Raw genomic sequence first — 144179 nt, 5'->3', positions numbered from 1 at the left:
TGATTTACGGAAGATTATAGCCAAAACATGCATTTTCATAACTTAGCGAACTGAAATCTACATTAAAACTGCAGATAACTACTTAAAAATTCACTTCCTTGAATTGATAATAGGTTTTTCTTTGTCATTTTAAACAGATTCCAGTCAAAATCGGCTTCTTAGATTCATATCGTATCTAAAACCGCATCAAAACTGCAAATATCAGTTTAAACTATCATTTTTTGATACAAACAGTTATATATTCATGTCAATATCTTTCAAATTCTAGTCAAAATCGGCGTCTTTGGGCATTTTAGTAACGAAAACCTTAATAAACTATTAGATTTCGACGTAAGGCAACCATTCTGAGTCAAATAGTTGCCGATTTCGATAAAATCTTAGTCAGAATCTGCTTTTTCGCCTCTTATTGTACCCAAATCTACCTTAGAAATGCAGATATATACTTAAAACACCTTCTTTTGGGACAAATAATTGGTTTTCGCCCTTGATTTTCGGAAGATTATAGCCAAAACATGCATTTTCATAACTTAGCGAACTGAAATCTACATTAAAACTGCAGATAACTACTTAAAAATTCACTTCCTTGAATTGATAATAGGTTTTTCTTTGTCATTTTAAACAGATTCCAGTCAAAATCGGCTTCTTAGATTCATATCGTATCTAAAACCGCATCAAAACTGCAAATATCAGTTTAAACTATCATTTTTTGATACAAACAGTTATATATTCATGTCAATATCTTTCAAATTCTAGTCAAAATCGGCGTCTTTGGGCATTTTAGTAACGAAAACCTTAATAAACTATTAGATTTCGACGTAAGGCAACCATTCTGAGTCAAATAGTTGCCGATTTCGATAAAATCTTAGTCAGAATCTGCTTTTTCGCCTCTTATTGTACCCAAATCTACCTTAGAAATGCAGATATATACTTAAAACACCTTCTTTTGGACAAATAATTGGTTTTCGCCCTTGATTTACGGAAGATTATAGCCAAAACATGCATTTTCATAACTTAGCGAACTGAAATCTACATTAAAGCTGCAGATAACTACTTAAAAATTCACTTCCTTGAATTGATAATAGGTTTTTCTTTGTCATTTTAAACAGATTCCAGTCAAAATCGGCTTCTTAGATTCATATCGTATCTAAAACCGCATCAAAACTGCAAATATCAGTTTAAACTATCATTTTTTGATACAAACAGTTATATATTCATGTCAATATCTTTCAAATTCTAGTCAAAATCGGCGTCTTTGGGCATTTTAGTAACGAAAACCTTAATAAACTATTAGATTTCGACGTAAGGCAACCATTCTGAGTCAAATAGTTGCCGATTTCGATAAAATCTTAGTCAGAATCTGCTTTTTCGCCTCTTATTGTACCCAAATCTACCTTAGAAATGCAGATATATACTTAAAACACCTTCTTTTGGGACAAATAATTGGTTTTCGCCCTTGATTTACGGAAGATTATAGCCAAAACATGCATTTTCATAACTTAGCGAACTGAAATTTACATTAAAACTGCAGATAACTACTTAAAAATTCACTTCCTTGAATTGATAATAGGTTTTTCTTTGTCATTTTAAACAGATTCCAGTCAAAATCGGCTTCTTCGACTCATATCGTACCTAAAACCGCATCAAAACTGCAAATATCAGTTTAAACTATCATTTTTTGATACAAACAGTTATATATTCATGTCAATATCTTTCAAATTCTAGTCAAAATCGGCGTCTTTGGGCATTTTAGTAACGAAAACCTTAATAAACTATTAGATTTCGACGTAAGGCAACCATTCTGAGTCAAATAGTTGCCGATTTCGATAAAATCTTAGTCAGAATCTGCTTTTTCGCCTCTTATTGTACCCAAATCTACCTTAGAAATGCAGATATATACTTAAAACACCTTCTTTTGGGACAAATAATTGGTTTTCGCCCTTGATTTACGGAAGATTATAGCCAAAACATGCATTTTCATAACTTAGCGAACTGAAATCTACATTAAAACTGCAGATAACTACTTAGAAATTCACTTCCTTGAATTGATAATAGGTTTTTCTTTGTCATTTTAAACAGATTCCAGTCAAAATCGGCTTCTTCGATTCATATCGTATCTAAAACCGCATCAAAACTGCAAATATCAGTTTAAACTATCATTTTTTGATACAAGCAGTTATATATTCATGTCAATATCTTTCAAATTCTAGTCAAAATCGGCGTCTTTGGGCATTTTAGTAACGAAAACCTTAATAAACTATTAGATTTCGACGTAAGGCAACCATTCTGAGTCAAATAGTTGCCGATTTCGATAAAATCTTAGTCAGAATCTGCTTTTTCGCCTCTTATTGTACCCAAATCTACCTTAGAAATGCAGATATATACTTAAAACACCTTCTTTTGGGACAAATAATTGGTTTTCGCCCTTGATTTACGGAAGATTATAGCCAAAACATGCATTTTCATAACTTAGCGAACTGAAATTTACATTAAAACTGCAGATAACTACTTAAAAATTCACTTCCTTGAATTGATAATAGGTTTTTCTTTGTCATTTTAAACAGATTCCAGTCAAAATCGGCTTCTTCGACTCATATCGTACCTAAAACCGCATCAAAACTGCAAATATCAGTTTAAACTATCATTTTTTGATACAAACAGTTATATATTCATGTCAATATCTTTCAAATTCTAGTCAAAATCGGCGTCTTTGGGCATTTTAGTAACGAAAACCTTAATAAACTATTAGATTTCGACGTAAGGCAACCATTCTGAGTCAAATAGTTGCCGATTTCGATAAAATCTTAGTCAGAATCTGCTTTTTCGCCTCTTATTGTACCCAAATCTACCTTAGAAATGCAGATATATACTTAAAACACCTTCTTTTGGGACAAATAATTGGTTTTCGCCCTTGATTTACGGAAGATTATAGCCAAAACATGCATTTTCATAACTTAGCGAACTGAAATCTACATTAAAACTGCAGATAACTACTTAAAAATTCACTTCCTTGAATTGATAATAGGTTTTTCTTTGTCATTTTAAACAGATTCCAGTCAAAATCGGCTTCTTCGATTCATATCGTATCTAAAACCGCATCAAAACTGCAAATATCAGTTTAAACTATCATTTTTTGATACAAGCAGTTATATATTCATGTCAATATCTTTCAAATTCTAGTCAAAATCGGCGTCTTTGGGCATTTTAGTAACGAAAACCTTAATAAACTATTAGATTTCGACGTAAGGCAACCATTCTGAGCCAAATAGTTGCCGATTTCGATAAAATCTTAGTCAGAATCTGCTTTTTCGCCTCTTATTGTACCCAAATCTACCTTAGAAATGCAGATATATACTTAAAACACCTTCTTTTGGGACAAATAATTGGTTTTCGCCCTTGATTTGCGGAAGATTATAGCCAAAACATGCATTTTCATAACTTAGCGAATTGAAATCTACATTAAAACTGCAGATAACTATTTAAAAATTCACTTCCTTGAATTGATAATAGGTTTTTCTTTGTCATTTTAAACAGATTCCAGTCAAAATCGGCTTCTTCGACTCATATCATACCTAAAACCGCATCAAAACTGCAAATATCAGTTTAAACTATCATTTTTTGATACAAACAGTTATATATTCATGTCAATATCATTCAAATTCTAGTCAAAATCGGCGTCTTTGGGCATTTTAGTAACGAAAACCTTAATAAACTATTAGATTTCGACGTAAGGCAACCATTCTGAGTCAAATAGTTGCCGATTTCGATAAAATCTTAGTCAGAATCTGCTTTTTCGCCTCTTATTGTACCCAAATCTACCTTAGACATGCAGATATATACTTAAAACACCTTCTTTTGGGACAAATAATTGGTTTTCGCCCTTGATTTACGGAAGATTATAGCCAAAACATGCATTTTCATAACTTAGCGAACTGAAATCTACATTAAAACTGCAGATAACTACTTAAAAATTCACTTCCTTGAATTGATAATAGGTTTTTCTTGGTCATTTTAAACAGATTCCAGTCAAAATCGGCTTCTTCGATTCATATCGTATCTAAAACCGCATCAAAACTGCAAATATCAGTTTAAACTATCATTTTTTGATACAAAATCGGCGTCTTTGGGCATTTTAGTAACGAAAACCTTAATAAACTATTAGATTTCGACGTAAGGCAACCTTTCTGGGTCAAATAGTTGCCGATTTCGATAAAATCTTAGTCAGAATCTGCTTTTTCGCCTCTTATTGTGCCCAAATCTACCTTAGAAATGCAGATATATACTTAAAACACCTTCTTTTGGGACAAATAATTGGTTTTCGCCCTTGATTTACGGAAGATTATAGCCAAAACATGCATTTTCATAACTTAGCGAACTGAAATCTACATTAAAACTGCAGATAACTACTTAAAAATTCACTTCCTTGAATTGATAATAGGTTTTTCTTTGTCATTTTAAACAGATTGCAGTCAAAATCGGCTTCTTCGATTCATATCGAATCTAAAACCGCATCAAAACTGCAAATATCAGTTTAAACTATCATTTTTTGATACAAAGAGTTATATATTCATGTCAATATCTTTCAAATTCTAGTCAAAATCGGCGTCTTTGGGCATTTTAGTAACGAAAACCTTAATAAACTATTAGATTTCGACGTAAGGCAACCTTTCTGAGCCAAATAGTTGCCGATTTCGATAAAATCTTAGTCAGAATCTGCTTTTTCGCCTCTTATTGTACCCAAATCTACCTTAGAAATGCAGATATATACTTAAAACACCTTCTTTTGGGACAAATAATTGGTTTTCGCCCTTGATTTACGGAAGATTATAGCCAAAACATGCATTTTCATAAGTTAGCGAATTGAAATCAACATTAAAACTGCAGATAACTATTTAAAAATTCACTTCCTTGAATTGATAATAGGTTTTTCTTTGTCATTTTAAACAGATTCCAGTCAAAATCGGCTTCTTCGACTCATATCGTACCTAAAACCGCATCAAAACTGCAAATATCAGTTTAAACTATCATTTTTTGATACAAACAGTTATATATTCATGTCAATATCATTCAAATTCTAGTCAAAATCGGCGTCTTTGGGCATTTTAGTAACGAAAACCTTAATAAACTATTAGATTTCGACGTAAGGCAACCATTCTGAGTCAAATAGTTGCCGATTTCGATGAAATCTTAGTCAGAATCTGCTTTTTCGCCTCTTATTGTACCCAAATCTACCTTAGAAATGCAGATATATACTTAAAACACCTTCTTTTGGGACAAATAATTGGTTTTCGCCGTTGATTTACGGAAGATTATAGCCAAAACATGCATTTTCATAACTTAGCGACCTGAAATCTACATTAAAACTGCAGATAACTACTTAAAAATTCAATTCCTTGAATTGATAATAGGTTTTTCTTTGTCATTTTAAACAGATTCCAGTCAAAATCGGCTTCTTCGATTCATATCGTATCTAAAACCGCATCAAAACTGCAAATATCAGTTTAAACTATCATTTTTTGATACAAAATCGGCGTCTTTGGGCATTTTAGTAACGAAAACCTTAATAAACTATTAGATTTCGACGTAAGGCAACCTTTCTGAGTCAAATAGTTGCCGATTTCGATAAAATCTTAGTCAGAATCTGCTTTTTCGCCTCTTATTGTACCCAAATCTACCTTAGAAATGCAGATATATACTTAAAACACCTTCTTTTGGGACAAATAATTGGTTTTCGCCCTTGATTTACGGAAGATTATAGCCAAAACATGCATTTTCATAACTTAGCGAACTGAAATCTACATTAAAACTGCAGATAACTACTTAAAAATTCACTTCCTTGAATTGATAATAGGTTTTTCTTTGTCATTTTAAACAGATTCCAGTCAAAATCGGCTTCTTCGATTCATATCGTATCTAAAACCGCATCAAAACTGCAAATATCAGTTTAAACTATCATTTTTTGATACAAACAGTTATATATTCATGTCAATATCTTTCAAATTCTAGTCAAAATCGGCGTCTTTGGGCATTTTAGTAACGAAAACCTTAATAAACTATTAGATTTCGACGAAAGGCAACCTTTCTGAGCCAAATAGTTGCCGATTTCGATAAAATCTTAGTCAGAATCTGCTTTTTCGCCTCTTATTGTACCCAAATCTACCTTAGAAATGCAGATATATACTTAAAACACCTTCTTTTGGGACAAATAATTGGTTTTCGCCCTTGATTTACGGAAGATTATAGCCAAAACATGCATTTTCATAACTTAGCGAACTGAAATCTACATTAAAACTGCAGATAACTACTTAAAAATTCACTTCCTTGAATTGATAATAGGTTTTTCTTTGTCATTTTAAACAGATTCCAGTCAAAATCGGCTTCTTCGATTCATATCGAATCTAAAACCGCATCAAAACTGCAAATATCAGTTTAAACTATCATTTTTTGATACAAACAGTTATATATTCATGTCAATATCTTTCAAATTCTAGTCAAAATCGGCGTCTTTGGGCATTTTAGTAACGAAAACCTTAATAAACTATTAGATTTCGACGTAAGGCAACCATTCTGAGTCAAATAGTTGCCGATTTCGATAAAATCTTAGTCAGAATCTGCTTTTTCGCCTCTTATTGTACCCAAATCTATCTTAGAAATGCAGATATATACTTAAAACACCTTCTTTTGGGACAAATAATTGGTTTTCGCCCTTGATTTACGGAAGATTATAGCCAAAACATGCATTTTCATAACTTAGCGAATTGAAATCTACATTAAAACTGCAGATAACTATTTAGAAATTCACTTCCTTGAATTGATAATAGGTTTTTCTTTGTCATTTTAAACAGATTCCAGTCAAAATCGGCTTCTTCGACTCATATCGTACCTAAAACCGCATCAAAACTGCAAATATCAGTTTAAACTATCATTTTTTGATACAAACAGTTATATATTCATGTCAATATCATTCAAATTCTAGTCAAAATCGGCGTCTTTGGGCATTTTAGTAACGAAAACCTTAATAAACTATTAGATTTCGACGTAAGGCAACCATTCTGAGTCAAATAGTTGCCGATTTCGATAAAATCTTAGTCAGAATCTGCTTTTTCGCCTCTTATTGTACCCAAATCTACCTTAGAAATGCAGATATATACTTAAAACACCTTCTTTTGGGACAAATAATTGGTTTTCGCCCTTGATTTACGGAAGATTATAGCCAAAACATGCATTTTCATAACTTAGCGAACTGAAATCTACATTAAAACTGCAGATAACTACTTAAAAATTCACTTCCTTGAATTGATAATAGGTTTTTCTTTGTCATTTTAAACAGATTCCAGTCAAAATCGGCTTCTTCGATTCATATCGTATCTAAAACCGCATCAAAACTGCAAATATCAGTTTAAACTATCATTTTTTGATACAAACAGTTATATATTCATGTCAATATCTTTCAAATTCTAGTCAAAATCGGCGTCTTTGGGCATTTTAGTAACGAAAACCTTAATAAACTATTAGATTTCGACGAAAGGCAACCTTTCTGAGCCAAATAGTTGCCGATTTCGATAAAATCTTAGTCAGAATCTGCTTTTTCGCCTCTTATTGTACCCAAATCTACCTTAGAAATGCAGATATATACTTAAAACACCTTCTTTTGGGACAAATAATTGGTTTTCGCCCTTGATTTACGGAAGATTATAGCCAAAACATGCATTTTCATAACTTAGCGAACTGAAATCTACATTAAAACTGCAGATAACTACTTAAAAATTCACTTCCTTGAATTGATAATAGGTTTTTCTTTGTCATTTTAAACAGATTCCAGTCAAAATCGGCTTCTTCGATTCATATCGAATCTAAAACCGCATCAAAACTGCAAATATCAGTTTAAACTATCATTTTTTGATACAAACAGTTATATATTCATGTCAATATCTTTCAAATTCTAGTCAAAATCGGCGTCTTTGGGCATTTTAGTAACGAAAACCTTAATAAACTATTAGATTTCGACGTAAGGCAACCATTCTGAGTCAAATAGTTGCCGATTTCGATAAAATCTTAGTCAGAATCTGCTTTTTCGCCTCTTATTGTACCCAAATCTATCTTAGAAATGCAGATATATACTTAAAACACCTTCTTTTGGGACAAATAATTGGTTTTCGCCCTTGATTTACGGAAGATTATAGCCAAAACATGCATTTTCATAACTTAGCGAATTGAAATCTACATTAAAACTGCAGATAACTATTTAAAAATTCACTTCCTTGAATTGATAATAGGTTTTTCTTTGTCATTTTAAACAGATTCCAGTCAAAATCGGCTTCTTCGACTCATATCGTACCTAAAACCGCATCAAAACTGCAGATATCAGTTTAAACTATCATTTTTTGATACAAACAGTTATATATTCATGTCAATATCATTCAAATTCTAGTCAAAATCGGCGTCTTTGGGCATTTTAGTAACGAAAACCTTAATAAACTATTAGATTTCGACGTAAGGCAACCATTCTGAGTCAAATAGTTGCCGATTTCGATAAAATCTTAGTCAGAATCTGCTTTTTCGCCTCTTATTGTACCCAAATCTACCTTAGAAATGCAGATATATACTTAAAACACCTTCTTTTGGGACAAATAATTGGTTTTCGCCCTTGATTTACGGAAGATTATAGCCAAAACATGCATTTTCATAACTTAGCGAACTGAAATCCACATTAAAACTGCAGATAACTACTTAAAAATTCACTTCCTTGAATTGATAATAGGTTTTTCTTTGTCATTTTAAACAGATTCCAGTCAAAATCGGCTTCTTCGATTCATATCGTATCTAAAACCGCATCAAAACTGCAAATATCAGTTTAAACTATCATTTTTTGATACAAAATCGGCGTCTTTGGGCATTTTAGTAACGAAAACCTTAATAAACTATTAGATTTCGACGTAAGGCAACATTTCTGAGTCAAATAGTTGCCGATTTCGATAAAATCTTAGTCAGAATCTGCTTTTTCGCCTCTTATTGTACCCAAATCTACCTTAGAAATGCAGATATATACTTAAAACACCTTCTTTTGGGACAAATAATTGGTTTTCGCCCTTGATTTACGGAAGATTATAGCCAAAACATGCATTTTCATAACTTAGCGAACTGAAATCTACATTAAAACTGCAGATAACTACTTAAAAATTCACTTCCTTGAATTGATAATAGGTTTTTCTTTGTCATTTTAAACAGATTCCAGTCAAAATAGGCTTCTTCGATTCATATCGTATCTAAAACCGCATCAAAACTGCAAATATCAGTTTAAACTATCATTTTTTGATACAAACAGTTATATATTCATGTCAATATCTTTCAAATTCTAGTCAAAATCGGCGTCTTTGGGCATTTTAGTAACGAAAACCTTAATAAACTATTAGATTTCGACGTAAGGCAACCTTTCTGAGTCAAATAGTTGCCGATTTCGATAAAATCTTAATCAGAATCTGCTTTTTCGCCTCTTATTGTACCCAAATCTACCTTAGAAATGCAGATATATACTTAAAACACCTTCTTTTGGGACAAATAATTGGTTTTCGCCCTTGATTTACGGAAGATTATAGCCAAAACATGCATTTTCATAACTTAGCGAACTGAAATCTACATTAAAACTGCAGATAACTACTTAAAAATTCACTTCCTTGAATTGATAATAGGTTTTTCTTTGTCATTTTAAACAGATTCCAGTCAAAATCGGCTTGTTCGAATCATATCGTATCTAAAACCGCATCAAAACTGCAAATATCAGCTTAGACTATCATGGGTGTAAAACCCCTTTCTAAATCAAATAGTTGCCGATTTCGATAAAATCCCTGTCAGAATCTGCTTCTTCGCCTCTTAATGCACCCAAATCTACATTAGAAGAGCAGATATGATCTTAAAACCCCTCTTTTTGGGACAAATTTGGGTTTTTTTCGCTCTTGATTTCGAGTAGATTATAGTCAAAACCTGCCTTTCCATAACTTGGCAGACTGAAATATACATTGAAACTGCAGATGACTTCTACGGATTTTCAAGGTCCCAGGGGAAGATGCGGTCACCGCTGCAACTGCGGTGCTCTTCGCGTTGCAAACCATATCCCCCTGATGGAAGTTTCCACGGAACATTAAGTGTGTTTATGGACTTTCGACACCACACCCCGTTCCATGAAATGGTCGCTGCGGTGGTGGAGGTTTTCTCTTCCGAGACGTGTAGGTTTTTGGGACACACCTGTGATGAGTGCACTGTTGCCAGCGTATTTCGCAACCGTTGCTTGATGCTCCTGCGGCGGTGAGACCACCTGGCCGTCTACTATGACAGCGAGGCTAGCCTTGCTAGCGATGATGTCGGGCTTTCAAAAGATCCGCTCCCGCTCGACGTGGCAGCCGTTATTCCGTAGTCCACCCGCCAAGGCAGGGCAAACTGCATCATGACGGATCTGTCCTTAAACAGTAGCGGTGACAATGGATCGCCTTGACGGACTTCCACCGAACCGCCACTTCTCAGAAACTTGACCGGCCACTGATATTACCGTGGAAGCCTTGCTGTACGCCGTCATCACATACTCCATGAATGGACCACATCTAGAATTGCCGTGTTTTCACAGAACACACTTAATGTTCCGTGGAAACTTCCATCAGGGAGATATGGTTTGCAACGCGAAGAGCACCGCAGTTGCAGCGGTGACCGCATCTTCCCCTAGGACCTTGAAAATCCGTAGAAGTCATCTGCAGTTTCAATGTATATTTCAGTCTGCCAAGTTATGGAAATGCAGGTTTTGACTATAATCTACTCGAAATCAAGAGCGAAAAAAACCCAAATTTGTCCCAAAAAGAGGGGTTTTAAGATCATATCTGCTCTTCTAATGTAGATTTGGGTGCATTAAGAGGCGAAGAAGCAGATTCTGACAGGGATTTTATCGAAATCGGCAACTATTTGATTTAGAAAGGGGTTTTACACCCATGATAGTCTAAGCTGATATTTGCAGTTTTGATGCGGTTTTAGATACGATATGAATCGAAGAAGCCGATTTTGACTGGAATCTGTTTAAAATGACAAAGAAAAACCTATTATCAATTCAAGGAAGTGAATTTTTAAGTAGTTATCTGCAGTTTTAATGTAGATTTCAGTTCGCTAAGTTATGAAAATGCATGTTTTGGCTATAATCTTCCGTAAATCAAGGGCGAAAACCAATTATTTGTCCCAAAAGAAGGTGTTTTAAGTATATATCTGCATTTCTAAGGTAGATTTGGGTACAATAAGAGGCGAAAAAGCAGATTCTGACTAAGATTTTATCGAAATCGGCAACTATTTGTCTCAGAAAGGTTGCCTTACGTCGAAATCTAATAGTTTATTAAGGTTTTCGTTACTAAAATGCCCAAAGACGCCGATTTTGACTAGAATTTGAAAGATATTGACATGAATATATAACTGTTTGTATCAAAAAATGATAGTTTAAACTGACATTTGCAGTTTTGATGCGGTTTTAGGTACGATATGAGTCGAAGAAGCCGATTTTGACTGGAATCTGTTTAAAGTGATAAGGAAAAACCTACTATCAATCCAAGAAAGTGAATTTTGTGTGAAGTTGGTGAAGTTACCTGTAGTTTTAATGTAAATTTCATTCCGCTAAGATATGGCCACGTGGAGACGTCGGGCCAGTTCGTACCTATATCCGCAGCAGGTCTCCAAGGTGAAGAGCCTCTAGTCGATAGAATAATGTCGGTAAGGGAAGTCGGCAGGGGAAATCCCCTGGGAAGCAATACGACGCGCACGAAGTTGTTTGGCGGTTAACCCCTGTGCTGTTGCGAAATTCTACTGCAATAGTGAAGGGCTGGGGCGCATATTAGGTTTAGAAATGCTCCAAGATAGTGTAGATGAGGGGGTTGTCACTGTCTCCACAATCTGTCCCGAAATGCCCGAAACGCCCATCGGGAAAGCCACAGAACGCAAACAACACATTAAGACGACACGCGATGGCGAAATGCCCCGATTTACGAGCAGCCGCGAAACGCATGTCCACACTCGACGACCTCTCTCAAGAGAGGCATAGTTAAGTTACTCCCGCCGTTTACCCGCGCTGGATTGAATTTTTTCACTTTGACATTCAGAGCACTGGGCACAAATCACATTGCGTCAACATCACGTTAAGACCATCGCAATGCTTTGTTTTAATTAGACAGTCGGATTCCCCCGGTTCGTGCCAGTTCTGAGCTGACTGTTAAATAGCGGGCGAAGAGAATACCGGAAAACCGGAGTTTTCCAGGTCTCGTAGCGAGGCGGTTCCGCGGGAGGCCAAAGCTCGGGACCGGGTTCGGATCGGCTCGTTAACCGGAACTCGCTTCCTCGCCAAGCCCGACATGCCCCGATCCTTAGAGCCAATCCTTATCCCGAAGTTACGGATCCAATTTGCCGACTTCCCTTACCGACATTATTCTATCGACTAGAGGCTCTTCACCTTGGAGACCTGCTGCGGATATAGGTACGAACTGGCCCGACGTCTCCACGTGGCCATAACTTAGCGGAATGAAATTTACATTAAAACTACAGGTAACTTCACCAACTTCACACAAAATTCACTTTCTTGGATTGATAGTAGGTTTTCCTTATCATTTTAAACAGATTCCAGTCAAAATCGGCTTCTTCGACTCATATCGTACCTAAAACCGCATCAAAACTGCAAATGTCAGTTTAAACTATCATTTTTTGATACAAACAGTTATATATTCATGTCAATATCTTTCAAATTCTAGTCAAAATCGGCGTCTTTGGGCATTTTAGTAACGAAAACCTTAATAAACTATTAGATTTCGACGTAAGGCAACCTTTCTGAGTCAAATAGTTACCGATTTCGATAAAATCTTAGTCAGAATCTGCTTTTTCGCCTCTTATTGTACCCAAATCTACCTTAGAAATGCAGATATATACTTAAAACACCTTCTTTTGGGACAAATAATTGGTTTTCGCCCTTGATTTACGGAAGATTATAGCCAAAACATGCATTTTCATAACTTAGCGAACTGAAATCTACATTAAAACTGCAGATAACTACTTAAAAATTCACTTCCTTGAATTGATAATAGGTTTTTCTTTGTCATTTTAAATAGATTCCAGTCAAAATCGGCTTCTTCGATTCATATCGTATCTAAAACCTCATCAAAACTGCAAATATCAGTTTAAACTATCATTTTTTGATACAAACGGTTATATATTCATGTCAATATCTTTCAAATTCTAGTCAAAATCGGCGTCTTTGGGCATTTTAGTAACGAAAACCTTAATAAACTATTAGATTTCGACGTTCGACGAGCCGTTCTCAATGTTGGAGATGTTATTGTACGAGTGGAATCCGATCTGAGCCAAACCGTACTCTACGCGTTCGTCCGAATGCGGATTGACAAAGTCGATGGACAAAACCGAACTGTGTCCCTTCAACGTAAAGATGACGGACATGTTCTCTTTTGGGGAGAGGCGCGCGCTCCCTCGCTTTTATAGAGAAATTACAAGCATAAATGGCCGCAATTGTACTGTGTAAATTTTTGATATCGGTCGTGATTGTAGTAGATGTTGACGCCATTACCGCCGAAGTATTTAACCAATTCGACGGGCGGTTTTATGTTACCGAAACTGTCGAAATAGTCGACATCCGTCCCCATCTTCTTGTAGGCTATCCAGTGAGTTCCTCGGTTTCGACTCAAGTCCAAATTAACTATACCACACTCTTTCGATCTGATTCGTTCGGGTAAGTTGTCTCGCATAAAGACACCCCTAAAGTAAGGTATTTTTAACTTGCGTGCCGCCACCACTAAATCGACATCGTATAGGGCTCTTTTGGGCAGCTTTATAGGGAGTTTTTTTGCTTCTTCAGGTAGAGACCGAATCCGCCGCTCGGACTCTTTTTCAAAAATAAACCCGAACCGGTCTTCCCGATCTCTTCCATTGCGCGGTCGTGTCGAATGTCCTTCTCTAGTTTCTTTCGTGCGTTTTGCACATCGATGACTGTTTTGGCAATGGCAGCGGCACCGCCCGAGAGCGAACCCAAAGCCCCTAGGGCACCCAATAACGGTAAAAGGGGTAAAATTCCCCCCTTCTTCTTCTTCGATTCGAACGGTATTATGCGGGGCACCTTAATTTGTTTACGCCCGCCCGCCTTTTTGACGGCGTCTCTGCCCGCCCGAAGCGCCTCCGACGCACCGCGCTTTAAAGTTGCCGGATTATCGTGGTGCAACAATTGTTTTTTCTTTAATGCGTTGCGAATTTTTTTAACGATCCCCTGTCGAAAGGAAACGGGGCTACGCTGCTTGCGGGATACTTTAATTTTCTTGCGCCCACCCGCCTTCTTTTTTTTTAGCCCCGAGCGACGACGTTTCTGCTGCTGCTGCTTCCGCTGCTTTGGTTGGCCCATACCGAGCTTGCCTTTGGCCTTAACTGTGGCAGTGACAAGGAACGCTCCCGCCTTTTCACCAAACTTTGCGTCTTTCGCTTTTACTCTCTCCCACGCACGTTTTTTCAACTCTTTATCCGCTTTGTGGCGCTCCTCAAGCGATTGGTGTTGCGAATAAGCAATATCGTGTTCCCTACACGCCGCGTCCAAAGGATTCACGCCGCTATCGCCGCGACTAAGCCGTTTTTTCAATTTCGTCTCCGGTCCGCAAAATTGATAACCATGAAGGTGTAGTTCGAAAGGTAACTTATTTATCAGCGTGTTAACGAGGCCGCTTCCGGAAGCAAAGTATAACATACTAACAAAATGAAATTACGGAGTGTCTATATATATCCAGGGGGGGAGGTGGTTGATGCCGCACTCTCCCTCATCGAAAATTTAGATTCTGGTTTCGTTTAAAGATTTTTTTTTTTGCGGGAACAAGAACGTCATCAACAGGAACACCGGGATGGCCGACTAACTGGACGCAAAAAGAAGAAGAAGACCAAGAAGACCCTCCTCGATAAATATTTGTTATTGTATATATAGTTTTCTTTAATTAAACTTGGACACACCGGGTGTACCTGATTATTAAGACACTATGTATAAGTCACTCGACTTGTTTACCGTCGATCCTATACTCCCGATCACCGCGTCATCCCATCCTAGCGTCTCCGTAATCTGCCGGGAGGGGGGGCGCCTCGCGGTGACGCAGCCGCTGATAGGAATAATGTCGACAGCGCGCGCGCGCGACATCTAGCAGCAACGGGACGGAACCGACGGTACATAATTAGCTCGGCATTAAAGTGAAGTATTCCAGGCAGAGATTACGTGCAGCTCAGAAGTAACTCATTACCGTCTCGCATGCGGGTCAGTAGGGGGGGCTCGCCAGGAGGTGCTATGCAGAGCTGGCTGCGGGATACCGGAAGCGGCTGCCCATGTGGTACAGTATTGCTTTCGAACGCCCGGGGGAAGGGCCTTCGTCATGATGCGGTTTGCTGTGTCTCGGCGAGTGGGCTCCAAAGCAGCGGCTGGCACGTCGAGCGGGAGCGGCTGTTTCCGACTCCCATTGGGAACCGGAAGCCCGACATCATCGCTAGCAGGGCTGGCTCCGCCGTCATAGTAGACGCCCAGGTGGTCTCTGGGAGCGTCGAACTGCCGCGAGCGCATCAAGCGAAGGTTGCGAAGTACGCTGGCAATAGTGAACTCATCACGGGCGTGTCCGAACAGCTACACGTCCCGGAAGGAAATATCTCCACCACCTCTGCGACCATTTCATGGAAGAGAAGTGTGGTGTCGAGATTCCTCAAAGCCTTAAAACATCTAGGCCTTAGTTCGGGTCTGCTCTCAGGCGTAACTACTCGCGTCCTGCAGGGCAGCCATACGAACTGGACGAGGTTCAACCGCACGACGCTGGTGAGGGGGAGAAGGTAGCGCAGCGAAAGATTCCGGGAGACCCCGCTTTCCTTCTCACAGGAACGGGTGCTGCGTCCCGACTGGCCGCCTGTGTAGCGATACACAGCGCGGCTGGGAAGACGCACAACATTCCCGACTCTAGTCCGCCACTACGCACAATACTCCCGTCGGAATACTCGCACGCCCATCGGTGCGACACTTTTCCGTGATGACGACGGCATCATTTGGTTTACCATGATGATTTTTCCACCGAATCGATGAATAGCATCCGTACTGGGAGGAGGGACTGAGTAGCCAAATGCCTCGTCATCTAATTAGTGACGCGCATGAATAGATTAAGATTCCCACTGTCCCTACCCACTATCTAGCGGATGGAGTATTCTGCGGAGGACTCAGTGAGTCGAAGATGGATCTCGTCCAAGTCGCGTGGGTGGACCCTAATTATCGGGGCCCGTGGCATATGATATCCACGATACTAAGAGGAGTAGTGGATTGGATGACCTTGAGCGGACCAATTTTCTCTAATTTGTTAAATTTTCTTATGATAATTTACATGCACAAACGGCCGAAATTGCTGTTGAACGCACATAGCCTATCGACTCTCCGCCCTTTCCAACAATATATAAGCAGGTACAGCAAGTTCGATAATCAAAAAATGACGCATGAGGAATCCAGAAGATTGCAGTAAGTAGTAAGTATTGTTTCGCGCACACATGTGCTTAATGTCTTTTATTGGGATAATTTGCAGCTTATACTCGATAAGCATTTTGACAACACTGGAAAAACACAACCAACATGTCGTATGCTTCCGACGTCTAATAAGACATTTTTAATGCAATAAACATATTCATAAAAAGAAAACTTAAAGCTTAAATAAATTTTAACTCTGACTATTAAAAATGGTAGTTAATTAAAAGATTTATCATAGTGTGTCAAATAACATTTTTATGACAATCTGGATAATTAGGAAGGAATAAATAATTTTTGTCTGTAAATAAAGCTATTTTTTTCACAACGTAGTAATAATGTCCAATATATTCAAAATTAAAAATTTCAATTCCTTTTAAACGATAAATCTGCAGGATATTTTTGGGTAGTTTCAATGCATTACAAGAAATTTTTGAGAATTCTAGACAACTATTCAAAATTTTTTGGTACTTCAATTGTATTTAACCAACGTCCTTGGCGAGGTACACAATTTGTCACTGGTTAAATATAAACAGTTGCCTGTTGGATTCAGGACAACTTGCACAAATTGGGAAGAAGAGATCTTAATTAGTCTCCGACTTTCCCAACCCTTGCTTGGTTCGAGAGTAAGCTATGTCATTGACTCGTAACTCTCTCCTACCTCCCTTGTGTGAATAACAAATTTGTACAACAAGATTTTGGACAAGTTATGGGACTGATCCACGTTCTCTATCCGATTTTCTTTTGCACACTTGTCTGTTTCCTAACTTTGATATAATAGTCACTTATCCAGGTGGTGTTATTTAATTTAGAATTAATTTACTAAAAGATGAAATTGTAAGGAAACAGTAAATAACATTCCTTATTAAAAATGGAGCAGCCAGGGAGGCTGATATCTTTAGGATATGTGGGGTCACATCACTCCTTTAACTTATAGAAAACTTTTATTGGAGTCTTTTAGGTAGATATGGTCAGTTTTATATCGGATTACTTGTTTAATCATTCTATCTGCCGATGGCACCTCTTTTTTCATTTTTTTTTTACTTATATAAATGTTTCATTTCTGATGTCTATCTAGCCCGACTGATAAAATTTATCAAATAATTCTATATTCCTCAAAAATATTATATCGTTGGTAATATGTTACCAACTTTTTTTTGGTCCAAAATATTGACATAGAATAACCAGCGGTCATCAGTTTTTAAAAAGAACTTAAGGCACAGTAACATATTATCAACAAGTAAAGTGCTTCTGATTTAAATTTTGATCCGAATTTAGAGTTAATGAAATTTTTGCTTTAGTTATTCTACTAATAACTAACAATGTTTGTCATTTTAAACAGATTCCAGTCAAAATCGGCTTCTTCGATTCATATCGTATCTAAAACCGCATCAAAACTGCAAATATCAGTTTAAACTATCATTTTTTGATACAAACAGTTATATATTCATGTCAATATCTTTCAAATTCTAGTCAAAATCGGCGTCTTTGGGCATTTTAGTAACGAAAACCTTAATAAACTATTAGATTTCGACGTAAGGCAACCATTCTGAGTCAAGTAGTTGCCGATTTCGATAAAATCTTAGTCAGAATCTGCTTTTTCGCCTCTTATTGTACCCAAATCTACCTTAGAAATGCAGATATATACATAAAACACCTTCTTTTGGGACAAATAATTGGTTTTCGCCCTTGATTTACGGAAGATTATAGCCAAAACATGCATTTTCATAACTTAGCGAACTGAAATCTACATTAAAACTGCAGATAACTACTTAAAAATTCACTTCTTTGAATTGATAATAGGTTTTTCTTTGTCATTTTAAACAGATTCCAGTCAAAATCGGCTTCTTCGACTCATATCGTACCTAAAACCGCATCAAAACTGCAAATATCAGTTTAAACTATCATTTTTTGATACAAACAGTTATATATTCATGTCAATATCTTTCAAATTTTAGTCAAAATCGGCGTCTTTGGGCATTTTAGTAACGAAAACCTTAATAAACTATTAGATTTCGACGTAAGGCAACCATTCTGAGTCAAATAGTTGCCGATTTCGATAAAATCTTAGTCAGAATCTGCTTTTTCGCCTCTTATTGTACCCAAATCTACCTTAGAAATGCAGATATATACATAAAACACCTTCTTTTGGGACAAATAATTGGTTTTCGCCCTTGATTTACGGAAGATTATAGCCAAAACATGCATTTTCATAACTTAGCGAACTGAAATCTACATTAAAACTGCAGATAACTACTTAAAAATTCACTTCCTTGAATTGATAATAGGTTTTTCTTTGTCATTTTAAACAGATTCCAGTCCAAATCGGCTTCTTCGATTCATATCGTATCTAAAACCGCATCAAAACTGCAAATATCAGTTTAAACTATCATTTTTTGATACAAACAGTTATATATTCATGTCAATATCTTTCAAATTCTAGTCAAAATCGGCGTCTTTGGGCATTTTAGTAACGAAAACCTTAATAAACTATTAGATTTCGACGTAAGGCAACCTTTCTGAGTCAAATAGTTGCCAATTTCGATAAAATCTTAGTCAGAATCTGCTTTTTCGCCTCTTATTGTACCCAAATCTACCTTAGAAATGCGGATATATACTTAAAGCACCTTCTTTTGGGACAAATAATTGGTTTTCGCCCTTGATTTACGGAAGATTATAGCCAAAACATGCATTTTCATAACTTAGCGAACTGAAATCTACATTAAAACTGCAGATAACTACTTAAAAATTCACTTCTTTGAATTGATAATAGGTTTTTCTTTGTCATTTTAAACAGATTCCAGTCAAAATCGGCTTCTTCGACTCATATCGTACCTAAAACCGCATCAAAACTGCAAATATCAGTTTAAACTATCATTTTTTGATACAAACAGTTATATATTCATGTCAATATCTTTCAAATTCTAGTCAAAATCGGCGTCTTTGGGCATTTTAGTAACGAAAACCTTAATAAACTATTAGATTTCGACGTAAGGCAACCATTCTGAGTCAAATAGTTGCCGATTTCGATAAAATCTTAGTCAGAATCTGCTTTTTCGCCTCTTATTGTACCCAAATCTACCTTAGAAATGCAGATATATACATAAAACACCTTCTTTTGGGACAAATAATTGGTTTTCGCCCTTGATTTACGGAAGATTATAGCCAAAACATGCATTTTCATAACTTAGAGAACTGAAATCTACATTAAAACTGCAGATAACTACTTAAAAATTCACTTCCTTGAATTGATAATAGGTTTTTCTTTGTCATTTTAAACAGATTCCAGTCAAAATCGGCTTCTTCGATTCATATCGTATCTAAAACCGCATCAAAACTGCAAATATCAGTTTAAACTATCATTTTTTGATACAAACAGTTATATATTCATGTCAATATCTTTCAAATTCTAGTCAAAATCGGCGTCTTTGGGCATTTTAGTAACGAAAACATTAATAAACTATTAGATTTCGACGTAAGGCAACCTTTCTGAGTCAAATAGTTGCCGATTTCGATAAAATCTTAGTCAGAATCTGCTTTTTCGCCTCTTATTGTACCCAAATCTACCTTAGAAATGCAGATATATACTTAAAACACCTTCTTTTGAAATCTACATTAAAACTGCAGATAACTACTTAAAAATTCACTTCCTTGAATTGATAATAGGTTTTTCTTTGTCATTTTAAACAGATTCCAGTCCAAATCGGCTTCTTCGATTCATATCGTATCTAAAACCGCATCAAAACTGCAAATATCAGTTTAAACTATCATTTTTTGATACAAACAGTTATATATTCATGTCAATATCTTTCAAATTCTAGTCAAAATCGGCGTCTTTGGGCATTTTAGTAACGAAAACCTTAATAAACTATTAGATTTCGACGTAAGGCAACCTTTCTGAGTCAAATAGTTGCCGATTTCGATAAAATCTTAGTCAGAATCTGCTTTTTCGCCTCTTATTGTACCCAAATCTACCTTAGAAATGCAGATATATACTTAAAACACCTTCTTTTGGGACAAATAATTGGTTTTCGCCCTTGATTTACGGAAGATTATAGCCAAAACATGCATTTTCATAACTTAGCGAACTGAAATCTACATTAAAACTGCAGATAACTACTTAAAAATTCACTTCCTTGAATTGATAATAGGTTTTTCTTTGTCATTTTAAATAGATTCCAGTCAAAATCGGCTTCTTCGATTCATATCGTATCTAAAACCGCATCAAAACTGCAAATATCAGTTTAAACTATCATTTTTTGATACAAACAGTTATATATTCATGTCAATATCTTTCAAATTCTAGTCAAAATCGGCGTCTTTGGGCATTTTAGTAACGAAAACCTTAATAAACTATTAGATTTCGACGTAAGGCAACCTTTCTGAGTCAAATAGTTGCCGATTTCGATAAAATCTTAGCCAGAATCTGCTTTTTCGCCTCTTATTGTACCCAAATCTACCTTAGAAATGCAGATATATACTTAAAACACCTTCTTTTGGGACAAATAATTGGTTGTCGCCCTTGATTTACGGAAGATTATAGCCAAAACATGCATTTTCATAACTTAGCGAACTGAAATCTACATTAAAACTGCAGATAACTACTTAAAAATTCACTTCCTTGAATTGATAATAGGTTTTTCTTTGTCATTTTAAATAGATTCCAGTCAAAATCGGCTTCTTCGATTCATATCGTATCTAAAACCGCATCAAAACTGCAAATATCAGTTTAAACTATCATTTTTTGATACAGTTATATATTCATGTCAATATCTTTCAAATTCTAGTCAAAACCGGCGTCTTTGGGCATTTTAGTAACGAAAACCTTAATAAACTATTAGATTTCGACGTAAGGCAACCATTCTGAGTCAAATAGTTGCCGATTTCGATAAAATCTTAGTCAGAATCTGCTTTTTCGCCTCTTATTGTACCCAAATCTACCTTAGAAATGCAGATATATACTTAAAACACCTTCTTTTGGGACAAATAATTGGTTTTCGCCCTTGATTTACGGAAGATTACAGCCAAAACATGCATTTTCATAACTTAGCGAACTGAAATCTACATTAAAACTGCAGATAACTACTTAAAAATTCACTTCCTTGAATTGATAATAGGTTTTTCTTTGTCATTTTAAACAGATTCCAGTCCAAATCGGCTTCTTCGATTCATATCGTATCTAAAACCGCATCAAAACTGCAAATATCAGTTTAAACTATCATTTTTTGATACAAACAGTTATATATTCATGTCAATATCTTTCAAATTCTAGTCAAAATCGGCGTCTTTGGGCATTTTAGTAACGAAAACCTTAATAAACTATTAGATTTCGACGTAAGGCAACCTTTCTGAGTCAAATAGTTGCCGATTTCGATAAAATCTTAGTCAGAATCTGCTTTTTCGCCTCTTATTGTACCCAAATCTACCTTAGAAATGCAGATATATACTTAAAACACCTTCTTTTGGGACAAATAATTGGTTTTCGCCCTTGATTTACGGAAGATTATAGCCAAAACATGCATTTTCATAACTTAGCGAACTGAAATCTACATTAAAACTGCAGATAACTACTTAAAAATTCACTTCCTTGAATTGATAATAGGTTTTTCTTTGTCATTTTAAATAGATTCCAGTCAAAATCGGCTTCTTCGATTCATATCGTATCTAAAACCGCATCAAAACTGCAAATATCAGTTTAAACTATCATTTTTTGATACAAACAGTTATATATTCATGTCAATATCTTTCAAATTCTAGTCAAAATCGGCGTCTTTGGGCATTTTAGTAACAAAAACCTTAATAAACTATTAGATTTCGACGTAAGGCAACCTTTCTGAGTCAAATAGTTGCCGATTTCGATAAAATCTTAGCCAGAATCTGCTTTTTCGCCTCTTATTGTACCCAAATCTACCTTAGAAATGCAGATATATACTTAAAACACCTTCTTTTGGGACAAATAATTGGTTGTCGCCCTTGATTTACGGAAGATTATAGCCAAAACATGCATTTTCATAACTTAGCGAACTGAAATCTACATTAAAACTGCAGATAACTACTTAAAAATTCACTTCCTTGAATTGATAATAGGTTTTTCTTTGTCATTTTAAATAGATTCCAGTCAAAATCGGCTTCTTCGATTCATATCGTATCTAAAACCGCATCAAAACTGCAAATATCAGTTTAAACTATCATTTTTTGATACAGTTATATATTCATGTCAATATCTTTCAAATTCTAGTCAAAACCGGCGTCTTTGGGCATTTTAGTAACGAAAACCTTAATAAACTATTAGATTTCGACGTAAGGCAACCATTCTGAGTCAAATAGTTGCCGATTTCGATAAAATCTTAGTCAGAATCTGCTTTTTCGCCTCTTATTGTACCCAAATCTACCTTAGAAATGCAGATATATACTTAAAACACCTTCTTTTGGGACAAATAATTGGTTTTCGCCCTTGATTTACGGAAGATTACAGCCAAAACATGCATTTTCATAACTTAGCGAACTGAAATCTACATTAAAACTGCAGATAACTACTTAAAAATTCACTTCCTTGAATTGATAATAGGTTTTTCTTTGTCATTTTAAACAGATTCCAGTCAAAATCGGCTTCTTAGATTCATATCGTATCTAAAACCGCATCAAAACTGCAAATATCAGTTTAAACTATCATTTTTTGATACAAACAGTTATATATTCATGTCAATATCTTTCAAATTCTAGTCAAAATCGGCGTCTTTGGCATTTTAGTAACGAAAACCTTAATAAACTATTAGATTTCGACGTAAGGCAGCCATTCTGAGTCAAATAGTTGCCGATTTCGATAAAATCTTAGTCAGAATCTGCTTTTTCGCCTCTTATTGTACCCAAATCTACCTTAGAAATGCAGATATATACTTAAAGCACCTTCTTTTGGGACAAATAATTGGTTTTCGCCCTTGATTTACGGAAGATTATAGCCAAAACATGCATTTTCATAACTTAGCGAACTGAAATCTACATTAAAACTGCAGATAACTACTTAAAAATTTACTTCTTTGAATTGATAATAGGTTTTTCTTTGTCATTTTAAACAGATTCCAGTCAAAATTGGCTTCTTCGACTCATATCGTACCTAAAACCGCATCAAAACTGCAAATATCAGTTTAAACTATCATTTTTTGATACAAACAGTTATATATTCATGTCAATATCTTTCAAATTCTAGTCAAAATCGGCGTCTTTGGGCATTTTAGTAACGAAAACCTTAATAAACTATTAGATTTCGACGTAAGGCAACCATTCTGAGTCAAATAGTTGCCGATTTCGATAAAATCTTAGTCAGAATCTGCTCTTTCGCCTCTTATTGTACCCAAATCTACCTTAGAAATGCAGATATATACTTAAAACACCTTCTTTTGAAATCTACATTAAAACTGCAGATAACTACTTAAAAATTCACTTCTTTGAATTGATAATAGGTTTTTCTTTGTCATTTTAAACAGATTCCAGTCAAAATCGGCTTCTTCGACTCATATCGTACCTAAAACCGGATCAAAACTGCAAATATCAGTTTAAACTATCATTTTTTGATACAAACAGTTGTATATTCATGTCAATATCTTTCAAATTCTAGTCAAAATCGGCGTCCTTGGGCATTTTAGTAACGAAAACCTTAATAAACTATTAGATTTCGACGTAAGGCAACCATTCTGAGTCAAATAGTTGCCGATTTCGATAAAATCTTAGTCAGAATCTGCTTTTTCGCCTCTTATTGTACCCAAATCTACCATAGAAATGCAGATATATACATAAAACACCTTCTTTTGGGACAAATAATTGGTTTTCGCTTTTGATTTACGGAAGATTATAGCCAAAACATGCATTTTTATAACTTAGCGAACTGAAATCTACATTAAAACTGCAGATAACTACTTAAAAATTCACTTCCTTGAATTGATAATAGGTTTTTCTTTGTCATTTTAAACAGATTCCAGTCAAAATCGGCCTCTTCGATTCATATCGTATCTAAAACCGCATCAAAACTGCAAATATCAGTTTAAACTATCATTTTTTGATACAAGCAGTTATATATTCATGTCAATATCTTTAAAATTCTAGTCAAAATCGGCGTCTTTGGGCATTTTAGTAACGAAAACCTTAATAAACTATTAGATTTCGACGTAAAGCAACCATTCTGAGTCAAATAGATGCCGATTTCGATAAAATCTTAGTCAGAATCTGCTTTTTCGCCTCTTATTGTACCCAAATCTACCTTAGAAATGCTGATATATACTTAAAACACCTTTTTTTGGGACAAATAATTGGTTTTCGCCCTTGATTTACGGAAGATTATAGCCAAAACATGCATTTTCATAACTTAGCGAACTGAAATCTACATTAAAACTGCAGATAACTACTTAAAAATTCACTTCCTTGAATTGATAATAGGTTTTTCTTTGTCATTTTAAACAGATTCCAGTCAAAATCGGCTTCTTAGATTCATATCGTATCTAAAACCGCATCAAAACTGCAAATATCAGTTTAAACTATCATTTTTTGATACAAACAGTTATATATTCATGTCAATATCTTTCAAATTCTAGTCAAAATCGGCGTCTTTGGGCATTTTAATAACGAAAACCTTAATAAACTATTAGTTGCCGATTTCGATAAAATCTTAGTCAGAATCTGCTTTTTCGCCTCTTATTGTACCCAAATCTACCTTAGAAATGCAGATATATACTTAAAACACCTTCTTTTGAAATCTACATTAAAACTGCAGATAACTACTTAAAAATTCACTTCTTTGAATTGATAATAGGTTTTTCTTTGTCATTTTAAACAGATTCCAGTCAAAATCGGCTTCTTCGACTCATATCGTACCTAAAACCGCATCAAAACTGCAAATATCAGTTTAAACTATCATTTTTTGATACAAACAGTTATATATTCATGTCAATATCTTTCAAATTCTAGTCAAAATCGGCGTCTTTGGGTATTTTAGTAACGAAAACCTTAATAAACTATTAGATTTCGACGTAAGGCAACCATTCTGAGTCAAATAGTTGCCGATTTCGATAAAATCTTAGTCAGAATCTGCTTTTTCGCCTCTTATTGTACCCAAATCTACCTTAGAAATGCAGATATATACATAAAACACCTTCTTTTGGGACAAATAATTGGTTTTCGCTTTTGATTTACGGAAGATTATAGCCAAAACATGCATTTTTATAACTTAGCGAACTGAAACCTACATTAAAACTGCAGATAACTACTTAAAAATTCACTTCCTTGAATTGATAATAGGTTTTTCTTTGTCATTTTAAACAGATTCCAGTCAAAATCGGCTTCTTCGATTCATATCGTATCTAAAACCGCATCAAAACTGCAAATATCAGTTTAAACTATCATTTTTTGATACAAACAGTTATATATTCATGTCAATATCTTTCAAATTCTAGTCAAAATCGGCTTCTTTGGGCATTTTAGTAACGAAAACCTTAATAAACTATTAGATTTCGACGTAAGGCAACCTTTCTGAGTCAAATAGTTGCCGATTTCGATAAAATCTTAGTCAGAATCTGCTTTTTCGCCTCTTATTGTACCCAAATCTACCTTAGAAATGCAGATATATACTTAAAACACCTTCTTTTGGGACAAATAATTGGTTTTCGCCCTTGATTTACGGAAGATTATAGCCAAAACATGCATTTTCATAACTTAGCGAACTGAAATCTACATTAAAACTGCAGATAACTACTTAAAAATTCACTTCCTTGAATTGATAATAGGTTTTTCTTTGTCATTTTAAATAGATTCCAGTCAAAATCGGCTTCTTCGATTCATATCGTATCTAAAACCGCATCAAAACTGCAAATATCAGTTTAAACTATCATTTTTTGATACAAGCAGTTATATATTCATGTCAATATCTTTAATATTCTAGTCAAAATCGGCGTCTTTGGGCATTTTAGTAACGAAAACCTTAATAAACTATTAGATTTCGACGTAAAGCAACCATTCTGAGTCAAATAGTTGCCGATTTCGATAAAATCTTAGTCAGAATCTGCTTTTTCGCCTCTTATTGTACCCAAATCTACCTTAGAAATGCAGATATATACTTAAAACACCTTCTTTTGGACAAATAATTGGTTTTCGCCCTTGATTTACGGAAGATTATAGCCAAAACATGCATTTTCATAACTTAGCGAACTGAAATCTACATTAAAACTGCAGATAACTACTTAAAAATTCACTTCCTTGAATTGATAATAGGTTTTTCTTTGTCATTTTAAACAGATTCCAGTCAAAATCGGCTTCTTAGATTCATATCGTATCTAAAACCGCATCAAAACTGCAAATATCAGTTTAAACTATCATTTTTTGATACAGTTATATATTCATGTCAATATCTTTCAAATTCTAGTCAAAATCGGCGTCTTTGGGCATTTTAGTAACGAAAACCTTAATAAACTATTAGATTTCGACGTAAGGCAACCATTCTGAGTCAAATAGTTGCCGATTTCGATAAAATCTTAGTCAGAATCTGCTTTTTCGCCTCTTATTGTACCCAAATCTACCTTAGAAATGCAGATATATACTTAAAACACCTTCTTTTGGGACAAATAATTGGTTTTCGCCCTTGATTTACGGAAGATTATAGCCAAAACATGCATTTTCATAACTTAGCGAACTGAAATCTACATTAAAACTGCAGATAACTACTTAAAAATTCACTTCCTTGAATTGATAATAGGTTTTTCTTTGTCATTTTAAACAGATTCCAGTCAAAATCGGCTTCTTAGATTCATATCGTATCTAAAACCGCATCAAAACTGCAAATATCAGTTTAAACTATCATTTTTTGATACAAACAGTTATATATCCATGTCAATATCTTTCAAATTCTAGTCAAAATCGGCGTCTTTGGGCATTTTAGTAACAAAAACCTTAATAAACTATTAGATTTCGACGTAAGGCAACCATTCTGATTCAAATAGTTGCCGATTTCGATAAAATCTTAGTCAGAATCTGCTTTTTCGCCTCTTATTGTACCCAAATCTACCTTAGAAATGCAGATATATACTTAAAACACCTTCTTTTTGGACAAATAATTGGTTTTCGCCCTTGATTTACGGAAGATTATAGCCAAAACATGCATTTTCATAACTTAGCGAACTGAAATCTACATTAAAACTGCAGATAACTACTTAAAAATTCACTTCCTTGAATTGATAATAGGTTTTTCTTTGTCATTTTAAACAGATTCCAGTCAAAATCGGCTTCTTCGACTCATATCGTACCTAAAACCGCATCAAAACTGCAAATATCAGTTTAAACTATCATTTTTTGATACAAACAGTTATATATTCATGTCAATATCTTTCAAATTCTAGTCAAAATCGACGCCTTTGGGCATTTTAGTAACGAAAACCTTAATAAACTATTAGATTTCGACGTAAGGCAACCATTCTGAGTCAAATAGTTGCCGATTTCGATAAAATCTTAGTCAGAATCTGCTTTTTCGCCTCTTATTGTACCCAAATCTACCTTAGAAATGCAGATATATACTTAAAACAACTTCTTTTGGGACAAATAATTGGTTTTCGCCCTTGATTTACGGAAGATTATAGCCAAAACATGCATTTTCATAACTTAGCGAACTGAAATCTACATTAAAACTGCAGATAACTACTTAAAAATTCACTTCCTTGAATTGATAATAGGTTTTTCTTTGTCATTTTAAACAGATTCCAGTCAAAATCGGCTTCTTCGATTCATATCGTATCTAAAACCGCATCAAAACTGCAAATATCAGTTTAAACTATCATTTTTTGATACAAACAGTTATATATTCATGTCAATATCTTTCAAATTCTAGTCAAAATCGGCTTCTTTGGGCATTTTAGTAACGAAAACCTTAATAAACTATTAGATTTCGACGTAAGGCAACCTTTCTGAGTCAAATAGTTGCCGATTTCGATAAAATCTTAGTCAGAATCTGCTTTTTCGCCTCTTATTGTACCCAAATCTACCTTAGAAATGCAGATATATACTTAAAACACCTTCTTTTGGGACAAATAATTGGTTTTCGCCCTTGATTTACGGAAGATTATAGCCAAAACATGCATTTTCATAACTTAGCGAACTGAAATCTACATTAAAACTGCAGATAACTACTTAAAAATTCACTTCCTTGAATTGATAATAGGTTTTTCTTTGTCATTTTAAATAGATTCCAGTCAAAATCGGCTTCTTCGATTCATATCGTATCTAAAACCGCATCAAAACTGCAAATATCAGTTTAAACTATCATTTTTTGATACAAGCAGTTATATATTCATGTCAATATCTTTAATATTCTAGTCAAAATCGGCGTCTTTGGGCATTTTAGTAACGAAAACCTTAATAAACTATTAGATTTCGACGTAAAGCAACCATTCTGAGTCAAATAGTTGCCGATTTCGATAAAATCTTAGTCAGAATCTGCTTTTTCGCCTCTTATTGTACCCAAATCTACCTTAGAAATGCAGATATATACTTAAAACACCTTCTTTTGGACAAATAATTGGTTTTCGCCCTTGATTTACGGAAGATTATAGCCAAAACATGCATTTTCATAACTTAGCGAACTGAAATCTACATTAAAACTGCAGATAACTACTTAAAAATTCACTTCCTTGAATTGATAATAGGTTTTTCTTTGTCATTTTAAACAGATTCCAGTCAAAATCGGCTTCTTAGATTCATATCGTATCTAAAACCGCATCAAAACTGCAAATATCAGTTTAAACTATCATTTTTTGATACAGTTATATATTCATGTCAATATCTTTCAAATTCTAGTCAAAATCGGCGTCTTTGGGCATTTTAGTAACGAAAACCTTAATAAACTATTAGATTTCGACGTAAGGCAACCATTCTGAGTCAAATAGTTGCCGATTTCGATAAAATCTTAGTCAGAATCTGCTTTTTCGCCTCTTATTGTACCCAAATCTACCTTAGAAATGCAGATATATACTTAAAACACCTTCTTTTGGGACAAATAATTGGTTTTCGCCCTTGATTTACGGAAGATTATAGCCAAAACATGCATTTTCATAACTTAGCGAACTGAAATCTACATTAAAACTGCAGATAACTACTTAAAAATTCACTTCCTTGAATTGATAATAGGTTTTTCTTTGTCATTTTAAACAGATTCCAGTCAAAATCGGCTTCTTCGACTCATATCGTACCTAAAACCGCATCAAAACTGCAAATATCAGTTTAAACTATCATTTTTTGATACAAACAGTTATATATTCATGTCAATATCTTTCAAATTCTAGTCAAAATCGGCGTCTTTGGGCATTTTAGTAACGAAAACCTTAATAAACTATTAGATTTCGACGTAAGGCAACCATTCTGAGTCAAATAGTTGCCGATTTCGATAAAATCTTAGTCAGAATCTGCTTTTTCGCCTCTTATTGTACCCAAATCTACCTTAGAAATGCAGATATATACTTAAAACACCTTCTTTTGGGACAAATAATTGGTTTTCGCCCTTGATTTACGGAAGATTATAGCCAAAACATGCATTTTCATAACTTAGCGAACTGAAATCTACATTAAAACTGCAGATAACTACTTAAAAATTCACTTCCTTGAATTGATAATAGGTTTTTCTTTGTCATTTTAAACAGATTCCAGTCAAAATCGGCTTCTTAGATTCATATCGTATCTAAAACCGCATCAAAACTGCAAATATCAGTTTAAACTATCATTTTTTGATACAAACAGTTATATATCCATGTCAATATCTTTCAAATTCTAGTCAAAATCGGCGTCTTTGGGCATTTTAGTAACAAAAACCTTAATAAACTATTAGATTTCGACGTAAGGCAACCATTCTGATTCAAATAGTTGCCGATTTCGATAAAATCTTAGTCAGAATCTGCTTTTTCGCCTCTTATTGTACCCAAATCTACCTTAGAAATGCAGATATATACTTAAAACACCTTCTTTTTGGACAAATAATTGGTTTTCGCCCTTGATTTACGGAAGATTATAGCCAAAACATGCATTTTCATAACTTAGCGAACTGAAATCTACATTAAAACTGCAGATAACTACTTAAAAATTCACTTCCTTGAATTGATAATAGGTTTTTCTTTGTCATTTTAAACAGATTCCAGTCAAAATCGGCTTCTTCGACTCATATCGTACCTAAAACCGCATCAAAACTGCAAATATCAGTTTAAACTATCATTTTTTGATACAAACAGTTATATATTCATGTCAATATCTTTCAAATTCTAGTCAAAATCGACGCCTTTGGGCATTTTAGTAACGAAAACCTTAATAAACTATTAGATTTCGACGTAAGGCAACCATTCTGAGTCAAATAGTTGCCGATTTCGATAAAATCTTAGTCAGAATCTGCTTTTTCGCCTCTTATTGTACCCAAATCTACCTTAGAAATGCAGATATATACTTAAAACAACTTCTTTTGGGACAAATAATTGGTTTTCGCCCTTGATTTACGGAAGATTATAGCCAAAACATGCATTTTCATAACTTAGCGAACTGAAATCTACATTAAAACTGCAGATAACTACTTAAAAATTCACTTCCTTGAATTGATAATAGGTTTTTCTTTGTCATTTTAAACAGATTCCAGTCAAAATCGGCTTCTTCGATTCATATCGTATCTAAAACCGCATCAAAACTGCAAATATCAGTTTAAACTATCATTTTTTGATACAAAATCGGCGTCTTTGGGCATTTTAGTAACGAAAACCTTAATAAACTATTAGATTTCGACGTAAGGCAACCTTTCTGAGTCAAATAGTTGCCGATTTCGATAAAATCCTAGTCAGAATCTGCTTTTTCGCCTCTTATTGTACCCAAATCTACCTTAGAAATGCAGATATATACATAAAACACCTTCTTTTGGGACAAATAATTGGTTTTCGCCCTTGATTTACGGAAGATTATAGCCAAAACATGCATTTTCATAACTTAGCGAACTGAAATCTACATTAAAACTGCAGATAACTACTTAAAAATTCACTTCCTTGAATTGATAATAGGTTTTTCTTTGTCATTTTAAACAGATTCCAGTCAAAATCGGCTTCTTCGACTCATATCGTATCTAAAACCGCATCAAAACTGCAAATATCAGTTTAAACTATCATTTTTTGATACAAACAGTTATATATTCATGTCAATATCTTTCAAATTCTAGTCAAAATCGGCGTCTTTGGGCATTTTAGTAACGAAAACCTTAATAAACTATTAGATTTCGACGTAAGGCAACCATTCTGAGTCAAATAGTTGCCGATTTCGATAAAATCTTAGTCAGAATCTGCTTTTTCGCCTCTTATTGTACCCAAATCTACCTTAGAAATGCAGATATATACTTAAAACACCTTCTTTTGGGACAAATAATTGGTTTTCGCCCTTGATTTACGGAAGATTATAGCCAAAACATGCATTTTCATAACTTAGCGAACTGAAATCTACATTAAAACTGCAGATAACTACTTAAAAATTCACTTCCTTGAATTGATAATAGGTTTTTCTTTGTCATTTTAAACAGATTCCAGTCAAAATCGGCTTCTTCGACTCATATCGTACCTAAAACCGCATCAAAACTGCAAATATCAGTTTAAACTATCATTTTTTGATACAAACAGTTATATATTCATGTCAATATCATTCAAATTCTAGTCAAAATCGGCGTCTTTCGGCATTTTAGTAACGAAAACCTTAATAAACTATTAGATTTCGACGTAAGGCAACCATTCTGAGTCAAATAGTTGCCGATTTCGAAAAAATCTTAGTCAGAATCTGCTTTTTCGCCTCTTATTGTACCCAAATCTACCTTAGAAATGCAGATATATACTTAAAACACCTTCTTTTGGGACAAATAATTGGTTTTCGCCCTTGATTTACGGAAGATTATAGCCAAAACATGCATTTTCATAACTTAGCGAACTGAAATCTACATTAAAACTGCAGATAACTACTTAAAAATTCACTTCCTTGAATTGATAATAGGTTTTTCTTTGTCATTTTAAACAGATTCCAGTCAAAATCGGCTTCTTCGATTCATATCGTATCTAAAACCGCATCAAAACTGCAAATATCAGTTTAAACTATCATTTTTTGATACAAAATCGGCGTCTTTGGGCATTTTAGTAACGAAAACCTTAATAAACTATTAGATTTCTACGTAAGGCAACTTTTCTGAGTCAAATAGTTGCCGATTTCGATAAAATCTTAGTCAGAATCTGCTTTTTCGCCTCTTATTGTACCCAAATCTACCTTAGAAATGCAGATATATACTTAAAACACCTTCTTTTGGGACAAATAATTGGTTTTCGCCCTTGATTTACGGAAGATTATAGCCAAAACATGCATTTTCATAACTTAGCGAACTGAAATCTACATTAAAACTGCAGATAACTACTTAAAAATTCACTTCCTTGAATTGATAATAGGTTTTTCTTTGTCATTTTAAACAGATTCCAGCCAAAATCGGCTTCTTCGACTCATATCGTACCTAAAACCGCATCAAAACTGCAAATATCAGTTTAAACTATCATTTTTTGATACAAACAGTTATATATTCATGTCAATATCTTTCAAATTCTAGTCAAAATCGGCGTCTTTGGGCATTTTAGTAACGAAAACCTTAATAAACTATTAGATTTCGACGTAAGGCAACCATTCTGAGTCAAATAGTTGCCGATTTTGATAAAATCTTAGTCAGAATCTGCTTTTTCGCCTCTTATTGTACCCAAATCTACCTTAGAAATGCAGATATATACTTAAAGCACCTTCTTTTGGGACAAATAATTGGTTTTCGCCCATGATTTACGGAAGATTATAGCCAAAACATGCATTTTCATAATTTAGCGAACTGAAATCTACATTAAAACTGCAGATAACTACTTAAAAATTCACTTCCTTGAATTGATAATAGGTTTTTCTTTGTCATTTTAAACAGATTCCAGTCAAAATCGGCTTCTTCGATTCATATCGTATCTAAAACCGCATCAAAACTGCAAATATCAGTTTAAACTATCATTTTTTGATACAAACAGTTATATATTCATGTCAATATCTTTCAAATTCTAGTCAAAATCGGCGTCTTTGGGCATTTTAGTAACGAAAACCTTAATAAACTATTAGATTTCGACGTAAGGCAACCTTTCTGAGTCAAATAGTTGCCGATTTCGATAAAATCTTAGTCAGAATCTGCTTTTTCGCCTCTTATTGTACCCAAATCTACCTTAGAAATGCAGATATATACTTAAAACACCTTCTTTTGGACAAATAATTGGTTTTCGCCCTTGATTTACGGAAGATTATAGCCAAAACATGCATTTTCATAACTTAGCGAACTGAAATCTACATTAAAACTGCAGATAACTACTTAAAAATTCACTTCCTTGAATTGATAATAGGTTTTTCTTTGTCATTTTAAACAGATTCCAGTCAAAATCGGCTTCTTCGACTCATATCGTACCTAAAACCGCATCAAAACTGCAAATATCAGTTTAAACTATGATTTTTTGATACAAACAGTTATATATTCATGTCAATATCATTCAAATTCTAGTCAAAATCGGCGTCTTTGGGCATTTTAGTAACGAAAACCTTAATAAACTATTAGATTTCGACGTAAGGCAACCATTCTGAGTCAAATAGTTGCCGATTTCGATAAAATCTTAGTCAGAATCTGCTTTTTCGCCTCTTATTGTACCCAAATCTACCTTAGAAATGCAGATATATACTTAAAACACCTTCTTTTGTTACAAATAATTGGTTTTCGCCCTTGATTTACGGAAGATTATAGCCAAAACATGCATTTTCATAACTTAGCGAACTGAAATCTACATTAAAACTGCAGATAACTACTTAAAAATTCACTTCCTTGAATTTTTTTAAACAGATTCCAGTCAAAATCGGCTTCTTCGATTCATATCGTATCTAAAACCGCATCAAAACTGCAAATATCAGTTTAAACTATCATTTTTTGATACAAAATCGGCGTCTTTGGGCATTTTAGTAACGAAAACCTTAATAAACTATTAGATTTCGACGTAAGGCAACCTTTCTGAGTCAAATAGTTGCCGATTTCGATAAAATCTTAGTCAGAATCTGCTTTTTCGCCTCTTATTGTACCCAAATCTACCTTAGAAATGCAGATATATACTTAAAACACCTTCTTTTGGGACAAATAATTGGTTTTCGCCCTTGATTTACGGAAGATTATAGCCAAAACATGCATTTTCATAACTTAGCGAACTGAAATCTACATTAAAACTGCAGATAACTACTTAAAAATTCACTTCCTTGAATTGATAATAGGTTTTTCTTTGTCATTTTAAACAGATTCCAGTCAAAATCGGCTTCTTCGACTCATATCGTACCTAAAACCGCATCAAAACTGCAAATATCAGTTTAAACTATCATTTTTTGATACAAACAGTTATATATTCATGTCAATATCTTTCAAATTCTAGTCAAAATCGGCCTCTTTGGGCATTTTAGTAACGAAAACCTTAATAAACAATTAGATTTCGACGTAAGGCATCCATTCTGAGTCAAATAGTTGCCGATTTCGATAAAATCTTAGTCAGAATCTGCTTTTTCGCCTCTTATTGTACCCAAATCTACCTTAGAAATGCAGATATATACTTAAAGCACCTTCTTTTGGGACAAATAATTGGTTTTCGCCCATGATTTACGGAAGATTATAGCCAAAACATGCATTTTCATAACTTAGCGAACTGAAATCTACATTAAAACTGCAGATAACTACTTAAAAATTCACTTCCTTGAATTGATAATAGGTTTTTCTTTGTCATTTTAAACAGATTCCAGTCAAAATCGGCTTCTTCGATTCATATCGTATCTAAAACCGCATCAAAACTGCAAATATCAGTTTAAACTATCATTTTTTGATACAAACAGTTATATATTCATGTCAATATCTTTCAAATTCTAGTCAAAATCGGCGTCTTTGGGCATTTTAGTAACGAAAACCTTAATAAACTATTAGATTTCGACGTAAGGCAACCTTTCTGAGTCAAATAGTTGCCGATTTCGATAAAATCTTAGTCAGAATCTGCTTTTTCGCCTCTTATTGTACCCAAATCTACCTTAGAAATGCAGATATATACTTAAAACACCTTCTTTTGGACAAATAATTGGTTTTCGCCCTTGATTTACGGAAGATTATAGCCAAAACATGCATTTTCATAACTTAGCGAACTGAAATCTACATTAAAACTGCAGATAACTACTTAAAAATTCACTTCCTTGAATTGATAATAGGTTTTTCTTTGTCATTTTAAACAGATTCCAGTCAAAATCGGCTTCTTCGACTCATATCGTACCTAAAACCGCATCAAAACTGCAAATATCAGTTTAAACTATCATTTTTTGATACAAACAGTTATATATTCATGTCAATATCATTCAAATTCTAGTCAAAATCGGCGTCTTTGGGCATTTTAGTAACGAAAACCTTAATAAACTATTAGATTTCGACGTAAGGCAACCATTCTGAGTCAAATAGTTGCCGATTTCGATAAAATCTTAGTCAGAATCTGCTTTTTCGCCTCTTATTGTACCCAAATCTACCTTAGAAATGCAGATATATACTTAAAACACCTTCTTTTGGGACAAATAATTGGTTTTCGCCCTTGATTTACGGAAGATTATAGCCAAAACATGCATTTTCATAACTTAGCGAACTGAAATCTACATTAAAACTGCAGATAACTACTTAAAAATTCACTTCCTTGAATTTTTTTAAACAGATTCCAGTCAAAATCGGCTTCTTCGATTCATATCGTATCTAAAACCGCATCAAAACTGCAAATATCAGTTTAAACTATCATTTTTTGATACAAAATCGGCGTCTTTGGGCATTTTAGTAACGAAAACCTTAATAAACTATTAGATTTCGACGTAAGGCAACCTTTCTGAGTCAAATAGTTGCCGATTTCGATAAAATCTTAGTCAGAATCTGCTTTTTCGCCTCTTATTGTACCCAAATCTACCTTAGAAATGCAGATATATACTTAAAACACCTTCTTTTGGGACAAATAATTGGTTTTCGCCCTTGATTTACGGAAGATTATAGCCAAAACATGCATTTTCATAACTTAGCGAACTGAAATCTACATTAAAACTGCAGATAACTACTTAAAAATTCACTTCCTTGAATTGATAATAGGTTTTTCTTTGTCATTTTAAACAGATTCCAGTCAAAATCGGCTTCTTCGACTCATATCGTACCTAAAACCGCATCAAAACTGCAAATATCAGTTTAAACTATCATTTTTTGATACAAACAGTTATATATTCATGTCAATATCTTTCAAATTCTAGTCAAAATCGGCCTCTTTGGGCATTTTAGTAACGAAAACCTTAATAAACAATTAGATTTCGACGTAAGGCAACCATTCTGAGTCAAATAGTTGCCGATTTCGATAAAATCTTAGTCAGAATCTGCTTTTTCGCCTCTTATTGTACCCAAATCTACCTTAGAAATGCAGATATATACTTAAAGCACCTTCTTTTGGGACAAATAATTGGTTTTCGCCCATGATTTACGGAAGATTATAGCCAAAACATGCATTTTCATAACTTAGCGAACTGAAATCCACATTAAAACTGCAGATAACTACTTAAAAATTCACTTAATTGAATTGATAATAGGTTTTTCTTTGTCATTTTAAACAGATTCCAGTCAAAATTGGCTTCTTCGACTCATATCGTACCTAAAACCGCATCAAAACTGCAAATATCAGTTTAAACTATCATTTTTTGATACAAACAGTTATATATTCATGTCAATATCATTCAAATTCTAGTCAAAATCGGCCTCTTTGGGCATTTTAGTAACGAAAACCTTAATAAACTATTAGATTTCGACGTAAGGCAACCATTCTGAGTCAAATAGTTGCCGATTTCGATAAAAACCTTAGTCAGAATCTGCTTTTTCGCCTCTTATTGTACCCAAATCTACCTTAGAAATGCAGATATATACTTAAAGCACCTTCTTTTGGGACAAATAATTGGTTTTCGCCCATGATTTACGGAAGATTATAGCCAAAACATGCATTTTCATAATTTAGCGAACTGAAATCTACATTAAAACTGCAGATAACTACTTAAAAATTCACTTCCTTGAATTGATAATAGGTTTTTCTTTGTCATTTTAAACAGATTCCAGTCAAAATCGGCTTCTTCGATTCATATCGTATCTAAAACCGCATCAAAACTGCAAATATCAGTTTAAACTATCATTTTTTGATACAAAATCGGCGTCTTTGGGCATTTTAGTAACGAAAACCTTAATAAACAATTAGATTTCGACGTAAGGCAACCATTCTGAGTCAAATAGTTGCCGATTTCGATAAAATCTTAGTCAGAATCTGCTTTTTCGCCTCTTATTGTACCCAAATCTACCTTAGAAATGCAGATATATACTTAAAGCACCTTCTTTTGGGACAAATAATTGGTTTTCGCCCATGATTTACGGAAGATTATAGCCAAAACATGCATTTTCATAACTTAGCGAACTGAAATCTACATTAAAACTGCAGATAACTACTTAAAAATTCACTTCCTTGAATTGATAATAGGTTTTTCTTTGTCATTTTAAACAGATTCCAGTCAAAATCGGCTTCTTCGATTCATATCGTATCTAAAACCGCATCAAAACTGCAAATATCAGTTTAAACTATCATTTTTTGATACAAACAGTTATATATTCATGTCAATATCTTTCAAATTCTAGTCAAAATCGGCGTCTTTGGTCATTTTAGTAACGAAAACCTTAATAAACTATTAGATTTCGACGTAAGGCAACCATTCTGAGTCAAATAGTTGCCGATTTCGATAAAATCTTAGTCAGAATCTGCTTTTTCGCCTCTTATTGTACACAAATCTACCTTAGAAATGCAGATATATACTTAAAACACCTTCTTTTGGGACAAATAATTGGTTTTCGTCCTTGATTTACGGAAGATTATAGCCAAAACATGCATTTTCATAACTTAGCGAACTGAAATCTACATTAAAACTGCAGATAACTACTTAAAAATTCACTTCCTTGAATTGATAATAGGTTTTTCTTTGTCATTTTAAACAGATTCCAGTCAAAATCGGCTTCTTCGATTCATATCGTATCTAAAACCGCATCAAAACTGCAAATATCAGTTTAAACTATCATTTTTTGATACAAAATCGGCGTCTTTGGGCATTTTAGTAACGAAAACCTTAATAAACAATTAGATTTCGACGTAAGGCAACCATTCTGAGTCAAATAGTTGCCGATTTCGATAAAATCTTAGTCAGAATCTGCTTTTTCGCCTCTTATTGTACCCAAATCTACCTTAGAAATGCAGATATATACTTAAAGCACCTTCTTTTGGGACAAATAATTGGTTTTCGCCCATGATTTACGGAAGATTATAGCCAAAACATGCATTTTCATAACTTAGCGAACTGAAATCTACATTAAAACTGCAGATAACTACTTAAAAATTCACTTCCTTGAATTGATAATAGGTTTTTCTTTGTCATTTTAAACAGATTCCAGTCAAAATCGGCTTCTTCGATTCATATCGTATCTAAAACCGCATCAAAACTGCAAATATCAGTTTAAACTATCATTTTTTGATACAAACAGTTATATATTCATGTCAATATCTTTCAAATTCTAGTCAAAATCGGCGTCTTTGGGCATTTTAGTAACGAAAACCTTAATAAACTATTAGATTTCGACGTAAGGCAACCTTTCTGAGTCAAATAGTTGCCGATTTCGATAAAATCTTAGTCAGAATCTGCTTTTTCGCCTCTTATTGTACCCAAATCTACCTTAGAAATGCAGATATATACTTAAAACACCTTCTTTTGGACAAATAATTGGTTTTCGCCCTTGATTTACGGAAGATTATAGCCAAAACATGCATTTTCATAACTTAGCGAACTGAAATCTACATTAAAACTGCAGATAACTACTTAAAAATTCACTTCCTTGAATTGATAATAGGTTTTTCTTTGTCATTTTAAACAGATTCCAGTCAAAATCGGCTTCTTCGACTCATATCGTACCTAAAACCGCATCAAAACTGCAAATATCAGTTTAAACTATCATTTTTTGATACAAACAGTTATATATTCATGTCAATATCATTCAAATTCTAGTCAAAATCGGCGTCTTTGGGCATTTTAGTAACGAAAACCTTAATAAACTATTAGATTTCGACGTAAGGCAACCATTCTGAGTCAAATAGTTGCCGATTTCGATAAAATCTTAGTCAGAATCTGCTTTTTCGCCTCTTATTGTACCCAAATCTACCTTAGAAATGCAGATATATACTTAAAACACCTTCTTTTGGGACAAATAATTGGTTTTCGCCCTTGATTTACGGAAGATTATAGCCAAAACATGCATTTTCATAACTTAGCGAACTGAAATCTACATTAAAACTGCAGATAACTACTTAATAATTCACTTCCTTGAATTTTTTTAAACAGATTCCAGTCAAAATCGGCTTCTTCGATTCATATCGTATCTAAAACCGCATCAAAACTGCAAATATCAGTTTAAACTATCATTTTTTGATACAAAATCGGCGTCTTTGGGCATTTTAGTAACGAAAACCTTAATAAACTATTAGATTTCGACGTAAGGCAACCTTTCTGAGTCAAATAGTTGCCGATTTCGATAAAATCTTAGTCAGAATCTGCTTTTTCGCCTCTTATTGTACCCAAATCTACCTTAGAAATGCAGATATATACTTAAAACACCTTCTTTTGGGACAAATAATTGGTTTTCGCCCTTGATTTACGGAAGATTATAGCCAAAACATGCATTTTCATAACTTAGCGAACTGAAATCTACATTAAAACTGCAGATAACTACTTAAAAATTCACTTCCTTGAATTGATAATAGGTTTTTCTTTGTCATTTTAAACAGATTCCAGTCAAAATCGGCTTCTTCGACTCATATCGTACCTAAAACCGCATCAAAACTGCAAATATCAGTTTAAACTATCATTTTTTGATACAAACAGTTATATATTCATGTCAATATCTTTCAAATTCTAATCAAAATCGGCCTCTTTGGGCATTTTAGTAACGAAAACCTTAATAAACAATTAGATTTCGACGTAAGGCAACCATTCTGAGTCAAATAGTTGCCGATTTCGATAAAATCTTAGTCAGAATCTGCTTTTTCGCCTCTTATTGTACCCAAATCTACCTTAGAAATGCAGATATATACTTAAAGCACCTTCTTTTGGGACAAATAATTGGTTTTCGCCCATGATTTACGGAAGATTATAGCCAAAACATGCATTTTCATAACTTAGCGAACTGAAATCCACATTAAAACTGCAGATAACTACTTAAAAATTCACTTAATTGAATTGATAATAGGTTTTTCTTTGTCATTTTAAACAGATTCCAGTCAAAATTGGCTTCTTCGACTCATATCGTACCTAAAACCGCATCAAAACTGCAAATATCAGTTTAAACTATCATTTTTTGATACAAACAGTTATATATTCATGTCAATATCATTCAAATTCTAGTCAAAATCGGCCTCTTTGGGCATTTTAGTAACGAAAACCTTAATAAACTATTAGATTTCGACGTAAGGCAACCATTCTGAGTCAAATAGTTGCCGATTTCGATAAAATCTTAGTCAGAATCTGCTTTTTCGCCTCTTATTGTACCCAAATCTACCTTAGAAATGCAGATATATACTTAAAGCACCTTCTTTTGGGACAAATAATTGGTTTTCGCCCATGATTTACGGAAGATTATAGCCAAAACATGCATTTTCATAATTTAGCGAACTGAAATCTACATTAAAACTGCAGATAACTACTTAAAAATTCACTTCCTTGAATTGATAATAGGTTTTTCTTTGTCATTTTAAACAGATTCCAGTCAAAATCGGCTTCTTCGATTCATATCGTATCTAAAACCGCATCAAAACTGCAAATATCAGTTTAAACTATCATTTTTTGATACAAACAGTTATATATTCATGTCAATATCTTTCAAATTCTAGTCAAAATCGGCGTCTTTGGTCATTTTAGTAACGAAAACCTTAATAAACTATTAGATTTCGACGTAAGGCAACCATTCTGAGTCAAATAGTTGCCGATTTCGATAAAATCTTAGTCAGAATCTGCTTTTTCGCCTCTTATTGTACACAAATCTACCTTAGAAATGCAGATATATACTTAAAACACCTTCTTTTGGGACAAATAATTGGTTTTCGTCCTTGATTTACGGAAGATTATAGCCAAAACATGCATTTTCATAACTTAGCGAACTGAAATCTACATTAAAACTGCAGATAACTACTTAAAAATTCACTTCCTTGAATTGATAATAGGTTTTTCTTTGTCATTTTAAACAGATTCCAGTCAAAATCGGCTTCTTCGATTCATATCGTATCTAAAACCGCATCAAAACTGCAAATATCAGTTTAAACTATCATTTTTTGATACAAAATCGGCGTCTTTGGGCATTTTAGTAACGAAAACCTTAATAAACTATTAGATTTCGACGTAAGGCAACCTTTCTGAGTCAAATAGTTGCCGATTTCGATAACATCTTAGTCAGAATCTGCTTTTTCGCCTCTTATTGTACACAAATCTACCTTAGAAATGCAGATATATACTTAAAGCACCTTCTTTTGGGACAAATAATTGGTTTTCGCCCATGATTTACGGAAGATTATAGCCAAAACATACATTTTCATAATTTAGCGAACTGAAATCTACATTAAAACTGTAGATAACTACTTAAAAATTCACTTCCTTGAATTGATAATAGGTTTTTCTTTGTCATTTTAAACAGATTCCAGTCAAAATCGGCTTCTTCGATTCATATCGTATCTAAAACCGCATCAAAACTGCAAATATCAGTTTAAACTATCATTTTTTGATACAATCAGTTATATATTCATGTCAATATCTTTCAAATTCTAGTCAAAATCGGCGTCTTTGGGCATTTTAGTAACGAAAACCTTAATAAACTATTAGATTTCGACGTAAGGCAACCTTTCTGAGTCAAATAGTTGCCGATTTCGATAAAATCTTAGTCAGAATCTGCTTTTTCGCCTCTTATTGTACCCAAATCTACCTTAGAAATGCAGATATATACTTAAAACACCTTCTTTTGGGACAAATAATTGGTTTTCGCCCTTGACTTACGGAAGATTATAGCCAAAACATGCATTTTAAACTATCATTTTTTGATACAAACAGTTATATATTCATGTCAATATCTTTCAAATTCTAGTCAAAATCGGCGTCTTTGGGCATTTTAGTAACGAAAACCTTAATAAACTATTAGATTTCGACGTAAGGCAACCTTCCTGAGTCAAATAGGTGCCGATTTCGATAAAATTTTATTCAGAATCTGCTTTTTCGCCTCTTATTGTACCCAAATCTACCTTAGAAATGCAGATATATACTTAAAACACCTTCTTTTGGGGCAAATAATTGGTTTTCGCCCTTGATTTACGGAAGATTATAGCCAAAACATGCATTTTCATAACTTAGCGAACTGAAATCTACATTAAAACTGCAGATAACTACATAAAAATTCACTTCCTTGAATTGATAATAGGTTTTTCTTTGTCATTTTAAACAGATTCCAGTCAAAATCGGCTTCTTCGATTCATATCGTATCTAAAACCGCATCAAAACTGCAAATATCAGTTTAAACTATCATTTTTTGATACAAACAGTTATATATTCATGTCAATATCTTTCAAATTCTAGTCAAAATCGGCGTCTTTGGGCATTTTAGTAAGGAAAACCTTAATAAACTATTAGATTTCGACGTAAGGCAACCTTTCTGAGTCAAATATTTGCCGATTTCGATAAAATCTTAGTCAGAATCTGCTTTTTCGCCTCTTATTGTACCCAAATCTACCTTAGAAATGCAGATATATACTTAAAACACCTTCTTTTGGGACAAATAATTGGTTTTCGCCTTTAATTTACGGAAGATTATAGCCAAAACATGCATTTTCATAACTTAGCGAACTGAAATCTACATTAAAACTGCAGATAACTACTTAAAAATTCACTTCCTTGAATTGAAAATAGGTTTTTCTTTGTCATTTTAAACAGATTCCAGTCAAAATCGGCTTCTTCGACTCATATCGTACCTAAAACCGCATCAAAACTGCAAATATCAGTTTAAACTATCATTTTTTGATACAAACAGTTATATATTCATGTCAATATCTTTCAAATTCTAGTCAAAATCGGCGTCTTTAGGCATTTTAGTAACGAAAACCTTAATAAACTATTAGATTTCGACGTAAGGCAACCTTTCTGAGTCAAATACTTGCCGATTTCGATAAAATCTTAGTCGGAATCTGCTTTTTCGCCTCTTATTGTACCCAAATCTACCTTAGAAATGCAGATATATACTTAAAACACCTTCTTTTGGGGCAAATAATTGGTTTTCGCCCTTGATTTACGGAAGATTATAGCCAAAACATGCATTTTCATAACTTAGCGAACTGAAATCTACATTAAAACTGCAGATAACTACATAAAAATTCACTTCCTTGAATTGATAATAGGTTTTTCTTTGTCATTTTAAACAGATTCCAGTCAAAATCGGCTTCTTCGATTCATATCGTATCTAAAACCGCATCAAAACTGCAAATATCAGTTTAAACTATCATTTTTTGATACAAACAGTTATATATTCATGTCAATATCTTTCAAATTCTAGTCAAAATCGGCGTCTTTGGGCATTTTAGTAACGAAAACCTTAATAAACTATTAGATTTCGACGTAAGGCAACCTTTCTGAGTCAAATAGTTGCCGATTTCGATAAAATCTTAGTCGGAATCTGCTTTTTCGCCTCTTATTGTACCCAAATCTACCTTAGAAATGCAGATATATACTTAAAACACCTTCTTTTGGGACAAATAATTGGTTTCTGCCCTTGATTTACGGAAGATTATAGCCAAAACATGCATTTTCATAACTTAGCGAACTGAAATCTACATTAAAACTGCAGATAACTACTTAAAAATTCACTTCCTTGAATTGATAATAGGTTTTTCTTTGTCATTTTAAACAGATTCCAGTCAAAATCGGCTTCTTCGACTCATATCGTACCTAAAACCGCATCAAAACTGCAAATATCAGTTTAAACTATCATTTTTTGATACAAACAGTTATATATTCATGTCAATATCTTTCAAATTCTAGTCAAAATCGGCGTCTTTGGGCATTTTAGTAACGAAAACCTTAATAAACTATTAGATTTCGACGTAAGGCAACCTTCCTGAGTCAAATAGTTGCCGATTTCGATAAAATTTTATTCAGAATCTGCTTTTTCGCCTCTTATTGTACCCAAATCTACCTTAGAAATGCAGATATATACTTAAAACACCTTCTTTTGGGGCAAATAATTGGTTTTCGCCCTTGATTTACGGAAGATTATAGCCAAAACATGCATTTTCATAACTTAGCGAACTGAAATCTACATTAAAACTGCAGATAACTACATAAAAATTCACTTCCTTGAATTGATAATAGGTTTTTCTTTGTCATTTTAAACAGATTCCAGTCAAAATCGGCTTCTTCGATTCATATCGTATCTAAAACCGCATCAAAACTGCAAATATCAGTTTAAACTATCATTTTTTGATACAAACAGTTATATATTCATGTCAATATCTTTCAAATTCTAGTCAAAATCGGCGTCTTTGGGCATTTTAGTAAGGAAAACCTTAATAAACTATTAGATTTCGACGTAAGGCAACCTTTCTGAGTCAAATATTTGCCGATTTCGATAAAATCTTAGTCAGAATCTGCTTTTTCGCCTCTTATTGTACCCAAATCTACCTTAGAAATGCAGATATATACTTAAAACACCTTCTTTTGGGACAAATAATTGGTTTTCGCCTTTAATTTACGGAAGATTATAGCCAAAACATGCATTTTCATAACTTAGCGAACTGAAATCTACATTAAAACTGCAGATAACTACTTAAAAATTCACTTCCTTGAATTGAAAATAGGTTTTTCTTTGTCATTTTAAACAGATTCCAGTCAAAATCGGCTTCTTCGACTCATATCGTACCTAAAACCGCATCAAAACTGCAAATATCAGTTTAAACTATCATTTTTTGATACAAACAGTTATATATTCATGTCAATATCTTTCAAATTCTAGTCAAAATCGGCGTCTTTAGGCATTTTAGTAACGAAAACCTTAATAAACTATTAGATTTCGACGTAAGGCAACCTTTCTGAGTCAAATACTTGCCGATTTCGATAAAATCTTAGTCGGAATCTGCTTTTTCGCCTCTTATTGTACCCAAATCTACCTTAGAAATGCAGATATATACTTAAAACACCTTCTTTTGGGGCAAATAATTGGTTTTCGCCCTTGATTTACGGAAGATTATAGCCAAAACATGCATTTTCATAACTTAGCGAACTGAAATCTACATTAAAACTGCAGATAACTACATAAAAATTCACTTCCTTGAATTGATAATAGGTTTTTCTTTGTCATTTTAAACAGATTCCAGTCAAAATCGGCTTCTTCGATTCATATCGTATCTAAAACCGCATCAAAACTGCAAATATCAGTTTAAACTATCATTTTTTGATACAAACAGTTATATATTCATGTCAATATCTTTCAAATTCTAGTCAAAATCGGCGTCTTTGGGCATTTTAGTAAGGAAAACCTTAATAAACTATTAGATTTCGACGTAAGGCATCCTTTCTGAGTCAAATATTTGCCGATTTCGATAAAATCTTAGTCAGAATCTGCTTTTTCGCCTCTTATTGTACCCAAATCTACCTTAGAAATGCAGATATATACTTAAAACACCTTCCTTTGGCACAAATAATTGGTTTTCGCCTTTAATTTACGGAAGATTATAGCCAAAACATGCATTTTCATAACTTAGCGAACTGAAATCTACATTAAAACTGCAGATAACTACTTAAAAATTCACTTCCTTGAATTGAAAATAGGTTTTTCTTTGTCATTTTAAACAGATTCCAGTCAAAATCGGCTTCTTCGACTCATATCGTACCTAAAACCGCATCAAAACTGCAAATATCAGTTTAAACTATCATTTTTTGATACAAACAGTTATATATTCATGTCAATATCTTTCAAATTCTAGTCAAAATCGGCGTCTTTAGGCATTTTAGTAACGAAAACCTTAATAAACTATTAGATTTCGACGTAAGGCAACCTTTCTGAGTCAAATAGTTGCCGATTTCGATAAAATCTTAGTCGGAATCTGCTTTTTCGCCTCTTATTGTACCCAAATCTACCTTAGAAATGCAGATATATACTTAAAACACCTTCTTTTGGGACAAATAATTGGTTTCTGCCCTTGATTTACGGAAGATTATAGCCAAAACATGCATTTTCATAACTTAGCGAACTGAAATCTACATTAAAACTGCAGATAACTACTTAAAAATTCACTTCCTTGAATTGATAATAGGTTTTTCTTTGTCATTTTAAACAGATTCCAGTCAAAATCGGCTTCTTCGACTCATATCGTACCTAAAACCGCATCAAAACTGCAAATATCAGTTTAAACTATCATTTTTTGATACAAACAGTTATATATTCATGTCAATATCTTTCAAATTCTAGTCAAAATCGGCGTCTTTAGGCATTTTAGTAACGAAAACCTTAATAAACTATTAGATTTCGACGTAAGGCAACCTTCCTGAGTCAAATAGTTGCCGATTTCGATAAAATTTTAGTCAGAATCTGCTTTTTCGCCTCTGCAAATATCAGTTTAAACTATCATTTTTTGATACAAACTGTTATATATTCATGTCAATATCTTTCAAATTCTAGTCAAAATCGGCGTCTTTGGGCATTTTAGTAACGAAAACCTTAATAAACTATTAGATTTCGACGTAAGGCAACCATTCTGAGTCAAATAGTTGCCGATTTCGATAAAATCTTAGTCAGAATCTGCTTTTTCGCCTCTTACTGTACCCAAATCTACCTTAGAAATGCAGATATATACTTAAAACACCTTCTTTTGGGACAAATAATTGGTTTTCGCCCTTGATTTACGGAAGATTATAGCCAAAACATGCATTTTCATAACTTAGCGAACTGAAATCTACATTAAAACTGCAGATAACTACTTAAAAATTCACTTCCTTGAATTGATAATAGGTTTTTCTTTGTCATTTTAAACAGATTCCAGTCAAAATCGGCTTCTTCGATTCTTATCGTATCTAAAACCGCATCAAAACTGCAAATATCAGTTTAAACTATCACTTTTTGATACAAACAGTTATATATTCATGTCAACATCTTTCAAATTCTAGTCAAAATCGGCGTCTTTGGGCATTTTAGCAACGAAAACCTTAATAAACTATTAGATTTCGACGTAAGGCAACCATTCTGAGTCAAATAGTTGCCGATTTCGATAAAATCTTAGTCAGAATCTGCATTTTCGCCTCTTATTGTACCCAAATCTACCTTAGAAATGCAGATATATACTTAAAACACCTTCTTTTGGGACAAATAATTGGTTTTCGCCCTTGATTTACGGAAGATTATAGCCAAAACATGCATTTTCATAACTTAGCGAACTGAAATCTACATTAAAACTGCAGATAACTACTTAAAAATTCACTTCCTTGAATTGATAATAGATTTTTCTTTGTCATTTTAAACAGATTCCAGTCAAAATCGGCTTCTTAGATTCATATCGTATCTAAAACCGCATCAAAACTGCAAATATCAGTTTAAACTATCATTTTTTGATACAAACAGTTATATATTCATGTCAATATCTTTTAAATTCTAGTCAAAATCGGCGTCATTGGGCATTTTAGTAACGAAAACCTTAATAAACTATTAGATTTCGACGTAAGGCAACCATTCTGAGTCAAATAGTTGCCGATTTCGATAAAATCTTAGTCAGAATCTGCTTTTTCGCCTCTTATTGTACCCAAATCTACCTTAGAAATGCAGATATATACATAAAACACCTTCTTTTAGGACAAATAATTGGTTTTCGCCCTTGATTTACGGAAGATTATAGCCAAAACATGCTTTTTCATAACTTAGCGAACTGAAATCTACATTAAAACTGCAGATAACTACATAAAAATTCACTTCCTTGAATTGATAATAGGTTTTTCTTTGTCATTTTAAACAGATTCCAGTCAAAATCGGCTTCTTCGATTCATATCGTATCTAAAACCGCATCATAACTGCAAATATCAGTTTAAACTATCATTTTTTGATACAAACAGTTATATATTCATGTCAATATCTTTCAAATTCTAGTCAAAATCGGCGTCTTTGGGCATTTTAGTAACGAAAACCTTAATAAACTATTAGATTTCGACGTAAGGCAACCATTCTGAGTCAAATAGTTGCCGATTTCGATAAAATCTTAGTCAGAATCTGCATTTTCGCCTCTTATTGTACCCAAATCTACCTTAGAAATGCAGATATATACTTAAAACACCTTCTTTTGGGACAAATAATTGGTTTTCGCCCTTGATTTACGGAAGATTATAGCCAAAACATGCATTTTCATAACTTAGCGAACTGAAATCTACATTAAAACTGCAGATAACTACTTAAAAATTCATTTCGTTGAATTGATAATAGGTTTTTCTTTGTCATTTTAAACAGATTCCAGTCAAAATCGGCTTCTTAGATTCACATCGTATCTAAAACCGCATCAAAACTGCAAATATCAGTTTAAACTATCATTTTTTGATACAAACAGTTATATATTCATGTCAATATCTTTCAAATTCTAGTCAAAATCGGCGTCTTTGGGCATTTTAGTAACGAAAACCTTAATAAACTATTAGATTTCGACGTAAGGCAACCATTCTGAGTCAAATAGTTGCCGATTTCGATAAAATCTTAGTCAGAATCTGCTTTTTCGCCTCCTATTGTACCCAAATCTACCTTAGAAATGCAGATATATACATAAAACACCTTCTTTTGGGACAAATAATTGGTTTTCGCCCTTGATTTACGGAAGATTGTAGCCAAAACATGCATTTTCATAACTTAGCGAACTGAAATCTACATTAAAACTGCAGATAACTACTTAAAAATTCACTTCCTTGAATTGATAATAGGTTTTTCTTTGTCATTTTAAACAGATTCCAGTCAAAATCGGCTTCTTAGATTCATATCGTATCTAAAACCGCATCAAAACTGCAAATATCAGTTTAAACTATCATTTTTTGATACAAACAGTTATATATTCATGTCAATATCTTTCAAATTCTAGTCAAAATCGGCGTCTTTGGGCATTTTAGTAACGAAAACCTTAATAAACTATTAGATTTCGACGTAAGGCAACCATTCTGAGTCAAATAGTTGCCGATTTCGATAAAATCTTAGTCAGAATCTGCTTTTTCGCCTCTTATTGTACCCAAATCTACCTTAGAAATGCAGATATATACTTAAAGCACCTTCTTTTGGGACAAATAATTGGTTTTCGCCCTTGATTTACGGAAGATTATAGCCAAAACATGCATTTTCATTACTTAGCGAACTGAAATCTACATTAAAACTGCAGATAACTACTTAAAAATTCACTTCTTTGAATTGATAATAGGTTTTTCTTTGTCATTTTAAACAGATTCCAGTCAAAATCGGCTTCTTCGACTCATATCGTACCTAAAACCGCATCAAAACTGCAAATATCAGTTTAAACTATCATTTTTTGATACAAACAGTTATATATTGATGTCAATATCTTTCAAATTCTAGTCAAAATCGGCGTCTTTGGGCATTTTAGTAACGAAAACCTTAATAAACTATTAGATTTCGACGTAAGGCAACCATTCTGAGTCAAATAGTTGCCGATTTCGATAAAATCTTAGTCAGAATCTGCTTTTTCGCCTCTTATTGTACCCAAATCTACCTTAGAAATGCAGATATATACATAAAACACCTTTTTTGGGACAAATAATTGGTTTTCGCCCTTGATTTACGGAAGATTATAGCCAAAACATACTTTTTCATAACTTAGCGAACTGAAATCTACATTAAAACTGCAGATAACTGCTTAAAAATTCACTTCCTTGAATTAATAATAGGTTTTTCTTTGTCATTTTAAATAGATTCCAGTCAAAATCGGCTTCTTCGACTCATATCGTACCTAAAACCGCATCAAAACTGCAAATATCAGTTTAAACTATCATTTTTTGATACAAACAGCTATATATTCATGTCAATATCTTTCAAATTCTAGTCAAAATCGGCGTCTTTGGGCATTTTAGTAACGAAAACCTTAATAAACTATTAGATTTCGACGTAAGGCAACCATTCTGAGTCAAATAGTTGCCGATTTCGATAAAATCTTAGTCAGAATCTGCTTTTTCGCCTCTTATTGTACCCAAATCTACCTTAGAAATGCAGATATATACATAAAACACCTTGTTTTGGGACAAATAATTGGTTTTCGCCCTTGATTTACGGAAGATTATAGCCAAAACATGCATTTTTATAACTTAGCGAACTGAAATCTACATAAAAACTGCAGATAACTACTTAAAAATTCACTTCCTTGAATTGATAATAGGTTTTTCTTTGTCATTTTAAACAGATTCCAGTCAAAATCGGCTTCTTCGATTCATATCGTATCTAAAACCGCATCAAAACTGCAAATATCAGTTTAAACTATCATTTTTTGATACAAACAGTTATATATTCATGTCAATATCTTTCAAATTCTAGTCAAAATCGGCGTCTTTGGGCATTTTAGTAACGAAAACCTTAATAGACTATTAGATTTCGACGTAAGGCAACCTTTCTGAGTCAAATAGTTGCCGATTTCGATAAAATCTTAGTCAGAATCTGCTTTTTCGCCTCTTATTGTACCCAAATCTACCTTAGAAATGCAGATATATACTTAAAACACCTTCTTTTGGGACAAATAATTGGTTTTCGCCTTTAATTTACGGAAGATTATAGCCAAAACATGCATTTTCATAACTTAGCGAACTGAAATCTACATTAAAACTGCAGATAACTACTTAAAAATTCACTTCCTTGAATTGAAAATAGGTTTTTCTTTGTCATTTTAAACAGATTCCAGTCAAAATCGGCTTCTTCGACTCATATCGTACCTAAAACCGCATCAAAACTGCAAATATCAGTTTAAACTATCATTTTTTGATACAAACAGTTATATATTCATGTCAATATCTTTCAAATTCTAGTCAAAATCGGCGTCTTTAGGCATTTTAGTAACGAAAACCTTAATAAACTATTAGATTTCGACGTAAGGCAACCTTTCTGAGTCAAATACTTGCCGATTTCGATAAAATCTTAGTCGGAATCTGCTTTTTCGCCTCTTATTGTACCCAAATCTACCTTAGAAATGCAGATATATACTTAAAACACCTTCTTTTGGGGCAAATAATTGGTTTTCGCCCTTGATTTACGGAAGATTATAGCCAAAACATGCATTTTCATAACTTAGCGAACTGAAATCTACATTAAAACTGCAGATAACTACATAAAAATTCACTTCCTTGAATTGATAATAGGTTTTTCTTTGTCATTTTAAACAGATTCCAGTCAAAATCGGCTTCTTCGATTCATATCGTATCTAAAACCGCATCAAAACTGCAAATATCAGTTTAAACTATCATTTTTTGATACAAACAGTTATATATTCATGTCAATATCTTTCAAATTCTAGTCAAAATCGGCGTCTTTGGGCATTTTAGTAAGGAAAACCTTAATAAACTATTAGATTTCGACGTAAGGCATCCTTTCTGAGTCAAATATTTGCCGATTTCGATAAAATCTTAGTCAGAATCTGCTTTTTCGCCTCTTATTGTACCCAAATCTACCTTAGAAATGCAGATATATACTTAAAACACCTTCCTTTGGCACAAATAATTGGTTTTCGCCTTTAATTTACGGAAGATTATAGCCAAAACATGCATTTTCATAACTTAGCGAACTGAAATCTACATTAAAACTGCAGATAACTACTTAAAAATTCACTTCCTTGAATTGAAAATAGGTTTTTCTTTGTCATTTTAAACAGATTCCAGTCAAAATCGGCTTCTTCGACTCATATCGTACCTAAAACCGCATCAAAACTGCAAATATCAGTTTAAACTATCATTTTTTGATACAAACAGTTATATATTCATGTCAATATCTTTCAAATTCTAGTCAAAATCGGCGTCTTTAGGCATTTTAGTAACGAAAACCTTAATAAACTATTAGATTTCGACGTAAGGCAACCTTTCTGAGTCAAATAGTTGCCGATTTCGATAAAATCTTAGTCGGAATCTGCTTTTTCGCCTCTTATTGTACCCAAATCTACCTTAGAAATGCAGATATATACTTAAAACACCTTCTTTTGGGACAAATAATTGGTTTCTGCCCTTGATTTACGGAAGATTATAGCCAAAACATGCATTTTCATAACTTAGCGAACTGAAATCTACATTAAAACTGCAGATAACTACTTAAAAATTCACTTCCTTGAATTGATAATAGGTTTTTCTTTGTCATTTTAAACAGATTCCAGTCAAAATCGGCTTCTTCGACTCATATCGTACCTAAAACCGCATCAAAACTGCAAATATCAGTTTAAACTATCATTTTTTGATACAAACAGTTATATATTCATGTCAATATCTTTCAAATTCTAGTCAAAATCGGCGTCTTTAGGCATTTTAGTAACGAAAACCTTAATAAACTATTAGATTTCGACGTAAGGCAACCTTCCTGAGTCAAATAGTTGCCGATTTCGATAAAATTTTAGTCAGAATCTGCTTTTTCGCCTCTGCAAATATCAGTTTAAACTATCATTTTTTGATACAAACTGTTATATATTCATGTCAATATCTTTCAAATTCTAGTCAAAATCGGCGTCTTTGGGCATTTTAGTAACGAAAACCTTAATAAACTATTAGATTTCGACGTAAGGCAACCATTCTGAGTCAAATAGTTGCCGATTTCGATAAAATCTTAGTCAGAATCTGCTTTTTCGCCTCTTACTGTACCCAAATCTACCTTAGAAATGCAGATATATACTTAAAACACCTTCTTTTGGGACAAATAATTGGTTTTCGCCCTTGATTTACGGAAGATTATAGCCAAAACATGCATTTTCATAACTTAGCGAACTGAAATCTACATTAAAACTGCAGATAACTACTTAAAAATTCACTTCCTTGAATTGATAATAGGTTTTTCTTTGTCATTTTAAACAGATTCCAGTCAAAATCGGCTTCTTCGATTCTTATCGTATCTAAAACCGCATCAAAACTGCAAATATCAGTTTAAACTATCACTTTTTGATACAAACAGTTATATATTCATGTCAACATCTTTCAAATTCTAGTCAAAATCGGCGTCTTTGGGCATTTTAGCAACGAAAACCTTAATAAACTATTAGATTTCGACGTAAGGCAACCATTCTGAGTCAAATAGTTGCCGATTTCGATAAAATCTTAGTCAGAATCTGCATTTTCGCCTCTTATTGTACCCAAATCTACCTTAGAAATGCAGATATATACTTAAAACACCTTCTTTTGGGACAAATAATTGGTTTTCGCCCTTGATTTACGGAAGATTATAGCCAAAACATGCATTTTCATAACTTAGCGAACTGAAATCTACATTAAAACTGCAGATAACTACTTAAAAATTCACTTCCTTGAATTGATAATAGATTTTTCTTTGTCATTTTAAACAGATTCCAGTCAAAATCGGCTTCTTAGATTCATATCGTATCTAAAACCGCATCAAAACTGCAAATATCAGTTTAAACTATCATTTTTTGATACAAACAGTTATATATTCATGTCAATATCTTTTAAATTCTAGTCAAAATCGGCGTCATTGGGCATTTTAGTAACGAAAACCTTAATAAACTATTAGATTTCGACGTAAGGCAACCATTCTGAGTCAAATAGTTGCCGATTTCGATAAAATCTTAGTCAGAATCTGCTTTTTCGCCTCTTATTGTACCCAAATCTACCTTAGAAATGCAGATATATACATAAAACACCTTCTTTTAGGACAAATAATTGGTTTTCGCCCTTGATTTACGGAAGATTATAGCCAAAACATGCTTTTTCATAACTTAGCGAACTGAAATCTACATTAAAACTGCAGATAACTACATAAAAATTCACTTCCTTGAATTGATAATAGGTTTTTCTTTGTCATTTTAAACAGATTCCAGTCAAAATCGGCTTCTTCGATTCATATCGTATCTAAAACCGCATCATAACTGCAAATATCAGTTTAAACTATCATTTTTTGATACAAACAGTTATATATTCATGTCAATATCTTTCAAATTCTAGTCAAAATCGGCGTCTTTGGGCATTTTAGTAACGAAAACCTTAATAAACTATTAGATTTCGACGTAAGGCAACCATTCTGAGTCAAATAGTTGCCGATTTCGATAAAATCTTAGTCAGAATCTGCATTTTCGCCTCTTATTGTACCCAAATCTACCTTAGAAATGCAGATATATACTTAAAACACCTTCTTTTGGGACAAATAATTGGTTTTCGCCCTTGATTTACGGAAGATTATAGCCAAAACATGCATTTTCATAACTTAGCGAACTGAAATCTACATTAAAACTGCAGATAACTACTTAAAAATTCATTTCGTTGAATTGATAATAGGTTTTTCTTTGTCATTTTAAACAGATTCCAGTCAAAATCGGCTTCTTAGATTCACATCGTATCTAAAACCGCATCAAAACTGCAAATATCAGTTTAAACTATCATTTTTTGATACAAACAGTTATATATTCATGTCAATATCTTTCAAATTCTAGTCAAAATCGGCGTCTTTGGGCATTTTAGTAACGAAAACCTTAATAAACTATTAGATTTCGACGTAAGGCAACCATTCTGAGTCAAATAGTTGCCGATTTCGATAAAATCTTAGTCAGAATCTGCTTTTTCGCCTCCTATTGTACCCAAATCTACCTTAGAAATGCAGATATATACATAAAACACCTTCTTTTGGGACAAATAATTGGTTTTCGCCCTTGATTTACGGAAGATTGTAGCCAAAACATGCATTTTCATAACTTAGCGAACTGAAATCTACATTAAAACTGCAGATAACTACTTAAAAATTCACTTCCTTGAATTGATAATAGGTTTTTCTTTGTCATTTTAAACAGATTCCAGTCAAAATCGGCTTCTTAGATTCATATCGTATCTAAAACCGCATCAAAACTGCAAATATCAGTTTAAACTATCATTTTTTGATACAAACAGTTATATATTCATGTCAATATCTTTCAAATTCTAGTCAAAATCGGCGTCTTTGGGCATTTTAGTAACGAAAACCTTAATAAACTATTAGATTTCGACGTAAGGCAACCATTCTGAGTCAAATAGTTGCCGATTTCGATAAAATCTTAGTCAGAATCTGCTTTTTCGCCTCTTATTGTACCCAAATCTACCTTAGAAATGCAGATATATACTTAAAGCACCTTCTTTTGGGACAAATAATTGGTTTTCGCCCTTGATTTACGGAAGATTATAGCCAAAACATGCATTTTCATTACTTAGCGAACTGAAATCTACATTAAAACTGCAGATAACTACTTAAAAATTCACTTCTTTGAATTGATAATAGGTTTTTCTTTGTCATTTTAAACAGATTCCAGTCAAAATCGGCTTCTTCGACTCATATCGTACCTAAAACCGCATCAAAACTGCAAATATCAGTTTAAACTATCATTTTTTGATACAAACAGTTATATATTGATGTCAATATCTTTCAAATTCTAGTCAAAATCGGCGTCTTTGGGCATTTTAGTAACGAAAACCTTAATAAACTATTAGATTTCGACGTAAGGCAACCATTCTGAGTCAAATAGTTGCCGATTTCGATAAAATCTTAGTCAGAATCTGCTTTTTCGCCTCTTATTGTACCCAAATCTACCTTAGAAATGCAGATATATACATAAAACACCTTTTTTGGGACAAATAATTGGTTTTCGCCCTTGATTTACGGAAGATTATAGCCAAAACATACTTTTTCATAACTTAGCGAACTGAAATCTACATTAAAACTGCAGATAACTGCTTAAAAATTCACTTCCTTGAATTAATAATAGGTTTTTCTTTGTCATTTTAAATAGATTCCAGTCAAAATCGGCTTCTTCGACTCATATCGTACCTAAAACCGCATCAAAACTGCAAATATCAGTTTAAACTATCATTTTTTGATACAAACAGCTATATATTCATGTCAATATCTTTCAAATTCTAGTCAAAATCGGCGTCTTTGGGCATTTTAGTAACGAAAACCTTAATAAACTATTAGATTTCGACGTAAGGCAACCATTCTGAGTCAAATAGTTGCCGATTTCGATAAAATCTTAGTCAGAATCTGCTTTTTCGCCTCTTATTGTACCCAAATCTACCTTAGAAATGCAGATATATACATAAAACACCTTGTTTTGGGACAAATAATTGGTTTTCGCCCTTGATTTACGGAAGATTATAGCCAAAACATGCATTTTTATAACTTAGCGAACTGAAATCTACATAAAAACTGCAGATAACTACTTAAAAATTCACTTCCTTGAATTGATAATAGGTTTTTCTTTGTCATTTTAAACAGATTCCAGTCAAAATCGGCTTCTTCGATTCATATCGTATCTAAAACCGCATCAAAACTGCAAATATCAGTTTAAACTATCATTTTTTGATACAAACAGTTATATATTCATGTCAATATCTTTCAAATTCTAGTCAAAATCGGCGTCTTTGGGCATTTTAGTAACGAAAACCTTAATAGACTATTAGATTTCGACGTAAGGCAACCTTTCTGAGTCAAATAGTTGCCGATTTCGATAAAATCTTAGTCAGAATCTGCTTTTTCGCCTCTTATTGTACCCAAATCTACCTTAGAAATGCAGATATATACATAAAACACCTTTTTTGGGACAAATAATTGGTTTTCGCCCTTGATTTACGGAAGATTATAGCCAAAACATACTTTTTCATAACTTAGCGAACTGAAATCTACATTAAAACTGCAGATAACTGCTTAAAAATTCACTTCCTTGAATTAATAATAGGTTTTTCTTTGTCATTTTAAATAGATTCCAGTCAAAATCGGCTTCTTCGACTCATATCGTACCTAAAACCGCATCAAAACTGCAAATATCAGTTTAAACTATCATTTTTTGATACAAACAGCTATATATTCATGTCAATATCTTTCAAATTCTAGTCAAAATCGGCGTCTTTGGGCATTTTAGTAATGAAAACCTTAATAAACTATTAGATTTCGACGTAAGGCAACCATTCTGAGTCAAATAGTTGCCGATTTCGATAAAATCTTAGTCAGAATCTGCTTTTTCGCCTCTTATTGTACCCAAATCTACCTTAGAAATGCAGATATATACATAAAACACCTTGTTTTGGGACAAATAATTGGTTTTCGCCCTTGATTTACGGAAGATTATAGCCAAAACATGCATTTTTATAACTTAGCGAACTGAAATCTACATAAAAACTGCAGATAACTACTTAAAAATTCACTTCCTTGAATTGATAATAGGTTTTTCTTTGTCATTTTAAACAGATTCCAGTCAAAATCGGCTTCTTCGATTCATATCGTATCTAAAACCGCATCAAAACTGCAAATATCAGTTTAAACTATCATTTTTTGATACAAACAGTTATATATTCATGTCAATATCTTTCAAATTCTAGTCAAAATCGGCGTCTTTGGGCATTTTAGTAACGAAAACCTTAATAGACTATTAGATTTCGACGTAAGGCAACCTTTCTGAGTCAAATAGTTGCCGATTTCGATAAAATCTTAGTCAGAATCTGCTTTTTCGCCTCTTATTGTACCCAAATCTACCTTAGAAATGCAGATATATACTTAAAACACCTTCTTTTGGGACAAATAATTGGTTTTCGCCCTTGATTTACGGAAGATTATAGCCAAAACATGCATTTTCATAACTTAGCGAACTGAAATCTACATTAAAACTGCAGATAACTACTTAAAAATTCACTTCCTTGAATTGATAATAGGTTTTTCTTTGTCATTTTAAATAGATTCCAGTCAAAATCGGCTTCTTCGATTCATATCGTATCTAAAACCGCATCATAACTGCAAATATCAGTTTAAACTATCATTTTTTGATACAAACAGTTATATATTCATGTCAATATCTTTCAAATTCTAGTCAAAATCGGCGTCTTTGGGCATTTTAGTAACGAAAACCTTAATAAACTATTAGATTTCGACGTAAGGCAACCATTCTGAGTCAAATAGTTGCCGATTTCGATAAAATCTTAGTCAGAATCTGCTTTTTCGCCTCTTAATGTACCCAACTCTACCTTAGAAATGCAGATATATACTTAAAGCATCTTCTTTTGGGACAACTAATTGGTTTTCGCCCTTGATTTACGGAAGATTATAGCCAAAACATGCATTTTCATTACTTAGCGAACTGAAATCTACATTAAAACTGCAGATAACTACTTAAAAATTCACTTCTTTGAATTGATAATAGGTTTTTCTTTGTCATTTTAAACAGATTCCAGTCAAAATCGGCTTCTTCGACTCATATCGTACCTAAAACCGCATCAAAACTGCAAATATCAGTTTAAACTATCATTTTTTGATACAAACAGTTATATATTCATGTCAATATCTTTCAAATTCTAGTCAAAATCGGCGTCTTTGGGCATTTTAGTAACGAAAACCTTAATAAACTATTAGATTTCGACGTAAGGCAACCATTCTGAGTCAAATAGTTGCCGATTTCGATAAAATCTTAGTCAGAATCTGCTTTTTCGCCTCTTATTGTACCCAAATCTACCAATCTACCTTAGAAATGCAGATATATACATAAAACACCTTTTTTGGGACAAATAATTGGTTTTCGCCCTTGATTTATTGATTTACGGAAGATTATAGCCAAAACATGCTTTTTCATAACTTAGCGAACTGAAATCTACATTAAAACTGCAGATAACTACTTAAAAATTCACTTCCTTGAATTGATAATAGGTTTTTCTTTGTCATTTTAAATAGATTCCAGTCAAAATCGGCTTCTTCGACTCATATCGTACCTAAAACCGCATCAAAACTGCAAATATCAGTTTAAACTATCATTTTTTGATACAAACAGTTATATATTCATGTCAATATCTTTCAAATTCTAGTCAAAATCGGCGTCTTTGGGCATTTTAGTAACGAAAACCTTAATAAACTATTAGATTTCGACGTAAGGCAACCATTCTGAGTCAAATAGTTGCCGATTTCGATAAAATCTTAGTCAGAATCTGCTTTTTCGCCTCTTATTGTACCCAAATCTACCTTAGAAATGCAGATATATACTTAAAACACCTTCTTTTGGGACAAATAATTGGTTTTCGCCCTTGATTTACGGAAGATTATAGCCAAAACATGCATTTTCATAACTTAGCGAACTGAAATCTACATTAAAACTGCAGATAACTACTTAAAAATTCACTTCCTTGAATTGATAATAGGTTTTTCTTTGTCATTTTAAATAGATTCCAGTCAAAATCGGCTTCTTCGATTCATATCGTATCTAAAACCGCATCATAACTGCAAATATCAGTTTAAACTATCATTTTTTAATACAAACAGTTATATATTCATGTCAATATCTTTCAAATTCTAGTCAAAATCGGCGTCTTTGGGCATTTTAGTAACGAAAACCTTAATAAACTATTAGATTTCGACGTAAGGCAACCATTCTGAGTCAAATAGTTGCCGATTTCGATAAAATCTTAGTCAGAATCTGCTTTTTCGCCTCTTATTGTACCCAAATCTACCTTAGAAATGCAGATATATACATAAAACACCTTGTTTTGGGACAAATAATTGGTTTTCGCCCTTGATTTACGGAAGATTATAGCCAAAACATGCATTTTTATAACTTAGCGAACTGAAATCTACATTAAAACTGCAGATAACTACTTAAAAATTCACTTCCTTGAATTGATAATAGGTTTTTCTTTGTCATTTTAAACAGATTCCAGTCAAAATCGGCTTCTTCGATTCATATCGTATCTAAAACCGCATCAAAACTGCAAATATCAGTTTAAACTATCATTTTTTGATACAAACAGTTATATATTCATGTCAATATCTTTCAAATTCTAGTCAAAATCGGCGTCTTTGGGCATTTTAGTAACGAAAACCTTAATAAACTATTAGATTTCGACGTAAGGCAACCTTTCTGAGTCAAATAGTTGACGATTTCGATAAAATCTTAGTCAGAATCTGCTTTTTCGCCTCTTATTGTACCCAAATCTACCTTAGAAATGCAGATATATACTTAAAACACCTTCTTTTGGGACAAATAATTGGTTTTCGCCCTTGATTTACGGAAGATTATAGCCAAAACATGCATTTTCATAACTTAGCGAACTGAAATCTACATTAAAACTGCAGATAACTACTTAAAAATTCACTTCCTTGAATTGATAATAGGTTTTTCTTTGTCATTTTAAATAGATTCCAGTCAAAATCGGCTTCTTCGATTCATATCGTATCTAAAACCGCATCATAACTGCAAATATCAGTTTAAACTATCATTTTTTGATACAAACAGTTATATATTCATGTCAATATCTTTCAAATTCTAGTCAAAATCGGCGTCTTTGGGCATTTTAGTAACGAAAACCTTAATAAACTATTAGATTTCGACGTAAGGCAACCATTCTGAGTCAAATAGTTGCCGATTTCGATAAAATCTTAGTCAGAATCTGCTTTTTCGCCTCTTATTGTACCCAAATCTACCTTAGAAATGCAGATATATACATAAAACACCTTCTTTTGGGACAAATAATTGGTTTTCGCCCTTGATTTACGGAAGATTATAGCCAAAACATGCATTTTCATAACTTAGCGAACTGAAATCTACATTAAAACTGCAGATAACTACTTAAAAATTCACTTCCTTGAATTGATAATAGGTTTTTCTTTGTCATTTTAAACAGATTCCAGTCAAAATCGGCTTCTTAGATTCATATCGTATCTAAAACCGCATCAAAACTGCAAATATCAGTTTAAACTATCATTTTTTGATACAAGCAGTTATATATTCATGTCAATATCTTTCAAATTCTAGTCAAAATCGGCGTCTTTGGGCATTTTAGTAACGAAAACCTTATTAAACTATTAGATTTCGACGTAAGGCAACCATTCTGAGTCAAATAGTTGCCGATTTCGATAAAATCTTAGTCAGAATCTGCTTTTTCGCCTCTTATTGTACCCAACTCTACCTTAGAAATGCAGATATATACTTAAAGCACCTTCTTTTGGGACAAATAATTGGTTTTCGCCCTTGATTTACGGAAGATTATAGCCAAAACATGCATTTTCATTACTTAGCGAACTGAAATCTACATTAAAACTGCAGATAACTACTTAAAAATTCACTTCTTTGAATTGATAATTGGTTTTTCTTTGTCATTTTAAACAGATTCCAGTCAAAATCGGCTTCTTCGACTCATATCGTACCTAAAACCGCATCAAAACTGCAAATATCAGTTTAAACTATCATTTTTTGATACAAACAGTTATATATTCATGTCAATATCTTTCAAATTCTAGTCAAAATCGGCGTCTTTGGGCATTTTAGTAACGAAAACCTTAATAAACTATTAGATTTCGACGTAAGGCAACCATTCTGAGTCAAATAGTTGCCGATTTCGATAAAATCTTAGTCAGAATCTGCTTTTTCGCCTCTTATTGTACCCAAATCTACCAATCTACCTTAGAAATGCAGATATATACATAAAACACCTTTTTTGGGACAAATAATTGGTTTTCGCCCTTGATTTACGGAAGATTATAGCCAAAACATGCTTTTTCATAATTTAGCGAACTGAAATCTACATTAAAACTGCAGATAACTACTTAAAAATTCACTTCCTTGAATTGATAATAGGTTTTTCTTTGTCATTTTAAATAGATTCCAGTCAAAATCGGCTTCTTCGACTCATATCGTACCTAAAACCGCATCAAAACTGCAAATATCAGTTTAAACTATCATTTTTTGATACAAACAGTTATATATTCATGTCAATATCTTTCAAATTCTAGTCAAAATCGGCGTCTTTGGGCATTTTAGTAACGAAAACCTTAATAAACTATTAGATTTCGACGTAAGGCAACCATTCTGGGTCAAATAGTTGCCGATTTCGATAAAATCTTAGTCAGAATCTGCTTTTTCGCCTCTTATTGTACCCAAATCTACCTTAGAAATGCAGATATATACATAAAACACCTTGTTTTGGGACAAATAATTGGTTTTCACCCTTGATTTACGGAAGATTATAGCCAAAACATGCATTTTTATAACTTAGCGAACTGAATTCTACATTAAAACTGCAGATAACTACTTAAAAATTCACTTCCTTGAATTGATAATAGGTTTTTCTTTGTCATTTTAAACAGATTCCAGTCAAAATCGGCTTCTTCGATTCATATCGTATCTAAAACCGCATCAAAACTGCAAATATCAGTTTAAACTATCATTTTTTGATACAAACAGTTATATATTCATGTCAATATCTTTCAAATTCTAGTCAAAATCGGCGTCTTTGGGCATTTTAGTAACGAAAACCTTAATAAACTATTAGATTTCGACGTAAGGCAACCTTTCTGAGTCAAATAGTTGCCGATTTCGATGAAATCTTAGTCAGAATCTGCTTTTTCGCCTCTTATTGTACCCAAATCTACCTTAGAAATGCAGATATATACTTAAAACACCTTCTTTTGGGACAAATAATTGGTTTTCGCCCTTTATTTACGGAAGATTATAGCCAAAACATGCATTTTCATAACTTAGCGAACTGAAATCTACATTAAAACTGCAGATAACTACTTAAAAATTCACTTCCTTGAATTGATAATAGGTTTTTCTTTGTCATTTTAAATAGATTCCAGTCAAAATCGGCTTCTTCGATTCATATCGTATCTAAAACCGCATCATAACTGCAAATATCAGTTTAAACTATCATTTTTTGATACAAACAGTTATATATTCATGTCAATATCTTTCAAATTCTAGTCAAAATCGGCGTCTTTGGGCATTTTAGTAACGAAAACCTTAATAAACTATTAGATTTCGACGTAAGGCAACCATTCTGAGTCAAATAGTTGCCGATTTCGATAAAATCTTAGTCAGAATCTGCATTTTCGCCTCTTATTGTACCCAAATCTAATTTAGAAATGCAGATATATACTTAAAACACCTTCTTTTGGGACAAATAATTGGTTTTCGCCCTTGATTTACGGAAGATTATAGCCAAAACATGCATTTTCATAACTTAGCGAACTGAAATCTACATTAAAACTGCAGATAACTACTTAAAAATTCACTTCCTTGAATTGATAATAGGTTTTTCTTTGTCATTTTAAACAGATTCCAGTCAAAATCGGCTTCTTAGATTCATATCGTATCTAAAACCGCATCAAAACTGCAAATATCAGTTTAAACTATCATTTTTTGATACAAACAGTTATATATTCATGTCAATATCTTTCAAATTCTAGTCAAAATCGGCGTCTTTGGGCATTTTAGTAACGAAAACCTTAATAAACTATTAGATTTCGACGTAAGGCAACCATTCTGAGTCAAATAGTTGCCGATTTCGATAAAATCTTAGTCAGAATCTGCTTTTTCGCCTCCTATTGTACCCAAATCTACCTTAGAAATGCAGATATATACTTAAAGCACCTTCTTTTGGGACAAATAATTGGTTTTCGCCCTTGATTTACGGAAGATTATAGCCAAAACATGCATTTTCATAACTTAGCGAACTGAAATCTACATTAAAACTGCAGATAACTACTTAAAAATTCACTTCCTTGAATTGATAATAGGTTTTTCTTTGTCATTTTAAACAGATTCCAGTCAAAATCGGCTTCTTCGATTCATATCGTATCTAAAACCGCATCAAAACTGCAAATATCAGTTTAAACTATCATTTTTTGATACAAACAGTTATATATTCATGTCAATATCTTTCAAATTCTAGTCAAAATCGGTGTCTTTGGGCATTTTAGTAACGAAAACCTTAATAAACTATTAGATTTCGACGTAAGGCAACCATTCTGAGTCAAATAGTTGCCGATTTCGATAAAATCTTAGTCAGAATCTGCTTTTTCGCCTCTTATTGTACCCAAATCTACCTTAGAAATGCAGATATATACATAAAACACCTTCTTTTGGGACAAATAATTGGTTTTCGCCCTTGATTTACGGAAGATTATAGCCAAAACATGCATTTTCATAACTTAGCGAACTGAAATCTACATTAAAACTGCAGATAACTACTTAAAAATTCACTTCCTTGAATTGATAATAGGTTTTTCTTTGTCATTTTAAACAGATTCCAGTCAAAATCGGCTTCTTAGATTCATATCGTATCTAAAACCGCATCAAAACTGCAAATATCAGTTTAAACTATCATTTTTTGATACAAACAGTTATATATTCATGTCAATATCTTTCAAATTCTAGTCAAAATCGGCGTCTTTGGGCATTTTAGTAACGAAAACCTTAATAAACTATTAGATTTCGACGTAAGGCAACCTTTCTGAGTCAAATAGTTGCCGATTTCGATAAAATCTTAGTCAGAATCTGCTTTTTCGCCTCTTATTGTACCCAAATCTACCTTAGAAATGCAGATATATACTTAAAACACCTTCTTTTGGGACAAATAATTGGTTTTCGCCCTTGATTTACGGAAGATTATAGCCAAAACATGCATTTTCATAACTTAGCGAACTGAAATCTACATTAAAACTGCAGATAACTACTTAAAAATTCACTTCCTTGAATTGATAATAGGTTTTTCTTTGTCATTTTAAATAGATTCCAGTCAAAATCGGCTTCTTCGATTCATATCGTATCTAAAACCGCATCATAACTGCAAATATCAGTTTAAACTATCATTTTTTGATACAAACAGTTATATATTCATGTCAATATCTTTCAAATTCTAGTCAAAATCGGCGTCTTTGGGCATTTTAGTAACGAAAACCTTAATAAACTATTAGATTTCGACGTAAGGCAATCATTCTGAGTCAAATAGTTGCGGATTTCGATAAAATCTTAGTCAGAATCTGCATTTTCGCCTCTTATTGTACCCAAATCTACCTTAGAAATGCAGATATATACTTAAAACACCTTCTTTTGGGACAAATAATTGGTTTTCGCCCTTGATTTACGGAAGATTATAGCCAAAACATGCATTTTCATAACTTAGCGAACTGAAATCTACATTAAAACTGCAGATAACTACTTAAAAATTCACTTCCTTGAATTGATAATAGGTTTTTCTTTGTCATTTTAAACAGATTCCAGTCAAAATCGGCTTCTTCGATTCATATCGTATCTAAAACCGCATCAAAACTGCAAATATCAGTTTAAACTATCATTTTTTGGTACAAACAGTTATATATTCATGTCAATATCTTTCAAATTCTAGTCAAAATCGGCGTCTTTGGGCATTTTAGTAACGAAAACCTTAATAAACTATTAGATTTCGACGTAAGGCAACCATTCTGAGTCAAATAGTTGCTGATTTCGATAAAATCTTAGTCAGAATCTGCTTTTTCGCCTCTTATTGTACCCAAATCTACCTTAGAAATGCAGATATATACATAAAACACCTTCTTTTGGGACAAATAATTGGTTTTCGCCCTTGATTTACGGAAGATTATAGCCAAAACATGCATTTTCATAACTTAGCGAACTGAAATCTACATTAAAACTGCAGATAACTACTTAAAAATTCACTTCCTTGAATTGATAATAGGTTTTTCTTTGTCATTTTAAACAGATTCCAGTCAAAATCGGCTTCTTAGATTTATATCGTATCTAAAACCGCATCAAAACTGCAAATATCAGTTTAAACTATCATTTTTTGATACAAACAGTTATATATTCCTGTCAATATCTTTCAAATTCTAGTCAAAATCGGCGTCTTTGGGCATTTTAGTAACGAAAACCTTAATAAACTATTAGATTTCGACGTAAGGCAACCATTCTGAGTCAAATAGTTGCCGATTTCGATAAAATCTTAGTCAGAATCTGCTTTTTCGCCTCTTATTGTACCCAAATCTACCTTAGAAATGCAGATATATACTTAAAGCACCTTCTTTTGGGACAAATAATTGGTTTTCGCCCTTGATTTACGGAAGATTATAGCCAAAACATGCATTTTCATAACTTAGCGAACTGAAATCTACATTAAAACTGCAGATAACTACTTAAAAATTCACTTCTTTGAATTGATAATAGGTTTTTCTTTGTCATTTTAAACAGATTCCAGTCAAAATCGGCTTCTTCGACTCATATCGTACCTAAAACCGCATCAAAACTGCAAATATCAGTTTAAACTATCATTTTTTGATACAAACAGTTATATATTCATGTCAATATCTTTCAAATTCTAGTCAAAATCGGCGTCTTTGGGCATTTTAGTAACGAAAACCTTAATAAACTATTAGATTTCGACGTAAGGCAACCATTCTGAGTCAAATAGTTGCCGATTTCGATAAAATCTTAGTCAGAATCTGCTTTTTCGCCTCTTATTGTACCCAAATCTACCTTAGAAATGCAGATATATACATAAAACACCTTTTTTGGGACAAATAATTGGTTTTCGCCCTTGATTTACGGAAGATTATAGCCAAAACATGCTTTTTCATAACTTAGCGAACTGAAATCTACATTAAAACTGCAGATAACTACTTACAAATTCACTTCCTTGAATTGATAATAGGTTTTTCTTTGTCATTTTAAATAGATTCCAGTCAAAATCGGCTTCTTCGACTCATATCGTACCTAAAACCGCATCAAAACTGCAAATATCAGTTTAAACTATCATTTTTTGATACAAACAGTTATATATTCATGTCAATATCTTTCAAATTCTAGTCAAAATCGGCGTCTTTGGGCATTTTAGTAACGAAAACCTTAATAAACTATTAGATTTCGACGTAAGGCAACCATTCTGAGTCAAATAGTTGCCGATTTCGATAAAATCTTAGTCAGAATCTGCTTTTTCGCCTCTTATTGTACCCAAATCTACCTTAGAAATGCAGATATATAGATAAAACACCTTGTTTTGGGACAAATAATTGGTTTTCGCCCTTGATTTACGGAAGATTATAGCCAAAACATGCATTTTTATAACTTAGCGAACTGAAATCTACATTAAAACTGCAGATAACTACTTAAAAATTCACTTCCTTGAATTGATAATAGGTTTTTCTTTGTCATTTTAAACAGATTCCAGTCAAAATCGGCTTCTTCGATTCATATCGTATCTAAAACCGCATCAAAACTGCAAATATCAGTTTAAACTATCATTTTTTGATACAAACAGTTATATATTCATGTCAATATCTTTCAAATTCTAGTCAAAATCGGCGTCTTTGGGCATTTTAGTAACGAAAACCTTAATAAACTATTAGATTTCGACGTATGGCAACCTTTCTGAGTCAAATAGTTGCCGATTTCGATAAAATCTTAGTCAGAATCTGCTTTTTCGCCTCTTATTGTACCCAAATCTACCTTAGAAATGCAGATATATACTTAAAACACCTTCTTTTGGGACAAATAATTGGTTTTCGCCATTGATTTACGGAAGATTATAGCCAAAACATGCATTTTCATAACTTAGCGAACTGAAATCTACATTAAAACTGCAGATAACTACTTAAAAATTCACTTCCTTGAATTGATAATAGGTTTTTCTTTGTCATTTTAAACAGATTCCAGTCAAAATCGGCTTCTTCGATTCATATCGTATCTAAAACCGCATCAAAACTGCAAATATCAGTTTAAACTATCATTTTTTGATACAAAATCGGCGTCTTTGGGCATTTTAGTAACGAAAACCTTAATAAACTATTAGATTTCGACGTAAGGCAACCTTTCTGAGTCAAATAGTTGCCGATTTCGATAAAATCTTAGTCAGAATCTGCTTTTTCGCCTCTTATTGTACCCAAATCTACCTTAGAAATGCAGATATATACTTAAAACACCTTCTTTTGGACAAATAATTAGTTTTCGCCCTTGATTTACGGAAGATTATAGCCAAAACATGCATTTTCATAACTTAGCGAACTGAAATCTACATTAAAACTGCAGATAACTACTTAAAAATTCACTTCCTTGAATTGATAATAAGTTTTTCTGTGTCATTTTAAACAGATTCCAGTCAAAATCGGCTTCTTCGACTCATATCGTACCTAAAACCGCATCAAAACTGCAAATATCAGTTTAAACTATCATTTTTTGATACAAACAGTTATATATTCATGTCAATATCATTCAAATTCTAGTCAAAATCGGCGTCTTTGGGCATTTTAGTAACGAAAACCTTAATAAACTATTAGATTTCGACGTAAGGCAACCATTCTGAGTCAAATAGTTGCCGATTTCGATAAAATCTTAGTCAGAATCTGCTTTTTCGCCTCTTATTGTACCCAAATCTACCTTAGAAATGCAGATATATACTTAAAACACCTTCTTTTGGGACAAATAATTGGTTTTCGCCCTTGATTTACGGAAGATTATAGTCAAAACATGCATTTTCATAACTTAGCGAACTGAAATCTACATTAAAACTGCAGATAACTATTTAAAAATTCACTTCCTTGAATTTTTTTAAACAGATTAAAGTCAAAATCGGCTTCTTCGATTCATATCGTATCTAAAACCACATCAAAACTGCAAATATCAGTTTAAACTATCATTTTTTGATACAAAATCGGCGTCTTTGGGCATTTTAGTAACGAAAACCTTAATAAACTATTAGATTTCGACGTAAGGCAACCTTTCTGAGTCAAATTGTTGCCGATTTCGATAAAATCTTAGTCAGAATCTGCTTTTTCGCCTCTTATTGTACCCAAATCTACCTTAGAAATGCAGATATATACTTAAAACACCTTCTTTTGGGACAAATAATTGGTTTTCGCCCTTGATTTACGGAAGATTATAGCCAAAACATGCATTTTCATAACTTAGCGAACTGAAATCTACATTAAAACTGCAGATAACTACTTAAAAATTCACTTCCTTGAATTGATAATAGGTTTTTCTTTGTCATTTTAAACAGATTCCAGTCAAAATCGGCTTCTTCGACTCATATCGTACCTAAAACCGCATCAAAACTGCAAATATCAGTTTAAACTATCATTTTTTGATACAAACAGTTATATATTCATGTCAATATCTTTCAAATTCTAGTCAAAATCGGCCTCTTTGGGCATTTTAGTAACGAAAACCTTAATAAACTATTAGATTTCGACGTAAGGCAACCATTCTGAGTCAAATAGTTGCCGATTTCGATAAAATCTTAGTCAGAATCTGCTTTTTCGCCTCTTATTGTACCCAAATCTACCTTAGAAATGCAGATATATACTTAAAGCACCTTCTTTTGGGACAAATGATTTACGGAAGATTATAGCCAAAACATGCATTTTCATAATTAAGCGAAATGAAATCTACATTAAAACTGCAGATAACTACTTAAAAATTCACTTCCTTGAATTGATAATAGGTTTTTCTTTGTCATTTTAAACAGATTCCAGTCAAAATCGGCTTCTTCGATTCATATCGTATCTAAAACCGCATCAAAACTGCAAATATCAGTTTAAACTGTCATTTTTTGATACAAACAGTTATATATTCATGTCAATATCTTTCAAATTCTAGTCAAAATCGGCGTCTTTGGGCATTTTAGTAACGAAAACCTTAATAAACTATTAGATTTCGACGTAAGGCAACCATTCTGAGTCAAATAGTTGCCGGTTTCGATAAAATCTTAGTCAGAATCTGCTTTTTCGCCTCTTATTGTACCCAAAACTACCTTAGAAATGCAGATATATACTTAAAACACCTTCTTTTGGGACAAATAATTGGTTTTCGCCCTTGATTTACGGAAGATTATAGCCAAAACATGCATTTTCATAACTTAGCGAACTGAAATCTACATTAAAACTGCAGATAACTACTTAAAAATTCACTTCCTTGAATTGATAATAGGTTTTTCTTTGTCATTTTAAACAGATTCCAGTCAAAATCGGCTTCTTCGATTCATATCGTATCTAAAACCGCATCAAAACTGCAAATATCAGTTTAAACTATCATTTTTTGATACAAAATCGGCGTCTTTGGGCATTTTAGTAACGAAAACCTTAATAAACTATTAGATTTCGACGTAAGGCAACCTTTCTGAGTCAAATAGTTGCCGATTTCGATAAAATCTTAGTCAGAATCTGCTTTTTCGCCTCTTATTGTACCCAAATCTACCTTAGAAATGCAGATATATACTTAAAACATCTTCTTTTGGGACAAATAATTGGTTTTCGCCCTTGATTTACGGAAGATTATAGCCAAAACATGCATTTTCATAACTTAGCGAACTGAAATCTACATTAAAACTGCAGATAACTACTTAAAAATTCACTTCCTTGAATTGATAATAGGTTTTTCTTTGTCATTTTAAACAGATTCCAGTCAAAATCGGCTTCTTCGACTCATATCGTACATAAAACCGCATCAAAACTGCAAATATCAGTTTAAACTATCATTTTTTGATACAAACAGTTATATATTCATGTCAATATCTTTCAAATTCTAGTCAAAATCGGCGTCTTTGGGCATTTTAGTAACGAAAACCTTAATAAACTATTAGATTTCGACGTAAGGCAACCATTCTGAGTCAAATAGTTGCCGATTTCGATAAAATCTTAGTCAGAATCTGCTTTTTCGCCTCTTATTGTACCCAAATCTACCTTAGAAATCCAGATATATACTTAGAACACCTTCTTTTGGGACAAATAATTGGTTTTCGCCCTTGATTTACGGAAGATTATAGCCAAAACATGCATTTTCATAACTTAGCGAACTGAAATCTACATTAAAACTGCAGATAACTACTTAAAAATTCACTTCCTTGAATTGATAATAGGTTTTTCTTTGTCATTTTAAACAGATTCCAGTCAAAATCGGCTTCTTCGATTCATATCGTATCTAAAACCGCATCAAAACTGCAAATATCAGTTTAAACTATCATTTTTTGATACAAACAGTTATATATTCATGTCAATATCTTTCAAGTTCTAGTCAAAATCGGCGTCTTTGGGCATTTTAGTAACGAAAACCTTAATAAACTATTAGATTTCGACGTAAGGCAACCTTTCTGAGTCAAATATTTGCCGATTTCGATAAAATCTTAGTCGGAATCTGCTTTTTCGCCTCTTATTGTACCCAAATCTACCTTAGAAATGCAGATATATACTTAAAACACCTTCTTTTGGGACAAATAATTGGTTTCTGCCCTTGATTTACGGAAGATTATAGCCAAAACATGCATTTTCATAACTTAGCGAACTGAAATCTACATTAAAACTGCAGATAACTACTTAAAAATTTACTTCCTTGAATTGATAATAGGTTTTTCTTTGACATTTTAAACAGATTCCAGTCAAAATCGGCTTCTTCGATTCATATCGTATCTAAAACCGCATCAAAACTGCAAATATCAGTTTAAACTATCATTTTTTGATACAAACAGTTATATATTCATGTCAATATCTTTCAAATTCTAGTCAAAATCGGCGTCTTTGGGCATTTTAGTAACGAAAACCTTAATAAACTATTAGATTTCGACGTAAGGCAACTTTTCTGAGTCAAATATTTGCAGATTTCGATAAAATCTTAGTCAGAATCTGCTTTTTCGCCTCTTATTGTACCCAAATCTACCTTAGAAATGCAGATATATACTTAAAACACCTTCTTTTGGGACAAATAATTGGTTTTCGCCCTTGATTTACGGAAGATTATAGCCAAAACATGCATTTTCATAACTTAGCGAACTGAAATCTACATTAAAACTGCAGATAACTACTTAAAAATTCACTTCCTTGAATTGATAATAGGTTTTTCTTTGTCATTTTAAACAGATTCCAGTCAAAATCGGCTTCTTCGATTCATATCGTATCTAAAACCGCATCAAAACTGCAAATATCAGTTTAAACTATCATTTTTTGATACAAACAGTTATATATTCATGTCAATATCTTTCAAATTCTAGTCAAAATCGGCGTCTTTGGGCATTTTAGTAACGAAAACCTTAATAAACTATTAGATTTCGACGTAAGGCAACCTTTCTGAGACAAATAGTTGCCGATTTCGATAAAATCTTAGTCAGAATCTGCTTTTTCGCCTCTTATTGTACCCAAATCTACCTTAGAAATGCAGATATATATACTTAAAACACCTTCTTTTGGGACAAATAATTGGTTTTTGCCCTTGATTTACGGAAGATTATAGCCAAAACATGCATTTTCATAACTTAGCGAACTGAAATCTACATTAAAACTGCAGATAACTACTTAAAAATTCACTTCCTTTAATTGATTGGTTTTTCTTTGTCATTTTAAACAGATTCCAGTCAAAATCGGCTTCTTCGACTCATATCGTAAATAAAACCGCATCAAAACTGCAAATATCAGTTTAAACTATCATTTTTTGATACAAACAGTTATATATTCATGTCAATATCTTTCAAATTCTAGTCAAAATCGGCGTCTTTAGGCATTTTAGTAACGAAAACCTTAATAAACTATTAGATTTCGACGTAAGGCAACCTTTCTGAGTCAAATAGTTGCCGATTTCGATAAAATCTTAATCGGAATCTGCTTTTTCGCCTCTTATTGTACCCAAATCTACCTTAGAAATGCAGATATATACTTAAAACACCTTCTTTTGGGACAAATAATTGGTTTCTGCCCTTGATTTACGGAAGATTATAGCCAAAACATGCATTTTCATAACTTAGCGAACTGAAATCTACATTAAAACTGCAGATAACTACTTAAAAATTCACTTCCTTGAATTGATAATAGGTTTTTCTTTGACATTTTAAACAGATTCCAGTCAAAATCGGCTTCTTCGACTCATATCGTACCTAAAACCGCATCAAAACTGCAAATATCAGTTTAAACTATCATTTTTTGATACAAACAGTTACATATTCATGTCAATATCTTTCAAATTCTAGTCAAAATCGGCGTCTTTAGGCATTTTAGTAACGAAAACCTTAATAAACTTTTAGATTTCGACGTAAGGCAACCTTCCTGAGTCAAATAGTTGCCGATTTCGATAAAATTTTAGTCAGAATCTGCTTTTTCGCCTCTTATTGTACCCAAATCTACCTTAGAAATGCAGATATATACTTAAAACACCTTCTTTTGGGACAAATAATTGGTTTTCGCCCTTGATTTACGGAAGATTATAGCCAAAACATGCATTTTCATAACTTAGCGAACTGAAATCTACATTAAAACTGCAGATAACTACATAAAAATTCACTTCCTTGAATTGATAATAGGTTTTTCTTTGTCATTTTAAACAGATTCCAGTCAAAATCGGCTTCTTCGATTCATATCGTATCTAAAACCGCATCAAAACTGCAAATATCAGTTTAAACTATCATTTTTTGATACAAACAGTTATATATTCATGTCAATATCTTTCAAATTCTAGTCAAAATCGGCGTCTTTGGGCATTTTAGTAACGAAAACCTTAATAAACTATTAGATTTCGACGTAAGGCAACCTTTCTGAGTCAAATATTTGCCGATTTCGATAAAATCTTAGACAGAATCTGCTTTTTCGCCTCTTATTGTACCCAAATCTACCTTAGAAATGCAGATATATACTTAAAACACCTTCTTTTGGGACAAATAATTGGTTTTCGCAATTGATTTACGGAAGATTATAGCCAAAACATGCATTTTCATAACTAAGCGAACTGAAATCTACATTAAAACTGCAGATAACTACTTAAAAATTCACTTCCTTGAATTGATAATAGGTTTTTCTTTGTCATTTTAAACAGATTCCAGTCAAAATCGGCTTCTTCGATTCATATCGTATCTAAAACCGCATCAAAACTGCAAATATCAGTTTAAACTATCATTTTTTGATACAAACAGTTATATATTCATGTCAATATCTTTCAAATTCTAGTCAAAATCGGCGTCTTTGGGCATTTTAGTAACGAAAACATTAATAAACTATTAGATTTCGACGTAAGGCAACCTTTCTGAGACAAATAGTTGCCGATTTCGATAAAATCTTAGTCAGAATCTGCTTTTTCGCCTCTTATTGTACCCAAATCTACCTTAGAAATGCAGATATATATACTTAAAACACCTTCTTTTGGGACAAATAATTGGTTTTTGCCCTTGATTTACGGAAGATTATAGCCAAAACTGCAGATAACTACTTAAAAATTCACTTCCTTGAATTGATAATAGGTTTTTCTTTGTTATTTTAAACAGATTCCAGTCAAAATCGGCTTCTTCGACTCATATCGTACCTAAAACCGCATCAAAACTGCAAATATCAGTTTAAACTATCATTTTTTGATACAAACAGTTATATATTCATGTCAATATCTTTCAAATTCTAGTCAAAATCGGCGTCTTTAGGCATTTTAGTAACGAAAACCTTAATAAACTATTAGATTTCGACGTAAGGCAACCTTCCTGAGTCAAATAGTTGCCGATTTCGATAAAATCTTAGTCAGAATCTGCTTTTTCGCCTCTTATTGTACCCAAATCTACCTTAGAAATGCAGATATATACTTAAAACACCTTCTTTTGGGACAAATAATTGGTTTTCGCCCTTGATTTACGGAAGATTATAGCCAAAACATGCATTTTCATAACTTAGCGAACTGAAATCTACATTAAAACTGCAGATAACTACTTAAAAATTCACTTCCTTGAATTGATAATAGGTTTTTCTTTGTCATTTTAAATAGATTCCAGTCAAAATCGGCTTCTTCGATTCATATCGTATCTAAAACCGCATCATAACTGCAAATATCAGTTTAAACTATCATTTTTTGATACAAACAGTTATATATTCATGTCAATATCTTTCAAATTCTAGTCAAAATCGGCGTCTTTGGGCATTTTAGTAACGAAAACCTTAATAAACTATTAGATTTCGACGTAAGGCAACTTTTCTGAGTCAAATATTTGCCGATTTCGATAAAATCTTAGTCAGAATCTGCTTTTTCGCCTCTTATTGTACCCAAATCTACCTTAGAAATGCAGATATATACTTAAAACACCTTCTTTTGGGACAAATAATTGGTTTTCGCCCTTGATTTACGGAAGATTATAGCCAAAACATGCATTTTCATAACTTAGCGAACTGAAATCTACATTAAAACTGCAGATAACTACTTAAAAATTCACTTCCTTGAATTGATAATAGGTTTTTCTTTGTCATTTTAAACAGATTCCAGTCAAAATCGGCTTCTTCGATTCATATCGTATCTAAAACCGCATCAAAACTGCAAATATCAGTTTAAACTATCATTTTTTGATACAAACAGTTATATATTCATGTCAATATCTTTCAAATTCTAGTCAAAATCGGCGTCTTTGGGCATTTTAGTAACGAAAACCTTAATAAACTATTAGATTTCGACGTAAGGCAACCTTTCTGAGACAAATAGTTGCCGATTTCGATAAAATCTTAGTCAGAATCTGCTTTTTCGCCTCTTATTGTACCCAAATCTACCTTAGAAATGCAGATATATATACTTAAAACACCTTCTTTTGGGACAAATAATTGGTTTTTGCCCTTGATTTACGGAAGATTATAGCCAAAACATGCATTTTCATAACTTAGCGAACTGAAATCTACATTAAAACTGCAGATAACTACTTAAAAATTCACTTCCTTTAATTGATTGGTTTTTCTTTGTCATTTTAAACAGATTCCAGTCAAAATCGGCTTCTTCGACTCATATCGTAAATAAAACCGCATCAAAACTGCAAATATCAGTTTAAACTATCATTTTTTGATACAAACAGTTATATATTCATGTCAATATCTTTCAAATTCTAGTCAAAATCGGCGTCTTTAGGCATTTTAGTAACGAAAACCTTAATAAACTATTAGATTTCGACGTAAGGCAACCTTTCTGAGTCAAATAGTTGCCGATTTCGATAAAATCTTAATCGGAATCTGCTTTTTCGCCTCTTATTGTACCCAAATCTACCTTAGAAATGCAGATATATACTTAAAACACCTTCTTTTGGGACAAATAATTGGTTTCTGCCCTTGATTTACGGAAGATTATAGCCAAAACATGCATTTTCATAACTTAGCGAACTGAAATCTACATTAAAACTGCAGATAACTACTTAAAAATTCACTTCCTTGAATTGATAATAGGTTTTTCTTTGACATTTTAAACAGATTCCAGTCAAAATCGGCTTCTTCGACTCATATCGTACCTAAAACCGCATCAAAACTGCAAATATCAGTTTAAACTATCATTTTTTGATACAAACAGTTACATATTCATGTCAATATCTTTCAAATTCTAGTCAAAATCGGCGTCTTTAGGCATTTTAGTAACGAAAACCTTAATAAACTTTTAGATTTCGACGTAAGGCAACCTTCCTGAGTCAAATAGTTGCCGATTTCGATAAAATTTTAGTCAGAATCTGCTTTTTCGCCTCTTATTGTACCCAAATCTACCTTAGAAATGCAGATATATACTTAAAACACCTTCTTTTGGGACAAATAATTGGTTTTCGCCCTTGATTTACGGAAGATTATAGCCAAAACATGCATTTTCATAACTTAGCGAACTGAAATCTACATTAAAACTGCAGATAACTACATAAAAATTCACTTCCTTGAATTGATAATAGGTTTTTCTTTGTCATTTTAAACAGATTCCAGTCAAAATCGGCTTCTTCGATTCATATCGTATCTAAAACCGCATCAAAACTGCAAATATCAGTTTAAACTATCATTTTTTGATACAAACAGTTATATATTCATGTCAATATCTTTCAAATTCTAGTCAAAATCGGCGTCTTTGGGCATTTTAGTAACGAAAACCTTAATAAACTATTAGATTTCGACGTAAGGCAACCTTTCTGAGTCAAATATTTGCCGATTTCGATAAAATCTTAGACAGAATCTGCTTTTTCGCCTCTTATTGTACCCAAATCTACCTTAGAAATGCAGATATATACTTAAAACACCTTCTTTTGGGACAAATAATTGGTTTTCGCAATTGATTTACGGAAGATTATAGCCAAAACATGCATTTTCATAACTAAGCGAACTGAAATCTACATTAAAACTGCAGATAACTACTTAAAAATTCACTTCCTTGAATTGATAATAGGTTTTTCTTTGTCATTTTAAACAGATTCCAGTCAAAATCGGCTTCTTCGATTCATATCGTATCTAAAACCGCATCAAAACTGCAAATATCAGTTTAAACTATCATTTTTTGATACAAACAGTTATATATTCATGTCAATATCTTTCAAATTCTAGTCAAAATCGGCGTCTTTGGGCATTTTAGTAACGAAAACATTAATAAACTATTAGATTTCGACGTAAGGCAACCTTTCTGAGACAAATAGTTGCCGATTTCGATAAAATCTTAGTCAGAATCTGCTTTTTCGCCTCTTATTGTACCCAAATCTACCTTAGAAATGCAGATATATATACTTAAAACACCTTCTTTTGGGACAAATAATTGGTTTTTGCCCTTGATTTACGGAAGATTATAGCCAAAACATGCATTTTCATAACTTAGCGAACTGAAATCTACATTAAAACTGCAGATAACTACTTAAAAATTCACTTCCTTGAATTGATAATAGGTTTTTCTTTGTTATTTTAAACAGATTCCAGTCAAAATCGGCTTCTTCGACTCATATCGTACCTAAAACCGCATCAAAACTGCAAATATCAGTTTAAACTATCATTTTTTGATACAAACAGTTATATATTCATGTCAATATCTTTCAAATTCTAGTCAAAATCGGCGTCTTTAGGCATTTTAGTAACGAAAACCTTAATAAACTATTAGATTTCGACGTAAGGCAACCTTCCTGAGTCAAATAGTTGCCGATTTCGATAAAATCTTAGTCAGAATCTGCTTTTTCGCCTCTTATTGTACCCAAATCTACCTTAGAAATGCAGATATATACTTAAAACACCTTCTTTTGGGACAAATAATTGGTTTTCGCCCTTGATTTACGGAAGATTATAGCCAAAACATGCATTTTCATAACTTAGCGAACTGAAATCTACATTAAAACTGCAGATAACTACTTAAAAATTCACTTCCTTGAATTGATAATAGGTTTTTCTTTGTCATTTTAAATAGATTCCAGTCAAAATCGGCTTCTTCGATTCATATCGTATCTAAAACCGCATCATAACTGCAAATATCAGTTTAAACTATCATTTTTTGATACAAACAGTTATATATTCATGTCAATATCTTTCAAATTCTAGTCAAAATCGGCGTCTTTGGGCATTTTAGTAACGAAAACCTTAATAAACTATTAGATTTCGACGTAAGGCAACCATTCTGAGTCAAATAGTTGCCGATTTCGATAAAATCTTAGTCAGAATCTGCTTTTTCGCCTCTTATTGTACCCAAATCTACCTTAGAAATGCAGATATATACATAAAACCCCTTCTTTTGGGACAAATAATTGGTTTTCGCCCTTGATTTACGGAAGATTATAGCCAAAACATGCATTTTCATAACTTAGCGAACTGAAATCTACATTAAAACTGCAGATAACTACTTAAAAATTCACTTCCTTGAATTGATAATAGGTTTTTCTTTGTCATTTTAAACAGATTCCAGTCAAAATCGGCTTCTTAGATTCATATCGTATCTAAAACCGCATCAAAACTGCAAATATCAGTTTAAACTATCATTTTTTGATACAAACAGTTATATATTCATATCAATATCTTTCAAATTCTAGTCAAAATCGGCGTCTTTGGGCATTTTAGTAACGAAAACCTTAATAAACTATTAGATTTCGACGTAAGGCAACCATTCTGAGTCAAATAGTTGCCGATTTCGATAAAATCTTAGTCAGAATCTGCTTTTTCGCCTCTTATTGTACCCAACTCTACCTTAGAAATGCAGATATATACTTAAAGCACCTTCTTTTGGGACAAATAATTGGTTTTCGCCCTTGATTTACGGAAGATTATAGCCAAAACATGCATTTTCATTACTTAGCGAACTGAAATCTACATTAAAACTGCAGATAACTACTTAAAAATTCACTTCTTTGAATTGATAATAGGTTTTTCTTTGTCATTTTAAACAGATTCCAGTCAAAATCGGCTTCTTCGACTCATATCGTACCTAAAACCGCATCAAAACTGCAAATATCAGTTTAAACTATCATTTTTTGATACAAACAGTTATATATTCATGTCAATATCTTTCAAATTCTAGTCAAAATCGGCGTCTTTGGGCATTTTAGTAACGAAAACCTTAATAAACTATTAGATTTCGACGTAAGGCAACCATTCTGAGTCAAATAGTTGCCGATTTCGATAAAATCTTAGTCAGAATCTGCTTTTTCGCCTCTTATTGTACCCAAATCTACCAATCTACCTTAGAAATGCAGATATATACATAAAACACCTTTTTTGGGACAAATAATTGGTTTTCGCCCTTGATTTACGGAAGATTATAGCCAAAACATGCTTTTTCATAATTTAGCGAACTGAAATCTACATTAAAACTGCAGATAACTACTTAAAAATTCACTTCCTTGAATTGATAATAGGTTTTTCTTTGTCATTTTAAATAGATTCCAGTCAAAATCGGCTTCTTCGACTCATATCGTACCTAAAACCGCATCAAAACTGCAAATATCAGTTTAAACTATCATTTTTTGATACAAACAGTTATATATTCATGTCAATATCTTTCAAATTCTAGTCAAAATCGGCGTCTTTGGGCACTTTAGTAACGAAAACCTTAATAAACTATTAGATTTCGACGTAAGGCAACCATTCTGAGTCAAATAGTTGCCGATTTCGATAAAATCTTAGTCAGAATCTGCTTTTTCGCCTCCTATTGTACCCAAATCTACCTTAGAAATGCAGATATATACTTAAAGCACCTTCTTTTGGGACAAATAATTGGTTTTCGCCCTTGATTTACGGAAGATTATAGCCAAAACATGCATTTTCATAACTTAGCGAACTGAAATCTACATTAAAACTGCAGATAACTACTTAAAAATTCACTTCCTTGAATTGATAATAGGTTTTTCTTTGTCATTTTAAACAGATTCCAGTCAAAATCGGCTTCTTCGATTCATATCGTATCTAAAACCGCATCAAAACTGCAAATATCAGTTTAAACTATCATTTTTTGATACAAACAGTTATATATTCATGTCAATATCTTTCAAATTCTAGTCAAAATCGGTGTCTTTGGGCATTTTAGTAACGAAAACCTTAATAAACTATTAGATTTCGACGTAAGGCAACCATTCTGAGTCAAATAGTTGCCGATTTCGATAAAATCTTAGTCAGAATCTGCTTTTTCGCCTCTTATTGTACCCAAATCTACCTTAGAAATGCAGATATATACATGAAACACCTTCTTTTGAGACAAATAATTGGTTTTCGCCCTTGATTTACGGAAGATTATAGCCAAAACATGCATTTTCATAACTTAGCGAACTGAAATCTACATTAAAACTGCAGATAACTACTTAAAAATTCACTTCCTTGAATTGATAATAGGTTTTTCTTTGTCATTTTAAATAGATTCCAGTCAAAATCGGCTTCTTCGATTCATATCGTATCTAAAACCGCATCATAACTGCAATATCAGTTTAAACTATCATTTTTTGATACAAACAGTTATATATTCATGTCAATATCTTTCAAATTCTAGTCAAAATCGGCGTCTTTGGGCATTTTAGTAACGAAAACCTTAATAAACTATTAGATTTCGACGTAAGGCAACCATTCTGAGTCAAATAGTTGCCGATTTCGATAAAATCTTAGTCAGAATCTGCATTTTCGCCTCTTATTGTACCCAAATCTACCTTAGAAATGCAGATATATACTTAAAACACCTTCTTTTGGGACAAATAATTGGTTTTCGCCCTTGATTTACGGAAGATTATAGCCAAAACATGCATTTTCATAACTTAGCGAACTGAAATCTACATTAAAACTGCAGATAACTACTTAAAAATTCACTTCCTTGAATTGATAATAGGTTTTTCTTTGTCATTTTAAACAGATTCCAGTCAAAATCGGCTTCTTAGATTCATATCGTATCTAAAACTGCATCAAAACTGCAAATATCAGTTTAAACTATCATTTTTTGATACAAACAGTTATATATTCATGTCAATATCTTTCAAATTCTAGTCAAAATCGGCGTCTTTGGGCATTTTAGTAACGAAAACCTTAATAAACTATTAGATTTCGACGTAAGGCAACCATTCTGAGTCAAATAGTTGCCGATTTCGATAAAATCTTAGTCAGAATCTGCTTTTTCGCCTCCTATTGTACCCAAATCTACCTTAGAAATGCAGATATATACTTAAAGCACCTTCTTTTGGGACAAATAATTGGTTTTCGCCCTTGATTTACGGAAGATTATAGCCAAAACATGCATTTTCATAACTTAGCGAACTGAAATCTACATTAAAACTGCAGATAACTACTTAAAAATTCACTTCCTTGAATTGATAATAGGTTTTTCTTTGTCATTTTAAACAGACTCCAGTCAAAATCGGCTTCTTAGATTCATATCGTATCTAAAACCGCATCAAAACTGCAAATATCAGTTTAAACTATCATTTTTTGATACAAACAGTTATATATTCATGTCAATATCTTTCAAATTCTAGTCAAAATCGGCGTCTTTGGGCATTTTAGTAACGAAAACCTTATTAAACTATTAGATTTCGACGTAAGGCAACCATTCTGAGTCAAATAGTTGCCGATTTCGATAAAATCTTAGTCAGAATCTGCTTTTTCGCCTCTTATTGTACCCAAATCTACCTTAGAAATGCAGATATATACTTAAAGCACCTTCTTTTGGGACAAATAATTGGTTTTCGCCCTTGATTTACGGAAGATTATAGCCAAAACATGCATTTTCATAACTTAGCGAACTGAAATCTACATTAAAACTGCAGATAACTACTTAAAAATTCACTTCTTTGAATTGATAATAGGTTTTTCTTTGTCATTTTAAACAGATTCCAGTCAAAATCGGCTTCTTCGACTCATATCGTACCTAAAACCGCATCAAAACTGCAAATATCAGTTTAAACTATCATTTTTTGATACAAACAGTTATATATTCATGTCAATATCTTTCAAATTCTAGTCAAAATCGGCGTCTTTGGGCATTTTAGTAACGAAAACCTTAATAAACTATTAGATTTCGACGTAAGGCAACCATTCTGAGTCAAATAGTTGCCGATTTCGATAAAATCTTAGTCAGAATCTGCTTTTTCGCCTCTTATTGTACCCAAATCTACCTTAGAAATGCAGATATATACATAAAACACCTTTTTTGGGACAAATAATTGGTTTTCGCCCTTGATTTACGGAAGATTATAGCCAAAACATGCTTTTTCATAACTTAGCGAACTGAAATCTACATTAAAACTGCAGATAACTACTTACAAATTCACTTCCTTGAATTGATAATAGGTTTTTCTTTGTCATTTTAAATAGATTCCAGTCAAAATCGGCTTCTTCGACTCATATCGTACCTAAAACCGCATCAAAACTGCAAATATCAGTTTAAACTATCATTTTTTGATACAAACAGTTATATATTCATGTCAATATCTTTCAAATTCTAGTCAAAATCGGCGTCTTTGGGCATTTTAGTAACGAAAACCTTAATTAACTATTAGATTTCGACGTAAGGCAACCATTCTGAGTCAAATAGTTGCCGATTTCGATAAAATCTTAGTCAGAATCTGCTTTTTCGCCTCTTATTGTACCCAAATCTACCTTAGAAATGCAGATATATAGATAAAACACCTTGTTTTGGGACAAATAATTGGTTTTCGCCCTTGATTTACGGAAGATTATAGCCAAAACATGCATTTTTATAACTTAGCGAACTGAAATCTACATTAAAACTGCAGATAACTACTTAAAAATTCACTTCCTTGAATTGATAATAGGTTTTTCTTTGTCATTTTAAACAGATTCCAGTCAAAATCGGCTTCTTCGATTCATATCGTATCTAAAACCGCATCAAAACTGCAAATATCAGTTTAAACTATCATTTTTTGATACAAACAGTTATATATTCATGTCAATATCTTTCAAATTCTAGTCAAAATCGGCGTCTTTGGGCATTTTAGTAACGAAAACCTTAATAAACTATTAGATTTCGACGTAAGGCAACCTTTCTGAGTCAAATAGTTGCCGATTTCGATAAAATCTTAGTCAGAATCTGCTTTTTCGCCTCTTATTGTACCCAAATCTACCTTAGAAATGCAGATATATACTTAAAACACCTTCTTTTGGGACAAATAATTGGTTTTCGCCCTTGATTTACGGAAGATTATAGCCAAAACATGCATTTTCATAACTTAGCGAACTGAAATCTACATTAAAACTGCAGATAACTACTTAAAAATTCACTTCCTTGAATTGATAATAGGTTTTTCTTTGTCATTTTAAACAGATTCCAGTCAAAATCGGCTTCTTCGATTCATATCGTATCTAAAACCGCATCAAAACTGCAAATATCAGTTTAAACTATCATTTTTTGATACAAAATCGGCGTCTTTGGGCATTTTAGTAACGAAAACCTTAATAAACTATTAGATTTCGACGTAAGGCAACCTTTCTGAGTCAAATAGTTGCCGATTTCGATAAAATCTTAGTCAGAATCTGCTTTTTCGCCTCTTATTGCACCCAAATCTACCTTAGAAATGCAGATATATACTTAAAACACCTTCTTTTGGACAAATAATTGGTTTTCGCCCTTGATTTACGGAAGATTATAGCCAAAACATGCATTTTCATAACTTAGCGAACTGAAATCTACATTAAAACTGCAGATAACTACTTAAAAATTTACTTCCTTGAATTGATAATAGGTTTTTCTTTGTCATTTTAAACAGATTCCAGTCAAAATCGGCTTCTTCGACTCATATCGTACCTAAAACCGCATCAAAACTGCAAATATCAGTTTAACCTATCATTTTTTGATACAAACAGTTATATATTCATGTCAATATCATTCAAATTCTAGTCAAAATCGGCGTCTTTGGGCATTTTAGTAACGAAAACCTTAATAAACTATTAGATTTCGACGTAAGGCAACCATTCTGAGTCAAATAGTTGCCGATTTCGATAAAATCTTAGTCAGAATCTGCTTTTTCGCCTCTTATTGTACCCAAATCTACCTTAGAAATGCAGATATATACTTAAAACACCTTCTTTTGGGACAAATAATTGGTTTTCGCCCTTGATTTACGGAAGATTATAGTCAAAACATGCATTTTCATAACTTAGCGAACTGAAATCTACATTAAAACTGCAGATAACTATTTAAAAATTCACTTCCTTGAATTTTTTTAAACAGATTCCAGTCAAAATCGGCTTCTTCGATTCATATCGTATCTAAAACCACATCAAAACTGCAAATATCAGTTTAAACTATCATTTTTTGATACAAAATCGGCGTCTTTGGGCATTTTAGTAACGAAAACCTTAATAAACTATTAGATTTCGACGTAAGGCAACCTTTCTGAGTCAAATCTTAGTCAGAATCTGCTTTTTCGCCTCTTATTGTACCCAAATCTACCTTAGAAATGCAGATATATACTTTAAACACCTTCTTTTGGGACAAATAATTGGTTTTCGCCCTTGATTTACGGAAGATTATAGCCAAAACATGCATTTTCATAACTTAGCGAACTGAAATCTACATTAAAACTGCAGATAACTACTTAAAAATTCACTTCCTTGAATTGATAATAGGTTTTTCTTTGTCATTTTAAACAGATTCCAGTCAAAATCGGCTTCTTCGACTCATATCGTACCTAAAACCGCATCAAAACTGCAAATATCAGTTTAAACTATCATTTTTTGATACAAACAGTTATATATTCATGTCAATATCTTTCAAATTCTAGTCAAAATCGGCCTCTTTGGGCATTTTAGTAACGAAAACCTTAATGAACTATTAGATTTCGACGTAAGGCAACCATTCTGAGTCAAATAGTTGCCGATTTCGATAAAATCTTAGTCAGAATCTGCTTTTTCGCCTCTTATTGTACCCAAATCTACCTTAGAAATGCAGATATATACTTAAAGCACCTTCTTTTGGGACAAATGATTTACGGAAGATTATAGCCAAAACATGCATTTTCATAATTTAGCGAAATGAAATCTACATTAAAACTGCAGATAACTACTTAAAAATTCACTTCCTTGAATTGATAATAGGTTTTTCTTTGTCATTTTAAACAGATTCCAGTCAAAATCGGCTTCTTCGATTCATATCGTATCTAAAACCGCATCAAAACTGCAAATATCAGTTTAAACTGTCATTTTTTGATACAAACAGTTATATATTCATGTCAATATCTTTCAAATTCTAGTCAAAATCGGCGTCTTTGGGCATTTTAGTAACGAAAACCTTAATAAACTATTAGATTTCGACGTAAGGCAACCATTCTGAGTCAAATAGTTGCCGGTTTCGATAAAATCTTAGTCAGAATCTGCTTTTTCGCCTCTTATTGTACCCAAATCTACCTTAGAAATGCAGATATATACTTAAAACACCTTCTTTTGGGACAAATAATTGGTTTTCGCCCTTGATTTACGGAAGATTATAGCCAAAACATGCATTTTCATAACTTAGCGAACTGAAATCTACATTAAAACTGCAGATAACTACTTAAAAATTCACTTCCTTGAATTGATAATAGGTTTTTCTTTGTCATTTTAAACAGATTCCAGTCAAAATCGGCTTCTTCGATTCATATCGTATCTAAAACCGCATCAAAACTGCAAATATCAGTTTAAACTATCATTTTTTGATACAAACAGTTATATTTTCATGTCAATATCTTTCAAGTTCTAGTCAAAATCGGCGTCTTTGGGCATTTTAGTAACGAAAACCTTAATAAACTATTAGATTTCGACGTAAGGCAACCTTTCTGAGTCAAATATTTGCCGATTTCGATAAAATCTTAGTCGGAATCTGCTTTTTCGCCTCTTATTGTACCCAAATCTACCTTAGAAATGCAGATATATACTTAAAACACCTTCTTTTGGGACAAATAATTGGTTTTCGCCCTTGATTTACGGAAGATTATAGCCAAAACATGCATTTTCATAACTTAGCGAACTGAAATCTACATTAAAACTGCAGATAACTACTTAAAAATTCACTTCCTTGAATTGATAATAGGTTTTTCTTTGTCATTTTAAACAGATTCCAGTCAAAATCGGCTTCTTCGATTCATATCGTATCTAAAACCGCATCAAAACTGCAAATATCAGTTTAAACTATCATTTTTTGATACAAACAGTTATATATTCATGTCAATATCTTTCAAATTCTAGTCAAAATCGGCGTCTTTGGGCATTTTAGTAACGAAAACCTTAATAAACTATTAGATTTCGACGTAAGGCAACCTTTCTGAGTCAAATAGTTGCCGATTTCGATAAAATCTTAGTCAGAATCTGCTTTTTCGCCTCTTATTGTACCCAAATCTACCTTAGAAATGCAGATATATACTTAAAACACCTTCTTTTGGGACAAATAATTGGTTTTCGCCCTTGATTTACGGAAGATTATAGCCAAAACATGCATTTTCATAACTTAGCGAACTGAAATCTACATTAAAACTGCAGATAACTACTTAAAAATTCACTTCCTTGAATTGATAATAGGTTTTTCTTTGTCATTTTAAACAGATTCCAGTCAAAATCGGCTTCTTCGATTCATATCGTATCTAAAACCGCATCAAAACTGCAAATATCAGTTTAAACTATCATTTTTTGATACAAAATCGGCGTCTTTGGGCATTTTAGTAACGAAAACCTTAATAAACTATTAGATTTCGACGTAAGGCAACCTTTCTGAGTCAAATAGTTGCCGATTTCGATAAAATCTTAGTCAGAATCTGCTTTTTCGCCTCTTATTGCACCCAAATCTACCTTAGAAATGCAGATATATACTTAAAACACCTTCTTTTGGACAAATAATTGGTTTTCGCCCTTGATTTACGGAAGATTATAGCCAAAACATGCATTTTCATAACTTAGCGAACTGAAATCTACATTAAAACTGCAGATAACTACTTAAAAATTTACTTCCTTGAATTGATAATAGGTTTTTCTTTGTCATTTTAAACAGATTCCAGTCAAAATCGGCTTCTTCGACTCATATCGTACCTAAAACCGCATCAAAACTGCAAATATCAGTTTAACCTATCATTTTTTGATACAAACAGTTATATATTCATGTCAATATCATTCAAATTCTAGTCAAAATCGGCGTCTTTGGGCATTTTAGTAACGAAAACCTTAATAAACTATTAGATTTCGACGTAAGGCAACCATTCTGAGTCAAATAGTTGCCGATTTCGATAAAATCTTAGTCAGAATCTGCTTTTTCGCCTCTTATTGTACCCAAATCTACCTTAGAAATGCAGATATATACTTAAAACACCTTCTTTTGGGACAAATAATTGGTTTTCGCCCTTGATTTACGGAAGATTATAGTCAAAACATGCATTTTCATAACTTAGCGAACTGAAATCTACATTAAAACTGCAGATAACTATTTAAAAATTCACTTCCTTGAATTTTTTTAAACAGATTCCAGTCAAAATCGGCTTCTTCGATTCATATCGTATCTAAAACCACATCAAAACTGCAAATATCAGTTTAAACTATCATTTTTTGATACAAAATCGGCGTCTTTGGGCATTTTAGTAACGAAAACCTTAATAAACTATTAGATTTCGACGTAAGGCAACCTTTCTGAGTCAAATCTTAGTCAGAATCTGCTTTTTCGCCTCTTATTGTACCCAAATCTACCTTAGAAATGCAGATATATACTTTAAACACCTTCTTTTGGGACAAATAATTGGTTTTCGCCCTTGATTTACGGAAGATTATAGCCAAAACATGCATTTTCATAACTTAGCGAACTGAAATCTACATTAAAACTGCAGATAACTACTTAAAAATTCACTTCCTTGAATTGATAATAGGTTTTTCTTTGTCATTTTAAACAGATTCCAGTCAAAATCGGCTTCTTCGACTCATATCGTACCTAAAACCGCATCAAAACTGCAAATATCAGTTTAAACTATCATTTTTTGATACAAACAGTTATATATTCATGTCAATATCTTTCAAATTCTAGTCAAAATCGGCCTCTTTGGGCATTTTAGTAACGAAAACCTTAATGAACTATTAGATTTCGACGTAAGGCAACCATTCTGAGTCAAATAGTTGCCGATTTCGATAAAATCTTAGTCAGAATCTGCTTTTTCGCCTCTTATTGTACCCAAATCTACCTTAGAAATGCAGATATATACTTAAAGCACCTTCTTTTGGGACAAATGATTTACGGAAGATTATAGCCAAAACATGCATTTTCATAATTTAGCGAAATGAAATCTACATTAAAACTGCAGATAACTACTTAAAAATTCACTTCCTTGAATTGATAATAGGTTTTTCTTTGTCATTTTAAACAGATTCCAGTCAAAATCGGCTTCTTCGATTCATATCGTATCTAAAACCGCATCAAAACTGCAAATATCAGTTTAAACTGTCATTTTTTGATACAAACAGTTATATATTCATGTCAATATCTTTCAAATTCTAGTCAAAATCGGCGTCTTTGGGCATTTTAGTAACGAAAACCTTAATAAACTATTAGATTTCGACGTAAGGCAACCATTCTGAGTCAAATAGTTGCCGGTTTCGATAAAATCTTAGTCAGAATCTGCTTTTTCGCCTCTTATTGTACCCAAATCTACCTTAGAAATGCAGATATATACTTAAAACACCTTCTTTTGGGACAAATAATTGGTTTTCGCCCTTGATTTACGGAAGATTATAGCCAAAACATGCATTTTCATAACTTAGCGAACTGAAATCTACATTAAAACTGCAGATAACTACTTAAAAATTCACTTCCTTGAATTGATAATAGGTTTTTCTTTGTCATTTTAAACAGATTCCAGTCAAAATCGGCTTCTTCGATTCATATCGTATCTAAAACCGCATCAAAACTGCAAATATCAGTTTAAACTATCATTTTTTGATACAAACAGTTATATTTTCATGTCAATATCTTTCAAGTTCTAGTCAAAATCGGCGTCTTTGGGCATTTTAGTAACGAAAACCTTAATAAACTATTAGATTTCGACGTAAGGCAACCTTTCTGAGTCAAATATTTGCCGATTTCGATAAAATCTTAGTCGGAATCTGCTTTTTCGCCTCTTATTGTACCCAAATCTACCTTAGAAATGCAGATATATACTTAAAACACCTTCTTTTGGGACAAATAATTGGTTTTCGCCCTTGATTTACGGAAGATTATAGCCAAAACATGCATTTTCATAACTTAGCGAACTGAAATCTACATTAAAACTGCAGATAACTACTTAAAAATTCACTTCCTTGAATTGATAATAGGTTTTTCTTTGTCATTTTAAACAGATTCCAGTCAAAATCGGCTTCTTCGATTCATATCGTATCTAAAACCGCATCAAAACTGCAAATATCAGTTTAAACTATCATTTTTTGATACAAAATCGGCGTCTTTGGGCATTTTAGTAACGAAAACCTTAATAAACTATTAGATTTCGACGTAAGGCAACCTTTCTGAGTCAAATAGTTGCCGATTTCGATAAAATCTTAGTCAGAATCTGCTTTTTCGCCTCTTATTGTACCCAAATCTACCTTAGAAATGCAGATATATACTTAAAACACCTTCTTTTGGGACAAATAATTGGTTTTCGCCCTTGATTTACGGAAGATTATAGCCAAAACATGCATTTTCATAACTTAGCGAACTGAAATCTACATTAAAACTGCAGATAACTACTTAAAAATTCACTTCCTTGAATTGATAATAGGTTTTTCTTTGTCATTTTAAACAGATTCCAGTCAAAATCGGCTTCTTCGACTCATATCGTAAATAAAACCGCATCAAAACTGCAAATATCAGTTTAAACTATCATTTTTTGATACAAACAGTTATATATTCATGTCAATATCTTTCAAATTCTAGTCAAAATCGGCGTCTTTAGGCATTTTAGTAACGAAAACCTTAATAAACTATTAGATTTCGACGTAAGGCAACCTTTCTGAGTCAAATAGTTGCCGATTTCGATAAAATCTTAATCGGAATCTGCTTTTTCGCCTCTTATTGTACCCAAATCTACCTTAGAAATGCAGATATATACTTAAAACACCTTCTTTTGGGACAAATAATTGGTTTTCGCCCTTGATTTACGGAAGATTATAGCCAAAACATGCATTTTCATAACTTAGCGAACTGAAATCTACATTAAAACTGCAGATAACTACTTAAAAATTCACTTCCTTGAATTGATAATAGGTTTTTCTTTGTCATTTTAAACAGATTCCAGTCAAAATCGGCTTCTTCGATTCATATCGTATCTAAAACCGCATCAAAACTGCAAATATCAGTTTAAACTATCATTTTTTGATACAAAATCGGCGTCTTTGGGCATTTTAGTAACGAAAACCTTAATAAACTATTAGATTTCGACGTAAGGCAACCTTTCTGAGTCAAATAGTTGCCGATTTCGATAAAATCTTAGTCAGAATCTGCTTTTTCGCCTCTTATTGTACCCAAATCTACCTTAGAAATGCAGATATATACTTAAAACACCTTCTTTTGGGACAAATAATTGGTTTTCGCCCTTGATTTACGGAAGATTATAGCCAAAACATGCATTTTCATAACTTAGCGAACTGAAATCTACATTAAAACTGCAGATAACTACTTAAAAATTCACTTCCTTGAATTGATAATAGGTTTTTCTTTGTCATTTTAAACAGATTCCAGTCAAAATCGGCTTCTTCGACTCATATCGTACCTAAAACCGCATCAAAACTGCAAATATCAGTTTAAACTATCATTTTTTGATACAAACAGTTATATATTCATGTCAATATCTTTCAAATTCTAGTCAAAATCGGCGTCTTTGGGCATTTTAGTAACGAAAACCTTAATAAACTATTAGATTTCGACGTAAGGCAACTTTTCTGAGTCAAATATTTGCCGATTTCGATAAAATCTTAGTCAGAATCTGCTTTTTCGCCTCTTATTGTACCCAAATCTACCTTAGAAATGCAGATATATACTTAAAACACCTTCTTTTGGGACAAATAATTGGTTTTCGCCCTTGATTTACGGAAGATTATAGCCAAAACATGCATTTTCATAACTTAGCGAACTGAAATCTACATTAAAACTGCAGATAACTACTTAAAAATTCACTTCCTTGAATTGATAATAGGTTTTTCTTTGTCATTTTAAACAGATTCCAGTCAAAATCGGCTTCTTCGATTCATATCGTATCTAAAACCGCATCAAAACTGCAAATATCAGTTTAAACTATCATTTTTTGATACAAACAGTTATATATTCATGTCAATATCTTTCAAATCGTAGTCAAAATCGGCGTCTTTGGGCATTTTAGTAACGAAAACCTTAATAAACTATTAGATTTCGACGTAAGGCAACCTTTCTGAGACAAATAGTTGCCGATTTCGATAAAATCTTAGTCAGAATCTGCTTTTTCGCCTCTTATTGTACCCAAATCTACCTTAGAAATGCAGATATATATACTTAAAACACCTTCTTTTGGGACAAATAATTGGTTTTTGCCCTTGATTTACGGAAGATTATAGCCAAAACATGCATTTTCATAACTTAGCGAACTGAAATCTACATTAAAACTGCAGATAACTACTTAAAAATTCACTTCCTTTAATTGATTGGTTTTTCTTTGTCATTTTAAACAGATTCCAGTCAAAATCGGCTTCTTCGACTCATATCGTAAATAAAACCGCATCAAAACTGCAAATATCAGTTTAAACTATCATTTTTTGATACAAACAGTTATATATTCATGTCAATATCTTTCAAATTCTAGTCAAAATCGGCGTCTTTAGGCATTTTAGTAACGAAAACCTTAATAAACTATTAGATTTCGACGTAAGGCAACCTTTCTGAGTCAAATAGTTGCCGATTTCGATAAAATCTTAATCGGAATCTGCTTTTTCGCCTCTTATTGTACCCAAATCTACCTTAGAAATGCAGATATATACTTAAAACACCTTCTTTTGGGACAAATAATTGGTTTTCGCCCTTGATTTACGGAAGATTATAGCCAAAACATGCATTTTCATAACTTAGCGAACTGAAATCTACATTAAAACTGCAGATAACTACTTAAAAATTCACTTCCTTGAATTGATAATAGGTTTTTCTTTGTCATTTTAAACAGATTCCAGTCAAAATCGGCTTCTTCGATTCATATCGTATCTAAAACCGCATCAAAACTGCAAATATCAGTTTAAACTATCATTTTTTGATACAAAATCGGCGTCTTTGGGCATTTTAGTAACGAAAACCTTAATAAACTATTAGATTTCGACGTAAGGCAACCATTCTGAGTCAAATAGTTGCCGATTTCGATAAAATCTTAGTCAGAATCTGCTTTTTCGATTCTTATTGTACCCAAATCTACCTTAGAAATGCAGATATATACTTAAAACACCTTCTTTTGGGACAAATAATTGGTTTTCGCCCTTGATTTACGGAAGATTATAGCCAAAACATGCATTTTCATAACTTAGCGAACTGAAATCTACATTAAAACTGCAGATAACTACTTAAAAATTCACTTCCTTGAATTGATAATAGGTTTTTCTTTGTCATTTTAAACAGATTCCAGTCAAAATCGGCTTCTTCGACTCATATCGTACCTAAAACCGCATCAAAACTGCAAATATCAGTTTAAACTATCATTTTTTGATACAAACAGTTATATATTCATGTCAATATCTTTCAAATTCTAGTCAAAATCGGCGTCTTTGGGCATTTTAGTAACGAAAACCTTAATAAACTATTAGATTTCGACGTAAGGCAACCATTCTGAGTCAAATAGTTGCCGATTTCGATAAAATCTTAGTCAGAATCTGCTTTTTCGCCTCTTATTGTACCCAAATCTACCTTAGAAATGCAGATATATACTTAGAACACCTTCTTTTGGGACAAATAATTGGTTTTCGCCCTTGATTTACGGAAGATTATAGCCAAAACATGCATTTTCATAACTTAGCGAACTGAAATCTACATTAAAACTGCAGATAACTACTTAAAAATTCACTTCCTTGAATTGATAATAGGTTTTTCTTTGTCATTTTAAACAGATTCCAGTCAAAATCGGCTTCTTCGATTCATATCGTATCTAAAACCGCATCAAAACTGCAAATATCAGTTTAAACTATCATTTTTTGATACAAACAGTTATATATTCATGTCAATATCTTTCAAGTTCTAGTCAAAATCGGCGTCTTTGGGCATTTTAGTAACGAAAACCTTAATAAACTATTAGATTTCGACTTAAGGCAACCTTTCTGAGTCAAATATTTGCCGATTTCGATAAAATCTTAGTCGGAATCTGCTTTTTCGCCTCTTATTGTACCCAAATCTACCTTAGAAATGCAGATATATACTTAAAACACCTTCTTTTGGGACAAATAATTGGTTTCTGCCCTTGATTTACGGAAGATTATAGCCAAAACATGCATTTTCATAACTTAGCGAACTGAAATCTACATTAAAACTGCAGATAACTACTTAAAAATTTACTTCCTTGAATTGATAATAGGTTTTTCTTTGACATTTTAAACAGATTCCAGTCAAAATCGGCTTCTTCGATTCATATCGTATCTAAAACCGCATCAAAACTGCAAATATCAGTTTAAACTATCATTTTTTGATACAAACAGTTATATATTCATGTCAATATCTTTCAAATTCTAGTCAAAATCGGCGTCTTTGGGCATTTTAGTAACGAAAACCTTAATAAACTATTAGATTTCGACGTAAGGCAACTTTTCTGAGTCAAATATTTGCCGATTTCGATAAAATCTTAGTCAGAATCTGCTTTTTCGCCTCTTATTGTACCCAAATCTACCTTAGAAATGCAGATATATACTTAAAACACCTTCTTTTGGGACAAATAATTGGTTTTCGCCCTTGATTTACGGAAGATTATAGCCAAAACATGCATTTTCATAACTTAGCGAACTGAAATCTACATTAAAACTGCAGATAACTACTTAAAAATTCACTTCCTTGAATTGATAATAGGTTTTTCTTTGTCATTTTAAACAGATTCCAGTCAAAATCGGCTTCTTCGATTCATATCGTATCTAAAACCGCATCAAAACTGCAAATATCAGTTTAAACTATCATTTTTTGATACAAACAGTTATATATTCATGTCAATATCTTTCAAATTCTAGTCAAAATCGGCGTCTTTGGGCATTTTAGTAACGAAAACCTTAATAAACTATTAGATTTCGACGTAAGGCAACCTTTCTGAGACAAATAGTTGCCGATTTCGATAAAATCTTAGTCAGAATCTGCTTTTTCGCCTCTTATTGTACCCAAATCTACCTTAGAAATGCAGATATATATACTTAAAACACCTTCTTTTGGGACAAATAATTGGTTTTTGCCCTTGATTTACGGAAGATTATAGCCAAAACATGCATTTTCATAACTTAGCGAACTGAAATCTACATTAAAACTGCAGATAACTACTTAAAAATTCACTTCCTTTAATTGATTGGTTTTTCTTTGTCATTTTAAACAGATTCCAGTCAAAATCGGCTTCTTCGACTCATATCGTAAATAAAACCGCATCAAAACTGCAAATATCAGTTTAAACTATCATTTTTTGATACAAACAGTTATATATTCATGTCAATATCTTTCAAATTCTAGTCAAAATCGGCGTCTTTAGGCATTTTAGTAACGAAAACCTTAATAAACTATTAGATTTCGACGTAAGGCAACCTTTCTGAGTCAAATAGTTGCCGATTTCGATAAAATCTTAATCGGAATCTGCTTTTTCGCGTCTTATTGTACCCAAATCTACCTTAGAAATGCAGATATATACTTAAAACACCTTCTTTTGGGACAAATAATTGGTTTCTGCCCTTGATTTACGGAAGAATATAGCCAAAACATGCATTTTCATAACTTAGCGAACTGAAATCTACATTAAAACTGCAGATAACTACTTAAAAATTCACTTCCTTGAATTGATAATAGGTTTTTCTTTGACATTTTAAACAGATTCCAGTCAAAATCGGCTTCTTCGACTCATATCGTACCTAAAACCGCATCAAAACTGCAAATATCAGTTTAAACTATCATTTTTTGATACAAACAGTTACATATTCATGTCAATATCTTTCAAATTCTAGTCAAAATCGGCGTCTTTAGGCATTTTAGTAACGAAAACCTTAATAAACTATTAGATTTCGACGTAAGGCAACCTTCCTGAGTCAAATAGTTGCCGATTTCGATAAAATTTTAGTCAGAATCTGCTTTTTCGCCTCTTATTGTACCCAAATCTACCTTAGAAATGCAGATATATACTTAAAACACCTTCTTTTGGGACAAATAATTGGTTTTCGCCCTTGATTTACGGAAGATTATAGCCAAAACATGCATTTTCATAACTTAGCGAACTGAAATCTACATTAAAACTGCAGATAACTACATAAAAATTCACTTCCTTGAATTGATAATAGGTTTTTCTTTGTCATTTTAAACAGATTCCAGTCAAAATCGGCTTCTTCGATTCATATCGTATCTAAAACCGCATCAAAACTGCAAATATCAGTTTAAACTATCATTTTTTGATACAAACAGTTATATATTCATGTCAATATCTTTCAAATTCTAGTCAAAATCGGCGTCTTTGGGCATTTTAGTAATGAAAACCTTAATAAACTATTAGATTTCGACGTAAGGCAACCTTTCTGAGTCAAATATTTGCCGATTTCGATAAAATCTTAGACAGAATCTGCTTTTTTGCCTCTTATTGTACCCAAATCTACCCTAGAAATGCAGATATATACTTAAAACACCTTCTTTTGGGACAAATAATTGGTTTTCGCCCTTGATTTACGGAAGATTATAGCCAAAACATGCATTTTCATAACTTAGCGAACTGAAATCTACATTAAAACTGCAGATAACTACTTAAAAATTCACTTCCTTGAATTGATAATAGGTTTTTCTTTGTCATTTTAAACAGATTCCAGTCAAAATCGGCTTCTTCGATTCATATCGTATCTAAAACCGCATCAAAACTGCAAATATCAGTTTAAACTATCATTTTTTGATACAAACAGTTATATATTCATGTCAATATCTTTCAAATTCTAGTCAAAATCGGCGTCTTTGGGCATTTTAGTAACGAAAACATTAATAAACTATTAGATTTCGACGTAAGGCAACCTTTCTGAGACAAATAGTTGCCGATTTCGATAAAATCTTAGTCAGAATCTGCTTTTTCGCCTCTTATTGTACCCAAATCTACCTTAGAAATGCAGATATATATACTTAAAACACCTTCTTTTGGGACAAATAATTGGTTTTTGCCCTTGATTTACGGAAGATTATAGCCAAAACATGCATTTTCATAACTTAGCGAACTGAAATCTACATTAAAACTGCAGATAACTACTTAAAAATTCACTTCCTTGAATTGATAATAGGTTTTTCTTTGTTATTTTAAACAGATTCCAGTCAAAATCGGCTTCTTCGACTCATATCGTACCTAAAACCGCATCAAAACTGCAAATATCAGTTTAAACTATCATTTTTTGATACAAACAGTTATATATTCATGTCAATATCTTTCAAATTCTAGTCAAAATCGGCGTCTTTAGGCATTTTAGTAACGAAAACCTTAATAAACTATTAGATTTCGACGTAAGGCAACCTTCCTGAGTCAAATAGTTGCCGATTTCGATAAAATCTTAGTCAGAATCTGCTTTTTCGCCTCTTATTGTACCCAAATCTACCTTAGAAATGCAGATATATACTTAAAACACCTTCTTTTGGGACAAATAATTGGTTTTCGCCCTTGATTTACGGAAGATTATAGCCAAAACATGCATTTTCATAACTTAGCGAACTGAAATCTACATTAAAACTGCAGATAACTACATAAAAATTCACTTCCTTGAATTAATAATAGGTTTTTCTTTGTCATTTTAAACAGATTCCAGTCAAAATCGCTTCTTCGATTCATATCGTATCTAAAACCGCATCAAAACTGCAAATATCATTATAAACTATCATTTTTTGATACAAACAGTTATATATTCATGTCAATATCTTTCAAATTCTAGTCAAAATCGGCGTCTTTGGGCATTTTAGTAACGAAAACCTTAATAAACTATTAGATTTCGACGTAAGGTAACCTTTCTGAGTCAAATAGTTGCCGATTTCGATAAAATCTTAGTCAGAATCTGCTTTTTCGCCTCTTATTGTACCGAAATCTACCTTAGAAATGCAGATATATACTTAAAACACCTTCTTTTGGGACAAATAATTGGTTTTTGCCCTTGGTTTACGGAAGATTATAGCCAAAACATGCATTTTCATAACTTAGCGAACTGAAATCTACATTAAAACTGCAGATAACTACTTAAAAATTCACTTCCTTGAATTGATAATAGGTTTTTCTTTGTCATTTTAAACAGATTCCAGTCAAAATCGGCTTCTTCGATTCATATCGTATCTAAAACCGCATCAAAACTGCAAATATCAGTTTAAACTATCATTTTTTGATACAAACAGTTATATATTCATGTCAATATCTTTCAAATTCTAGTCAAAATCGGCGTCATTGGGCATTTTAGTAACGAAAACCTTAATAAACTATTAGATTTCGACGTAAGGCATCCATTCTGAGTCAAATAGTTGCCGATTTCGATAAAATCTTAGTCAGAATCTGCTTTTTCGAATATTATTGTACCCAAATCTACCTTAGAAATGCAGATATATACTTAAAACACCTTCTTTTGGGACAAATAATTGGTTTTCGCCCTTGATTTACGGAAGATTATTGCCAAAACATGCATTTTCATAACTTAGCGAACTGAAATCTACATTAAAACTGCAGATAACTACTTAAAAATTCACTTCCTTGAATTGATAATAGGTTTTTCTTTGTCATTTTAAACAGATTCCAGTCAAAATCGGCTTCTTCGATTCTTATCGTATCTAAAACCGCATCAAAACTGCAAATATCAGTTTAAACTATCATTTTTTGATACAAACAGTTATATATTCATGTCAATATCTTTCAAATTCTAGTCAAAATCGGCGTCATTGGGCATTTTAGTAACGAAAACCTTAATAAACTATTAGATTTCGACGTAAGGCAACCATTCTGAGTCAAATAGTTGCCGATTTCGATAAAATCTTAGTCAGAATCTGCTTTTTCGCCTCTTATTGTACCCAAATCTACCTTAGAAATGCAGATATATACTTAAAACACCTTCTTTTGGGACAAATAATTGGTTTTCGCCCTTGATTTACGGAAGATTATAGCCAAAACATGCATTTTCATAACTTAGCGAACTGAAATCTACATTAAAACTGCAGATAACTACTTAAAAATTCACTTCCTTGAATTGATAACAGGTTTTTCTTTGTCATTTTAAACAGATTCCAGTCAAAATCGGCTTCTTCGATTCATATCGTATCTAAAACCGCATCATAACTGCAAATATCAGTTTAAACTATCATTTTTTGATACAAACAGTTATATATTCATGTCAATATCTTTCAAATTCTAGTCAAAATCGGCGTCTTTGGGCATTTTAGTAACGAAAACCTTAATAAACTATTAGATTTCGACGTAAGGCAACCATTCTGAGTCAAATAGTTGCCGATTTCGATAAAATCTTAGTCAGAATCTGCTTTTTCGCCTCCTATTGTACCCAAATCTACCTTAGAAATGCAGATATATACTTAAAGCACCTTCTTTTGGGACAAATAATTGGTTTTCGCCCTTGATTTACGGAAGATTATAGCCAAAACATGCATTTTCATAACTTAGCGAACTGAAATCTACATTAAAACTGCAGATAACTACTTAAAAATTCACTTCCTTGAATTGATAATAGGTTTTTCTTTGTCATTTTAAACAGATTCCAGTCAAAATCGGCTTCTTCGATTCATATCGTATCTAAAACCGCATCAAAACTGCAAATATCAGTTTAAACTATCATTTTTTGATACAAACAGTTATATATTTATGTCAATATCTTTCAAATTCTAGTCAAAATCGGCGTCTTTGGGCATTTTAGTAACGAAAACCTTAATAAACTATTAGATTTCGACGTAAGGCAACCATTCTGAGTCAAATAGTTGCCGATTTCGATAAAATCTTAGTCAGAATCTGCTTTTTCGCCTCTTATTGTACCCAAATCTACCTTAGAAATGCAGATATATACATAAAACACCTTCTTTTGGGACAAATAATTGGTTTTCGCCCTTGATTTACGGAAGATTATAGCCAAAACATGCATTTTCATAACTTAGCGAACTGAAATCTACATTAAAACTGCAGATAACTACTTAAAAATTCACTTCCTTGAATTGATAATAGGTTTTTCTTTGTCATTTTAAACAGATTCCAGTCAAACTCGGCTTCTTCGATTCATATCGTATCTAAAACCGCATCAAAACTGCAAATATCAGTTTAAACTATCATTTTTTGATACAAACAGTTATATATTCATGTCAATATCTTTCAAATTCTAGTCAAAATCGGCGTCTTTGGGCATTTTAGTAACGAAAACCTTAATAAACTATTAGATTTCGACGTAAGGCAACCTTTCTGAGTCAAATAGTTGCCGATTTCGATAAAATCTTAGTCAGAATCTGCTTTTTCGCCTCTTATTGTACCGAAATCTACCTTAGAAATGCAGATATATACTTAAAACACCTTCTTTTGGGACAAATAATTGGTTTTTGCCCTTGATTTACGGAAGATTATAGCCAAAACATGCATTTTCATAACTTGGCGAACTGAAATCTACATTAAAACTGCAGTTAACTACTTAAAAATTCACTTCCTTGAATTGATTGGTTTTTCTTTGTCATTTTAAACAGATTCCAGTCAAAATCGGCTTCTTCGACTCATATCGTAAATAAAACCGCATCAAAACTGCAAATATCAGTTTAAACTATCATTTTTTGATACAAACAGTTATATATTCATGTCAATATCTTTCAAATTCTAGTCAAAATCGGCGTCTTTAGGCATTTTAGTAACGAAAACCTTAATAAACTATTAGATTTCGACGTAAGGCAACCTTTCTGAGTCAAATAGTTGCCGATTTCGATAAAATCTTAGTCAGAATCTGCTTTTTCGCCTCTTATTGTACCGAAATCTACCTTAGAAATGCAGATATATACTTAAAACACCTTCTTTTGGGACAAATAATTGGTTTTTGCCCTTGATTTACGGAAGATTATAGCCAAAACATGCATTTTCATAACTTAGCGAACTGAAATCTACATTAAAACTGCAGATAACTACTTAAAAATTCACTTCCTTGAATTGATAATAGGTTTTTCTTTGACATTTTAAACAGATTCCAGTCAAAATCGGCTTCTTCGACTCATATCTTACCTAAAACCGCATCAAAACTGCAAATATCAGTTTAAACTATCATTTTTTGATACAAACAGTTACATATTCATGTCAATATCTTTCAAATTCTAGTCAAAATCGGCGTCTTTAGGCATTTTAGTAACGAAAACCTTAATAAACTATTAGATTTCGACGTAAGGCAACCTTCCTGAGTCAAATAGTTGCCGATTTCGATAAAATTTTAGTCAGAATCTGCTTTTTCGCCTCTTATTGTACCCAAATCTACCTTAGAAATGCAGATATATACTTAAAACACCTTCTTTTGGGACAAATAATTGGTTTTCGCCCTTGATTTACGGAAGATTATAGCCAAAACATGCATTTTCATAACTTAGCGAACTGAAATCTACATTAAAACTGCAGATAACTACTTAAAAATTCACTTCCTTGAATTGATAATAGGTTTTTCTTTGTCATTTTAAACAGATTCCAGTCAAAATCGGCTTCTTCGATTCATATCGTATCTAAAACCGCATCAAAACTGCAAATATCAGTTTAAACTATCATTTTTTGATACAAACAGTTATATATTTATGTCAATATCTTTCAAATTCTAGTCAAAATCGGCGTCTTTGGGCATTTTAGTAACGAAAACCTTAATAAACTATTAGATTTCGACGTAAGGCAACCTTTCTGAGACAAATAGTTGCCGATTTCGATAAAATCTTAGTCAGAATCTGCTTTTTCGCCTCTTATTGTACCCAAATCTACCTTAGAAATGCAGATATATACATAAAACACCTTCTTTTGGGACAAATAATTGGTTTTCGCCCTTGATTTACGGAAGATTATAGCCAAAACATGCATTTTCATAACTTAGCGAACTGAAATCTACATTAAAACTGCAGATAACTACTTAAAAATTCACTTCCTTGAATTGATAATAGGTTTTTCTTTGTCATTTTAAACAGATTCCAGTCAAAATCGGCTTCTTCGACTCATATCGTACCTAAAACCGCATCAAAACTGCAAATATCAGTTTAAACTATCATTTTTTGATACAAACAGTTATATATTCATGTCAATATCTTTCAAATTCTAGTCAAAATCGGCGTCTTTAGGCATTTTAGTAACGAAAACCTTAATAAACTATTAGATTTCGGCGTAAGGCAACCTTCCTGAGTCAAATAGTTGCCGATTTCGATAAAATCTTAGTCAGAATCTGCTTTTTCGCCTCTTATTGTACCCAAATCTACCTTAGAAATGCAGATATATACTTAAAACACCTTCTTTTGGGACAAATAATTGGTTTTCGCCCTTGATTTACGGAAGATTATAGCCAAAACATGCATTTTCATAACTTAGCGAACTGAAATCTACATTAAAACTGCAGATAACTACATAAAAATTCACTTCCTTGAATTAATAATAGGTTTTTCTTTGTCATTTTAAACAGATTCCAGTCAAAATCGGCTTCTTCGATTCATATCGTATCTAAAACCGCATCAAAACTGCAAATATCAGTTTAAACTATCATTTTTTGATACAAACAGTTATATATTCATGTCAATATCTTTCAAATTCTAGTCAAAATCGGCGTCTTTGGGCATTTTAGTAACGAAAACCTTAATAAACTATTAGATTTCGACGTAAGGCAACCTTTCTGAGTCAAATAGTTGCCGATTTCGATAAAATCTTAGTCAGAATCTGCTTTTTCGCCTCTTATTGTACCGAAATCTACCTTAGAAATGCAGATATATACTTAAAACACCTTCTTTTGGGACAAATAATTGGTTTCTGCCCTTGATTTACGGAAGAATATAGCCAAAACATGCATTTTCATAACTTAGCGAACTGAAATCTACATTAAAACTGCAGATAACTACTTAAAAATTCACTTCCTTGAATTGATAATAGGTTTTTCTTTGACATTTTAAACAGATTCCAGTCAAAATCGGCTTCTTCGACTCATATCGTACCTAAAACCGCATCAAAACTGCAAATATCAGTTTAAACTATCATTTTTTGATACAAACAGTTACATATTCATGTCAATATCTTTCAAATTCTAGTCAAAATCGGCGTCTTTAGGCATTTTAGTAACGAAAACCTTAATAAACTATTAGATTTCGACGTAAGGCAACCTTCCTGAGTCAAATAGTTGCCGATTTCGATAAAATTTTAGTCAGAATCTGCTTTTTCGCCTCTTATTGTACCCAAATCTACCTTAGAAATGCAGATATATACTTAAAACACCTTCTTTTGGGACAAATAATTGGTTTTCGCCCTTGATTTACGGAAGATTATAGCCAAAACATGCATTTTCATAACTTAGCGAACTGAAATCTACATTAAAACTGCAGATAACTACATAAAAATTCACTTCCTTGAATTGATAATAGGTTTTTCTTTGTCATTTTAAACAGATTCCAGTCAAAATCGGCTTCTTCGATTCATATCGTATCTAAAACCGCATCAAAACTGCAAATATCAGTTTAAACTATCATTTTTTGATACAAACAGTTATATATTCATGTCAATATCTTTCAAATTCTAGTCAAAATCGGCGTCTTTGGGCATTTTAGTAACGAAAACCTTAATAAACTATTAGATTTCGACGTAAGGCAACCTTTCTGAGTCAAATATTTGCCGATTTCGATAAAATCTTAGACAGAATCTGCTTTTTTGCCTCTTATTGTACCCAAATCTACCTTAGAAATGCAGATATATACTTAAAACACCTTCTTTTGGGACAAATAATTGGTTTTCGCCCTTGATTTACGGAAGATTATAGCCAAAACATGCATTTTCATAACTTAGCGAACTGAAATCTACATTAAAACTGCAGATAACTACTTAAAAATTCACTTCCTTGAATTGATAATAGGTTTTTCTTTGTCATTTTAAACAGATTCCAGTCAAAATCGGCTTCTTCGATTCATATCGTATCTAAAACCGCATCAAAACTGCAAATATCAGTTTAAACTATCATTTTTTGATACAAACAGTTATATATTCATGTCAATATCTTTCAAATTCTAGTCAAAATCGGCGTCTTTGGGCATTTTAGTAACGAAAACATTAATAAACTATTAGATTTCGACGTAAGGCAACCTTTCTGAGACAAATAGTTGCCGATTTCGATAAAATCTTAGTCAGAATCTGCTTTTTCGCCTCTTATTGTACCCAAATCTACCTTAGAAATGCAGATATATATACTTAAAACACCTTCTTTTGGGACAAATAATTGGTTTTTGCCCTTGATTTACGGAAGATTATAGCCAAAACATGCATTTTCATAACTTAGCGAACTGAAATCTACATTAAAACTGCAGATAACTACTTAAAAATTCACTTCCTTGAATTGATAATAGGTTTTTCTTTGTTATTTTAAACAGATTCCAGTCAAAATCGGCTTCTTCGACTCATATCGTACCTAAAACCGCATCAAAACTGCAAATATCAGTTTAAACTATCATTTTTTGATACAAACAGTTATATATTCATGTCAATATCTTTCAAATTCTAGTCAAAATCGGCGTCTTTAGGCATTTTAGTAACGAAAACCTTAATAAACTATTAGATTTCGACGTAAGGCAACCTTCCTGAGTCAAATAGTTGCCGATTTCGATAAAATCTTAGTCAGAATCTGCTTTTTCGCCTCTTATTGTACCCAAATCTACCTTAGAAATGCAGATATATACTTAAAACACCTTCTTTTGGGACAAATAATTGGTTTTCGCCCTTGATTTACGGAAGATTATAGCCAAAACATGCATTTTCATAACTTAGCGAACTGAAATCTACATTAAAACTGCAGATAACTACATAAAAATTCACTTCCTTGAATTAATAATAGGTTTTTCTTTGTCATTTTAAACAGATTCCAGTCAAAATCGCTTCTTCGATTCATATCGTATCTAAAACCGCATCAAAACTGCAAATATCATTATAAACTATCATTTTTTGATACAAACAGTTATATATTCATGTCAATATCTTTCAAATTCTAGTCAAAATCGGCGTCTTTGGGCATTTTAGTAACGAAAACCTTAATAAACTATTAGATTTCGACGTAAGGTAACCTTTCTGAGTCAAATAGTTGCCGATTTCGATAAAATCTTAGTCAGAATCTGCTTTTTCGCCTCTTATTGTACCGAAATCTACCTTAGAAATGCAGATATATACTTAAAACACCTTCTTTTGGGACAAATAATTGGTTTTTGCCCTTGGTTTACGGAAGATTATAGCCAAAACATGCATTTTCATAACTTAGCGAACTGAAATCTACATTAAAACTGCAGATAACTACTTAAAAATTCACTTCCTTGAATTGATAATAGGTTTTTCTTTGTCATTTTAAACAGATTCCAGTCAAAATCGGCTTCTTCGATTCATATCGTATCTAAAACCGCATCAAAACTGCAAATATCAGTTTAAACTATCATTTTTTGATACAAACAGTTATATATTCATGTCAATATCTTTCAAATTCTAGTCAAAATCGGCGTCATTGGGCATTTTAGTAACGAAAACCTTAATAAACTATTAGATTTCGACGTAAGGCATCCATTCTGAGTCAAATAGTTGCCGATTTCGATAAAATCTTAGTCAGAATCTGCTTTTTCGAATATTATTGTACCCAAATCTACCTTAGAAATGCAGATATATACTTAAAACACCTTCTTTTGGGACAAATAATTGGTTTTCGCCCTTGATTTACGGAAGATTATTGCCAAAACATGCATTTTCATAACTTAGCGAACTGAAATCTACATTAAAACTGCAGATAACTACTTAAAAATTCACTTCCTTGAATTGATAATAGGTTTTTCTTTGTCATTTTAAACAGATTCCAGTCAAAATCGGCTTCTTCGATTCTTATCGTATCTAAAACCGCATCAAAACTGCAAATATCAGTTTAAACTATCATTTTTTGATACAAACAGTTATATATTCATGTCAATATCTTTCAAATTCTAGTCAAAATCGGCGTCATTGGGCATTTTAGTAACGAAAACCTTAATAAACTATTAGATTTCGACGTAAGGCAACCATTCTGAGTCAAATAGTTGCCGATTTCGATAAAATCTTAGTCAGAATCTGCTTTTTCGCCTCTTATTGTACCCAAATCTACCTTAGAAATGCAGATATATACTTAAAACACCTTCTTTTGGGACAAATAATTGGTTTTCGCCCTTGATTTACGGAAGATTATAGCCAAAACATGCATTTTCATAACTTAGCGAACTGAAATCTACATTAAAACTGCAGATAACTACTTAAAAATTCACTTCCTTGAATTGATAACAGGTTTTTCTTTGTCATTTTAAACAGATTCCAGTCAAAATCGGCTTCTTCGATTCATATCGTATCTAAAACCGCATCATAACTGCAAATATCAGTTTAAACTATCATTTTTTGATACAAACAGTTATATATTCATGTCAATATCTTTCAAATTCTAGTCAAAATCGGCGTCTTTGGGCATTTTAGTAACGAAAACCTTAATAAACTATTAGATTTCGACGTAAGGCAACCATTCTGAGTCAAATAGTTGCCGATTTCGATAAAATCTTAGTCAGAATCTGCTTTTTCGCCTCCTATTGTACCCAAATCTACCTTAGAAATGCAGATATATACTTAAAGCACCTTCTTTTGGGACAAATAATTGGTTTTCGCCCTTGATTTACGGAAGATTATAGCCAAAACATGCATTTTCATAACTTAGCGAACTGAAATCTACATTAAAACTGCAGATAACTACTTAAAAATTCACTTCCTTGAATTGATAATAGGTTTTTCTTTGTCATTTTAAACAGATTCCAGTCAAAATCGGCTTCTTCGATTCATATCGTATCTAAAACCGCATCAAAACTGCAAATATCAGTTTAAACTATCATTTTTTGATACAAACAGTTATATATTTATGTCAATATCTTTCAAATTCTAGTCAAAATCGGCGTCTTTGGGCATTTTAGTAACGAAAACCTTAATAAACTATTAGATTTCGACGTAAGGCAACCATTCTGAGTCAAATAGTTGCCGATCTCGATAAAATCTTAGTCAGAATCTGCTTTTTCGCCTCTTATTGTACCCAAATCTACCTTAGAAATGCAGATATATACATAAAACACCTTCTTTTGGGACAAATAATTGGTTTTCGCCCTTGATTTACGGAAGATTATAGCCAAAACATGCATTTTCATAACTTAGCGAACTGAAATCTACATTAAAACTGCAGATAACTACTTAAAAATTCACTTCCTTGAATTGATAATAGGTTTTTCTTTGTCATTTTAAACAGATTCCAGTCAAACTCGGCTTCTTCGATTCATATCGTATCTAAAACCGCATCAAAACTGCAAATATCAGTTTAAACTATCATTTTTTGATACAAACAGTTATATATTCATGTCAATATCTTTCAAATTCTAGTCAAAATCGGCGTCTTTGGGCATTTTAGTAACGAAAACCTTAATAAACTATTAGATTTCGACGTAAGGCAACCTTTCTGAGTCAAATAGTTGCCGATTTCGATAAAATCTTAGTCAGAATCTGCTTTTTCGCCTCTTATTGTACCGAAATCTACCTTAGAAATGCAGATATATACTTAAAACACCTTCTTTTGGGACAAATAATTGGTTTTTGCCCTTGATTTACGGAAGATTATAGCCAAAACATGCATTTTCATAACTTGGCGAACTGAAATCTACATTAAAACTGCAGTTAACTACTTAAAAATTCACTTCCTTGAATTGATTGGTTTTTCTTTGTCATTTTAAACAGATTCCAGTCAAAATCGGCTTCTTCGACTCATATCGTAAATAAAACCGCATCAAAACTGCAAATATCAGTTTAAACTATCATTTTTTGATACAAACAGTTATATATTCATGTCAATATCTTTCAAATTCTAGTCAAAATCGGCGTCTTTAGGCATTTTAGTAACGAAAACCTTAATAAACTATTAGATTTCGACGTAAGGCAACCTTTCTGAGTCAAATAGTTGCCGATTTCGATAAAATCTTAGTCAGAATCTGCTTTTTCGCCTCTTATTGTACCGAAATCTACCTTAGAAATGCAGATATATACTTAAAACACCTTCTTTTGGGACAAATAATTGGTTTTTGCCCTTGATTTACGGAAGATTATAGCCAAAACATGCATTTTCATAACTTAGCGAACTGAAATCTACATTAAAACTGCAGATAACTACTTAAAAATTCACTTCCTTGAATTGATAATAGGTTTTTCTTTGACATTTTAAACAGATTCCAGTCAAAATCGGCTTCTTCGACTCATATCTTACCTAAAACCGCATCAAAACTGCAAATATCAGTTTAAACTATCATTTTTTGATACAAACAGTTACATATTCATGTCAATATCTTTCAAATTCTAGTCAAAATCGGCGTCTTTAGGCATTTTAGTAACGAAAACCTTAATAAACTATTAGATTTCGACGTAAGGCAACCTTCCTGAGTCAAATAGTTGCCGATTTCGATAAAATTTTAGTCAGAATCTGCTTTTTCGCCTCTTATTGTACCCAAATCTACCTTAGAAATGCAGATATATACTTAAAACACCTTCTTTTGGGACAAATAATTGGTTTTCGCCCTTGATTTACGGAAGATTATAGCCAAAACATGCATTTTCATAACTTAGCGAACTGAAATCTACATTAAAACTGCAGATAACTACTTAAAAATTCACTTCCTTGAATTGATAATAGGTTTTTCTTTGTCATTTTAAACAGATTCCAGTCAAAATCGGCTTCTTCGATTCATATCATATCTAAAACCGCATCAAAACTGCAAATATCAGTTTAAACTATCATTTTTTGATACAAACAGTTATATATTTATGTCAATATCTTTCAAATTCTAGTCAAAATCGGCGTCTTTGGGCATTTTAGTAACGAAAACCTTAATAAACTATTAGATTTCGACGTAAGGCAACCTTTCTGAGACAAATAGTTGCCGATTTCGATAAAATCTTAGTCAGAATCTGCTTTTTCGCCTCTTATTGTACCCAAATCTACCTTAGAAATGCAGATATATACATAAAACACCTTCTTTTGGGACAAATAATTGGTTTTCGCCCTTGATTTACGGAAGATTATAGCCAAAACATGCATTTTCATAACTTAGCGAACTGAAATCTACATTAAAACTGCAGATAACTACTTAAAAATTCACTTCCTTGAATTGATAATAGGTTTTTCTTTGTCATTTTAAACAGATTCCAGTCAAAATCGGCTTCTTCGACTCATATCGTACCTAAAACCGCATCAAAACTGCAAATATCAGTTTAAACTATCATTTTTTGATACAAACAGTTATATATTCATGTCAATATCTTTCAAATTCTAGTCAAAATCGGCGTCTTTAGGCATTTTAGTAACGAAAACCTTAATAAACTATTAGATTTCGGCGTAAGGCAACCTTCCTGAGTCAAATAGTTGCCGATTTCGATAAAATCTTAGTCAGAATCTGCTTTTTCGCCTCTTATTGTACCCAAATCTACCTTAGAAATGCAGATATATACTTAAAACACCTTCTTTTGGGACAAATAATTGGTTTTCGCCCTTGATTTACGGAAGATTATAGCCAAAACATGCATTTTCATAACTTAGCGAACTGAAATCTACATTAAAACTGCAGATAACTACATAAAAATTCACTTCCTTGAATTAATAATAGGTTTTTCTTTGTCATTTTAAACAGATTCCAGTCAAAATCGGCTTCTTCGATTCATATCGTATCTAAAACCGCATCAAAACTGCAAATATCAGTTTAAACTATCATTTTTTGATACAAACAGTTATATATTCATGTCAATATCTTTCAAATTCTAGTCAAAATCGGCGTCTTTGGGCATTTTAGTAACGAAAACCTTAATAAACTATTAGATTTCGACGTAAGGCAACCTTTCTGAGTCAAATAGTTGCCGATTTCGATAAAATCTTAGTCAGAATCTGCTTTTTCGCCTCTTATTGTACCGAAATCTACCTTAGAAATGCAGATATATACTTAAAACACCTTCTTTTGGGACAAATAATTGGTTTTTGCCCTTGATTTACGGAAGATTATAGCCAAAACATGCATTTTCATAACTTAGCGAACTGAAATCTACATTAAAACTGCAGATAACTACTTAAAAATTCACTTCCTTGAATTGATTGGTTTTTCTTTGTCATTTTAAACAGATTCCAGTCAAAATCGGCTTCTTCGACTCATATCGTAAATAAAACCGCATCAAAACTGCAAATATCAGTTTAAACTATCATTTTTTGATACAAACAGTTATATATTCATGTCAATATCTTTCAAATTCTAGTCAAAATCGGCGTCTTTAGGCATTTTAGTAACGAAAACCTTAATAAACTATTAGATTTCGACGTAAGGCAACCTTTCTGAGTCAAATAGTTGCCGATTTCGATAAAATCTTAGTCAGAATCTGCTTTTTCGCCTCTTATTGTACCCAAATCTACCTTAGAAATGCAGATATATACTTAAAACACCTTCTTTTGTAACAAATAATTGGTTTTCGCCCTTGATTTACGGAAGATTATAGCCAAAACATGCATTTTCATAACTTAGCGAACTGAAATCTACATTAAAACTGCAGATAACTACATAAAAATTCACTTCCTTGAATTGATAATAGGTTTTTCTTTGTCATTTTAAACAGATTCCAGTCAAAACCGGCTTCTTCGATTCATATCGTATCTAAAACCGCATCAAAACTGCAAATATCAGTTTAAACTATCATTTTTTGATACAAACAGTTATATATTCATGTCAATATCTTTCAAATTCTAGTCAAAATCGGCGTCATTGGGCATCTTAGTAACGAAAACCTTAATAAACTATTAGATTTCGACGTAAGGCAACCATTCTGAGTCAAATAGTTGCCGATTTCGATAAAATCTTAGTCAGAATCTGCTTTTTCGAATATTATTGTACCCAAATCTACCTTAGAAATGCAGATATATACTTAAAACACCTTCTTTTGGGACAAATAATTGGTTTTCGCCCTTGATTTACGGAAGATTATTGCCAAAACATGCATTTTCATAACTTAGCGAACTGAAATCTACATTAAAACTGCAGATAACTACTTAAAAATTCACTTCCTTGAATTGATAATAGGTTTTTCTTTGTCATTTTAAACAGATTCCAGTCAAAATCGGCTTCTTCGATTCTTATCGTATCTAAAACCGCATCAAAACTGCAAATATCAGTTTAAACTATCATTTTTTGATACAAACAGTTATATATTCATGTCAATATCTTTCAAATTCTAGTCAAAATCGGCGTCATTGGGCATTTTAGAAACGAAAACCTTAATAAACTATTAGATTTCGACGTAAGGCAACCATTCTGAGTCAAATAGTTGCCGATTTCGATAAAATCTTAGTCAGAATCTGCTTTTTCGCCTCTTATTGCACCCAAATCTACCTTAGAAATGCAGATATATACTTAAAACACCTTCTTTTGGGACAAATAATTGGTTTTCGCCCTTGATTTACGGAAGATTATAGCCAAAACATGCATTTTCATAACTTAGCGAACTGAAATCTACATTAAAACTGCAGATAACTACCTAAAAATTCACTTCCTTGTATTGATAATAGGTTTTTCTTTGTCATTTTAAACAGATTCCAGTCAAAATCGGCTTCTTCGATTCATATCGTATCTAAAACCGCATCATAACTGCAAATATCAGTTTAAACTATCTACCTTAGAAATGCAGATATATACTTAAAACACCTTCTTTTGGGACAAATAATTGGTTTTCGCCCTTGATTTACGGAAGATTATAGCCAAAACATGCATTTTCATAACTTAGCGAACTGAAATCTACATTAAAACTGCAGATAACTACATAAAAATTCACTTCCTTGAATTAATAATAGGTTTTTCTTTGTCATTTTAAACAGATTCCAGTCAAAATCGGCTTCTTCGATTCATATCGTATCTAAAACCGCATCAAAACTGCAAATATCAGTTTAAACTATCATTTTTTGATACAAACAGTTATATATTCATGTCAATATCTTTCAAATTCTAGTCAAAATCGGCGTCTTTGGGCATTTTAGTAACGAAAACCTTAATAAACTATTAGATTTCGACGTAAGGCAACCTTTCTGAGTCAAATAGTTGCCGATTTCGATAAAATCTTAGTCAGAATCTGCTTTTTCGCCTCTTATTGTACCGAAATCTACCTTAGAAATGCAGATATATACTTAAAACACCTTCTTTTGGGACAAATAATTGGTTTTTGCCCTTGATTTACGGAAGATTATAGCCAAAACATGCATTTTCATAACTTAGCGAACTGAAATCTACATTAAAACTGCAGATAACTACTTAAAAATTCACTTCCTTGAATTGATTGGTTTTTCTTTGTCATTTTAAACAGATTCCAGTCAAAATCGGCTTCTTCGACTCATATCGTAAATAAAACCGCATCAAAACTGCAAATATCAGTTTAAACTATCATTTTTTGATACAAACAGTTATATATTCGTGTCAATATCTTTCAAATTCTAGTCAAAATCGGCGTCTTTAGGCATTTTAGTAACGAAAACCTTAATAAACTATTAGATTTCGACGTAAGGCAACCTTTCTGAGTCAAATAGTTGCCGATTTCGATAAAATCTTAGTCAGAATCTGCTTTTTCGCCTCTTATTGTACCCAAATCTACCTTAGAAATGCAGATATATACTTAAAACACCTTCTTTTGGGACAAATAATTGGTTTTCGCCCTTGATTTACGGAAGATTATAGCCAAAACATGCATTTTCATAACTTAGCGAACTGAAATCTACATTAAAACTGCAGATAACTACATAAAAATTCACTTCCTTGAATTGATAATAGGTTTTTCTTTGTCATTTTAAACAGATTCCAGTCAAAATCGGCTTCTTCGATTCATATCGTATCTAAAACCGCATCAAAACTGCAAATATCAGTTTAAACTATCATTTTTTGATACAAACAGTTATATATTCATGTCAATATCTTTCAAATTCTAGTCAAAATCGGCGTCATTGGGCATCTTAGTAACGAAAACCTTAATAAACTATTAGATTTCGACGTAAGGCAACCATTCTGAGTCAAATAGTTGCCGATTTCGATAAAATCTTAGTCAGAATCTGCTTTTTCGAATATTATTGTACCCAAATCTACCTTAGAAATGCAGATATATACTTAAAACACCTTCTTTTGGGACAAATAATTGGTTTTCGCATTTGATTTACGGAAGATTATTGCCAAAACATGCATTTTCATAACTTAGCGAACTGAAATCTACATCAAAACTGCATATAACTACTTAAAAATTCACTTCCTTGAATTGATAATAGGTTTTTCTTTGTCATTTTAAACAGATTCCAGTCAAAATCGGCTTCTTCGATTCTTATCGTATCTAAAACCGCATCAAAACTGCAAATATCAGTTTAAACTATCATTTTTTGATACAAACAGTTATATATTCATGTCAATATCTTTCAAATTCTAGTCAAAATCGGCGTCATTGGGCATTTTAGTAACGAAAACCTTAATAAACTATTAGATTTCGACGTAAGGCAACCATTCTGAGTCAAATAGTTGCCGATTTCGATAAAATCTTAGTCAGAATCTGCTTTTTCGCCTCTTATTGTACCCAAATCTACCTTAGAAATGCAGATATATACTTAAAACACCTTCTTTTGGGACAAATAATTGGTTTTCGCCCTTGATTTACGGAAGATTATAGCCAAAACATGCATTTTCATAACTTAGCGAACTGAAATCTACATTAAAACTGCAGATAACTACCTAAAAATTCACTTCCTTGTATTGATAATAGGTTTTTCTTTGTCATTTTAAACAGATTCCAGTCAAAATCGGCTTCTTCGATTCATATCGTATCTAAAACCGCATCATAACTGCAAATATCAGTTTAAACTATCATTTTTTGATACAAACAGTTATATATTCATGTCAATATCTTTCAAATTCTAGTCAAAATCGGCGTCTTTGGGCATTTTAGTAACGAAAACCTTAATAAACTATTAGATTTCGACGTAAGGCAACCATTCTGAGTCAAATAGTTGCCGATTTCGATAAAATCTTAGTCAGAATCTGCTTTTTCGCCTCCTATTGTACCCAAATCTACCTTAGAAATGCAGATATATACTTAAAACACCTTCTTTTGGGACAAATAATTGGTTTCTGCCCTTGATTTACGGAAGATTATAGCCAAAACATGCATTTTCATAACCTAGCGAACTGAAATCTACATTAAAACTGCAGATAACTACTTAAAAATTCACTTCCTTGAATTGATAATAGGTTTTTCTTTGACATTTTAAACAGATTCCAGTCAAAATCGGCTTCTTCGACTCATATCGTACCTAAAACCGCATCAAAACTGCAAATATCAGTTTAAACTATCATTTTTTGATACAAACAGTTACATATTCATGTCAATATCTTTCAAATTCTAGTCAAAATCGGCGTCTTTATTCATTTTAGTAACGAAAACCTTAATAAACTATTAGATTTCGACGTAAGACAACCTTCCTGAGTCAAATAGTTGCCGATTTCGATAAAATTTTAGTCAGAATCTGCTTTTTCGCCTCTTATTGTACCCAAATCTACCTTAGAAATGCAGATATATACTTAAAACACCTTCTTTTGGGACAAATAATTGGTTTTCGCCCTTGATTTACGGAAGATTATAGCCAAAACATGCATTTTCATAACTTAGCGAACTGAAATCTACATTAAAACTGCAGATAACTACATAAAAATTCAATTCCTTGAATTGATAATAGGTTTTTCTTTGTCATTTTAAACAGATTCCAGTCAAAATCGGCTTCTTCGATTCATATCGTATCTAAAACCGCATCAAAACTGCAAATATCAGTTTAAACTATCATTTTTTGATACAAACAGTTATATATTCATGTCAATATCTTTCAAATTCTAGTCAAAATCGGCGTCTTTGGGCATTTTAGTAACGAAAACCTTAATAAACTATTAGATTTCGACGTAAGGCAACCTTTCTGAGTCAAATATTTGCCGATTTCGATAAAATCTTAGACAGAATCTGCTTTTTCGCCTCTTATTGTACCCAAATCTACCTTAGAAATGCAGATATATAATTAAAACACCTTCTTTTGGGACAAATAATTGGTTTTCGCCCTTGATTTACGGAAGATTATAGCCAAAACATGCATTTTCATAACTTAGCGAACTGAAATCTACATTAAAACTGCAGATAACTACTTAAAAATTCACTTCCTTGAATTGATTGGTTTTTCTTTGTCATTTTAAACAGATTCCAGTCAAAATCGGCTTCTTCGACTCATATCGTAAATAAAACCGCATCATAACTGCAAATATCAGTTTAAACTATCATTTTTTGATACAAACAGTTATATATTCATGTCAATATCTTTCAAATTCTAGTCAAAATCGGCGTCTTTAGGCATTTTAGTAACGAAAACCTTAATAAACTATTAGATTTCGACGTAAGGCAACCTTTCTGAGTCAAATAGTTGCCGATTTCGATAAAATCTTAGTCAGAATCTGCTTTTTCGCCTCTTATTGTACCCAAATCTACCTTAGAAATGCAGATATATACTTAAAACACCTTCTTTTGGGACAAATAATTGGTTTTCGCCCTTGATTTACGGAAGATTATAGCCAAAACATGCATTTTCATAACTTAGCGAACTGAAATCTACATTAAAACTGCAGATAACTACATAAAAATTCACTTCCTTGAATTGATAATAGGTTTTTCTTTGTCATTTTAAACAGATTCCAGTCAAAATCGGCTTCTTCGATTCATATCGTATCTAAAACCGCATCAAAACTGCAAATATCAGTTTAAACTATCATTTTTTGATACAAACAGTTATATATTCATGTCAATATCTTTCAAATTCTAGTCAAAATCGGCGTCATTGGGCATTTTAGTAACGAAAACCTTAATAAACTATTAGATTTCGACGTAAGGCAACCATTCTGAGTCAAATAGTTGCCGATTTCGATAAAATCTTAGTCAGAATCTGCTTTTTCGAATATTATTGTACCCAAATCTACCTTAGAAACGCAGATATATACTTAAAACACCTTCTTTTGGGACAAATAATTGGTTTTCGCCCTTGATTTACGGAAGATTATTGCCAAAACATGCATTTTCATAACTTAGCGAACTGAAATCTACATTAAAACTGCAGATAACTACTTAAAAATTCACTTCCTTGAATTGATAATAGGTTTTTCTTTGTCATTTTAAACAGATTCCAGTCAAAATCGGCTTCTTCGATTCTTATCGTATCTAAAACCGCATCAAAACTGCAAATATCAGTTTAAACTATCATTTTTTGATACAAACAGTTATATATTCATGTCAATATCTTTCAAATTCTAGTCAAAATCGGCGTCATTGGGCATTTTAGTAACGAAAACCTTAATAAACTATTAGATTTCGACGTAAGGCAACCATTCTGAGTCAAATAGTTGCCGATTTCGATAAAATCTTAGTCAGAATCTGCTTTTTCGCCTCTTATTGTACCCAAATCTACCTTAGAAATGCAGATATATACTTAAAACACCTTCTTTTGGGACAAATAATTGGTTTTCGCCCTTGATTTAAGGAAGATTATAGCCAAAACATGCATTTTCATAACTTAACGAACTGAAATCTACATTAAAACTGCAGATAACTACTTAAAAATTCACTTCCTTGAATTGATAATAGGTTTTTCTTTGTCATTTTAAACAGATTCCAGTCAAAATCGGCTTCTTCGATTCATATCGTATCTAAAACCGCATCATAACTGCAAATATCAGTTTAAACTATCATTTTTTGATACAAACAGTTATATATTCATGTCAATATCTTTCAAATTCTAGTCAAAATCGGCGTCTTTGGGCATTTTAGTAACGAAAACCTTAATAAACTATTAGATTTCGACGTAAGGCAACCATTCTGAGTCAAATAGTTGCCGATTTCGATAAAATCTTAGTCAGAATCTGCTTTTTCGCCTCCTATTGTACCCAAATCTACCTTAGAAATGCAGATATATACTTAAAGCACCTTCTTTTGGGACAAATAATTGGTTTTCGCCCTTGATTTACGGAAGATTATAGCCAAAACATGCATTTTTATAACTTAGCGAACTGAAATCTACATTAAAACTGCAGATAACTACTTAAAAATTCACTTCCTTGAATTGATAATAGGTTTTTCTTTGTCATTTTAAACAGATTCCAGTCAAAATCGGCTTCTTCGATTCATATCGTATCTAAAACCGCATCAAAACTGCAAATATCAGTTTAAACTATCATTTTTTGATACAAACAGTTATATATTTATGTCAATATCTTTCAAATTCTAGTCAAAATCGGCGTCTTTGGGCATTTTAGTAACGAAAACCTTAATAAACTATTAGATTTCGACGTAAGGCAACCATTCTGAGTCAAATAGTTGCCGATTTCGATAAAATCTTAGTCAGAATCTGCTTTTTCGCCTCTTATTGTACCCAAATCTACCTTAGAAATGCAGATATATACATAAAACACCTTCTTTTGGGACAAATAATTGGTTTTCGCCCTTGATTTACGGAAGATTAAAGCCAAAACATGCATTTTCATAACTTAGCGAACTGAAATCTACATTAAAACTGCAGATAACTACTTAAAAATTCACTTCCTTGAATTGATAATAGGTTTTTCTTTGTCATTTTAAACAGATTCCAGTCAAAATCGGCTTCTTAGATTCATATCGTATCTAAAACCGCATCAAAACTGCAAATATCAGTTTAAACTATCATTTTTTGATACAAACAGTTATATATTCATGTCAATATCTTTCAAATTCTAGTCAAAATCGGCGTCTTTGGGCATTTTAGTAACGAAAACCTTAATAAACTATTAAATTTCGACGTAAGGCAACCATTCTGAGTCAAATAGTTGCCGATTTCGATAAAATCTTAGTCAGAATCTGCTTTTTCGCCTCTTATTGTACCCAAATCTACCTTAGAAATGCAGATATATACTTAAAGCACCTTCTTTTGGGACAAATAATTGGTTTTCGCCCATGATTTACAGAAGATTATAGCCAAAACATGCATTTTCATAACTTAGCGAACTGAAATCTACATTAAAACTGCAGATAACTACTTAAAAATTCACTTCCTTGAATTGATAATAGGTTTTTCTTTGTCATTTTAAACAGATTCCAGTCAAAATCGGCTTCTTCGACTCATATCGTAAATAAAACCGCATCAAAACTGCAAATATCAGTTTAAACTATCATTTTTTGATACAAACAGTTATATATTCATGTCAATATCTTTCAAATTCTAGTCAAAATCGGCGTCTTTAGGCATTTTAGTAACGAAAACCTTAATAAACTATTAGATTTCGACGTAAGGCAACCTTTCTGAGTCAAATAGTTGCCGATTTCGATAAAATCTTAGTCGGAATCTGCTTTTTCGCCTCTTATTGTACCCAAATCTACCTTAGAAATGCAGATATATACTTAAAACACCTTCTTTTGGGACAAATAATTGGTTTCTGCCCTTGATTTACGGAAGATTATAGCCAAAACATGCATTTTCATAACTTAGCGAACTGAAATCTACATTAAAACTGCAGATAACTACTTAAAAATTCACTTCCTTGAATTGATAATAGGTTTTTCTTTGACATTTTAAACAGATTCCAGTCAAAATCGGCTTCTTCGACTCATATCGTACCTAAAACCGCATCAAAACTGCAAATATCAGTTTAAACTATCATTTTTTGATACAAACAGTTACATATTCATGTCAATATCTTTCAAATTCTAGTCAAAATCGGCGTCTTTAGGCATTTTAGTAACGAAAACCTTAATAAACTATTAGATTTCGACGTAAGACAACCTTCCTGAGTCAAATAGTTGCCGATTTCGATAAAATTTTAGTCAGAATCTGCTTTTTCGCCTCTTATTGTACCCAAATCTACCTTAGAAATGCAGATATATACTTAAAACACCTTCTTTTGGGACAAATAATTGGTTTTCGCCCTTGATTTACGGAAGATTATAGCCAAAACATGCATTTTCATAACTTAGCGAACTGAAATCTACATTAAAACTGCAGATAACTACATAAAAATTCACTTCCTTGAATTGATAATAGGTTTTTCTTTGTCATTTTAAACAGATTCCAGTCAAAATCGGCTTCTTCGATTCATATCGTATCTAAAACCGCATCAAAACTGCAAATATCAGTTTAAACTATCATTTTTTGATACAAACAGTTATATATTCATGTCAATATCTTTCAAATTCTAGTCAAAATCGGCGTCTTTGGGCATTTTAGTAACGAAAACCTTAATAAACTATTAGATTTCGACGTAAGGCAACCTTTCTGAGTCAAATATTTGCCGATTTCGATAAAATCTTAGACAGAATCTGCTTTTTCGCCTCTTATTGTACCCAAATCTACCTTAGAAATGCAGATATATACTTAAAACACCTTCTTTTGGGACAAATAATTGGTTTTCGCCCTTGATTTACGGAAGATTATAGCCAAAACATGCATTTTCATAACTTAGCGAACTGAAATCTACATTAAAACTGCAGATAACTACTTAAAAATTCCCTTCCTTGAATTGATAATAGGTTTTTCTTTGTCATTTTAAACAGATTCCAGTCAAAATCGGCTTCTTCGATTCATATCGTATCTAAAACCGCATCAAAACTGCAAATATCAGTTTAAACTATCATTTTTTGATACAAACAGTTATATATTCATGTCAATATCTTTCAAATTCTAGTCAAAATCGGCGTCTTTGGGCATTTTAGTAACGAAAACCTTAATAAACTATTAGATTTCGACGTAAGGCAACCTTTCTGAGACAAATAGTTGCCAATTTCGATAAAATCTTAGTCAGAATCTGCTTTTTCGCCTCTTATTGTACCCAAATCTACCTTAGAAATGCAGATATATATACTTAAAACACCTTCTTTTGGGACAAATAATTGGTTTTTGCCCTTGATTTACGGAAGATTATAGCCAAAACATGCATTTTCATAACTTAGCGAACTGAAATCTACATTAAAACTGCAGATAACTACTTAAAAATTCACTTCCTTGAATTGATAATAGGTTTTTCTTTGTCATTTTAAACAGATTCCAGTCAAAATCGGCTTCTTCGACTCATATCGTACCTAAAACCGCATCAAAACTGCAAATATCAGTTTAAACTATCATTTTTTGATACAAACAGTTATATATTCATGTCAATATCTTTCAAATTCTAGTCAAAATCGGCGTCTTTAGGCATTTTAGTAACGAAAACCTTAATAAACTATTAGATTTCGACGTAAGGCAACCTTTCTGAGTCAAATAGTTGCCGATTTCGATAAAATCTTAGTCAGAATCTGCTTTTTCGCCTCTTATTCTGAGTCAAATAGTTGCCGATTTCGATAAAATCTTAGTCAGAATCTGCATTTTCGCCTCTTATTGTACCCAAATCTACCTTAGAAATGCAGATATATACTTAAAACACCTTCTTTTGGGACAAATAATTGGTTTTAGCCCTTGATTTACGGAAGATTATAGCCAAAACATGCATTTTCATAACTTAGCGAACTGAAATCTACATTAAAACTGCAGATAACTACTTAAAAATTTACTTCCTTGAATTGATAATAGGTTTTTCTTTGTCATTTTAAACAGATTCCAGTCAAAATCGGCTTCTTAGATTCATATCGTATCTAAAACCGCATCAAAACTGCAAATATCAGTTTAAACTATCATTTTTTGATACAAACAGTTATATATTCATGTCAATATCTTTCAAATTCTAGTCAAAATCGGCGTCTTTGGGCATTTTAGTAACGAAAACCTTAATAAACAATTAGATTTCGACGTAAGGCAACCATTCTGAGTCAAATAGTTGCCGATTTCGATAAAATCTTAGTCAGAATCTGCTTTTTCGCCTCCTATTGTACCCAAATCTACCTTAGAAATGCAGATATATACTTAAAGCACCTTCTTTTGGGACAAATAATTGGTTTTCGCCCTTGATTTACGGAAGATTATAGCCAAAACATGCATTTTCATAACTTAGCGAACTGAAATCTACATTAAAACTGCAGTTAACTACTTAAAAATTCACTTCTTTGAATTGATAATAGGTTTTTCTTTGTCATTTTAAACAGATTCCAGTCAAAATCGGCTTCTTCGACTCATATCGTACCTAAAACCGCATCAAAACTGCAAATATCAGTTTAAACTATCATTTTTTGATACAAACAGTTATATATTCATGTCAATATCTTTCAAATTCTAGTCAAAATCGGCGTCTTTGGGCATTTTAGTAACGAAAACCTTAAAAAACTATTAGATTTCGACGTAAGGCAACCATTCTGAGTCAAATAGTTGCCGATTTCGATAAAATCTTAGTCAGAATCTGCTTTTTCGCCTCTTATTGTACCCAAATCTACCTTAGAAATGCAGATATATACATAAAACACCTTCTTTTGGGACAAATAATTGGTTTTCGCCCTTGATTTACGGAAGATTATAGCCAAAACATGCTTTTTCATAACTTAGCGAACTGAAATCTACATTAAAACTGCAGATAACTACTTAAAAATTCACTTCCTTGAATTGATAATAGGTTTTTCTTTGTCATTTTAAATAGATTCCAGTGAAAATCGGCTTCTTCGATTCCTATCGTATCTAAAACCGCATCAAAACTGCAAATATCAGTTTAAACTATCATTTTTTGATACAAAAAGTTATATATTCATGTCAATATCTTTCAAATTCTAGTCAAAATCGGCGTCTTTGGGCATTTTAGTAACGAAAACCTTAATAAACTATTAGATTTCGACGTAAGGCAACCATTCTGAGTCAAATAGTTGCCGATTTCGATAAAATCTTAGTCAGAATCTGCTTTTTCGCCTCTTATTGTACCCAAATCTACCTTAGAAATGCAGATATATACTTAAAACACCTTCTTTTGGGACAAATAATTGGTTTTCGCCCTTGATTTACGGAAGATTATAGCCAAAACATGCATTGATGCATGCATGCATGAATTGATAATAGGTTTTTCTTTGTCATTTTAAACAGATTCCAGTCAAAATCGGCTTCTTCGACTCATATCGTACCTAAAACCGCATCAAAACTGCAAATATCAGTTTAAACTATCATTTTTTGATACAAACAGTTAAATATTCATGTCAATATCTTTCAAATTCTAGTCAAAATCGGCGTCTTTGGGCATTTTAGTAACGAAAACCTTAATAAACTATTAGATTTCGACGTAAGGCAACCATTCTGAGTCAAATAGTTGCCGATTTCGATAAAATCTTAGTCAGAATCTGCTTTTTCGAATATTATTGTACCCAAATCTACCTTAGAAATGCAGATATATACTTAAAACACCTTCTTTTGGGACAAATAATTGGTTTTCGCCCTTGATTTACGGAAGATTATAGCCAAAACATGCATTTTCATAACTTAGCGAACTGAAATCTACATTAAAACTGCAGATAACTACTTAAAAATTCACTTCCTTGAATTGATAATAGGTTTTTCTTTGTCATTTTAAACAGATTCCAGTCAAAATCGGCTTCTTCGATTCTTATCGTATCTAAAACCGCATCAAAACTGCAAATATCAGTTTAAACTATCATTTTTTGATACAAACAGTTATATATTCATGTCAATATCTTTCAAATTCTAGTCAAAATCGGCGTCATTGGGCATTTTAGTAACGAAAACCTTAATAAACTATTAGATTTCGACGTAAGGCAACCATTCTGAGTCAAATAGTTGCCGATTTCGATAAAATCTTAGTCAGAATCTGCTTTTTCGCCTCTTATTGTACCCAAATCTACCTTAGAAATGCAGATATATACTTAAAACACCTTCTTTTGGGACAAATAATTGGTTTTCGCCCTTGATTTACGGAAGATTATAGCCAAAACATGCATTTTCATAACTTAGCGAACTGAAATCTACATTAAAACTGCAGATAACTACTTAAAAATTCACTTACTTGAATTGATAATAGGTTTTTCTTTGTCATTTTAAACAGATTCCAGTCAAAATCGGCTTCTTCGATTCATATCGTATCTAAAACCGCATCATAACTGCAAATATCAGTTTAAACTATCATTTTTTGATACAAAGAGTTATATATTCATGTCAATATCTTTCAAATTCTAGTCAAAATCGGCGTCTTTGGGCATTTTAGTAACGAAAACCTTAATAAACTATTAGATTTCGACGTAAGGCAACCATTCTGAGTCAAATAGTTGCCGATTTCGATAAAATCTTAGTCAGAATCTGCATTTTCGCCTCTTATTGTACCCAAATCTACCTTAGAAATGCAGATATATACTTAAAACACCTTCTTTTGCGACAAATAATTGGTTTTCGCCCTTGATTTACGGAAGATTATAGCCAAAACATGCATTTTCATAACTTAGCGAACTGAAATCTACATTAAAACTGCAGATAACTACTTAAAAATTCACTTCCTTGAATTTATAATAGGTTTTTCTTTGTCATTTTAAACAGATTCCAGTCAAAATCGGCTTCTTAGATTCATATCGTATCTAAAACCGCATCAAAACTGCAAATATCAGTTTAAACTATCATTTTTTGATACAAACAGTTATATATTCATGTCAATATCTTTCAAATTCTAGTCAAAATCGGCGTCTTTGGGCATTTTAGTAACGAAAACCTTAATAAACTATTAGATTTCGACGTAAGGCAACCATTCTGAGTCAAATAGTTGCCGATTTCGATAAAATCTTAGTCAGAATCTGCTTTTTCGCCTCCTATTGTACCCAAATCTACCTTAGAAATGCAGATATATACTTAAAGCACCTTCTTTTGGGACAAATAATTGGTTTTCGCCCTTGATTTACGGAAGATTATAGCCAAAACATGCATTTTCATAACTTAGCGAACTGAAATCTACATTAAAACTGCAGATAACTACTTAAAAATTCACTTCCTTGAATTGATAATAGGTTTTTCTTTGTCATTTTAAACAGATTCCAGTCAAAATCGGCTTCTTCGATTCATATCGTATCTAAAACCGCATCAAAACTGCAAATATCAGTTTAAACTATCATTTTTTGATACAAACAGTTATATATTCATGTCAATATCTTTCAAATTCTAGTCAAAATCGGCGTCTTTGGGCATTTTAGTAACGAAAACCTTAATAAACTATTAGATTTCGACGTAAGGCAACCATTCTGAGTCAAATAGTTGCCGATTTCGATAAAATCTTAGTCAGAATCTGCTTTTTCGCCTCTTATTGTACCCAAATCTACCTTAGAAATGCAGATATATACATAAAACACCTTCTTTTGGGACAAATAATTGGTTTTCGCCCTTGATTTACGGAAGATTATAGCCAAAACATGCTTTTTCATAACTTAGCGAACTGAAATCTACATTAAAACTGCAGATAACTACTTAAAAATTCACTTCCTTGAATTGATAATAGGTTTTTCTTTGTCATTTTAAATAGATTCTAGTCAAAATCGGCTTCTTCGATTCCTATCGTATCTAAAACCGCATCAAAACTGCAAATATCAGTTTAAACTATCATTTTTTGATACAAAAAGTTATATATTCATGTCAATATCTTTCAAATTCTAGTCAAAATCGGCGTCTTTGGGCATTTTAGTAACGAAAACCTTAATTAACTATTAGATTTCGACGTAAGGCAACCATTCTGAGTCAAATAGTTGCCGATTTCGATAAAATCTTAGTCAGAATCTGCTTTTTCGCCTCTTATTGTACCCAAATCTACCTTAGAAATGCAGATATATACTTAAAACACCTTCTTTTGGGACAAATAATTGGTTTTCGCCCTTGATTTACGGAAGATTATAGCCAAAACATGCATTGATGCATGCATGCATGAATTGATAATAGGTTTTTCTTTGTCATTTTAAACAGATTCCAGTAAAAATCGGCTTCTTCGACTCATATCGTACCTAAAACCGCATCAAAACTGCAAATATCAGTTTAAACTATCATTTTTTGATACAAACAGTTATATATTCATGTCAATATCTTTCAAATTCTAGTCAAAATCGGCGTCTTTGGGCATTTTAGTAACGAAAACCTTAATAAACTATTAGATTTCGACGTAAGGCAACCATTCTGAGTCAAATAGTTGCCGATTTCGATAAAATCTTAGTCAGAATCTGCTTTTTTGCCTCTTATTGTACCCAAATCTACCTTAGAAATGCAGATATATACTTAAAACACCTTCTTTTGGGACAAATAATTGGTTTTCGCCCTTGATTTACGGAAGATTATAGACAAAACATGCATTTTCATAACTTAGCGAACTGAAATCCACATTAAAACTGCAGATAACTACTTAAAAATTCACTTCCTTGAATTGATAATAGGTTTTTCTTTGTCATTTTAAACAGATTCCTGTCAAAATCGGCTTCTTCGATTCATATCGTATCTAAAACCGCATCAAAACTGCAAATATCAGTTTAAACTATCATTTTTTGATACAAACAGTTATATATTCATGTCAATATCTTTCAAATTCTAGTCAAAATCGGCGTCTTTGGGCATTTTAGTAAAGAAAACCTTAATAAACTATTAGATTTCGACGTAAGGCAACCTTTCTGAGTCAAATAGTTGCCGATTTCGATAAAATCTTAGTCAGAATCTGCTTTTTCGCCTCTTATTGTACCCAAATCTACCTTAGAAATGCAGATATATACTTAAAACACCTTCTTTTGGGACAAATAATTGGTTTTCGGCCTTGATTTACGGAAGATTATAGCCAAAATATGCATTTTCATAACTTAGCGAACTGAAATCTACATTAAAACTGCAGATAACTATTTAAAAATTCACTTCCTTGAATTGATAATTGGTTTTTCTTTGTCATTTTAAACAGATTAAAGTCAAAATCGGCTTCTTCGATTCAAATCGTATCTAAAACCGCATCAAAACTGCAAATATCAGTTTAAACTATCATTTTTTGATACAAACAGTTATATATTCATGTCAATATCTTTCAAATTCTAGTCAAAATCGGCGTCTTTGGGCATTTTAGTAACGAAAACCTTAATAAACTATTAGATTTCGACGTAAGGCAACCTTTCTGAGTCAAATAGTTGCCGATTTCGATAAAATCTTAGTCAGAATCTGCTTTTTCGCCTCTTATTGTACCCAAATCTACCTTAGAAATGCAGATATATACTTAAAACACCTTCTTTTGGGACAAATAATTGGTTTTCGCCCTTGATTTACGGAAGATTATAGCCAAAACATGCATTTTCATAACTTAGCGAACTGAAATCTACATTAAAACTGCAGATAACTACTTAAAAATTCACTTCCTTGAATTGATAATAGGTTTTTCTTTGTCATTTTAAACAGATTCCAGTCAAAATCGGCTTCTTCGATTCATATCGTATCTAAAACCGCATCATAACTGCAAATATCAGTTTAAACTATCATTTTTTGATACAAACAGTTATATATTCATGTCAATATCTTTCAAATTCTAGTCAAAATCGGCGTCTTTGGGCATTTTAGTAACGAAAACCTTAATAAACTATTAGATTTCGACGTAAGTCAAATAGTTGCCGATTTCGATAAAATCTTAGTCAGAATCTGCATTTTCGCCTCGTATTGTACCCAAATCTACCTTAGAAATGCAGATATATACTTAAAACACCTTCTTTTGGGACAAATAATTGGTTTTCGCCCTTGATTTACGGAAGATTATAGCCAAAACATGCATTTTCATAACTTAGCGAACTGAAATCTACATTAAAACTGCAGATAACTACTTAAAAATTCACTTCCTTGAATTGATAATAGGTTTTTCTTTGTCATTTTAAACAGATTCCAGTCAAAATCGGCTTCTTAGATTCATATCGTATCTAAAACCGCATCAAAACTGCAAATATCAGTTTAAAATATCATTTTTTGATACAAACAGTTATATATTCATGTCAATATCTTTCAAATTCTAGTCAAAATCGGCGTCTTTGGGCATTTTAGTAACGAAAACCTTAATAAACTATTAGATTTCGACGTAAGGCAACCATTCTGAGTCAAATAGTTGCCGATTTCGATAAAATCTTAGTCAGAATCTGCTTTTTCGCCTCTTATTGTACCCAAATCTACCTTAGAAATGCAGATATATACTTAAAGCACCTTCTTTTGGGACAAATAATTGGTTTTCGCCCATGATTTACGGAAGATTATAGCCAAAACATGCATTTTCATAATTTAGCGAACTGAAATCTACATTAAAACTGCAGATAACTACTTAAAAATTAACTTCTTTGAATTGATAATAGGTTTTTCTTTGTCATTTTAAACAGATTCCAGTCAAAATCGGCTTCTTCGATTCATATCGTATCTAAAACCGCATCAAAACTGCAAATATCAGTTTAAACTATCATTTTTTGATACAAACAGTTATATATTCATGTCAATATCTTTCAAATTCTAGTCAAAATCGGCGTCTTTGGGCATTTTAGTAACGAAAACCTTAATAAGCTATTAGATTTCGACGTAAGGCAACATTTCTGAGTCAAATAGTTGCCGATTTCGATAAAATCTTAGTCAGAATCTGCTTTTTCGCCTCTTATTGTACCCAAATCTATCTTAGAAATGCAGATATATACTCAAAACACCTTCTTTTGGACAAATAATTGGTTTTCGCCCTTGATTTACGGAAGATTATAGCCAAAACATGCATTTTCATAACTTAGCGAACTGAAATCTACATTAAAACTGCAGATAACTACTTAAAAATTCACTTCCTTGAATTGATAATAGGTTTTTCTTTGTCATTTTAAACAGATTCCAGTCAAAATCGGCTTCTTCGACTCATATCGTACCTAAAACCGCATCAAAACTGCAAATATCAGTTTAAACTATCATTTTTTGATACAAACAGTTATATATTCATGTCAATATCATTCAAATTCTAGTCAAAATCGGCGTCTTTGATCATTTTAGTAACGAAAACCTTAATAAACTATTAGATTTCGACGTAAGGCAACCATTCTGAGTCAAATAGTTGCCGATTTCGATAAAATCTTAGTCAGAATCTGCTTTTTCGCCTCTTATTGTACCCAAATCTACCTTAGAAATGCAGATATATACTCAAAACACCTTCTTTTGGACAAATAATTGGTTTTCGCCCTTGATTTACGGAAGATTATAGCCAAAACATGCATTTTCATAACTTAGCGAACTGAAATCTACATTAAAACTGCAGATAACTATTTAAAAATTCACTTCCTTGAATTGATAATTGGTTTTTCTTTGTCATTTTAAACAGATTAAAGTCAAAATCGGCTTCTTCGATTCAAATCGTATCTAAAACCGCATCAAAACTGCAAATATCAGTTTAAACTATCATTTTTTGATACAAACAGTTATATATTCATGTCAATATCTTTCAAATTCTAGTCAAAATCGGCGTCTTTGGGCATTTTAGTAACGAAAACCTTAATAAACTATTAGATTTCGACGTAAGGCAACCTTTCTGAGTCAAATAGTTGCCGATTTCGATAAAATCTTAGTCAGAATCTGCTTTTTCGCCTCTTATTGTACCCAAATCTACCTTAGAAATGCAGATATATGCTTAAAACACCTTCTTTTGGGACAAATAATTGGTTTTCGCCCTTGATTTACGGAAGATTATAGCCAAAACATGCATTTTCATAACTTAGCGAACTGAAATCTACATTAAAACTGCAGATAACTACTTAAAAATTCACTTCCTTGAATTGATAATAGGTTTTTCTTTGTCATTTTAAACAGATTCCAGTCAAAATCGGCTTCTTCGATTCATATCGTATCTAAAACCGCATCATAACTGCAAATATCAGTTTAAACTATCATTTTTTGATACAAACAGTTATATATTCATGTCAATATCTTTCAAATTCTAGTCAAAATCGGCGTCTTTGGGCATTTTAGTAACGAAAACCTTAATAAACTATTAGATTTCGACGTAAGTCAAATAGTTGCCGATTTCGATAAAATCTTAGTCAGAATCTGCATTTTCGCCTCGTATTGTACCCAAATCTACCTTAGAAATGCAGATATATACTTAAAACACCTTCTTTTGGGACAAATAATTGGTTTTCGCCCTTGATTTACGGAAGATTATAGCCAAAACATGCATTTTCATAACTTAGCGAACTGAAATCTACATTAAAACTGCAGATAACTACTTAAAAATTCACTTCCTTGAATTGATAATAGGTTTTTCTTTGTCATTTTAAACAGATTCCAGTCAAAATCGGCTTCTTAGATTCATATCGTATCTAAAACCGCATCAAAACTGCAAATATCAGTTTAAAATATCATTTTTTGATACAAACAGTTATATATTCATGTCAATATCTTTCAAATTCTAGTCAAAATCGGCGTCTTTGGGCATTTTAGTAACGAAAACCTTAATAAACTATTAGATTTCGACGTAAGGCAACCATTCTGAGTCAAATAGTTGCCGATTTCGATAAAATCTTAGTCAGAATCTGCTTTTTCGCCTCTTATTGTACCCAAATCTACCTTAGAAATGCAGATATATACTTAAAGCACCTTCTTTTGGGACAAATAATTGGTTTTCGCCCATGATTTACGGAAGATTATAGCCAAAACATGCATTTTCATAATTTAGCGAACTGAAATCTACATTAAAACTGCAGATAACTACTTAAAAATTAACTTCTTTGAATTGATAATAGGTTTTTCTTTGTCATTTTAAACAGATTCCAGTCAAAATCGGCTTCTTCGATTCATATCGTATCTAAAACCGCATCAAAACTGCAAATATCAGTTTAAACTATCATTTTTTGATACAAACAGTTATATATTCATGTCAATATCTTTCAAATTCTAGTCAAAATCGGCGTCTTTGGGCATTTTAGTAACGAAAACCTTAATAAGCTATTAGATTTCGACGTAAGGCAACATTTCTGAGTCAAATAGTTGCCGATTTCGATAAAATCTTAGTCAGAATCTGCTTTTTCGCCTCTTATTGTACCCAAATCTACCTTAGAAATGCAGATATATACTCAAAACACCTTCTTTTGGACAAATAATTGGTTTTCGCCCTTGATTTACGGAAGATTATAGCCAAAACATGCATTTTCATAACTTAGCGAACTGAAATCTACATTAAAACTGCAGATAACTACTTAAAAATTCACTTCCTTGAATTGATAATAGGTTTTTCTTTGTCATTTTAAACAGATTCCAGTCAAAATCGGCTTCTTCGACTCATATCGTACCTAAAACCGCATCAAAACTGCAAATATCAGTTTAAACTATCATTTTTTGATACAAACAGTTATATATTCATGTCAATATCATTCAAATTCTAGTCAAAATCGGCGTCTTTGATCATTTTAGTAACGAAAACCTTAATAAACTATTAGATTTCGACGTAAGGCAACCATTCTGAGTCAAATAGTTGCCGATTTCGATAAAATCTTAGTCAGAATCTGCTTTTTCGCCTCTTATTGTACCCAAATCTACCTTAGAAATGCAGATATATACTTAAAACACCTTCTTTTGGGACAAATAATTGGTTTTCGCCCTTGATTTACGGAAGATTATAGCCAAAACATGCATTTTCATAACTTAGCGAACTGAAATCTACATTAAAACTGCAGATAACTACTTAAAAATTCACTTCCTTGAATTTTTTTAAACAGATTCCAGTCAAAATCGGCTTCTTCGATTCATATCGTATCTAAAACCGCATCAAAACTGCAAATATCAGTTTAAACTATCATTTTTTGATACAAAATCGGCGTCTTTGGGCATTTTAGTAATTATAGCCAAAACATGCATTTTCATAACTTAGCGAACTGAAATCTACATTAAAACTGCAGATAACTACTTAAAAATTCACTTCCTTGAATTGATAATAGGTTTTTCTTTGTCATTTTAAACAGATTCCAGTCAAAAGTGGCTTCTTCGATTCATATCGTATCTAAAACCGCATCAAAACTGCAAATATCAGTTTAAACTATCATTTTTTGATACAAAATCGGCGTCTTTGGGCATTTTAGTAACGAAAACCTTAATAAACTATTAGATTTCGACGTAAGGCAACCCTTCTGAGTCAAATAGCTGCCGATTTCGATAAAATCTTAGTCAGAATCTGCTTTTTCGCCTCTTATTGTACCCAAATCTACCTTAGAAATGCAGATATATACTTAAAACACCTTCTTTTGGGACAAATAATTGGTTTTCGCCCTTGATTTACGGAAGATTATAGCCAAAACATGCATTTTCATAACTTAGCGAACTGAAATCTACATTAAAACTGCAGATAACTACTTAAAAATTCACTTCCTTGAATTGATAATAGGTTTTTCTTTGTCATTTTAAACAGATTCCAGTCAAAATCGGCTTCTTCGACTCATATCGTACCTAAAACCGCATCAAAACTGCAAATATCAGTTTAAACTATCATTTTTTGATACAAACAGTTATATATTCATGTCAATATCTTTCAAATTCTAGTCAAAATCGGCGTCTTTGGGCATTTTAGTAACGAAAACCTTAATAAACTATTAGATTTCGACGTAAGGCAACCATTCTGAGTCAAATAGTTGCCGATTTCGATAAAATCTTAGTCAGAATCTGCTTTTTCGCCTCTTATTGTACCCAAATCTACCTTAGAAATGCAGATATATACTTAGAACACCTTCTTTTGGGACAAATAATTGGTTTTCGCCCTTGATTTACGTAAGATTATAGCCAAAACATGCATTTTCATAACTTAGCGAACTGAAATCTACATTAAAACTGCAGATAACTACTTAAAAATTCACTTCCTTGAATTGATAATAGGTTTTTCTTTGTCATTTTAAACAGATTCCAGTCAAAATCGGCTTCTTCGATTCATATCGTATCTAAAACCGCATCAAAACTGCATATATCAGTTTAAACTATCATTTTTTGATACAAACAGTTATATATTCATGTCAATATCTTTCAAATTCTATTCAAAATCGGCGTCTTTGGGCATTTTAGTAACGAAAACCTTAATAAACTATTAGATTTCGACGTAAGGCAACCATTCTGAGTCAAATAGTTGCCGATTTCGATAAAATCTTAGTCAGAATCTGCTTTTTCGCCTCTTATTGTACCCAAATCTACCTTAGAAATGCAGATATATACTTAAAACACCTTCTTTTGGGACAAATAATTGGTTTTCGCCCTTGATTTACGGAAGATTATAGCCAAAACATGCATTTTCATAACTTAGCGAACTGAAATCTACATTAAAACTGCAGATAACTGCTTAAAAATTCACTTCCTTGAATTGATAATAGGTTTTTCTTTGTCATTTTAAACAGATTCCAGTCAAAATCGGCTTCTTCGATTCATATCGTATCTAAAACCGCATCAAAACTGCAAATATCAGTTTAAACTATCATTTTTTGATACAAACAGTTATATATTCATGTCAATATCTTTCAAATTCTAGTCAAAATCGGCGTCTTTGGGCATTTTAGTAACGAAAACCTTATTAAACTATTAGATTTCGACGTAAGGCAACCTTTCTGAGTCAAATAGTTGCCGATTTCGATAAAATCTTAGTCGGAATCTGCTTTTTCGCGTCTTATTGTACCCAAATCTACCTTAGAAATGCAGATATATACTTAAAACACCTTCTTTTGGGACAAATAATTGGTTTCTGCCCTTGATTTACGGAAGATTATAGCCAAAACATGCATTTTCATAACTTAGCGAACTGAAATCTACATTAAAACTGCAGATAACTACATAAAAATTCACTTCCTTGAATTGATAATAGGTTTTTCTTTGTCATTTTAAACAGATTCCAGTCAAAATCGGCTTCTTCGATTCATATCGTATCTAAAACCGCATCAAAACTGCAAATATCAGTTTAAACTATCATTTTTTGATACAAACAGTTATATATTCATGTCAATATCTTTCAAATTCTAGTCAAAATCGGCGTCTTTGGGCATTTTAGTAACGAAAACCTTAATAAACTATTAGATTTCGACGTAAGGCAACCTTTCTGAGTCAAATATTTGCCGATTTCGATAAAATCTTAGTCAGAATCTGCTTTTTCGCCTCTTATTGTACCCAAATCTACCTTAGAAATGCAGATATATACTTAAAACACCTTCTTTTGGGACAAATAATTGGTTTTCGCCCTTGATTTACGGAAGATTATAGCCAAAACATGCATTTTCATAACTTAGCGAACTGAAATCTACATTAAAACTGCAGATAACTACTTAAAAATTCACTTCCTTGAATTGATAATAGGTTTTTCTTTGTCATTTTAAACAGATTCCAGTCAAAATCGGCTTCTTCGATACATATCGTATCTAAAACCGCATCAAAACTGCAAATATCAGTTTAAACTATCATTTTTTGATACAAACAGTTATATATTCACGTCAATATCTTTCAAATTCTAGTCAAAATCGGCGTCTTTGGGCATTTTAGTAACGAAAACCTTAATAAACTATTAGATTTCGACGTAAGGCAACCTTTCTGAGTCAAATAGTTGCCGATTTCGATAAAATCTTAGTCAGAATCTGCTTTTTCGCCTCTTATTGTACCCAAATCTACCTTAGAAATGCAGATATATATACTTAAAACACCTTCTTTTGGGACAAATAATTGGTTTTTGCCCTTGATTTACGGAAGATTATAGCCAAAACATGCATTTTCATAACTTAGCGAACTGAAATCTACATTAAAACTGCAGATAACTACTTAAAAATTCACTTCCTTGAATTGATAATAGGTTTTTCTTTGTCATTTTAAACAGATTCCAGTCAAAAATTGGCTTCTTCGACTCATATCGTACCTAAAACCGCATCAAAACTGCAAATATCAGTTTAAACTATCATTTTTTGATACAAACAGTTATATATTCATGTCAATATCTTTCAAATTCTAGTCAAAATCGGCGTCTTTAGGCATTTTAGTAACGAAAACCTTAATAAACTATTAGATTTCGACGTAAGGCAACCTTCCTGAGTGAAATAGTTGCCGATTTCGATAAAATCTTAGTCAGAATCTGCTTTTTCGCCTCTTATTGTACCCAAATCTACCTTAGAAATGCAGATATATACTTAAAACACCTTCTTTTGGGACAAATAATTGGTTTTCGCCATTGATTTACGGAAGATTATAGCCAAAACATGCATTTTCATAACTTAGCGAACTGAAATCTACATTAAAACTGCAGATAACTACATAAAAATTCACTTCCTTGAATTAATAATAGGTTTTTCTTTGTCATTTTAAACAGATTCCAGTCAAAATCGGCTTCTTCGATTCATATCGTATCTAAAACCGCATCAAAACTGCAAATATCAGTTTAAACTATCATTTTTTGATACAAACAGTTATATATTCATGTCAATATCTTTCAAATTCTAGTCAAAATCGGCGTCTTTGGGCATTTTAGTAACGAAAACCTTATTAAACTATTAGATTTCGACGTAAGGCAACCTTTCTGAGTCAAATAGTTGCCGATTTCGATAAAATCTTAGTCAGAATCTGCTTTTTCGCCTCTTATTGTACCGAAATCTACCTTAGAAATGCAGATATATACTTAAAACACCTTCTTTTGGGACAAATAATTGGTTTTTGCCCTTGATTTACGGAAGATTATAGCCAAAACATGCATTTTCATAACTTAGCGAACTGAAATCTACATTAAAACTGCAGATAACTACTTAAAAATTCACTTCCTTGAATTGATTGGTTTTTCTTTGTCATTTTAAACAGATTCCAGTCAAAATCGGCTTCTTCGACTCATATCGTAAATAAAACCGCATCAAAACTGCAAATATCAGTTTAAACTATCATTTTTTGATACAAACAGTTATATATTCATGTCAATATCTTTCAAATTCTAGTCAAAATCGGCGTCTTTAGGCATTTTAGTAACGAAAACCTTAATAAACTATTAGATTTCGACGTAAGGCAACCTTTCTAAGTCAAATAGTTGCCGATTTCGATAAAATCTTAGTCAGAATCTGCTTTTTCGCCTCTTATTGTACCCAAATCTACCTCAGAAATGCAAATATATACTTAAAACACCTTCTTTTGGGACAAATAATTGGTTTTCGCCCTTGATTTACGGAAGATTATAGCCAAAACATGCATTTTCATAACTTAGCGAACTGAAATCTACATTAAAACTGCAGATAACTACATAAAAATTCACTTCCTTGAATTGATAATAGGTTTTTCTTTGTCATTTTAAACAGATTCCAGTCAAAATCGGCTTCTTCGATTCATATCGTATCTAAAACCGCATCAAAACTGCAAATGTCAGTTTAAACTATCATTTTTTGATACAAACTGTTATATATTCATGTCAATATCTTTCAAATTCTAGTCAAAATCGGCGTCTTTGGGCATTTTAGTAACGAAAACCTTAATAAACTATTAGATTTCGACGTAAGGCAACCATTCTGAGTCAAATAGTTGCCGATTTCGATAAAATCTTAGTCAGAATCTGCTTTTTCGCCTCTTATTGTACCCAAATCTACCTTAGAAATGCAGATATATACTTAAAACACCTTCTTTTGGGACAAATAATTGGTTTTCGCCCTTGATTTACGGAAGATTATAGCCAAAACATGCATTTTCATAACTTAGCGAACTGAAATCTACATTAAAACTGCAGATAACTACTTAAAAATTCACTTCCTTGAATTGATAATAGGTTTTTCTTTGTCATTTTAAACAGATTCCAGTCAAAATCGGCTTCTTCGATTCTTATCGTATCTAAAACCGCATCAAAACTGCAAATATCAGTTTAAACTATCATTTTTTGATACAAACAGTTATATATTCATGTCAATATCTTTCAAATTCTAGTCAAAATCGGCGTCTTTGGGCATTTTAGTAACGAAAACCTTAATAAACTATTAGATTTCGACGTAAGGCAACCATTCTGAGTCAAATAGTTGCCGATTTCGATTAAATCTTAGTCAGAATCTGCTTTTTCGCCTCTTATTGTACCCAAGTCTACCTTAGAAATGCAGATATATACTTAAAGCACCTTCTTTTGGGACAAATAATTGGTTTTCGCCCTTGATTTACGGAAGATTATAGCCAAAACATGCATTTTCATAACTTAGCGAACTGAAATCTACATTAAAACTGCAGATAACTACTTAAAAATTCACTTCTTTGAATTGATAATAGGTTTTTCTTTGTCATTTTAAACAGATTCCATTTAAAATCGGCTTCTTCGACTCATATCGTACCTAAAACCGCATCAAAACTGCAAATATCAGTTTAAACTATCATTTTTTGATACAAACAGTTATATATTCATGTCAATATCTTTCAAATTCTAGTCAAAATCGGCGTCTTTGGGCATTTTAGTAACGAAAACCTTAATAAACTATTAGATTTCGACGTAAGGCAACCATTCTGAGTCAAATAGTTGCCGATTTCGATAAAATCTTAGTCAGAATCTGCTTTTTCGCCTCTTATTGTACCCAAGTCTACCTTAGAAATGCAGATATATACTTAAAGCACCTTCTTTTGGGACAAATAATTGGTTTTCGCCCTTGATTTACGGAAGATTATAGCCAAAACATGCATTTTCATAACTTAGCGAACTGAAATCTACATTAAAACTGCAGATAACTACTTAAAAATTCACTTCCTTGAATTGATAATAGGTTTTTCTTTGTCATTTTAAACAGATTCCAGTCAAAATCGGCTTCTTCGATTCATATCGTATCTAAAACCGCATCAAAACTGCAAATATCAGTTTAAACTATCATTTTTTGATACAAAATCGGCGTCTTTGGGCATTTTAGTAACGAAAACCTTAATAAACTATTAGATTTCGACGTAAGGCAACCTTTCTGAGTCAAATAGTTGCCGATTTCGATAAAATCTTAGTCAGAATCTGCTTTTTCGCCTCTTATTGTACCCAAATCTACCTTAGAAATGCAGATATATACATAAAACACCTTCTTTTGGGACAAATAATTGGTTTTCGCCCTTGATTTACGGAAGATTATAGCCAAAACATGCATTTTCATAACTTAGCGAACTGAAATCTACATTAAAACTGCAGATAACTACTTAAAAATTCACTTCCTTGAATTGATAATAGGTTTTTCTTTGTCATTTTAAACAGATTCCAGTCAAAATCGGCTTCTTAGATTCATATCGTATCTAAAACCGCATCAAAACTGCAAATATAAGTTTAAACTATCATTTTTTGATACAAACAGTTATATATTCATGTCAATATCTTTCAAATTCTAGTCAAAATCGGCGTCTTTGGGCATTTTAGAAACGAAAACCTTAATAAACTATTAGATTTCGACGTAAGGCAACCTTTCTGAGTCAAATAGTTGCCGATTTCGATAAAATCTTAGTCAGAATCTGCTTTTTCGCCTCTTATTGTACCCAAATCTACCTTAGAAATGCAGATATATACTTAAAACACCTTCTTTTGGGACAAATAATTGGTTTTCGCCCTTGATTTACGGAAGATTATAGCCAAAACATGCATTTTCATAACTTAGCGAACTGAAATCTACATTAAAACTGCAGATAACTACTTAAAAATTCACTTCCTTGAATTGATAATAGGTTTTTCTTTGTCATTTTAAACAGATTCCAGTCAAAATCGGCTTCTTCGACTCATATCGTACCTAAAACTGCATCAAAACTGCAAATATCAGTTTAAACTATCATTTTTTGATACAAACAGTTATATATTCATGTCAATATCTTTCAAATTCTAGTCAAAATCGGCGTCTTTGGGCATTTTAGTAACGAAAACCTTAATAAACTATTAGATTTCGACGTAAGGCAACCATTCTGAGTCAAATAGTTGCCGATTTCGATAAAATCTTAGTCAGAATCTGCTTTTTCGCCTCTTATTGTACTCAAATCTTCCTTAGAAATGCAGATATATACTTAAAACACCTTCTTTTGGGACAAATAATTGGTTTTCGCCCTTGATTTACGGAGAAATTATAGCCAAAACATGCATTTTCATAACTTAGCGAACTGAAATCTACATTAAAACTGCAGATAACTACTTAAAAATTCACTTCCTTGAATTGATAATAGGTTTTTCTTTGTCATTTTAAACAGATTCCAGTCAAAATCGGCTTCTTCGATTCATATCGTATCTAAAACCGCATCAAAACTGCAAATATCAGTTTAAACTATCATTTTTTGATACAAAATCGGCGTCTTTGGGCATTTTAGTAACGAAAACCTTAATAAACTATTAGATTTCGACGTAAGGCAACCTTTCTGAGTCAAATAGTTGCCGATTTCGATAAAATCTTAGTCAGAATCTGCTTTTTCGCCTCTTATTGTACCCAAATCTACCTTAGAAATGCAGATATATACATAAAACACCTTCTTTTGGGACAAATAATTGGTTTTCGCCCTTGATTTACGGAAGATTATAGCCAAAACATGCATTTTCATAACTTAGCGAACTGAAATCTACATTAAAACTGCAGATAACTACTTAAAAATTCACTTCCTTGAATTGATAATAGGTTTTTCTTTGTCATTTTAAACAGATTCCAGTCAAAATCGGCTTCTTAGATTCATATCGTATCTAAAACCGCATCAAAACTGCAAATATAAGTTTAAACTATCATTTTTTGATACAAACAGTTATATATTCATGTCAATATCTTTCAAATTCTAGTCAAAATCGGCGTCTTTGGGCATTTTAGTAACGAAAACCTTAATAAACTATTAGATTTCGACGTAAGGCAACCATTCTGAGTCAAATAGTTGCCGATTTCGATAAAATCTTAGTCAGAATCTGCTTTTTCGCCTCTTATTGTACCCAAATCTACCTTAGAAATGCAGATAAATACTTAAAACACCTTCTTTTGGGACAAATAATTGGTTTTCGCCCTTGATTTACGGAAGATTATAGCCAAAACATGCATTTTCATAACTTAGCGAACTGAAATCTACATTAAAACTGCAGATAACTACTTAAAAATTCACTTCCTTGAATTGATAATAGGTTTTTCTTTGTCATTTTAAACAGATTCCAGTCAAAATCGGCTTCTTCGATTCATATCGTATCTAAAACCGCATCAAAACTGCAAATATCAGTTTAAACTATCATTTTTTGATACAAAATCGGCGTCTTTGGGCATTTTAGTAACGAAAACCTTAATAAACTATTAGATTTCGACGTAAGGCAACCTTTCTGAGTCAAATAGTTGCCGATTTCGATAAAATCTTAGTCAGAATCTGCTTTTTCGCCTCTTATTGTACCCAAATCTACCTTAGAAATGCAGATATATACATAAAACACCTTCTTTTGGGACAAATAATTGGTTTTCGCCATTGATTTACGGAAGATTATAGCCAAAACATGCATTTTCATAACTTAGCGAACTGAAGTCTACATTAAAACTGCAGATAACTACTTAAAAATTCACTTCCTTGAATTGATAATAGGTTTTTCTTTGTCATTTTAAACAGATTCCAGTCAAAATCGGCTTCTTAGATTCATATCGTATCTAAAACCGCATCAAAACTGCAAATATCAGTTTAAACTATCATTTTTTGATACAAACAGTTATATATTCATGTCAATATCTTTCAAATTCTAGTCAAAATCGGCGTCTTTGGGCATTTTAGTAACGAAAACCTTAATAAACTATTAGATTTCGACGTAAGGCAACCATTCTGAGTCAAATAGTTGCCGATTTCGATAAAATCTTAGTCAGAATCTGCTTTTTCGCCTCTTATTGTACCCAAATCTACCTTAGAAATGCAGATATATACTTAAAACACCTTCTTTTGGGACAAATAATTGGTTTTCGCCCTTGATTTACGGAAGATTATAGCCAAAACATGCATTTTCATAACTTAGCGAACTGAAATCTACATTAAAACTGCAGATAACTACTTAAAAATTCACTTCCTTGAGTTGATAATAGGTTTTTCTTTGTCATTTTAAACAGATTCCAGTCAAAATCGGCTTCTTCGACTCATATCGTACCTAAAACCGCATCAAAACTGCAAATATCAGTTTAAACTATCATTTTTTGATACAAACAGTTATATATTCATGTCAATATCATTCAAATTCTAGTCAAAATCGGCGTCTTTGGGCATTTTAGTAACGAAAACCTTAATAAACTATTAGATTTCGACGTAAGGCAACCATTCTGAGTCAAATAGTTGCCGATTTCGATAAAATCTTAGTCAGAATCTGCTTTTTCGCCTCTTATTGTACCCAAATCTACCTTAGAAATGCAGATATATACTTAAAACACCTTCTTTTGGGACAAATAATTGGTTTTCGCCCTTGATTTACGGAAGATTATAGCCAAAACATGAATTTTCATAACTTAGCGAACTGAAATCTACATTAAAACTGCAGATAACTACTTCAAAATTCACTTCCTTGAATTGATAATAGGTTTTTCTTTGTCATTTTAAACAGATTCCAGTCAAAATCGGCTTCTTCGATTCATATCGTATCTAAAACCGCATCAAAACTGCAAATATCAGTTTAAACTATCATTTTTTGATACAAAATCGGCGTCTTTGGGCATTTTAGTAACGAAAACCTTAATAAACTATTAGATTTCGACGTAAGGCAACTTTTCTGAGTCAAATAGTTGCCGATTTCGATAAAATCTTAGTCAGAATCTGCTTTTTCGCCTCTTATTGTACCCAAATCTACCTTAGAAATGCAGATATATACTTAAAACACCTTCTTTTGGGACAAATAATTGGTTTTCGCCCTTGATTTACGGAAGATTATAGCCAAAACATGCATTTTCATAACTTAGCGAACTGAAATCTACATTAAAACTGCAGATAACTACTTAAAAATTCACTTCCTTGAATTGATAATAGGTTTTTCTTTGTCATTTTAAACAGATTCCAGTCAAAATCGGCTTCTTCGACTCATATCGTACCTAAAACCGCATCAAAACTGCAAATATCAGTTTAAACTATCATTTTTTGATACAAACAGTTATATATTCATGTCAATATCTTTCAAATTCTAGTCAAAATCGGCCTCTTTGGGCATTTTAGTAACGAAAACCTTAATAAACTATTAGATTTCGACGTAAGGCAACCATTCTGAGTCAAATAGTTGCCGATTTCGATAAAATCTTAGTCAGAATCTGCTTTTTCGCCTCTTATTGTACCCAAATCTACCTTAGAAATGCAGATATATACTTAAAGCACCTTCTTTTGGGACAAATAATTGGTTTTCGCCCATGATTTACGGAAGATTATAGCCAAAACATGCATTTTCATAATTTAGCGAACTGAAATCTACATTAAAACTGCAGATAACTACTTAAAAACTCACTTCCTTGAATTGATAATAGGTTTTTCTTTGTCATTTTAAACAGATTCCAGTCAAAATCGGCTTCTTCGATTCATATCGTATCTAAAACCGCATCAAAACTGCAAATATCAGTTTAAACTATCATTTTTTGATACAAACAGTTATATATTCATGTCAATATCTTACAAATTCTAGTCAAAATCGGCGTCTTTGGGCATTTTAGTAACGAAAACCTTAATAAACTATTAGATTTCGACGTAAGGCAACCATTCTGAGTCAAATAGTTGCCGATTTCGATAAAATCTTAGTCAGAATCTGCTTTTTTGCCTCTTATTGTACCCAAATCTACCTTAGAAATGCAGATATATACTTAAAACACCTTCTTTTGGGACAAATAATTGGTTTTCGCCCTTGATTTACGGAAGATTATAGCCAAAACATGCATTTTCATAACTTAGCGAACTGAAATCTACATTAAAACTGCAGATAACTACTTAAAAATTCACTTCCTTGAATTGATAATAGGTTTTTCTTTGTCATTTTAAACAGATTCCAGTCAAAATCGGCTTCTTCGATTCATATCGTATCTAAAACCGCATCAAAGCTGCAAATATCAGTTTAAACTATCATTTTTTGATACAAAATCGGCGTCTTTGGGCATTTTAGTAACGAAAACCTTAATAAACTATTAGATTTCAAAGTAAGGCAACCTTTCTGAGTCAAATAGTTGCCGATTTCGATAAAATCTTAGTCAGAATCTGCTTTTTCGCCTCTTATTGTACCCAAATCTACCTTAGAAATGCAGATATATACTTAAAACACCTTCTTTTGGGACAAATAATTGGTTTTCGCCCTTGATTTACGGAAGATTATAGCCAAAACATGCATTTTCATAACTTAGCGAACTGAAATCTGCATTAAAACTGCAGATAACTACTTAAAAATTCACTTCCTTGAATTGATAATAGGTTTTTCTTTGTCATTTTAAACAGATTCCAGTCAAAATCGGCTTCTTCGACTCATATCGTACCTAAAATCGCATCAAAACTGCAAATATCAGTTTAAACTATCATTTTTTGATACAAACAGTTATATATTCATGTCAATATCTTTCAAATTCTAGTCAAAATCGGCCTCTTTGGGCATTTTAGTAACGAAAACCTTAATAAACTATTAGATTTCGACGTAAGGCAACCATTCTGAGTCAAATAGTTGCCGATTTCGATAAAATCTTAGTCAGAATCTGCTTTTTCGCCTCTTATTGTACCCAAATCTACCTTAGAAATGCAGATATGTACTTAAAGCACCTTCTTTTGGGACAAATAATTGGTTTTCGCCCATGATTTACGGAAGATTATAGCCAAAACATGCATTTTCATAATTTAGCGAACTGAAATCTACATTAAAACTGCAGATAACTACTTAAAAATTCACTTCCTTGAATTGATAATAGGTTTTTCTTTGTCATTTTAAACAGATTCCAGTCAAAATCGGCTTCTTCGATTCATATCGTATCTAAAACCGCATCAAAACTGCATATATCAGTTTAAACTATCATTTTTTGATACAAACAGTTATATATTCATGTCAATATCTTTCAAATTCTATTCAAAATCGGCGTCTTTGGGCATTTTAGTAACGAAAACCTTAATAAACTATTAGATTTCGACGTAAGGCAACCATTCTGAGTCAAATAGTTGCCGATTTCGATAAAATCTTAGTCAGAATCTGCTTTTTCGCCTCTTATTGTACCCAAATCTACCTTAGAAATGCAGATATATACTTAAAACACCTTCTTTTGGGACAAATAATTGGTTTTCGCCCTTGATTTACGGAAGATTATAGCCAAAACATGCATTTTCATAACTTAGCGAACTGAAATCTACATTAAAACTGCAGATAACTACTTAAAAATTCACTTCCTTGAATTGATAATAGGTTTTTCTTTGTCATTTTAAACAGATTCCAGTCAAAATCGGCTTCTTCGATTCATATCGTACCTAAAACCGCATCAAAACTGCAAATATCAGTTTAAACTATCATTTTTTGATACAAACAGTTATATATTCATGTCAATATCTTTCAAATTCTATTCAAAATCGGCGTCTTTGGGCATTTTAGTAACGAAAACCTTAATAAACTATTAGATTTCGACGTAAGGCAACCATTCTGAGTCAAATAGTTGCCGATTTCGATAAAATCTTAGTCAGAATCTGCTTTTTTGCCTCTTATTGTACCCAAATCTACCTTAGAAATGCAGATATATACTTAAAACACCTTCTTTTGGGACAAATAATTGGTTTTCGCCCTTGATTTACGGAAGATTATAGCCAAAACATGCATTTTCATAACTTAGCGAACTGAAATCTACATTAAAACTGCAGATAACTACTTAAAAATTCACTTCCTTGAATTGATAATAGGTTTTTCTTTGTCATTTTAAACAGATTCCAGTCAAAATCGGCTTCTTCGATTCATATCGTATCTAAAACCGCATCAAAGCTGCAAATATCAGTTTAAACTATCATTTTTTGATACAAAAT

Source organism: Cylas formicarius, unplaced genomic scaffold, assembly GCF_029955315.1.
Source record: "Cylas formicarius isolate icCylForm1 unplaced genomic scaffold, icCylForm1.1 PGA_scaffold_6__28_contigs__length_40554024, whole genome shotgun sequence".
Taxonomy (NCBI): Eukaryota; Metazoa; Arthropoda; class Insecta; order Coleoptera; family Brentidae; genus Cylas; species Cylas formicarius.
Note: the sequence above shows the minus strand (reverse complement) of the source record.